We start from the raw sequence: 140903 nt of genomic DNA on the forward strand, positions 1-140903 counted from the left end.
GTGGTGCCAGAGTGGTTTAAACTAATCCTCTCCCCCGTCCCCCCAGATCTGGTACAATTTTTGTCACTGTTGCTATGACCCATAAGTACTTTTCATTTCAATATTTACAGATTGAAATTTCTGAGGAAGAAAGAGCCAAGGGCTTGAGAGAATGGAAGCAGGGAGCTCTTCCAGACCCCCAAGTAGGTTCCACTGTAGTCACTGATGCCTTGTCAGGTGGCAGGGTTCTTAGCTGACAGAGCTGCTCCATTTAGCACCATGGGACAAGCCCACTGACTCACAAACAAAAGCCGAAGCTGTCCTAGTGGTGATTTGGAAATAAAGATGCATCCCACATCTGTTCCTTCTGTTCTTCAGTGCTTTGTTCATTCCCTTCCAAGCAAAGACATTGATGCCGTGCTTGAGATCCCTGCTGAGATTCCTTTCAGCCCAGCCCCACTTTTTTTTCTGCCCAGGTTGATAACATTTGAAAACAAAACACAAAAAATTAATGAGACCAAGTAATTTACACAAAGTCATTCTAGGAGTTAGCTGAGATTACTATCCAAAACTGAGTCTGGTCCTTGCTGGTTCCATCTGTGTATATACTATGGTCCTTATAATATATATGATATATATGTATATATATGTGTATGTATACATGTATATATATGTATATGCATGTGTATATACATTATAACTTATAATAGATAAAAATAAAGCCAATGTTTTAATAAGTCTAATGAGCAATAAGAATTCCTGAAATTCTTCCGAAGCATCCAGTGTTCTATGGATTAATGAGATGACTCTGGGTAAGTGACTTGCTGCCAAGCCTGATGACCCAAGTTAATCCCTGGGATCAACTCCTGAAAGTTTTACTCTGACATCTACATGTGCACCATGACATGCATGTGCACACACATGCAAATAAATATAATAATATTAATAAAAAGAATCTTTTAGGGTTTCAGAAAACCTAATAAACTCCCACGCAGCAGAAGACTAAGCATGTCTTTGTTTCTTGAATTTTATTGAATCCTGGTTCTCTCATCTAATTATGATTTCTGATTGGCAGTTAAGTATATAGTTAAACAGAAAATTATTCCATAGATGTAGTTGAAGAATCTGTCAAAATTAGGGCTTGTAGAGCTGAGGAGATTCCTTGTGGGTAAGATGCTTTTTCTCAAGCATGAAGCCCTGAGTTCATATCCTTAGCACTCATGTAGTAGCCCTCTACGTGTGTGTGTGTGTGTGTGTGTGTGTGTGTGTGTGTGTGTGTGTGTCTAGGTGTAGAATGCTTAAGATCTATTTCAGGTAATACATTTTTATGAAGTATAGCTGCCATATTTTACATTAGATCTTTAGAACTAACAATCTATACTTGTAGGCTTCCATCAATATCTCTTTACTTCTCCCCATACAATTTCTAGTGTCTCAGAATAGATCTTATCTGACTTGAGAATGGGTGTGCTTTGCTAATGTTGCAGCATCTGTAAGAAATCATCTACCTTGTAAGGGTGTGTGAGGCAATATGAGACTACAATACTTGAAGCTTTTTCTCTCCTTACTTTATATAGCAGCTGCTTGGAAAGCCTGCACAGGAGTATAGATAGACCACAGGAGTGATGATGTGGTACCAATGAGGTATGTTCCAGAGCAATAAGAGATGGAGAATGCTCCCTTCTCCCATTTATATTGTGAATGAAGAGTTGCAAGCTGATAACCTGACTTCAAGCAAGAAACTTTGTAGCTGGTAAGTCTTGTTATTATTCTGTTGTGAAAAAATCTTTTCGTACACTGTGAAGATGTGCCTTTGCCAAGGCACTTTCTGATTGGCTTAATAAAGAGCTGAATGGCCAATAGCTACACAGGAGAGAGAGCAAGAGGAGAAGGAATCTAAGTACAGAGAGACATCAGTGAGACTCAGAGAAAGTCAGACATATGGTACAGAGGAAAGATAACTGAGCCACGTGGCAAAACGTAGATTAATAAAAGCAGGTTAATTAAGTTATAAGAGCTAGTTGGGAAAAAGCCTAAGTTAAAGGCCAAGTTTTGGTAATATTAAATATCTGTGTTGTTATTGGGGAGCTGGAGGTCTTACAAAGGAAAGTCTGACTACATTTGCGAAAGCTTGCTACATTATTCCATTGATATAACTTACCTTGGTGGAAGTTTTTGAAAAAAAAAATTAAAGAAACCTGTCACCAAGAGTTTTGAAAGGCTGATTTATTTATTTATTTTAAAAAGAAATTAATTTTATTTTATGTGCATTGGTGTGAAGGTGTCAGGTCATCTAGAACTGGAGTTACAGACGTGAGCTCCATGTGGATTCTGGGTCTGCTGTAAGAGCAGCTGGTGCTCTTAACCTGAAAGGCTGATTTATGAGAGAAATATTTAGCCCAGAGTACTGAGTCTCTTTTTTACCTCATCATGTCTATAAAGGGTTCCTCACATTCAACAGTTTTGACTGTGGGCTCAGAATCATGCCTGTGTTAAAAATATCCCACAGTTTAATGATAATAAAGTAGAAAGAAAAGCTTTATAGAGATATGTGCTATTTGTTACCAGAGCATGTGGGCATAGTTAGAACATTGGGGGATTTGAGAAGTTTTGAAGAAATTACATTTATTTATTTATTTTTTTGAGTGAGATATCTCTGTGTAGCCCTAGCTGTCCTGGAACTTATTATGTAAACCAGGTTGGTTTAGAACCCACAGATATCCAACTACCTTGATTTCCTGAGTGATGGGATTAAAGTTGTGTGCTCTCATTCCCAGTTTGGGGTAATTACATTAAAACTACTATTGGCCTGGAAAAGTGGTTCAGCAGTGAAGAGCACTTGTTGCTCTTGCAGAGAATCTGGGTTTGGTTTCCAGTACCCACATAGCAGCTCACAACAGTTTATAATTCCAGGACCTTGATACCGTCTTTTTACTTCTGTAGGTAGTAGACATGCACATGCAGGCAAAACACTTAAAATAAGTAGTCTAAAAAGGAATTTAAAATTTACTGCTTTTTTTCCCCTCAAAATAATCACTCCTTACCTCCATAAGTTAGTTTGGGTTTTACTAAAGCTTTGACCAAATGTTATGTTAGTGGCTAAAAAATAGCCATGTGGTGGCACATGCCTTTAATCCCAGGAGGCAGAGGCAGGTGGCTTTCTGAGATCAAAGCCAGCCTGGTCTACAGAGTGAGTTACAGGACAGCCAGGGCTATGCAGAAAAACCCTGTCTTGAAAACAAAAAAACTCAAGAAAGTCAAAGTGTATTTTAAGAACCAGAATGTGGACCCAGGTGTGGCAGGGTATATACCAGGCCACCAACCAGCTCCCAAATCATGACGTGGGGACTCATTATTAGTTCTGAATGCTCAGCTTAGCTTAGGCTCATTTCTGGCTGGCTCTTTTAATTTAAATTAACCTGTTTATCTACCTTTTTACCTTTCTTTCTGTATGCCTTACTTTCACTGCTTCTAGCGTCTGTCTGTGTGGCAGCTGCCTGGCTAGGCGGGGTGTCTCCTCTCTCTCTCCTTCATTCTCGACTCTCTTGTTTCTCTCATTCTAGTTGAGCCTAGATTTCTCCTATTTATTCTCTCTTCCCACCAGCTCTGCCTATCCCTAGCTATTGGCCACTCAGATGCCTTAGGCAGGCAAGGTGGAACAAATGCAACACATCTTTGCATAAATAAGCAAATGACAAACAAAGTGTACCTTTACACAGAGTAATATTCTGAAGCATAAACAAATGTAACACATCTTTGCCTAATTAAAGTAATATTCCACAATAGGAGTATGCCTTTGATTCTAGCACTTGAAAGGTGGAGACTGGGGGACTAGAAGTTGAAGGTCATTCATTCTCAGCTATACAGTGAGTTTAAGCCTAGCCTGAGCTACACGAGCCTGTGTGTGTGTGTGTGTGTGTGTGTATGTGTGTGTGGTACATGTACGCTACAGTGCTTATGAGGTTAGAGGACAACCTGAAAGAGTTTGTTGTTTCCTATGTGGGTTCCAGGGATGGAACTTAGGTTGTCAAGCTTGGTAGCAAGAACCCTTGCAAGCTGAGCCACATTACCTTATTTTCCAACAGTCTCTCTCACTGAACCTGGATCTTGCTGACATGGCAAGACCAGCTGGCTGGTGGGATCCAGGAATCTTGTCTCTAGTGCTAGGATCACAGGTGTATACAACCATGCCTGGATTTCTTTGTGGGTGTTAGTGAACTCAGATCCTTATGCTTGTGTGGAAAGACTTTACCAACTGCACACTATACCAGTGTACATCTAGACCCAGTCTTAAAAAACAAAAACAGCTGGTGTGATAGCATATGCCAGATGGGGAGTAGAGGCAGGCAGATCTCTGAGTTTGAAGCCACCCTGGTCTACAGAGGTAGCTTCAGGACAGCCAGGGCTACATAAGAGAAAATAATAATAAAAACAAAGCCAAAACTACAACACATTGAAATGTGTAATTTCTTAAGAAATGAACACAAACTGAATACAGCTGGAAACGTGTAGTCCCAGGTTTCTTGGAAGTGAGGAGGTTCACTTCAGTTCAAGAACTCAAGATAAACTTGGGTAACAAAAATCAAAGTGGTAAACACCTGTAATTGTGGTACTCAGGAAGCTGAGGTAGAAGAATTTTGACTTTGAGGATAGCCTGGGCCATGTATTGAGAAAATCTCAAAAACAAAAATGTTAATATTATATAAATTTAAGGAATATCAGTAGGTCTCCTTTGCGTGATAGACGTAGGAGACATCATGATATCAAACAGCTGGTTCAGTTGCCTTCTGGCTTTGTCATAATTGGAGAAAAAAGATAATTTGAAAAGACTCTAGTAAACTTGTGCGGAGATGAATCTCAAAAGGCAGTAAATATAGTCAAATATGCATTTGGCTATGGTAACATTTTTCTGGGGTGGGATTTGACATAAGCACTTTCTGTGTAGTCTTGGCTATCTTAAAACTTGCTTTATAGACTGACTGGCCTTGAATCCATAGAGATCTGCCTACCTCTGCCTCCTAAGTGCTAGGATTAAAGGCATGTACACTACTGCCCAGATACGTGCATGTACACACACACACACACACACACACACACACACACACACACAAACTTTTTAACTTTTTACTGAGTCTTTGTGGATTTTACAACATTCACCCGATCCCTCTCCTGTCCCCATCCCCTCGGAGCAAGGCCAGTTCTCCTGCTCTCAGGCTCTTGGGTCTGCCAGCCACATATTTTTAACTTAAAGTCTAAGTAGGTCTGGATTACTCAAGAAACTAGAAAAACAAAACTAAAACAAGAACAACAAAACAAAAACAAACCCCTAGTGTCATTATTTAAAAAGGTTCAGTAAATTCAATAAAGAGATACAGCTTTGCTGGATGGCTCAGAGATCTAGGATAGAACCAAAAATAATAGCAACAACAAAAGACTCCAAAACAAACAAACAACAAAAACTGATTCCTATCAAGATTCTGCTGTATTCATAGGTTGGTGTCTAGCCCAATCATCATAAGGCTTCCTCTGGCAGTTGATGAGAGCAGATGCAGAGACCCACACCCAAACATTATGTGGAACCCTGTGGAAGAGGGGGGAACTAACCCTAACCCTAACCCTGGGAGGATTGTAGGAGCTAGAGATGTTGAGGACACCAGAATACAACCCACAACACAATCAACTAAACAGGGCTCACAGGAGTCATGGAGACTGAAGCAGCAGTCATGAAGCCTGCATGGGTCTGTGCTAGGTCCTCTGCGTACATGTTATGGTTGTTTATCTTGGGGTTTTGTGCACTCCTAACAGTAGAAGGGCTGTCCTTGACTATTTTGCCTGCGTTGGGACTCTTTTCCTACTGATCCAACCTTGATGTAAGTATTTGTGCATTGTCTTATTGCAGCTTGTTATGCAGTGTTCTGTTAATATCGCTGGGAAGTCTGCTCTTTTCTGAAGGGAAATGGAGGAGCAGAGCATCTGGGAAGATGGGAGATGGAGAAGGGACTGGGAGGAGTGGAGGGAAGGAAGGCTATGGTGGGGATGTATCGTATGCGAGAATAAAAATATTTTTAAAAATACAGGTTTAAAGAAGTTGATGTCGACTTGCCCACCTGGATTACCTTGAGACCTTGTCTCAGTAGAAAATATCCAGCATTTGGGTATGTCTTACACATACAGTACCAGGCTGATTGTATGGGAAATACAAAGAAATACACAATTCTGACTTTTCTTGAGGTTGGTGGCTTGGTAGAAAGGAGAAGTTGTCTATATTTAACTGCCATGTTAGAAACCATTAAAGGAAACAGGAAAAGTTTTAGTGTGGCAAAAGAGTTGGACTTAAAGCCAGAACATGGCTTTTAATGGCTACAGGGTGAAGGATGACATTTAAAAATGAACAGAGTGAAAAGTAGGGTGTAATAAGATGGGAACAAATTGGGCTGACAGAATTGGGAAGGTAGATTTAGAGCTATGTTCCAAACTCAGCTTGTCATAAACTATATCCTTTAAAAACATGGAAGATTTGTTTAGCAGATTGAAGGAGGGTCACACAGTTAATGACAGTGAGGAAAAACTTGGGGAATGAATAGTTTAACAGTGGAATAGTTTCACAACCCACAGACTGATGGTAATTCCCCTTCTTTCTAACAATAGAAAAAGGCAAATGAGCTCGGTAGCCTTCAGGTGACTGACACATGATGATATGAAAACGAGGAGAAATAAGAAATCAAATCACGTAAGTTTGTCAAAGGAAAATATTCTTTATTTAAATAAAAACATGTTAAGATGACAGAGTTGTTACTTAAAAGTTGAGATTTTCCTAAGGTTTAAAAACATCTATTTGTTTGCTGGCACTTTATTTCACAATGTCTCCATCAGTTTTTCTGACCTGTAGGGAGAAAGAAAAAGATTGAAGTAGTATAATTTTCACAGCTTGAGGTGTGCGAGGAGTGTTGAAAAACAGCCTTCCACAGTCTTTTCTCCACCTGAAGCTCCTAGGACTTTCCCTTTATCCTATTGTGGGTTGAGGGGAACAGAATAACTCAGGACCAAGTGCATATGAGGCAGGAACACTATCCTCAGACAATATTTTAATAAATTTATTTTTGTGATGGGGGTCTTATTTTGTAGCTCTGGCTGGTCTGGAACTCATTATGTAGACAAGAGTAAACTTGAACTCAAGAGATTTGCCTGCCTCTGCCCTTTTCAGTTCAGGAATTAAAGGTGTGCACCACCATACCCAATAGCTTTAGGTTTTTGTTTTTGTTTTTCTTTTTTAGGAAAGGTTTGTCTAAAGAATCTCTGAAAGTTTAGACCACAATGTTAAAACTTTGATGTTAACCTGACAAAGGTTACTTTACCTCTTCCCCAGGACTTGTAGCTGTTAGGATGTTTTTCAGCCATAGTCTCTTTTAGGTCTCTTGAGTCACTAGAGGAGAAACCCATGAGAAGAAAGTTAACAGGAAAGCAGGAAAGGGAAATGAGCTGATATACCCAGTTCCAGGCAGCCAGAGTAACATTACTTAACATGGTCGATATTACTCAGTGTTACAGTAGGAATCGTTTTGATTTCTGTCTTTTGTTTCATATGGTTCCTTTATGCCTTCCCTTCTCATGTGGCAAGTGACTCCATCAATGTGCACTACAAGTTTGTTTGACTAGGGAATCCTGAGCTATTTGAATATTGATAGTCCCCTTAAGTCTGAGAAGGTGGCCATTTATTCTTTACAGAATTATGTTTGTATATACAAAGCCTTGACGAGATATTATCCCAAGGGAACTATTGAGAAGGAAAGTCCCCAGAGCCACACATATTTTATGTGTATATAATTGTGGTTGGTGTGTATGTGTGTGTTTGCCTATGTGTTAGAAGTCAGTGTTGGATGTTTCTTCAACTATTTTCCACCTTATTTTAAAAATAAAAATTTTATGGTATATGTATGTTTTGTCTGCATATATGTCTGTGTACTATATGTGTGCCTCCTGTCCATGGAAGCCAGAAGATGTTTGATTCCTGGAATTGGAGTTACAAATGGCTGTGATCTGTTGTAGATGCTGGGAATCAAACCTGGGTCCTCTAGAAGAGCATCAAGGACTCTTAACTGATGAGCCATAGTGTGTGTGTGTGTGTGTGTGTGTGTGTGTGTGTGTGTGTGTGTGTAGTCAAAGGACAATTTATGGGAGTGCTTCACCTACCATATGGGCCTTAGGGATTGAGTGCAGGCTGTCAGGCTTGGCAATAAGGACCTTTTACCCACTAGAACATCTCACTAGACTTCCACTTTATTTGCTATGAGATCTCCTACTGATCCTGGAGCTTACTGATTTGGTTAGACTACCTGGCCAGCAAGTTTCAGGGACCCTCCTGCCTGCTTCCTCAGTGCTCTGATTATAGGTACACACCACCATACCTGACTATTTTATGTTGACCTGGGATCTAAATTCGTCCTCATGTTTGTGCAGCAAGCATTTACTAACTGACCACAAATCTTTTAAGTTAGTGACTAAAGCTCAGGCACTTTGAGCCTATGGTCTACTGGCCATCTTCCCTTTGAATGTCCAACTTTAGGACTGGTAAGATGGCTGAATGGGCAAAAGCATATTTCAAGCCTTACAACCTGAGTTTAAAACTCAGAATCCATGGGATGGAGAAAACTGGTGACAACAGATTGTCCTCTGACCTGTCCACAAATATCCTGGCCATGCCAAACAAACAAACATTAAAAAAAGTCAAACCTCCTTTGGGGAGTGGATGGGGGCTTGGTGGGGACATGGAAGGATGGGAGGGAGAGGGAACTGGCATTGGTATGTAAGATAAAAATGTTTTTAATTTCAAATAAAAATTTATTTTAAGAAGAGAGTCAAACCTATTACCTTGAATGATGGTGATCACATACAGTTTATCTTACCTTTCACAAACCAGCATTTTTGGAGCAAAAGTCTCAAGAACAAATGAAGGAAAATGATGCGTATGATCTAGAAAGTAAAGAATGAAGGAGAAACACAAATTCTGAGTATTGTCAGAGTGTTGCTAGCAGAGGTTTTCTTAGCTCCCCTGTGTAGCTGTTACTGGGAAGGAGCTGCTCTGCCAGGACCATGTGTACATCCCCTTACATTTAGGTATGGTTATGTGACTGCTTTTACCAGAGGAATGTGTATGTAAGTGTCTTCTCAAACTTGATTATTAAAGGCACTTGTACCTTTTCCATTCTGTTGTGTCATCTTTAGAAGCTAAATGTGGAAGGTTGACAGCCACAAGATGATACAAGCTTGTATCCTCATGTTGCTATTAGCCACTAAATTTCTGACTTAGGGTTTTTATGACTGTGACAATGAACAAAAGCAGCTTGGGGAGGAAAGGGTTTAGTTCACTTACACTTCCAGGTACCAGTGAGGGTAGTCAGGATGGGATCCTGGAGACAGGAACTAAAGCAGAGGCCATGAAGGATTATCATTTACTGGCTTGCTCAGCCTGCTCTCCTGCTCTCTCCTGCTCTTTCTTTCCTTCCCATCCCCCCTTTGGAGACAGGGGATCTCTGTATGGCCCTGGCTGTCCTGAACCTCACTCTGTAGACAGACTGGCCTTGAACTCAGATCCATCTGCCTCTGCTTCCTGAGTTCCAGGATAACAGGTAAATCACAATGCCTGGTAAGATAAACTTTTCCTTTTTATGAGTGAATTTAGATAACTTTTTTTTTTTAAAGGAATAGTTTATTGAAAACTCTTGCTTAAGGAGCAATTGTTTGCACTGGAGGAGGGCAGAGGGGCTGAGTAGTAACAATACACTGTAGCACAAGGCTGTGGACTAGATGGAGGTGTAGGTGGGAATGCCTCCTTTTGGGGGTGTACTTGTTTGGCTAGGGCCAGTTTTCAGTTGTTTCCTAGCATGTGAATAAACACACTCTTCAACAGCCAGTGTATGATACCAGCACCTTAGTGTGAGCTGCTGTGTCTAAAATTTCCACTTGCAGTGTCTCTGCTATGCAAGTCAAAAGGCCATACAAAGTATGGCCACCTTGGCTGATGAAAGCTCAGCCCTGGTCAAAGGCTGTGGCCTTAGGATGCTGGCCCATAGCTCAGTGAGACCAGTCTTAAACTTAGTATTTCAATGTAGTAAAAGTTCCTTTTCTTTCCTTTCTTTCTTTTTCTTTCTTTCTTTCTTTCTTTTTTTTTTTTTTTTTTTTTTTTTTTTTTAGACAGGGTTTCTCTGTGTAGCTTTGTAGCCTGTCCAGGAACTGTCTGTACACCAGGTGGCCTCCACCTGCCTCTGCCTCCCAAGTTCTAGGATTAAAGGCATGCATCACCACTGCCTGGCTTGGGGAAGGATTTTTGTGAGGTAAGCATGAAGATTTATCATCCAGGGCTATTTACTGTCTGCTGGCTCTAAAGAGCACTTCTGTTCACAGATGTGTTCAATTCACCCTTACTCACCCACATTCCAGACATCAGGGTCAGTAGTCTGATTGCCAGCATTGGAGTTTTCATTTCCTTCAGAACTTGGTTGAGTAATCTTTAGAAGATTAAGTGGCTCTGGAAAAAAGTAGAAAAGGTGTTGAAGTAGAATTGACAATTAATTTTTTATTTGCTCTGTTTAGCTAAGGCGTCTAAGTAACTATAAGATATGGGGATGTAGGAAGCATTGAGTCTGGTATCACCTACCTGTTCTCAAGAGAAAAACTTACCATCATCAACTGCCGTTCTGTTGACACAGTTGGCCTCATGTTCCTTGAGCCTTTTGATTGGGACCACATGACAAGCATTATATTTGCAGTTAGCCATCTTTTTAGCTATCTTTGGATTTTTCTAGAAGGAAAAATTCTTGTTAGGTTGGCTATCTTCTATCCTCCACTCATTTCTGAAAATGCTGATGATATATTATCATCTCAACTTTATGACTAGTTTCTAGTTGTGAAGTAGAAGCAAAAAGCAAAACCAAAGAGCTATCTTTATATTCAGAAAATTTTTCTCTCTTTTGTAATTTACAGCTATTATTGGGGAAACTTACCTTTTTGCATGATGCCAGATGGTATTGTAACCTGCTGGCTGGTATCCTGTGGTTTGGATCATAAGGACAGAGTTCTATGGCTTCTAACTCCATTAGTCCTAAAAAGCAGGAATCATAGGTCGGAAAAGAAAAGATTACCGCTTAAGATCAGGTTGTCTTGACACATGCCTATTTTCTATTCTTAAAAGCAGTGTGGTATTGGGGCTTGAGAGATGGCTCAGCAGTTAAGACTGGTTTCTGCTCAGTCATGAAGCCTCCTGGAGTTCAGATCCCAGCACCCAAATTGGGTGGCTGACAAATGCTGGTAATACCCATTCCTAGGGATCCCACACCCTCTTATCTGGGGGATACCCATGAGAGCTTGTATACACCCCCCCCACACACACACCACTTAACACACCACTTACAAAGACATATTTGAGTAACAAAAGTAATAGTTTAGCTGGTTAGACCACAGGGAAAAGCCTCTGCTTCTTTGTTTTGGGAAGCCAAAATTTAACATTATACATACTCATAGGTTGCTTTAAATAGAGTTGTTTACTTCCCAAGTAGAATATTAAACAGGCAAGAATCCCTGGAAAAATTACAGACCTGAGTATGATGAAACTCAACATCTTGGGGAGCTAGTTCCTTTAAGTGTTCCTCACTCTCCCCTCCTTCCAACTTTTCTAAAACTGAGCTACTAATTGTCAGATAACCACCGAGAAAGGAATCAGAAGAACCACAATATAATGTCCGAGTTTAGGCCACTTACATTGACCTGAGAATGCTGGCCTGAAATCTCTAAACTTGTGGATATTAGCATATAAAGACTCCTAGAAATGATCTAAAAATAAGCCATCTCAAAGCTGCTACATTTTACTGCCAATAGGAGGCCCACTCTCCCCCATGGCTAGTTGTCTTCAGCTATCCAAGCAGACATTCATTTCAAGGACTTCCAAGTTTCCAGGCAACAGCTTTATCTGAGATTTCTGCAACACACTGATGATGCATACATAGTGTGGTGGTGGTAGTGTGTGTGTGACAGAAACGATCAAGGCAGAGTGGCGTAAGCAATCGGGATAGAAAAGTGCCTAGAATAGCTCATTTCTATTTGGTTTGCACCATGCCTAGAGCACAGACAAAGGGCATAGAGGTAGACTGTTTAAATGTCAGATTTTCCTGATGGCATTTTGGTGATTAAATTCAGGGATTTAGACTCAGGTAGTTTTTGGAAAACACAAGCCAGAGTGATTCTTTATACCTTCACTGGTTATTAATGATCATATTTGAGCTATGGATACTTAAAGTTAATTGATTTTTTGGGAAATTAAAGCTAGTAAAATCCATTATCATATATGATTATCTTTAGATTAAAGAAAGGTAATGGACCTTTAATCCCAGTACTCAGGAGTCAGAAACAAGCAGATCTCTGAGTTCAAGGCCAGCCTGGTCTACAGAGCTAGTTCCAGCACAGCCAAGGGTGTCTTGAGAAACAAAAAAAACAAAACAAAAAAAGGTTAAAAAAGAGAAAAAACAAAAAACCAAAAACAACATCCTGCTCCAAAAATGATAATGGAAAATGTGTTTTAATATCTATATGTAGTCTTGAGAAAACCTATTATTTCAGCCATTGGTTTTGGTCACACGGTAAGCCTGCTCTTTGGAGGATTCTCAGTGAAAACAGCTGATACCAGTTTGTTCATTAATCAAAACCTACAATTTCCATGGAGGGAGGCTATGACTATGATAGAGGCCATTTGATTTAGCATGTCAGACTCCTCAAAGCTACCTTCATTCTTAAACCTGGCATAAGGATGGTGAGACTTACCTTATTCTCCAAGCACAGTCCCTCAGTCCCAAGGGAAGTGTCAATGAAAGAAGTTTGAGAAGACAGAAAGCACAGCACCCTCCACTTAACAAAGGAAATCAGCTTGCTGTCCAAGCTCTCTGTTCTGTTCCTCGCCTCCCACCATAGGTTCTGTGTTTCTCAGACGTTTGATGTCATAGTGAAGCCTTAGAGAAGATTCTCAGTTTGGTTGCTTGTGGGAATCACCAGGAAGTTTTAAAGTGACAGATCTTTCAGGGCCATCCCAGAACTACTGGCTCAGAATCTTAAGAGTGGAAGCTGGCTGAGTGTGGCTTTAAGAGTCCCTCAGGGGATTCTGGTTGACAGTTACTAGGTTACCAGGCTACTGCCACCATTACATGTTCTGGGGTAATTAAATATTTTTCAGTTCACAGAAGAAACTGAAGTATATATAATCGTTTCCATTATTATTGCCCCAATAAGCTCCATCTTTCAACCTGCCCCTTTTCTTTACGGGGAGCCTAATATAGAATTCCACAGAAAGTGGAGATGGACAAGCTCAGTACACCTTCAAAAACCAAAATCTTAGCTCTTTTTTGGTAAATTTATCCAATATACTAGGCCCTGAGCTAAACATACACATTAACAAATCATTTATTCACTTCTTTAAGTTGTATAAGGGATTGCCATCATTTAATAGATTAAGAAAACCAACTGTAAAGATAGCCTACAGTTACAAGGCTTTCATGTCTCAGTAGCATTATTAATATTGCTTGACATAATAACTTGTAAGGTATCAGATATGTAGCAGCTAGGTTATCACTTTACTTATACGAATCAACTTAACAGCCCCATGAGATAAAAATTATCATAATCACATTTAAAAGGTACATAAACTGGATCAGCTGGAAAATGGAAGAGTAGGGCTAGAAAGTCAAGCTACCTGGGTCTAGAATCTGGGCTCTTACCACTAAGTCATAAGGCTCAGCTCACTGTGCTGAGCTACATTAATCAGAGTCTGCTTCTGAAGTGTGGGTTCTCCCTCATACCAGCTTCAATAGCCAGCCTCCAGCAATTTTTCACTGAATGTAGGAAGGGAAGATAACACAAAATGGGCATTTAAAGATAGAACCCAAGCTGGGCAGAATGGTACACACTTGTAATCCCAGCATTTAGGAGATAAAGGTGGGAAAATTAGGAGTTCAGGGTACCTATGGCTACATATTGAGTTTTAAGTCAGCAAGGATTCTATGAGACCTTATCTCAAAATCCAAATAAATGGTAAAACTAAATAAATGGAGGCAGAACCTGATTTGGATGTAAAGTACATGAGTGCAGACCCAGTGCTGTAGAAATTTAGGAAGGACTGGGCTTAGGACTGTTGAGCAAGACCCTGAAGCTTGAATAGGATTTGGCTCAGCAATAGGAAAAGCATATGTAAGCGAAGGCAGAAGCAAACACAGCACACTCCCAGTAGACAGAAACCACCGTTCCCATTTGATTGGGGAGTATATATTAGAGGTGGCAGAAAACAAGATTGGTTTGGCATAGAGAATCTTTAACTAATATTCTTTTTGGACAAGGACAGGAACATAAACGAGGAAGAGAAAGCAGAAAGATACTGACCCTGTGAAGGCTGAGGCCGGGCTGCTAAGCTGCCTCTGACTGCCTGTTATTTATCCTCCCCGGTCAAGGTAAAACCAATAGAACTTACAGACCTCTTCAGCAGAACCTGGGTTTCCTTGATAGCAGCAGCTGATTTAAATCTTTAAATCTTCAGGGCCCAAATCACATTCTTCTAGGCCATAGCATTTGAGGCTCCTATAAATAAAGACAGGGTCTCTTTTCTTAAAAATGCAAAGTATCTCTCAGAGATGCTTGAAATTCATACATTAAGCATTTGATTGTTTCTTCAAAACAAAACATTCTCTCAGAAGCTAGCATGCTAAATTCTTTAATAATAACATTGATCATCCCTGACTACTTCCTCTCACCCCCACCCAAGATTTTAGGCTCATACGAAAGCTCTTGGTTAAAAAAAAAAAAAAAAAAAAAAGGATTATTAAGCAAGCAGAGAAAAGGCTGTGTGTGGAAAGGAGGCAGGTGCACAGATAATCTCTGACATCGAAATTTCTGGGCATGTTTTACTCTCTGCCTCAAAAGAAACTTGAAGTAAGATGAAAGTTTGTTTAGGTAGAGGGCTTGGTTGGAACATAAGAATTATCTCAGTGCTAAGATTTATTCAAACATCTAAGATTCAAGGATCATTATTTTCTCTTGCTAATTAATCTGGCTTTTCACCATGGGGCTTATTTTTATCAATTTAGTCATAATTTAGTAAATTATTAGTGTTACGTCTTTTTTTTTTTTTTTTTTTTTTCTAAGACACGCTCTCTTGTTTGGAGGGCTCTAGCAGGTTTGGACATAGCAACATGGTGCTAGCAGGCCTTGCCCTTTCTTCTTCCCTCTTTGTAAACAATAGATTACATCCCTAAAGCTAGCCGCCAAGGTCTATTCCCTTATTTGAACACTTTTATTTTTGGGTTTTTTTTTTTTTTTTTTTTTTTTTTTTTGAGGCGGGGTTTCTCCGTGTATGCTGGCTGTCCTGGAACTCATTCTGTAGACCAGGCTGTCCTGGAACTCAGAAAGATCCACCTACCTCTGCTTCCCCAGTGCTGGGATTAAAAGCATATGCCATCACTGCCCAGTTTATTATAGGCACTTGATAATGGGGATATAAAAGGGAAAGTGTAGAGGTGTATGGGGCTGCTAGTAGATACTTGTTTTGTGTAAGCTTTGTCTGGGACACTTGGGTGGGGGGTAAGGCCAAAACGGTTGGTGCTGCTTTGTGAGGAGCCTTGAAAGCCTATTCCTTTCCTCAGCCTCCGCTCACTTCTTATCAAAGGGCTGTGCAACAAGAAAGAGGAAGTCTCTTCCGCTGAGGGTGCAAGAGGAAGAACAAGAGGCCTCTGAAGGCCTTTACGCCTGCTATCCCCCATGAACCAATTGCAGAGGCACCCGGAAGCCCGGTGCACCAACCAGGCTGGGTTCTTCTACATAGAGGGTGTTACCACCGGGCTGAGAATATTTGGGGCGACTGGGTCTTGCTATACGGATGATTCTCTCTCTCGGGGATCATCATGTCTTTGACCACTGCCTACCAGCATAAATTAGCGGAGAAGCTCACTATCCTCAATGACCGAGGCCAGGGGGTTCTCATCCGAATGTACAACATCAAGAGGGTAAGTATCGCATCAGGGCAGGAGCCTGGAGGCCTGCAGGCCCAATAGTCAAGCTTCCCTCTTTTTTTCTCCACTACTTAACTGGCTTTCTTCCACTTAGACCAAATAGATCCCTCCATTTGTGGAGATAGAGGGAGGCTCCTTTTTAAGGATTAATCTTTCTAGGCATGATTCTTGCCTATCTGGGAGCATCATGTTTCTCCAAGGACTGAGGGAATGGGGTGAGAATATTTGTGTTCTGAGTGATTTGGAGAAGGGTCTGGGATCTATTTGTTGCTAATTCCTCTACTTTTTGGGATTTCAAGTTGGGTTATTGTCAAAAGTATTTTTGTGGAATAATTTCCCGAAATGGAATTTATTTTCTTTCTTTCTTTCTTTCTTTCTTTCTTTCTTTCTTTCTTTCTTTCTTTCTTTTTTAAGGAGGTATCTTCTAAGGTCCTTCATGGCTGGCTGTACATGCTGTGTGTGTGTGTGTGTGCATGCTTAGGACAGAAACTATGATATTAAGAGGTGAACCAAGGGCTTGGAAAGCTGTAGGAAGTAGAGATAAAGGTAGGTAATTTTGTGACTCTCCTGGGAGAGAAAAGAAAGAACTTATGGGAAGGGACATTTGTGCACTTGTAGTAAAGCACCAGGAATATGGTTTCTGCGTCCTCATGCCATCTAGAAAAGCTTCTTGGGGTGAGTCCCTCACATACTGGACAGAACTGTGACACTGAACTTTATATAGACACTTTTCTTGACACTTCCGGCTTCCGTGGAGGGTGGGGAAGCAGCTTCCTCTCTCTGTTAGAGTCAAGCCTCTGTTAAGACAAGATGCCAGGTTGTTAGCTCTTAGGAGTGCTGGTTCATCGTCTGGAACTTGTTTCTCACATACTCTCATGCTTTTATAGTGAATCCCCAGATAGCCATTCCCGAGAGAGAGAGAGAGAGAGAGAGAGAGAGAGAGAGAGAGAGAGAGAGAGAGAGAGAGAGAGAGAGAGAGAGAGAGAGGGAGGGAGGGAGGGAGGGAGGGAGAGGGAGAGAGAGAATGAATGATTCTGGTAGAGGTGTGTATCTGAATAGAAATATAATATGGTGGTTTTATTTTTGTCTGTGCAGACCTGTTCAGATCCAAAATCTAAGCCACCCTTTTTACTGGAAAAGTCCATGGAATCAAGTCTCAAGTACATCAACAAGAAATTCCCCAACATAGATGTCCGGAATAGCACTGTGAGAACTTGGGCCGGTTTTCTCCTTTTCTGTGACTTTTTTTTTTTTTTTTTCCTGCATGACTCAGGTTCTCCACTTTTGGCTGCTTGTCTACAGGTGCAGCCATCTCTTAGTTTTCCTAGGCTCAGATACAGGGTTTCAGGTATTGGGGATTGTGAGTTCAGATGGGAGTTTCCCATGGTGAGCGGGGCACAGCCTTGTGAGCCAGATCCATGAAGACCCTGGAGTTTACAGAGACGCAGCTCCTTTAGCTTCAAGGGCACATGTTTTACTGTGGTTCTTGACATCCACATTGTGTTCTTTACTGCCACTGTGTCCAGTGGCATATCCTATCCTTCTCCCTGCCTTAGCCCCAGATTTCTCAAAATCTTTGCAAAGTATTTTTATACTCTGCCTCTTTTCCTATTGGTTTATATAGCAAACCTCTTCAGCTGAAAAGAAACTGGAAATCTCCTTTCAGGTAGCCTTCTGCTTGTAGTAAAAATTACATGTGGCCATCTAGTGAGACAGAGAATTTCTGTTTAGTGACTGGAGAATGCTGGCAAGTTTTGCCCTTTTAAGAAGGATTGGGTGATTAGCTGGAGAGGTGACTCCATGGTTAAGAATGTTTGAGCAGTGCTCCTAGTTTTTAGTTATTTGGACCAATTACTTTTTTATTTTACACGTCTTGTTTCATCTGTGTTTCTCTCAGCAACATTTAGGACCAGTACATCGTGAAAAAGCTGAGATAATTAGATTCCTCACCAACTACTACCAATCATTTGTGGATGTCATGGAATTCCGGGTGAGTCCTTTGTAGCCATTGTGGACATGGGCTTCAGAGGCTGAGCCTTCTTAGTAGGTGTTCATTGATGTTGCTTGACTCAAGTTCTTGAAAGAAAAGAGAAAGGTACTGATATGCAATGAAGTCTAAGTTGTATCATTAGTGAACTATATATGAAACACCATATTTGTACTTCAAGAGATACATAGGGCGGATATGGTTGGTGGCACACACCTCTAGTCCCAGTTCTAAGTCATCATCAGCTGCATATTGAGTTCTAGGCTAGCCTGGGTTACATGAAATTCTGTTTCAGAAACAACAAAACAAACTTATGTCAAATATAGTATTAATATATTTACACTGAATACTTAGAACATTATATATTATATATAAAAATTAAATATATTTGGTGATGGATTATGGCTGGCTTCAGTTTACTGAGCCAATATTCTTTTCTATTTATTTATGTGCTGTGAATATAAGGGTTCAGTTCTTTCAGATCTTAATTTTAATTCTTCTTTGAAACATCCATAAGTAGAACTATTGGATTATGGATAATTCATTTTTTAAAATTTAATTTTATTTATTGTCATCATGTGTGTGAATGTGAGTATGCATGTGGGTTAGAAAAAAACTTCAGGAGTTGGCTACCATATTGTTTTTTACCATTTTACCATTTTGTACCATTTAATTGCCTACCAACAGTTCACAAGGGATATATTTTATCAACATTCTGATATTCTGATCAACAATTTTTGTTTTCTGTTTTTTTGGATAGTGGGTATTAAACCTAAGATCTCACAATACTAGGCAAAGCTCTAACACTCAACTACACCCTTGTGTCATTGCAGTTGTAATTTGTCTTGCCAATTGGCAATGAAGCAGAGTCTTTTATTATATTTGTTTGTTTGTTTTTAAGCTTTTCAAGACAGGGTTTCTCTGTATAGCCCTGGCTGACCTGGAACTCACTCTGTAGACCAGACTGGCCTCAAACTCAGAGATCAGCCTGCTTCTGCCTCCCAAGTGCTGGGATTAAAGGTTTGTTCTACCACTGCCCAGATTCTTTTGTTGTTTTCATTGGATATTTGTATATCTTCTTTGGAGAAATATCCCCTTTAAATTCCTTGTACATTTTTGAATCAGTTTTGTTTAGTTTTTGTTGAGTGTTAGGAGATTTCTATATAGGCCACACCTTTTTTATATTAGTATTTCCCCCCATATTTTATTATAAACATAGTAAAACATTTCAAATGTTAATCTGGCCTGGTGATGTACACCTTTAATCCCAGCATTTGAAAGGCAGAGGCAGACAGATCTCTGAGTTTGAGACCAGCCTGGTCTACAGAGTAAGAACCTGTCTGATCTACTACCCCTGCCCTGTGAAAAGTAAATGTACTACTGGTTGCTCATCTCTAATCAGAAGATCTGAAATCTGGAATACTCTGACATCTGGAATTTCTTGAGCATTGACATGACCAGTTACTATGTGACCAGTTACTGTCAAAATACAAAACTACAAAAAATCCCATAAAGTTATCTTTAGGCTATTAGTTACTTTTTTGTTATATGATAAGACACCATGATCCAGGCAACATATAGAAGATACTGTTTTCAAGGGAGAATCCATAATAGCCAAGGAGGAAATGGCATCAGGAGGAAAGGACAGGAAGCTGAAGAGATCACATCTTCAATGATAATCTCATTCAAACCCATACAGGCCATGTACACGAGGGTTTTATCCTCAAGATATTTTTTTTTAACATATTAATCCCAGTTCCCTCTCCCTCCCTCCCTCCGCCCCTCCCTCTTTCCCTCTCTCTTACCCTCCCATGTCCCCCAACCACCCTCCCCTTCCCTCCCCCGCCTCCACATATAGGGTGATGCCTTCCAGGAGGGGTCATCTAAATCTGTCAAGTCATTTGGAGTAGGGATTAGGCCCTCCCTCCTGCCTCTAGGCTAAGGGAGTATCCCTCCATGGGGAATGTGCTCCCAAAGTCCTTTCCTGCACCAGGGATACATCCTGGTTCCACTGTCCGAGGTCCCTTAGACTGCCCAGGCCTTCTAACTGAGACCCATGTTCAGGGGGTCAGATCCCCAAGATATTCTATATATGCATGTAAACATCTCCAAATCTGAAATATACAAGATATGAGACACTTTTGGTCCTAGCATTTTGGATCAGGGATAATCACCTGTAGAATAAATGCTGCTTTTCTTCTGGTTCTCCTAATTGTTAATATTTTGCCATATTGCTTGTCACTCACTTTCTCCCAAAACCATTTAATTATTTGCAGACATCATGACATTTCCTTCCCAAAATATTTTAGCATACATCTGCTAAGGGCAGGAATATTTTCTTACATAATCCTATTACAATTATCCTGCTAAGGAAATATAATATTCCTTGATATTATTGGTTAATACAGAGCCTATATTTACACTCATTTTGTTATAATAATTCTTGCCTTTGTCTTTCATGACTTGACCTTTTGAAGAGTTCAGGAAAGTTGTTCAGAATGTCTTAGTTTGAATTTGTCTTGTTAAAAGCTTTCAGCAGTGGTAGCACATAAGTGATATTTTGTTTGACTTTCAAAGGATAATCATTTACTGCTTTTGGAAATTAAGGAAATATTAAAAATTATTTCATATAGCATTCTAAAATGCAAATTGATAATGCCTTTCAAAACTGAAAAAAATTAATGAAATAATTATACTTCTAGAACCTGTCTTAAAGAAACAAAAGTACAAAGACACACGTACAAGAATATACTGTTGTGTTTGTAATAGTGTCAATTTGATAATTGATAAAGCCAACAAAAATAAAAATTCAGTTAAAAGCTCAGGATATATAACTACAAACAAATATGCAGTTGTTAAAGATGATAATATATGTTTACATTACTTGGCATGTGAAACATTCCTTACATATTATTTAATGTTAAGAAAAATTCAATATAGTTTAAGATATAATTAGTTTCTAAAATGTATATTTACATAGATAAATATGTATATGAGCATTTTAAAAAACTGGGGTGGGGGGCTGGAGAGATGGCTCAGTGGTTAAGAGCACTGGCTGCTATTCCAGAGGATCCAGGTTCAATTCCCAGCACCTACATGGTAGCTCACAACTGTCTATAACTCCAGTTTCAAGGGATCCAACACCCTCATACAGACAAATCAATGTACATGAAATAAAAACAAATAAATCATTAGAAAAAACTGGGGTGGGGGCTGGAGAAATGGCTCAGTGGTTAAGAGCACTTGTTGTCCTTTCAGGGGACCTGGGTTTGGTTCTCAGCACCAGTAACTTCAGTTTCAGGGAATGCAATACCCTTTTCTGGCCTTCACAGACACCTATTCACATATGGTACACACAATACACTCAGGCACACACACATACACATAAAATAATTTTTTTAAATTGGGGGATGGGAGACTTAGTGAAGTACTTACCACACAAGTGTGAGGAGTTTAGGCCCCAGAACCCAGGTAAAACCTATATTATGTCTTTAATCCTGATGCTACTAAGGTGAGTCGGAGACAGAGACAGGATAATCCCATGGTAACCAGGTGTGGTAGTTTATGCCTTTAATCCCAGCACAAGCAGATCTTTGTAAATTCCAGACTAGTCTGAGCTTCACATTTGAGTTCCAGGCTAGTAGGGGATCATGTGGTGAGTCCCTGTCTCAAAAATAGCAGCAAAAGTAAAACAAGACCCCACAACAAATAAACAAACATACAAAAAACCAAGAGGTAATCCTAAACAGGGTGGATGTTGAGAACCAATAACAAAGTTATCTTCTGATCTCTACATTCCTACTCTAACACATGTATGTTAGTCCTCACACACAAGAACATGCATATGCATGTGAACACAGATTTAAAAACAAACAATTAATTGCTGGGCATGGTGTCTCATGCCTATAACCACAGCATTGGAGAGACAGAGATAAGAAGATCATTGTGTATTAGAGCCAGGGCTGCAGTCTCAAAAAATCTAAACCCAACAAAGACATTAAAATCCTAATTGCTTGATGGCAAATGTCTGTAATCTCAGCACTTGGTAGGCAGAGGCAACACAAGGAGTTTGAGGTCAGCCTGTGTTAAGCAACAATACCATCCTAATTAGAATTAAGCTTGTTTGCTGGGCGGTGCTGGCATATTCCTTGATCCCAGCAGAGGCAGGCAGATTTCTGTGAGTTCAAGGTCAACCTGGTTTACCGAGTGAGTTCCAGGACAGGCTCCAAAGCTACACAGAGAAACCCTATCTTGAAAAACAAAACAAAAGACCCCAAAATGAATAACAACAACAACAACAAAAAAGAATTAAGCTCGTCTATATTTTCTAATTTTTATATATTGAACAGGTGTTATTTTTCCTTCCTTCCTTCCTTCTTTCCTCCCTCTTTCCCTTTCTCTCTCTCTCTATTCCCTCCACCCCCAAACAAGGTTTCTCTGTATAGCTCTGGCTGTCCAGAAACTCTGTAAATCAGGATGGCCTGTCTCTGCCTCCTGAATACTGGAATTAAAACTGATGCTTGGTTACCCCCTGTCAATTCTTGTTGTTTTTGAGACGGTTTCTCTGTGTAGCTTTGTAGACCAGGTTGGCCTTGAACTCACAGAGATCCGCCTGCCTCTGCTTCCCAAGTGCTGGGATAAAAGGTGAGCACCACCTCTGCCAGGCTCCCTTGTCAATTCTTATCTTTCACTCCTGGTCTCAGGCAACTGTTAATCTGATCTCTAAAACGATGCTTTTTTTCTAAAGGTTCAGGTAAATGGAGTCTGATCAGCATGTATTCTTTTGTGTTTTGAGATTCATCTATATTGTTTCATGTGCCAAAGATTCAATACTTATTTTTGCTAAGAATTATTCCATTGTATGGCTACAAATGGTTAGTTTATTTACTGGTTGGTGAGTTGCTTCCAGATTGAACCAGTTTGTATAAATTGCTATTAAAAGTCAAATATAATATTTGTAGGAATGTGTTTATCATTTCACAAGGGTTGTTGAATCATATGGTAAAAATATATAATGTTTTTGAACTTTTTGAATTTTTAAAATAATTCATTTACATTATGCAAATGTCTGGGATATAGTTTGATTATTTGATATATTTATACAGTGTACTGTTGCTAAATTAGATTAGTTAGCATTCCTATTTTCTTAAACACTATCATTATCTTTGTATGGAAAACTGTCAAATTTCACTCTACTTGTTCTTCAGAAAAGAATATAAATTTTATTTTTTAACCAATGCCAACTTTTAGCTGGGTGAGGTAGTGCACACCTTTAATTCCAGCACTGGGGAGGCAGAGGCCACATCTCTGAGTTTGAGGTCAGCCGGTCTACAATGTGAGTTACAGGACAGCCAGTGCTACACAGTGAAATCTGTCAAAAACCAAACCAAAACAAAACAAAAAAACCAAACCAAAACAAAACTTGAAAGTTGTTTCATTTCCCATAGTGGGGAAATGGGGCCCAGGGAATCGTAAGGTAGACATTATGTTCATGAGCATCAGTGCCTGTGGCCAGTGGCACCACATGGGGGCTGGGGAGGGGGCCGCTGATGGCTTGTGAGGAGAACTGTCTTCCCTCTTTTGAATAATGCCCTTAAGGCAGCTCTCCAGGGCCCCAAGGGAAGTTGTTACTTCACTTTCTGTCTTGGTAACATACATCACCCTCATACTCATTTTCTTCTTCACTTCTACCCCCAGGATCATGTATACGAACTTCTCAACACCATCGATGCCTGCCAGTGTCATTTTGATATCGTAAGAGCCTTCCGTAATGTTTTTCTGTTGAAGATGAGAACTAAAGAAAAGGCCAAGTGTACACTGAGACAAGGGAGGGTGGGGCAGAATTGGAGGAATGACTGTCTATTTGTTCCTTCTTAGAACGACGGTTCTTTTTTAAAATTAAAATATGTATTTATTTATTGTGTGTATGTATGTGGGAGTGTGTGCGTTCATGTGCCATGGCACATGTGTGGAAGTCAGAGGACAACTTGTGGCAGTCAGTTCTCTCTTTCTACTATGTGGGTTTCAGGGGTCAGATTTAGGTAGTTAGGCTTGGCAACAAGTGGTTTTTACCTGAGTCATTTTGATGGCCCTAGGCACTGTAAATCTTTTTAAAAATGTGCTAAGGGTAATGCTTTTAAATAGTATGCAGATCATCAATGGAATTTAAACGACACTAATTTGTAAGGCAGTATTTTTATTTTGTTTCCTTTAATCCTCAGCAGTACCTTATTTCTTTGTTTCTTTGTATCCTTTTTGTTTATTTTTTTGTACTGGGCTTTGAAGCTGGAGCCCTGTGCATTCTAGGTAAGAGCTCTACTATGACTTAAATTCCTACTTCTTCCCCCACCCCTAGAGACAGAGGTCTGATTGCCTTTGCCTTCGGAGTGCTGGGATCAAAGGCTTATGTCATCACTGCTATTTTTAAAAACAACTTCTTCTCCTCCTCCTCTGTCTCCCTCTTCTCCTCCTCCTTCTTTCTCTATGGAACTCTGAATGTCCTGGAACTTGCTCTGTAGACCAGGTTGGCCTTGAACTCAGACCCACCTGTCTCTGCCTTCCAAGTGCTGGTTCTAAGGGTGTGTGTCACCATGCCCAGTTAAACTTTTTTCTTTTGTGAGAGTCTCACTACTTTGTTCAAGCTGGCCTTAAACTTACTTCATAGTCTGCGCTGGCCTTAAATTTGTAATTCTTCTGCCTCAGGCTCCTGAGCAGCTATGGTTATGGGCTAGTGCATGGCTCAGGTTCTCCAGCATCTTGAGCTCCTGACTTTTGTTTTGGTTTTCTACTACTAATAGACATTGAGTCTCTTTAGTAATGTAGGGAATGGTTGGAGAAGTAGGGGATGGTCCAGGTTAACCGGCCACACTGATCTTGCAATTCCTATGTATTTTCCTTGTAGAATCTCAACTTCGACTTCACTCGGAGCTACCTGGACTTAATTGTGACTTACACCTCAGTCATTTTACTCCTGTCACGGATTGAGGACCGCAGGATGCTCATTGGCATGTACAACTGTGCCCATGAGATGTTGCATGGGCACAGGTGAGTTAGGAGGAGACAAAGACACCCCTTTAATCCCAGTAGGGAGGTAGAGGCAGGAGAATCTCTGAGTTGGAAGCCAGCCTGGTCTACAGAATGAATTCCAGGATAGGCAGGGCTACACAGAGGGAGCCTGTCTCAAAAGACAAAGAGCCTGTCGTGCTGCAAGAATAGGTGGACACAAAGGAACTTGATATAATGATTTCCCATATAAAAACCTGTAATCCATGCTGTGTCCCAGGTAAAATAAGATACACATTCATATATAGATGACCACTGAATCTCTGCCAGTGGGTTATCCACTCTGTATTATCTCTCATCTATTTATAATCCTGGACTGGCTTCCACTTTGCTTTTCAGGTTATTATAAAAGGAAAAGACAATTCTTTTTAGTATTGGTGGTACTAATACCAGTAAGGTTAAGCCATTAAAGGTAAGTACTGTAAGATAATACATATTAAGGATAATTGGAAGACAAATAGAAATGGATGTTGGATTATCCAGAATTCTGTCCTCCATTTATTAATGCAATATAAGTATTTAAAGGGTGAAAAAAAATGAAGACCAGAAAGATGGGAGTGAGACATAGCACAGTGTCCTGTGTGTGATGTCCCTTTCCCCATGTCTGTCTTATCTAATGGATGAGCTTTGGGTGCTTATCTCCCCTTTGGGATTTTCAGAGATTTGGGTCCAGGCATATTTGATATAGACTAGCAAATGCAAAATTATACAGTAGCTGTTATGTATTCAGCCCTGTTTGCCTACAAGGGAGAAACTTTCATGGATTTGTCTAAAACCATGTGATCCTTCCTTCCTTTCTCTTTTTTCCTCCCTCCCTCCTTCCCTTTTCCCCTCCCTCCCTCCTTTTCTCCCTCATTTTCTCCTTCCCTCCCTCCCTCCTTCCCTCCCTCCTTCCCTCCCTTCTTTCTCTGGCTGTTATAGAACTTGCTCTGTAGATCAGGCTGGCCTCAAACTTACAGAGATCTGCCTGCCTATGCCTCCCTAGTGTTGGGATTAAAGCATGTGCCACCATTGGCCTGCCTGTGTGAGTATTTATAACCATAGCTTGGTATGCCTACAGTTGGACATCAGTATATGTAATTCACAGGTTAGGATATCTGTCTTTGGACAGGGCAGGGAATGCCAGCATCTGTACACATATGCATTATCCTCCACATGTATGTGGAAAGGCCCATAACTCCTCTCTCTTCTGCTTTCCTCCAGTGACCCCAGTTTTGCTCGCTTGGGCCAGATGGTATTAGAATATGACCATCCTTTGAAGAAGCTGACTGAAGAATTTGGACCTCACACAAAGGTGAGCTCCCTGAGAGAGAGGAGAGTCATCCCAGCAGAAGCATTCATCCCGTGTTTGATATTGAGGGTTTATTTTTTCCCTACAGGCCGTGAGTGGAGCCCTCCTCTCCCTGCACTTCCTCTTTGTTCGGAGGAACCAGGGTGCTGAGCAGTGGCGCAGTGCCCAGCTTCTGAGCCTCATCAGCAGCCCCCCAGCCATGATTAATCCGGCCAATTCAGACACAGTGAGTTCCCCTTTCCTTCTGTTCCTAGAGCTATTCTCTGCCAAGCCCTCTCTCTCGGTGTTTCTTTTGGAAACATCAGCCCCAGGGCTATTTTAGCCTTTTTCTAGGGCCTGCTTCTAGGTTGGTCTCTTAAGCTAAAAAGTCATGACTGATATTGCACTTCTGATTGAACCAGGTTTAGTGTGTGCCTGAATTAACAAATGGATGAGTTAGTGTGGTGGGGTGGCACATATACTTATGACCCTGGCTCCTGGGAGACTGAGGCAAGAGGACTGTTACATGTCCATAGCCAGCCCTGCTTAGATAGCAAGTACCCGGCTAGCCTAGGCTATAGTTAAGACTTTGATTGAAAACCCAAACAGAAAAGAAATGGAGTCATTAGGCATAAGATGGAATTTGCATTAGGAGTCAGTTGAGCAATAATGTTGTTATTCATCTATGATGGGCCTGATACCCTTCCCTCAAAGAATTTATAGTCCTGAAAGGAAGATATGCCATAGAAATGCAAGTGATGCAAATGCAAATGCATAGTGGTGTATCCTATAATCCTATAATCTCAGCCCTTGGCAGGGAGAAGTGGGAGGATTGCCACAAGTTTGAGGCCAGCCAGGACTTGTCTCAAAAGATCAAAAACAAAAAAGCATGTGGGGGTGAGGTGGGGTGTGTGACATAGATGATAGCTTTGCAGCTGTGAGGGCCAGAGTTCAGATTCGTAGCAACTGTGTAAAAGCTGGACAGTGTTTTGTATGTAATCTCAGCACTGGGGAGTGGAGATAGGCACACCTTTGGAGCTCTGGTCAGCTAAACCAGTCAGCCGTGAGCTCTATGTTCAACGAGAGACACTGTCTCAGAAATATAGAGAGTGATTGAGGAAGATGGGCGATGTCATGACTTTGCATAAACATGTACATGCACAAATTTACAGCTGAAGCTGAGGGGTCATGGAAAAATTCCAAATGAATGTTTACACTTCAAGTGCCATTCAGTGACACAATGGGGGAAGAGATTATGAGAAATTATGAGTTGAAGCTTTTTGAAAGTATCTCAGTATTGATGAGCTGTCATGCTAAACATTTTATTTGTTCTTCCTTCCAGCCCAACCTGGTTCTTTTGCTCAGCGATGTCCTTTGCCTCTCAGACCCTTTCCAGGGCCTCCTATCTTGATGGCAGTTTTCCTAGCTGTTGTTTCATCAAAGTGCCTTAATCCACTCTAGGAAAAGAAATGTTACTTTTGTTTGTTTTTGGCACTAGGGATTTCTCCCTGGGCCTTGTGCATGCTAGACATGAGTTCCCCTAGACTCCCTCCCCCCCCCCCCGCCCCCCCCCCAAACCGGGTTTCTCTGTAGCTTTGGAGACTGTTTCTGGAACTGGCTCTGTAGACCACACTGGCCTTGAACTCACAGAGATCCTCCTGCCTCTGCCTCCCAAGTGCTAGGATTAAAGGCATGAGCCACCACCACTCATCTCCCCCTAGACTTCTATTTTAAAAAAATTAAATTACATTTTTATTTATTTATTTTGTAACATGTGGGTGGAGCACAAGTTCAGAGGTCAGAGGACAACTTTTGGGGATCAGTTCTGTCTGCCCACCATGTGGGTTCTAGGCATGAAACTCAGGTTGTCAGCAGTCTCCTTTACCTATTGAGCCATCTTGCTGGTCTGTCCTAAACAGCCACTTGACCCTCTCTGCCTGTTTCTTGTAGATGGCCTGCGAGTATCTGTCTGTGGAAGTGATGGAGCGGTGGATCATAAGTAAGTTTCGGGAGCTGCAGTGAAGGACATGGCAGCACTCCCAGGGATGCCTCATCTAAAAGCCCTCCTCTGGTTCTTGTCCGCTTGCAGTTGGGTTTCTTCTTTGCCATGGGTGCCTCAACTCCAACAGCCAGTGCCAACAGCTGTGGAAGCTGTGTCTGCAGGGCTCCCTGTACATCACCCTCATCCGGGAGGATGTGCTGCAAGTGCATAAGGTCACAGAGGACCTCTTCAGCAGTTTGAAAGGGTGAGTGATTTTCAAGTCAGACTGACGTTTTGGGAGTTACAGCCTCATCAACATCCCTTTCCCCAAAGCATGAGTGGTCAGGAATAATTCTAACTTTGAAATATTTGCCCATCCCCTACTCTTTGTTGGTGCCTCACTGGATGTTAGGGATAAGATACTGTGAGGTCAGACTGCCTGGTTTGAATTCATGTTGAGCCACTTTCGAGCTGTGTGACCTTGGGTAGGTTACGTAATTTCTCCCCGCCATTGGTTCAGTTTCCTCATCTGTAAAATGTGACTACAGCAGCACTCAGGGAGATGAAGGCAGGAGGGACAAGAGTTTAAGGTCAGCCTTGGCTTGCTCCACAGTGATTTCCAGGCCAGTGGGGACTACACAAGTCTTTATCACAAAATCAAAACAAAATCAAGTAAGCAAAAACAAAACACCAAATCACAACAGAATGAAGTATCCATGAGCTCATAGTGTTCTGAAGAGTTCCCATATGCAAAGCACATGGAAAAAAGATCTGGCACATCATATTATGCACTTGATATTTTTCTAATGTATTAATGAGTTTGGCGGCACACACCAGTAACCCCAGCACTCAGCATCTGAAGCAGGAAGATCAACATGGGCTACACAGTGAGACCTTATTAAAATAAGAAGGAGCAGCTCCTGAGTTACTCAGAAAAGCTTATCTTTTTAAATGTGCTTCCCTAACACTGTTGGCTTCCTTACTCTTCCCCTCAGGTTTACTCTCACTCCTTTTTTGCCAGGAGGTTGCTTGTCTGCTGTGTTTCTGACTTCTGTTCTAACTCAAATGGCCTGGCTCTCTCTGTTCCCTTTAGCAATTTCCTTCCTTTAGCTGTTGAGATTACAGCTTGCCTGCCGTGTTCCCCCCTTCCGTTTTCTCTTAAACCTAATAAAATTGTCCTTGAGCTTAAAAAATAGAAGTTTACAGATTGTTGGAAAACAGGCAAACTTGTGATAGAGCATGGGGTTGTGGTGTGTAAACACAAAGTGTTGTGTAAACAGGAAGGACATCACGGGCATTTGCACTGACTTTGCAGGATCTAAAGAAAACAGACAAGTAGACATGAATTAAACAGTTGCAGCAAAGACACTCAGCTCCCCCTTCTTTCTCTCTCTCTCTCTCTTTCCCTGTCCCCCTCTCTCTCTTCTTGAAGACTGGGTTTCTCTGTGTAGTTCTGGAACTTCCTGTGTAGACCAGATTAGCCTCAAAGTCACAGAGATCTTCCTGCCTCCCGAATGCTGGCATTAAAAGTTGTTTGTCACCATACCTAGTTTGAAGTTCATAGTTTTGGAGACACCCCCCCCCCCCAAAAAAAAAAAAAAAAAAAAAAACCTAATGTGCTCAGAGGTTCAAGTTGCTCAGCTTGGGTTACAAAGGTGGTACTGTGAAAGTTGGGTTTGGAACAGTGAATTGGGATATCATAAGCTCTGCCTTAAGAGTTTGAATCTGTGCTCAAGAGGATATGGAGCCATTGAATGAATTCAAACGAGGCAGTTGAAAGGATCAGATTTGCATTTTAGAGAAGATTACTGCTCCAGGGGAAAAAGATTAGATGGGCAAAGCTAGAGGCAGGGATTAATTTAGTAAATTAGGAAGAATTGAGGATGTCAAGATCGCTGGAATGGGCATCTGGTATCCCTTAGGGTGGAGACGTGAGAGCTACGGTAAGTGTGGGGGAAAGACTGTGATTCAGTTTCTTATTTTTAGACTTTTAGTTTATTTTTATTTTATGTGTATTAATGTTTTGCTTGAATATGTGTCTGTGTACCATGTGTGCACAATGCCCTTGGAGGCCAGAAGAGAGTGTCAGCTCCTCTGGAACTTGAGTTGGTTGTGAGCTTCTATGTGGGGACTAGAACCCCCCAAAGTGCTCTTAACTGCTGAGTCATTGCTCCAGCCTCGTGGATTCAGTTTTGAACATACTGAGTTGGAAATGTCTGTAGGACATAAAAGTTATGTATGTCAGGCCTTTGCTATGTGATTCAGTAACTAGTCATGCTGTCTGGACCAGATGACAACTGGTGACGTGGTTATCACAGCCATGAGAATGAATAGCTGGAACTGTTCAAGAAGAGTGGGAACAAAACTTTTGAGTGCATTGATATTTAAGGGTCAAGCAGAAGCAGGAAAATCCACGATGGACATTGAGGACAAAAATCAGGTCTCTGGAAGAAAGCATGGCAAGAAGGAAGGATCCTTCATTATCTGCTAGATGATGTGAAGAGAGCAAATAACATGAGGGTTGGAAACATTTACTGGATTTGGCTACAGAGGTCATCTTTGTGTTCTGAGAATAACCTCAATTGAGTGGTGAGGTGGAAAGTTGGTTGTAGTAGGTTTAGGATTAAATGGGAGATAAGGAATTAACTCAGTGTCACTGTGAAGGGAGAATAGAATTATAAGAGGAGGAGAAAGGCATGGGATTCAGGGAAGGGTAAGATTAGCTACATTTATTTTTGGTGGCTAATACTGCACCTGCAAATGTGGAAAAAACAAAAACAAAACGAAGACTCCCAATATGGCTAGATGTGTGTGTGTCTGTGTGTGTTTGTATGTATGTGTGTGTGTGTTTGTGTGTTTGTGTGTGTACAGGAGTATGCATATATTTTCAACCTTATGTATGAAGTTTTAGAAAAGCATTGGCTCTGAATTCTACATTATATCTACAGATTTATTTAATTATTACTATATTTTAGCTATCTTTGAATATCAGTTTTTAGAGGCTTCTTTTCTTTTGTTGTTTGTTTGAGATAGGAATGACTTTGTAGTTCAGGCTAGCTTCAGACTTGTTCCAATTCTCCTGCCTCAGCCTCTGAATACTAAGATTCAGGCATAAGTCACAACACCTGGCGGAGACTTACTCTTTTCCACAGCTGAGGGGTTGGAAAGATGGCTCAGCAGTTAAGAGCACTGGCTGCTACTCTAGAGGACCTGGATTCAATTCCTGGCACTCATATGGTAGCTACAATTATCTGTATCCAGTTCCATGCTATCTGACATTTCTGGTCTCCTTGGGCACCATGCACACATGTGGTATACAGAAGTACATGCAAGCAAAACACACATACTCATAAAAAATGAATTAGCCAAGCAGTGGTGGTGCATGTCTTCAATTCCAGCACTTGGTAGACAGGAGCAGGTGGATCTCTGAGTTTGAGGCCAGCCTGGTCTATAGAACAAGTGCCAGGACAGTCTCCAAAGCTACACAGAGAAACCCTGTTTCGAAAAATAAAACAAAAGCAAAAAATTAAATTAAAAAATAGAACAAAATTTCATTATGTTTTTATAAGATTATTTACTCAGTCTCTCTCTGCTCTCCCTTCCCCCTCCCTACCCCCCCCCCCCAGCCCCAATTACTGCCTGGCCTGAAATTCCCTGTGTATACCAGGCTGTTCTTGAACTCACAAAGCTCTGCCTGCCTTTGACTCCTGAGTGCTGGGATTAAAGGTGTGTGCCTTATAGGGCTTGAATTTCCTATTGTGTGTATGTATGTATGTGTGTGTGCTCGAGCACGCATGCTCAGGGCTTGCACTGTGAGCTCAGAAGACAATTTTGTGGAGTCTGCTCTCTCCTTCCACTTTTACCTGTGTTCCAGGGATGGGTCAAAGGTCACCAAGCTTGAAGAGCAGGCTTGTGCAGTTCCCTAATTTCCTGTTGATGGACACTTGAACTACTTTTCACTTAAAAAGGTCATTTAAACAAATGCTTTTTGTTTGAATGTTTGTTTTTTGAGATGAGGTTTCTCTATGTATCTCAGATACCCTGGAACTCTCTGTGTAGATCAGGTTAGCCTCAAACACAGGAGTTTCCCTTCCTCTGCCTTGCAAGATAAACAGATGCTTTAGAGAATATCCATTGACATATTTTTGTCAATTGACATATTTGCTAAGTTCTCAGATAAACATATTTTAAGTTTTCTTTCCCTCCTCTACCTCCAAGCTAGGGATCAAACCCAGGGTTTTGCATGTGTTAGGTCAGCATTCTACTTCTGAGCTATATCCCAGCCTGTATTTTAATAATATCTTTTTATCAAATTATACCCCTCATTGTCCTTTTTTTACAATATATTAAGGGGTAGGTCTGTGGCTTAGAGGTAGAAGGCTTGCCTAGCATGTGCAAGATCCTGGAGTTTAATCCTCTGCATTGAAAACAAACAAACAAACAAACAAAAATACCACCCTCTAAACAAAACAAACACAGTAATGAGAATAGTATTCTCATTAGTAATATTAATAATATTTTTAAAAAAAAATAGCCAAAGGACTGCTGAGATGGCTCAGCAGGTGAAGGCACTTTTGTCAGCAAGCCTGGCAAAGTTCCAAGTTCCACCCTTGGAAACCACATGGTGCAGGGGAAAACCTTCTTCTAAATATTGTCCTCCGACCTCCACATGTGTGTCACGGTGTACATATACTTCAATTCCATAAATAGATATAGAGATAAGCTACTTTGAAAATTGCCAAGAGGAAAACAGAACACATTTCAAAGAAGAAAACAAAAGAACAAAGAAACACAGTAAAAAGAACTCATTTCCAAAGTCAAGAGAGAATGAGTCTTTGACAGAAGTCACAGAAAAAGAAATATATATTTGAAGTTTTCTAGTGAGATGGAAAGCTGTTTGGTTCCTATCACTAAGGACAGCAGCTTAATATATATTATTTATAATTAGGAAGTTCTATGATCTTTATGATAACTTAGATATAGATATATGTAATATACACATACATATGTATGTAAATGAGAGGACAGGAGGCTCAATCTGAATGTCCCTCAGTGAGAGGTGGGAATATGAAATAATTGTAGATTTTTTTGACTCTTAATCTTGTGTCTGTCTGCTGTACTGGATACAGGTTGAAATAATTATCTATTAGCAGTGCTGTAGAGTTGAATCCTGATTTAATTAAGATAGTTTTCAATTCCAAATGCCTTTAATTTCTATGCTAAGTTCAGTAAAGTAGAGGCTTGGAGAAGGGAAATGAGAGGATATAAAATTTTCCCATTGCTGTGATAGCAGCTGACAGAGGATGATCAGAGAGCAGAGGCCACTTAGTGTGGGATTCTGGGCACAGGTCTCTAATAGGAAAAAAATATGGTCAGATACTGCAGATGAACCACAGCAAAAAAAAAAAAAAAAGGTTATTTAATTTAGTGATTCAAAAGTTCACATTGACCTCAGAGGAATGGATTGCCCAGTGTTGAAGGCCTTGTGAGATGGGAAGGGTCAGTGAAGGGTGAAGTGGGAAAGGAGTGTGTCTTGGAGGAGCTGGTGGTGTGGGAGAATGGGTGAAGTCCAGGGTATCGGGGTCAGGCAAGGCTTTCCAGAAAAGAGAGGCTTTGAACTTGGCTTATTCTCCTCCAGCAACAGCCAACAGAGAGGGAGATAAAAAGTGACAGATAACTGGTGAGCTAAAGATCAAGACAAAGTGGGTGGGGATATAACCTGGGGTACTCAGGGGTGCGAGTTGGGTGGTGGTGACATTTTTACTTACAAACAGGGGTGGTATTTGTAACTCCCTTCCTCACCCCAATCAAATCTGGAAGAATGGCTGATGGACGGTATCCAGCAGTACAGTGTGAGCAAGGCAGAGCCCATCTGACCACTGCAAGTCATTTCCTTCCCACAGTGGTGTGCTATTTTCTTCCCTTTTCTGTTTTCCTTGTCTCTTCTTTCTTCCTCCTCTCCCCTTTCTTCTCATAACTCATATCTTTAATTTTTTCTCTTTTGAATAGATTCTCTGTATGTATTACTCCTGACTGGTCTTAAACTCATGAATTTCCTGCTCTGCCTCCTGAGTGCTGGGATGACAGGCGTGCATAATCACACCCTGGCTTGGTCCCTGTAGTAATTGTCTTTGCAGAATGAAGCCTAGATGAGGATGGACTCTAAGCTGAGAGTGTTGTTTGTATAGGGTGAGAAGAATGAGTGAAAATCCTGCTAGTTAACTAGTGGCATGACACCCTCTGTGCTTGATATGTCAATCTCCAGGTACAGTAAGCGAGTGGCAGACATCAAGGAGAGCAAGGAGCATGCCATTGCAAACAGGTAAAGTTGGGACATGTGCTCGGAGGGGCTGGGATAAGTGTTAGTATTCAGGCATCTGTACCGGCTGCCCTTAGGGTTCTGACGGGACATGACCCCAGCTGCAGCCACTAAGAACACCACCTGTGCAGTCAAGGGCTCTGCTCGCCTCTCATCTTCTTCCCCTCCTCCCCCTGCTTCCATGCCTGTCTTTCTCTCTCTTCTGCTGCTCCTGTTCCCAGAGGCCAATCTCCCCTCTCCCTTTCCCCCTTTTCCTATTAACTTTCCTCCAATAAAAAAACCCTCCACCCAAGAAGTTCCTGCAGTCCCACAGATGCTTGTATTTTCTCTAAGTTTGAGTTTAGCACTGAGCCTTCCTTCTTCCTGATACCCCTCCCCAACTGCAGCTCTCGTCTGCACTACTTCTGGGTAACTTCTAAGGGAGGGAAAAACGATATTCACTGCTTTCTTTCCTCAGTGGCCAGTTTCACTGTCAACGTCGGCAGTTCCTTCGGATAGCTGTGAAGGAGTTGGAGACTGTGTTCAATGATGAACCAGGCCTGCTGGGTCCTAAGGCAAGAGAGATGTTGGAGGAGGGATGGTGACCAATGACTATGTGGATGGTGACTTAGCATTCATGAGACACTGCTTTTCCAAGCCCCCCTCATGGTGTGTGTGTACGTACACGTGTGTGTACATGTGTACGTGCATGTTAGTACGCATGAGTGTGGAGGTTACAGGACAACCTCAGGTGCTGCTCTTGAGAAGCTGTCCACCTTGTTTTTTTTTGAGACAGTTGTTCACTGGCCCGAGGCTCATGCATTAGGCAAGGCTGACTAACCAGTGAGTTCAGGAATCTGGAAGTCTCCTGAGTGCATGCCACCATGCATGGCTTCTTTTTATATGGGGTCTGGGGACTGAACTCAGATCCTCAGGCTTTTATGACAAGCATTTTACCTATGGAACCATCTCTCCTGCCCTTTCTGCACCTCTTGTGATCAATTTGTATGTGTCTGTCTGTGCTGATTCCGTGACTCTCAAGGGTCCAGATGCTTCATGTCTTCCCTTGGTCCCAGCATAGAATGCCATCTAACAGCTATTTGTATCCTTGGCCTGTCCTCTATTTGAGTGTAAACTAATTGATGACAGAGCCTGCTTTCTGTTTTAAGTCACACATTAAATATTTTGTGGGGAAGAAGGAGTACTGACTGTGAGCCAGGGCCAACATATGTGTGTCTGATTCTGTGTCATATGATTCAGCTTTCTGTGTGCTTGCAGATTATTTCAGTGGTTTTCTAGGTGCTATTTTTTTTTTTTTTTTTTTGGCCTGTTCTGGGAATTGAACCCAGAGTCTTGTACCTGACAGTTAAGCACTCTTATCAACTAAGCTATAGCCCCACACTAAAATCCACTTTCTAAGTGGAGAATTCTAATAGGTTTTGTTTTCTCTTAGGTCCTTTTTGCTTTCATGGCCCTGTCTTTCATTCGTGATGAGGTCACTTGGCTGGTTCGACATGCAGAAAATGTCACTAAGACTAAGACACCTGAAGACTATGTTGACTCGTTAGTATTTGCTTAAGAACCTTGTCTTTAGACTGGGAGAAGGGGCAAGGGGACGTCAGATGGTCCAGAGCATCTCAATCCCTGCCTTGCATGGCTCTGTCTCCACTCATGGTTTTGTTGATGCCTGTCTCCGTCCTCATCCTCATCTTCACAGGAGTATTGCAGAGCTTCTCTTCCTGCTGGAGGAGATCAGGGCTCTGGTCCGGCGACACATCAAAGTGATTCAGCAGTACCATGTCCAGTACCTGGCCAGGTTTGATGTCCTTGTACTCAGCGACATCATTCAGGTGCGTCTCGCTGATGACACTTTAGAGATTCCTTCTGGAACCACTCTCGCTGAATGACTGCAGTTTGGGTGTCAAAAAGCTGATGTACACTAAAGATGAACAATCTCAGCAGATTTTTTTCCTAAGCAGGAGGAGAGAAAAATAAAGAGAATTGGAGGCTCTGGGTGTGTGTGTGTGTATGTGTGTGTGTGTGTGTGGGTGTGTGTGTGTGTGTGTGTGTGTGTGTGTGTGTGTGTGTGTGTGTGTGTGTGTGTGTTCCTGGGCAGTGCTGTCTGTTCCTTCTCTGCTGTGGGCGTCTGGCAGTTTCTTTACCTTCAGATACTGATTGAGCCTGTGGCTGCACTTCCCATCCTGTGGGACTTGTGAGCACTGACAGTACCTCCTACTCTTCTTTCAGAACCTGTCTGTGTGTCCAGAGGAGGAGTCCGTCATCATGTCCTCGTTTGTCAGCACCCTGTCCTCTCTGAGTCTCAAGCAAGGTAACTGGAAGGAGGTGAAGGTGAAGGGCACTTACGAGGGCTAATACGGTTGGTCTGTCAGCCAGAGCACTGGGTAAGAAAACTCTGAAGAGGCCTGCCGTTCTGTGCGGCCAGGTGCCAGGTGCTGTTTTATCATTTTCTCGTCCATTTGCTTCTGTTTTTATAGTTGATAATGAAGAGAAATTTGACTTCTCTGGGTTGAGGCTGGATTGGTTCCGCCTACAGGTAAGGCTCTTGTCCTGTAGTGGCCCTATTCTCAGGTTCCTCATCTTCTACAAGTCTATCCCCCATTTTTAATTTCTTAAACTCTGCTTCAGAGACTAACCCTTGAAAATTGCTGACTAGACAGGATGGAACACTCCCCCCCCCCCAGATCAGACTGCAGCCCCAAGGCGCAACTTCGTCCCATTTACCTTATTTTTCTTCCCAACTCCCATCACAGGCATATACCAGCGTGCTGAAGGCACCTTTGCACCTGCATGAGAACCCTGACCTAGCCAAGGTCATGAACCTCATCATCTTTCATTCCCAGATGCTGGACTCTGTAGAGAAAATGCTGGTGGAAACCTCTGACCTTTCTATTTTCTGGTGTGTCTTGGTTCTGATTTAATTATGAGTCCATTTGATCTCTCTGCTTTTTGTTTGCTTGTTTGTTTGTCTGAAACAGGGTTTCTCTGTGTAGCCTTGACTGTCCTGGAACTCACTCTGTAGACCAGCTGGCCTGGAACTCACTCTGTAGACCAGGCTGGCCTGGAACTCAGAGATCCACTTGCCTCTGCCTCTTAAATTTTGGGACTAAAGGTATGTACCCCATGTTCTCTTGTAATCTTTTTATGATTTTGTTTTGGTTGCTATTTTTGAATTTTATTGGGACATTATAATTTAAAGATTTATTTTATTTATGGGAATGAATGAATGTATGTCTGTCTCTGTGTATATGCCACTTGTGTGTGGGTATCCACAAAGGATGGAGGAAAGAGGTGGGTCCTCTGGAACTGGAGTTACAGGTGTGTGTGAGCCATCTGATATGAGTGCTAGGATCTGAACCTGGGTCCTCTGGAAGAGCAGTAAACTCTCTTAACCACCTAACCATCTCTCCAGTCATGACATTTAGATTTAAAAGACATGAAACCAGGTGTGGTGGCAGGTATCTATAATCTCTGTACTTGGAAGGTAGAGAAAGGAGGATCAGGAAGTCAAAGATCATCCTTGCCTACTTACTGAGGGAAAAGAATGGGCTACAAGGAAACTGTCCCCAGAAAGCAAACAAACAAACAGGATTACTTGGGCACCTCTAGGAGGTGGAGTGCTATGAATTTTAGGCAAGTCTAGGCTATCCAGTGAGCCCCAAAAGACCTTGTCTCAAAAACACAAAATAAAATAAAGGAAACATGAACGTTGTGGAAGTTTAGTTTTGGGAAAGTAAGAAATAGTTGAGAGGGCAGGGAAAAGGACTGTTGGACAATGAATACTTAATTGTCCTCAACAGATGCCACTTGACCATAATTAATTGACCACTGTGATGGGTAACTCTACATGACTGTCGTGTCTGCTTTCTGCAGATTATAGAAATGGAGAGCTATGACACACACATGCTATCACACACAAACATAGTACTTATGAAGGAAAGACAGTCTCATGCAATTAATTTAAGTAGGTTTTCTGAAACCCAAGTGTCATATTTTGAGGGGAATATAAATTGGGAACTTCAGAATTAAAGGAGATGGCCTGAACAGGCAATGCTTGCCAGGGAAAAACTGTGAATTTTGTTCAGGAAAGGGAAGGTTATGATTGTGCTGCCCTGGAAGCCCTTGTAAGCCCAGGAAAGGTTAAGATTCTTTGGTTACCTCCTACTTCTAGGATAGAAACTAGGAGTGAGTGCAAATAGAATGAAGAAAATTGTTGGAAGGGTCTGGTTCTAAGTGCTGGTGTTCAATCTTCTTTCTCTGCAGCTTTCATCTCCGTACCTTTGAGAAGATGTTTGCTATGACCCTGGAGGAACCTTCCATGCTTCGATACACCATTGCATTCCCCCTGATTTGTGCTCATTTTGTCCACTGCACTCATGAAATGTGCCCCGAGGAGGTGGATATCCTGTCTTTCAAGCTCTAATATCTCTCTAGTCATGTCTCTTCTTTCTTTCTCAGAACACAGTTCCAGGGCTTGGTTTTGATCCTAGGAAGGGAGTAGGCACGAGTATGTGGATGAGACCCCAAACGTCTCAGTTTGATATAGAATGTACCCTTTCTTTCTGGTCTTTTGATTCTTTTTCCCTTGGTAGAGGATGGCTCAGGCTAGGAGTGAGGACAGTGTGGGGAAAGGGAAGTAGCCTTCATGTGATTGTTTCTTCCCGGTCCTCTCCCACAGTACCCTCACCTGAAGAACCATGGTCTTCACCACTGCAACTCCTTCCTGGAAGAGCTGGCCAAGCAGACCAGCAACTGCGTGTTGGAGATCTGTGCTGAGCAGCGGAACCTGAGCGAGCAGGTGCCCCTCACCCTGCTTCAGTCTCCTTTCTCACCCTCAGTGCCCTTTCTTCCGGCTACCCTTGTTTCTCTCTCACAGGACACATTCTCTGTCTTGAGGAGGGGTAGGGCTTTTGTGAGCTTTGGTTTTTGGTAGGATTCCTCTTTCAGTATATTTACACCAGGCACTCTCTTGGGATTAGAATCACAATATACAACCTTCTGACATTGTGACTTGGGATAGCTATCTACAAAGTTCATGCTGGAGAACTCCACAAGTAAGTTACAAAATGGCAGATTTTATTTTATTTTAACCGACTGAATATGGATTTAAGGATAGGAAATGGCAATAACACATCCAAAAAGTCCCAATGTTTTAAGTAATTTTGTGATTTTGTGTTGTCCTTGATTGCACAGGACCTGTGGTGGTATCTTGGATATATGCTCAGTGGATAGAGGCACTTAAAAACACGCTTACTTGAAAATGTCACTCAAATTTGTGCTCTATTTGAAGAGTTTTGGGAGATGAACTTTGTTTTCTTTGTGTGGTGCATACATGCTGAAGACAATGGCCCCAGATCTCTATCTTGTCTAATTTTTCTGTTCATTAGCATCCCAGATTACAACTTTACTGAACATTTTTAAACATTCCATTACTGATCCCAGAGTTATGTTCTTTTCTTTTTTTTTTTTTTTTTTTTTTTTTTTCTCTTCCTTCCTTGACTGACTCATAACACCTGGTCATGATTAGATCAACCTAAATTTCAGAAGTTTGTTTTGCTCTTGTCACTGGATTCTTGAATTTCCCAGACTATCCACCCTTCCTGGGTCTGAGTCAGAATAGTTGCAACTTTGGTAGGAGAGGAAATAAGGTATGTGTGTCTGTGTATTTGTACATATACAGTATGTGTAAGTGTGTGAATACAGATAGAGAGTAACTGTACTACCCATCTTTTTCATTTTCTAATGTAACAAGTAAAGATAAAATTACTTTCTTCACAGAGGTATAATAAGGATTAAATGAAATAGAGCACACTAAATATTTGGTATATACAGCAGTCAATAAATGTTGGCGCTTGTATTAAGTAAAGCTTAATAAGCACTAACTTCTTAGGCTTCGGGTGTGAGTATCAAGAAGAAAGGTACCAGTTTAAGGGGAAGGGAAGTACAAATATATGTTGAAAGAATGTAAGTAATTGATGCACAGAAGATATGCAAATGAGGACACTTACAGCTTTATTCACCATTCACATGCATGGTAAACAGGCTTGCTCAGTGCTGTATCAGGAATGACTAAGTCTTGTGTGAATAATTGTTTGTTCACAGAACTGCTGTAAGTAAGCACATAAGTGTGCTTCAGAGTCAACATTTTGAGTAAATAATTATTGATGCCATTACTAATAGGGTTACATCTTTGGATATTGATTTATGAATCAACCGTAAATACTTTCATATTAGTGTATCTCTGTCCATCATGGTAGATTTTATTTTATTTTAACCGACTGAATATGGATTTAAGGATAGGAAGTGTGACTACAAACTAACAAAACTAATTTTCTTGTTTGGCTCTTATCTGTTCTAAAAGTAGTCCCAAAGTGATTCCCTGAGGCAACTTGAGTATCAAGTGATGGCTAGTATTTTCTGTAGTGCTACATGGAAAAGGGGAGAGACACAGGATTGATCTTTGAGCTAGCTAGCAAGGAATATATACATACACATATTTAAGAAAAAGAAGAAACAAGAAAAGAATTTTGTGCACAAGTGAACTTTGGAGGGCCATGGTAGTCTGAGCAACTATCTTCATGAGACGGAATATAAGGGATACAGCCTATGGGATGATGGTTTTATCTAGCAAAAAGTATTGTCTCCCCATGTTGAGACCCTACAAACAAGTTTAAGTGGAGCTCTCATCTCTGACTGTTTTTCCTTGGATTTGTCTGTTAGAAAAGGCCTCATTGTGGGTGGGGGGGGGCAGTGCTCTCATCCTGGAAAAACATTACCATTGTAGGACTTAGGCTGTACATGGGGGGTACTTGTGAACCCTGAAAGAGGTGAGCACATTCTCAAAAGGTCCCATTAGAGAAAGAGAAGCCGGGTGGCCATGACACTCGTCTCTCCTTCCACTGTGTCTGCTCCAAAGCTCCTCCCTAAGCACTGTGCCACCACCATCAGCAAGGCCAAGAACAAGAAGTCCATGAAGCAGAGGCAGGCTCCCAGGAAAGGAGAGCCTGAGAGGGACAAGCCTGGAGCAGAGAGTCACCGGAAGAACCGCAGCGTTGTCACTAAGTGAGGTCCTGGCTCCTGAGGGCCAAATGGGTGCTGCATTAAAGGAGGGAGAACAGGAAAGAGGGGAGGTGGTACGGGGGGAGAAGGTAGAGAGGGTGGTGGGGATTGACAGATACAGAAAAGCACCTATGTAAATTTTCTACTTGACTTTGAAGAGCATCATTGTGTGCTATTCTAGGCTGAGTGTCCCTTAAGAGCGGCAGGGGTCTGAGGAACATGGCCCCACATTTCCTTCCCAGATACCAACAGACAAGGCCAGACTCATAACCAAATTCCACTTTTCTTTTCAGCATGGACAAACTACATCTAAACTTGACCGAGTTGGCACTGGCAATGAATCATGTGTACAGTTTCTCTGTGTTTGAACACACCATCTTCCCATCTGAGTATCTCAGCAGCCACCTGGAGGCCAGGCTCAACAGGTAGCACTCTTCCTGGGTCACCTTTGTAGTCTTCTCAGTCTCCAGTGTGGCTCTGTTAGAACCATGCTGTGGGTCACGTCACAGGCTGGAGGCCGGTGCAGTCTGGCACAGGTTCCAAGCACCTCTGTGGAAAAAAACAAAACAACCCCCCCCCATAAATCTCACTTCCATAGGTCTGATGATCCACTCTCCTTGTTTGGTAGAGTGAGCACAGAGAGAGGCCAGCACTTGAGATAGAGGCAGGAATGGCAGAAATTTAAGGTCATTTTGGTTACCTAGAGAGTTCTAGGCCAGCCTGACTACATAAGCCCCTACTTCAAAAAAATGGGAGGAAGTGCAGAGCCTTTGCAGCCTACAGAGCTGTGCCTACATCCTGGCTGTTAGCTACAACAATAGAGCAGATTATCTAACTCATCTGAGTCAGTCTCCTTCCTATTAAGTCCAGGATAACGATATTTACCTTATAGATCACTGTGAATGGCCTGCAATTTTAGACAAGTACAGATTACTGTGACTGCAAAGTTCCTGCCATGTAATAAGCCTTCGTTAAATAAATTCCCTTCCTGTTCTTTGCCTTATTCCATAGTTCTCTGAGAAGGAAGGATACCACTTATATCATATGCACTGTATTGGCTAGGGGATGGACAGGAGTGATTATTCATTATCTTTTTGTGTTTTGTCTTGGAATATGAGTAATTAATGTAACAAGTATTTATTGAACACCTACTATGTGTCAGGACTGTTCTAGAGGCTGTTGATAAATTGGCATTCAGAACAGCCCTGCCCCATGACACTTACTTTGTAGTAGGCAAGACAGATGAACAGAATAAGAGAGTAGCATATATGGCAGGTTAATGATAAGTGTTAAACAGAAAGTTAAATCAGGGAGGGGAGATGTCATAGGAAGTGTGTGTGTGTGTGTATGTGTGTGAAGCTACTGCAGCTTTAGATAGTGTGTTCATGGTGTCCAGCACCTTGAGAAAATGACATTTCAGTGAACTAAAGGAACTATGAAGCCAGGTATGGTGTGTGACTGTCTGGGAAGAATTATTGTAGACAGAGGGACCATTATTACCAAAGCTGAGGTAGGGATATGTTGCTCTGTTCAAGGGACAGGGAGAGCAGGGTGGTGGCAGAGAGAGAATGTGCCTCTAGATATGCTGCCTTGGCAGGTCCTGGAGCACAGGTGTAAGATTTGTGTCCACAGTTCACGTGGCATTATTAGTGTGAATGGGAACAGAAGCAGAAAAACCAGTTACAAGCTGTGTTTTGACTGTAAGATGTGCAGATTTATTTTCCTATTAGCATTTTGCATAGGTGAAGTAAAATAGCTTGTTTTTGTTCTGTACATGCTAGCTCTAGAGGAGGAAGTGATTCAGTTGTATGTTCAATGTCAAGGAGATGACAGTGTGATAATTGCCCATGAACACCTTCGGCAGCCCCAGCGGTTTCCAGGCCCTGGAGCAGTAAGGGTGTGATCATCTAGTTTCCCAGAATCTCTGATTATTGCTACATGAGGTCATTATTCCAAAAGCCCATGGTTTTGTCTACAGGTTTTAACTTTTTTTTTTAACTTAAAGGAAATTTTATTTTTATTCTTTTTATGTGTATGGGTGTTTTGCTTGCATGTGTATCTGTGCACCACACACATGTTTGGATAACACTAGAGGATATTGAATTCTCTGAATCTAGAGTTACAGATGGTTGTGAGCTGCCCTGTGGGTGCTGGGAATAGAGCTCCAGTCCTCTGGAAGAGCAGCCAGTGCTTTTTATAGTTGAATGATCTCCCCACTCCACCCCCGTTTGGAGAAGAGCCTTCCTAAGTAGAATATATCTGAATCCCTCCTGCTTTAGCCTTCTGAGTGCTAGTATTACAAGTAGGTGCCACAACTGTCTAAACATTCTAATACTGATTAGGTTTGTCTGTTGTAATTTTAAAAAGCAGCTGAAAAGAGAAAGATGCCATACAACAGAGTTCAAGCAGAGGGGTTTATTATTAAGGGAAAAGGATCATTAAAAGGGGAAAGGGAAAGGGGATTGAGGAGACTGACCTCTGGGGACAGGAGCATTGCAGGAAAGAGGAAAGAGAGGAGACAGAGACAGACAGAGACAGAGACAGACAGAGACAGACAGAGACAGACAGAGACAGACAGAGACAGACAGAGACACAGACAGACACAGACACAGACAGACACAGAAGACAGAGACAGAAGACAGAGAGACAGATGACAGAGACAGAAGACAGAGAGACAGATGGCAGAGACAGACGACAGAGAGAAGGAGAGAAAGAAAGAGATAGAGGTGAGCAGGGTCCTTTTAAAAGGGATCTCTTAGGGGCAGCAGCTGAGGGCATATCTTGTCAGAACTCCAAAGGCAGGCCAGTAAAATGCCTAAATGCTAACATTGCCTCTCACCTGTCCCCTCTATGTACTTAAGTAGTACCCAGGGATCTAAAAAACTTCTCTTTAATTTGTGGGAACAGACCTTCCTGAACATCCTGCCATAAACATTTTGCCAGAATTCCAACCAACCAAAGAATTCCAAATATCGACAGTTTAGGAAGAATTTGAGGAACTTATTTATAGTAAGGTGCAAACGAGTGACATGCTGTGACTATGTTCTGTCCTGATTGTTTATCTTATTTTATGATGAAAAATTGTAAGTCAAAGGACTGGCTGCAGCATGAAATTTTAGTCCCTGGGGAAGGAACATGCTGTGTACTCATGGCTGTATGTGGCAGACATTTGTTCTGCCTTGTCTAGAGTGTACAGACTTCGGTACTTTATACAGTCTAGCATCCATGGCCACTGTCTTTCCAAGGATTTCTAAGCATGATTTCCATTATTGGTGGCATTTGGGACTAAGTTTTTCCTTAGAGTAGGATGGCATTTGTGAGCTCAGGTCTTTTAACAGCTGACCTAATTTCTCCAGAGGAAGAAATGGTTAGGAATCAAATGTCAATGGACCCAAGTCCAAACTCTGACACTTGCCAGCTGCATGATCCTCAGCAAGTGATTTGCTTACCCAGTTTTATTATCTACAAAATAGGGATAATAGTGCCTACCTTACTGGGTTGCGTTGGGTCTTGAATGAGATAATATGTGCAGCACTGGGACATACAAGGTTGTCTCTGTGTTTGTTAATATATTTATAATTATTAAGGCTTTTGTTACTTAGAGCCATCGTGACTTTGGCTGGCTATAATGCCACAACACAGGAGATCCTTAGGCCTTCTGAGCTGTTGGCAGGAGTCAAAGCATACATCAGTTTTATTCAGTCATTGGCACAGTTTTTGGGTGCAGATGCTTCCAGAGTCGTCCGCAATGCCCTCCTGCAGCAGACACAGCCATTGGACTCATGTGGCGAGCAGACTGTCACCACTCTCTACACAAACTGGTCAGTGTTCCTTCTTCTCATTGTCTGCTTCACAAAGTAGGCCCACAACAAAGCATTTTAACTTCCAGCAGCTCACTGAACCTGCAAAGGAGGTGTGTCTTTTTTTTTTTTTTTCCTGCTTGTGGATGACAGCAATAGCCATGGCAAACCTTCTGTTCTAGCCTTCACATCACTATCTATGCATCTACCCCGGGACTCTTAATGTCCTATCCTTAACTTTCTTTTCCTGGATTCTTGTTTCTGTTGAAAAGTATTCTACCATTTCTTTCTTACATTTTATTTTTCTTTTTGCTTTATTTAGCTTCTTCCTGTAAGAACCATGCTGTCTACCCATGTCTCTTGCAAACTTTCTCCTTATTTTCAACCAAAGCTGTGTCAAGTCCAGTAGATTGTTCTGGATAGGGGAAGGGGCCCTTTTCCCAATCCAGAAAAAGCACCATTTTCTTTGACATTAAGGAGTCAAAAGACAGATTTCTCCCTCCACAAGCCACTAGGTGGCGCTTTAAATCTACTATCAGTTTAGGGGGATACTGGGAAGGGTACTGCCTGGTTAAGTAGGTGAATTTTGCCAGCTAGGCTAGGATTTTGAGCATTTACAGTCTGTTGTCTCTCTCACAGAGACAGCTGCCTTTTAGTACCCACTGAATGCTGCTCCACTAAGTTATTTTTTAATGTAAATTTTCAGTTTTAAAAATTTGACAACTAATTGTAATTAACTGGGGGAGAAAAACAATTGGAAATCGAGTTTGGCTCACGGTGTTTAGCCCATGATACTGTAAAAATACAGAGTTAGAATGGTGTCAGGGTGAGTGCCGCAGCTGGTGGACCCTCTTCTTTGGACACTGTCAGAGGCAGCATCTCTGACTTGTCCAGAGGATAGGAAGAAGGTTGGGTGACAGGATGATGGGTGCTCCTGACAGCCAGAGGTTTGATTTGAGACTGGCTTCTGGGATCCTGGGTCCTTGGTTTAGCTTTTCACTGGAGATGATATGGCTTAAGTGTATTTCAGAGGAACCTAGTTCATCTTTTTAAGAATGCCAGTGTGAGCCTGTCTGTCTTATCTGACAGAGGGTAAGGGCGAGAGAGTGCAGCTGTTGGAAGAGAGCAGGGCTGAAGGCTGGGAGTGTATGGGGCTGCATTTACAGCATGGTGGGGTACTTGTGGGTTGGAGGCCAAATGGAATCACATTTCTTGCTTCTGATCCAACAGCTTTAGGGTGTTAAATAGATTGCTGTGTTGCCTTCTTTCTGTCTTTCTTCCCTATCCCAGCCCCTAGCAGACTTTCTTCCTGACTCTAGTGTGGTGGTAGCAGAAATGACTAGATGCTAACCTGAGCTTCCTTGGCCCCTCCCACTGCAGGTACCTAGAAAGCCTACTCAGACAGGCAAGCACCGGAGCCATCCTCCTCTCCCCAGCCATGCAGGCCTTCATCAGCCTTCCCCGGGATGGGGAGCAGAACTTCAGTGCGGAGGAGTTCTCGGACATCTCTGGTGAGCCCAGCACTCTGGTCTTGCCACAGAGCTCTTCAATATCTTGGCCTAAATCCTCCTGCTTTCCTAGAGGCCCATTCAGCACTCAGTGTTGCTGCTGGACTCTGCTCAACCTTAGGACCATAAAAAGAGATTCTAAAGCAAGGCCCAGGATTGAGAAGTGACTCGAGGGGATGAAGGTGAAGACACAAAAGGAGAGAGGTTTAGGAGCTAGGCAGGCACACTAGGCATCGAAGGGATCCAGTCTTCCAGGGTGGTACTTTTTTTTCCTGTTTCATACAGAATGCAGAAGCAACACACATGGGGACAGATTAAGTGGTGATCTGATGTCCTGTCATCTTCTTCCTTGGAGGTGATGTTCAGATCCTTGGCCAGTACTGATGAGATACTGGAAGACATTATCGTGGGGCAGAGTTTTAAGTGCTTACACATAGAATTCAGTTCACACACAGTCTGGAGGCAGCTCCTCTTGCTAACCCCATTTTTCAGATGAACACACTGAGGCACTGAGAGGTTAGAAGGTGCTAAGGTCACACATCCATAAATGGTGGGACTGGAATTCCAACTCAGTCAAACTCCAGAACAGTGTGGCACTGCTTTCTTGCTTCCCAGTGTACAGCAGTATTTTCATTAATTAATTAACCAATGAATCTATTTTTATTTATGTGTGTGTGTACGTGTGTATACATGTGTGTACAGGTAAGGAAGTTATAGTGAATTTAAAAATCACTGGACCCCTTTTGGTTTTTTGAGACAGGGTTTCTCTGTGTATCCCTGACTGTCCTAGAACTAGCTCAGTAGAGCAGGTTGTTCTCAAACCCATGGCAATCTTGCCTGCTTCTGCCTCCCAAGTGCTGGGATTAAAGGAGTATGCCACCACCACCTAGCACCATTCTCTTTTAAAAGAGGGCTTGCAGCCATATATTTCCTTCTTGGTATTACCAGCTTGGTATTCATGAAGGATCCTATTTCACCCCTCTTTCTCTCACTCCCATGTGAATGATGGATTGTGCATGAGACCTAAGTTAGGCAGAGGCGTTCCATGTCCCAGACTTCTTCATCTTCCACTTCCTTGGCCTCCCCAGAAAAGGAAGTGCACATTACATTTTCTAGCTCTTCCTCCTTATCATTCTCTGCATTCTGTCTGTAAACAGACCGTCATATTTTGTCCGCTGGAGGTTTTAGATGCCCCTTTCATCAGCTCTTCCCACAAGCTGTAGGCAGCCTGTAAAACCTGTGTTAGGTCTTGCTGACAACTGACGAGCAGCAGGAGGCAATGCACATTCACCCTTCTGCCACCCCCACCCCAATTTCTCTGGGTTGCCATGGTGATGGGGCAATGTTACTTCAAAAATAGATAGATAGGAAGAAAAGGATGCCACAGGGTTACTAACTGGTGATAGAGATGACTGGAGTGGGGGGGTTTTGCAGATCCATCCAGTCTACCAGCCTGCCGCCTCTTCATTAGTTCCAGAGAGGGCAGTTTTGACCCTCTTTCTCAGGCAACAGTGTTAGCATTCTAAGGTGGCTAGTTAATTATAAGATCTCTTTACATTTCTCAGCTTGGTCCTGTGGTTGTAAATTGGTGACTCTACAAATGTCTAGTATTTACTTTGGACAGGCATTGCATTAGCTTCAGTGACCAAGGCTGTTTGCTTCCTCTGTAGTTGATGATGGAGGTGGACGGCATCCTTCAAAGACTGTAGCCAGGAATCCCAGTTTCCATTCCTTCCTAAATTCTGATTAATGATGTTGAATTTGTCTTTCCTATGTTGCTCTCTAGTTACATCTGGTCTTTTGTGGTTTCCCCTGATGGAGTGGCCGGTAGCCAAAGATCACAGCCAGAGCCTTTTCCAACTGAGCTTGCCACTAGGATTTCCAACCTGGGATTCCCCCAGGCAAGTTTGATTTAACTCAGAAAGGGCAAAAACAGGCTGGGTGAGGAGTGATAAGGCCTTAGGGGTAAGACTAGATTTGGAAGAATAAAGAATTTAAAGTGAAAATACCTGAGACTCTGGGGAATGTGTGTTGATTATGAAAAAAGAAAAGTCAGCTCAAGGGGAAACTAGGCCAGTGAGATATTAAATACTGGAAGTTGACTGAGAAATGAGACCCCAGATGCAGGAACATTGTCTCTTCAGGAACAATGTAAGGGAAGAAGGGCTTTGCACTGGGTTTCAGGACCTGCCCCTGATGTGATTAAGTGACTTTGTCCAAGCACTGAGTCTCCTCGCCGGTAAAGCCCCACACCTCACAGGGCTTTTAATATACCCTTGCTTATCTGTATCTAGTTTCGTACAGTTCATTGTAGTTTTTTTTTTTTTAATGCTTATTTTAAGGAATTCATGATGTTAAGAGGAGCAAAGAGGCCCTGAGGGGCTTAGTGACTTCTTCGAGGTCTTGTAACTAACTTGTAACTTGTAACTAGCAAAACCCAGAAAAAAGGACTGGGGAGTGCAGATTTATATAAGAGGCAAACAGGGGCCTGGAAAGATAGCTCAGCAGTTGAGAGCACCAGCTGCTCTTCCAGAGGACTGGAGCTTGGGTTCCGATATCCATATGGCTGCTCATAAAAGTCTGTAATGATGGCTCTAAGGGATATGATGCCCTCTTCTGACTTTGGTGGGTATTGCATGTTCATGGGCACATACATTCAGGTACATACCCATACACATAAATTTTGTTTTTTTTTTTAAAATAAGTAAACTGCTATCGATACCAGTGGGGAGAGGGGAAATTGTCCCATGGGCATCCAGACCTTCCACCTGTGTGTAGGACTACAGACTTCTCCTTCTCCTTCTTTTTCTTCTTTTTGTTTCTCATCTGCCCACATTATTTCTTTCCTGCACAGAATTTATATATTCAAAGACTTGTGTTCCATTGGGAACTTTGAAACTCTATTCCAGAGATGCGAGCCTTGGCTGAAATTCTTGGTCCCTATGGCATGAAGTTCCTGAGTGAAAACCTAATGTGGCATGTGACCTCCCAGATTGTAGAGCTGAAGGTACTATGGTAAAAGGTGTTGCCCAGGGGTGGGAACTGGAAGATAGAGTATTGATCTCTCCTCTCCCTACTGTATGCCTCTGTTTTCTTCAACTGCAGAAGCTGGTGGTGGAAAACATGGATATACTGGTTCAGATCAGATCCAACTTCAGCAAGCCAGACTTGATGGCATCTCTGCTGCCCCAGCTGATGGGTGAGCACTTTCCTAAAGGAGTTATGAGGGATGCATTATGAATGACAGGGGCTTTGAGGAGCTGGGCCTGGAGAAAAAAATCACCACCATTCTTCCTATTCTCTTCTCCAACAACCTGCTTTCTCTTCAGGGGCTGAGAACGTGCTGAAACGAATGACCATCATTGGGGTGATTCTCAGTTTTAGGGCTATGGCCCAAGAGGGACTTCAGGAGGTGAGTGGGGAAGGCTGATGCAGAACTGTAAGCCTCTCTGTGGGTGGGGTTTGCATGAAACATAAGCATGGAGTGGGTTGCTGAGCTTGTGATCCTTCAGATTGACGAACTTAAGAGACCTCTAGGCCTAGGTAATGGGAGCTGGAAAGCTGGCTTCTTAAGTAAAGGCCCCTTCCTGTCCCTTTCTACCTGGTTTTGGATTCATTCATCTTCTCTTTCTTCAGGTTTTTTCTTCCCACTGCCCCTTTCTCATGGGCCCTATTGAGTGCCTGAAGGAGTTTGTCACCCCAGATACAGACATCAAGGTAGGGGTTCAGTTGGGTGACTTGCTGAAGTCAAAGGCTGTCTGCAGGATCTTGTGGGGAGCTAGGGCTCTGAAGAATTCTACAAGAACAAGAGTTGGGACTTGAAAGGGGAAACAGGTCAAGGCAGACCGTGGGAGAGGGAGAGGGCAGAGCTGGAGAGCCATATGGGATACAGAGGAAAGTGGGAACCCTGAGAGACTTGGGGAAACATTCCAGGGGCAGACAGGTGAGGTCAGGGGTAGCATCTGTAGGTTTTCACTTGAAATGAGCAATATGCAAATTCTATGTCAAACAGGTCCCCTCCTTAGGAGTACTTCTTATAAGATTTGTTCCTTCCTTTCCCACCCACCCTGTCTACCTTAGAGTTCCCCTACCGCAGCCTTGTATCCCTCTCAGTTCTTAAACGTTCTGTCCCCTATCATCTTTCTCAGGCACCCATGGGCATAGGAGAGGGAGAGTGGAGAAGAAGGAGAGAGAGTAGGAGAGAGAGGGAGGGAAAAGAGCTGCTGCAGGCAAATGGAGTTTAATTGTCCACTCCCTCCACCCTTGGAATTAGCTTGTCTTTTAAATCCTCTAGTACAAACAAATGTGTTATGCAGGAAATACAGCCAAAGCCTGGGGACAAGCTCCTCCTGGTACAAAGTGCAGGCTATTTCTCTTATGAGTGATTCCTTTAAAGGAATAAGGTCTGAGCAGGAAAAATTGAAGTAGGATGTTAAGAAGAACTTCCTTAGGAATCAAAATAGTTGTGAAGCTTCCTCCTTTTTATGCCTCAAATCACCTGGGGGCGAGGTGATGAGATGGCTGGCTGGGCTGGCCACCCCTTGTAGGTGCTTTTGATTTGATGCACAGCCTGGGTTTCTGGCAATTGCTGATGTGGAGGTTGAGTGCTCCATTCTCTCAGGAGCTTGTCTAGTTCACATCATCTGGACAGTTTGACCGGTAGGCTTAGTTTGCCTGGGAAAATAGGCAGATGGGTGGAGAAAGGGATGACCTGGAGGAAAGTCAAGGGAAAATGAGACCTGTCAACTGTCTCTCTCTTCCTTCAGTTCCACCGGTCATTTACTATGTCCTTGATCTGCTTGGCCTTTGTGGCCACAGGCAGGTGGTTCTAAGGGATTTAAATAAAGGGCTGAATAGAAGGTGGCTTTATTGGTGCTCTGTACAAGGTGTGTTGCTGTAACATTGTGGGGCCTTTGCAAAAAGATGTGCAAAAAACCCAAAACCCAAAAACCCAAACCAAAACAAACCTTCAGAAGAGGTTTGGATATGGAGTCAGGATTTGGGTTACATTCCAAGAACTTAGTTCTAAGTACAGCGAGGGATCCAGGTATCAATCAGTGAATCTTTAGAATGTTTTGTATCTGCTCAGCCTTATGCGAAACACTAGGAAGATGAAGAAAAATGCGAAGATCTGGTTACAGTAAAGGGAGAGGTGAGAGAGCATAATTCTGTTAGTCACTAGGTTGATGCTTTACCCACATGGTCTAATATAAGTAGCATTGTCCCATTTCTACAGGTGAGAATCCTGAGGCTCAAAGAGGTTAAGACCTTTGAGGCACAGTGACTAAGTGATGGTGGTAGGATTTGAGCTGGTGTCTGTGTACTTCCAAAATGCCTTCTCCCTTCACTATGACATAGTATTTTTAAAACTTAGAATCTGTTTTTGGAGAAGCCACATGTCTTGCTTACCCTCTGAAAAGTCAGTTAATACCAAGTGCTGTGTACAGTCAATGCTTGGTCAGTGCAACAAGAAGGCAAGGAGAATGGGTTTGGACCAAACCGGGGAGGCCTAGGAGACTTGAACTGAGCTTGAGGGGCTCACGTGACTCATGCACATGGAGAAAAGGAGTAAAAGAACTGACCGAAGCATGAAAGGAAGGAAGTGGCAACTGGGGACAAGAGAATACATTACCTAGCTGCATTAATTAAATGAAGCATTTGAGAAAATAATGTTTAATGCCAAGTAGTGTGTGTGTTTTCATGTGGGCTTGGGCTTTGTGCATGCGGGTGTATGTACATATGCTGTGGAAGCCAGGGATTGGCCAGAGGTCCTCAGTCTTTCTCCGTCTTACTTTCTGAAGCAGGGTCTTTGGTTGAACTGGGAGCTCGTTGATTTGGTTAGGCTGACTGGACAATGATCTCCAGGGTCTGCCTGTCTGTCTCTCTGCTCTAGACCCATAGCTAGGATTACAAATGTGCACCACCATGCCCAGGTTTTTCTTTTTTAATTTAAACTCAGGTCCCTATGCTTGTACAATAGGCATTTCATTGACAGCCATCTCCATAGCTTCATAAGCATTTTCCTCCATTGCAGACTATGGAAAACTATGGAAATACTATCTAGAAAAATTAATAGTGCACCATAAGTTAAAATGCCTGGCTGTTGAGAGCCTCTGTTAAGCACCTCTCCTGTACCAGAATCTCTCTCCAAGATGTTGTTTTGTTTTCTGTCAGGTCACTCTGAGTATCTTTGAGCTGGCATCTGCTGCAGGGGTGAGCTGTGACATTGACCCAGCCCTGGTAGCTGCCATTGCCAATCTGAAAGCTGGTAAGATGGAAGGATGGGCAAAGGAGGGCTTGTGTCCCACTTTTGGGGAGGGGGAATGTCAAAGTTAAAGAATTATTTATTTGGGGTGGTAAATTCAGAGGATATAAGCTGGGAGGCAAGGCAAAATGTAGCCCCTAACCTCCAGAAGATGCTCACAGAGGGGATTTAGGTTTTGCTGACCAAACAGAAAATAGTTCTGAGTGAGAATCTCTTGTTCAGCAAGTGCTTGGAGAACTTATGGTGTGGTTGGGGAAATAAGATTCACACAAACGAATCAAAGAGGGAACAACTCTAGATAGCAGATGGTTCCACACTAAGTTGTGTGGGATGGCATCCAAGTTCCCTACAGTAATGCTGTGCACCTTCCAGTCCTTCCTCAGGACCACTCTTAACGTGTTCCATTATAGGCTTCTCTGATTGGCCCATTTGTTGTTATACACACCTGGAAGAGAACTGACCCCAGGGATTGGTATTACGTTCTTTTACCAGATCCACGTAGGCTCTAGGACTTGGGCCTCCCTACAACTGGGTACTAGTGCTGTCTCCTTCAGTCATTTCTAACTTGCCTACAATACATGCTAAAGCATGTCAGAGATATTTTGTCATGTGACCACGATTCTGTGAAGTAGAACCCTTGCAGGAGATAATGCCAGTTTGTTGACCTTACTTTTTCCTCGTGTCCTTTTCTTTTCCCCAGATAACTCATCTCCTGAAGAAGAGTATAAGGTAGCATGCCTGCTCTTGATCTTTCTTGCGGTTTCCCTCCCACTCCTTGCCACTGACCCTTCTTCCTTCTACAGCATTGAGAAGGATGGTAAGTAAGATGTAGGTTTGAAGGACCAATGCTATTCAGGTCTCTACTAGGGAGGGAGGCAGAATAAAGATAAGTTCCTGGAACACACAGACTGATTTTTGAGGGGAGGGGTTGAGATAGGGTTTTTTCCTGTGTAGCCTTGGCTGTCCTGATACTCAATTTGTAGACCAGGCTGGCCTAGAACTCACAGAGATCCACCTGCCTCTGCCTCCTGACTGCTGGGATTAAAGCATTTGCCACCATGCCTGGCAACATGCAGACTTCTTTAAAGGTGTAAAGCAAGTGAGAATGATGTGTGCATAAAATTTTATCTCTGGGGGCTGGAGAAATGGCTCAGTGGTTAAGAGCAGAGGTTCCGAGTTCAATTCCCAGCAACTATATGGTGGTTCACAACCATCTGTAATGGGATCTGATCCCTCTTCTGGTGTTATGTATGAAGACAGGCCACTCATATACATAAAATACATAAATATTAAAAAAATAATAAAATAAAATCTGGAAAAAATGTATTCCCTTGGTGGGAGAGTAACATTTTAAGTCAAGAGGTTGTGGCACATAAATTTAATCCTAGCACTTGGGCCACAGAGGCAGATAGATGTAGCTCTGTGAGTTTGAAGCCAGCCTGGTCTACAGAGCTAGTTCCAGGACAGCTAGGACTGTTACATAGACAAACCCTGTCTTGAAAAGCCAAAAATCAAACCAAAACAAAAAACAAAAACTTTTATCCCAATAAAATACCATAGGAACATACTTCTTCTAGTCCTCAAATATCAAATAATTATTTTGGTGTCAGGTTGGTTCAGCCTGAAGAAAGAGGGAGACGAGGGGAAGAGGGAGGGAGAGGGGGAAGGAGGAGAGGGGGGGAAGGAAGGGGGATTTTCATTTAGGGCTAGCCTGGGTTGCTCACTTTGCTGTTCTCTTTATGTCCCCTCCCCCATTCTAAACTAGGCTACAACAACAACATCCACTGTTTGACCAAAGCCATCATACAGGTGTCTGCTGCCCTCTTCACTTTGTACAACAAGAACATTGAAACCCACCTCAAGGAGTTTCTGGTGGTGAGTATCTAGACCAGAAAGAGTGGAAGTGGTTTGACTTCAGCTCCTAGACAGTTGATACCAAAAGGTCTTTGGCATCTAGCCTCTCACATCATTCATGCAGGAAGAGTGGAGGCCACTCTGTGAAAGGCAGGAGCTTTTCTAACTTTCCCAACATCTGGGACTTCAGCTTTTGGCCAGACACTTGGGGATATCATTGGGCAATGAGAAAATCTGAGTTTTGGCATTGTGAAGTCCTGTGACCTCTGGACAGACAAGCTTTTGAGGTCTCAGTTTTCTCAGTTATAAACCAAAGATATTAAACTGATTTGTGATTCATCACATCTGTGCACATCAGAATATCCTGAGAATCTGATTAACTGAGACTCCTGATCTCTACCCCAGACCTTCTGAATTAGCATACAGGGTGAGGCCCAGCCTTGTGTTTCTAGTTTGGTCTCCAGGAGATCAGAGATACATTAAAGTCACAGTGATGCTGAGTTTCATGCTCTCTAAGGACCGTTCCTGCTCTGTACTGTCACTCACCAGTTTTCAAACTTGGATTTAAATCATGAAGCAGTAGTGTTCCCAAAAAGTAGGCTTGGTCTTAGGATCTTACTCTGAGAACCTTGGATTGGGTTTCTGTGGACTGGAGTTTATAACTGGGTAGTAGATTGTGTGTAGGTGAGGTCCATTTTGTTCAAAAATTTGTTGAAAATGTTTTTAGCCAAAGTTTGACTCCCTGTAAATACCACCATTGATCTTAGTTTTGCCTCTGGAAAAATGTAGAATGAATAATCTTCTTCCATAGTTAAAAGAGGCCTTAGAGTTTTCCACTCTATCCCTAAAGAGGATTCCTGTTCATACACTCTGACTCATGGTCAATTACCCTCACCCTGCCTGAGCATTCTCAGCAAAGGGAAACCTTCCTTTGTGTAGCATGGTCCTCAGTTAAGAATTAGGCCTCATTTTTCTCCTCCCAGAAGGAAACAGCAGGTCATGTTATTATTATTATTTTTAGGAATTATATCTTCATTCTGAGAAGTACACACCAGGGACAGTAGGCTGGATAGAGAGTCTCTGCTTAAGCTGGTATAACCAACTAGGCAGAATGGTCTCTAACCATCTTAAAAATAAAGAGGATTCCCATCAGATCTCTGAGAAAAGGGATCCCTAACTGTACTTCTTTATTCCCCTTTGCCCTGTTTGTTTGCAGTTCAGGTTACTTAGGCCTGGACTGTGACTTACACTTCTGCCTACCTCCTTGATCTGTTGGAGATCTGGCAGTGGAGATGACAACCCCTTCGGGGGGTGATGGGGGAGAGTACTAAGAGTACTGTGTTTGAGATCCATCCTGGCTTTGGGGTACAGAGTAGGCTGTAAACAGTCTGATGATGGAATTATCTAGAGGCTGCTAAGGAAAAGATTAATCACTAGCCTTTGTTCTAGGTTCTTCCCTGCCCCTTGTGCCCTCTTTCCTGGCATTTGATGAGTTCCTTCTGTCTGCATTGGCAGACTGAGCCATTGGGATTCATTTTAGTTTGCAGGCAGTGTGTGTCTCTGAAACCTTGGGACCTGACACTTTCCCACCAGGAGCCTTCAGGAACAGCCTAGCACTTCTTAAAGCTCCTCCTTGATCTTTTCATAAGTTCCTGTAGCCTGAGGCTGTCCTATTCTGACCTCCATAAAAATCTGTTTCTTTACAAATGCTTCCTCTCCAGGTGGCTTCTGTCAGCCTCTTGCAGCTGGGCCAGGAGACTGACAAGCTCAAAACCAGAAACCGAGAATCCATTTCTCTGCTCATGCGATTGGTATGTATCTTGTTTAAGTTGGTCTAGAAATGGAGAGGAAGGGCCAGCAGGAGACTCCTTTTTAGTGTCTTTGGGTCCCTGCCATGTCATCAACCAAAAACATTAACTAAGAATTTAAGTCCACCTGTATCCTCTGGATCTGTCCCTACATCTTAGTGAACATTCTAGACTTGTCTTGTGATCCTAGAGCAGAGCATTCAAGGACTTCTAGGCAGAATGGGACCTCTCTGGCCCCTGGCTCATAGGTCCCATGTCTTACAGAGCTATTCAGTATGCTTTTGGTTTTCTGTGACAACTTCCTGCAAGTGTCTTTCTTGATTGGACAGTACGAAGGGGACTTAAAGTGATTTGGTTATGGGGATCCCAGGAAGGAAGGAATTTTGCTTCTGAGGCAGGGAGCTTGCTAAGGCCTTGAATCAGGCAGTTCATGCTATCTCTTTCCCTGCTTCTCAAGCTGTGCACTTGCCTCTAATCTGGCAGGAGCTCTGACTCAGTTGACTTTTTAAAATGCTTCCCTTATGCCCTTGCTTCCCTCTCAGCATATTTACTCACTTTTCTCATCTGATAGTCTGATTCTCCAGGTCTGTGTAGAGGCTTCTTCCCCAACCCTCCTCTTACCACCTCTCACCTTGCGATTACCCTCCTCTGGCTTAGTAGGAGAGGATATATCCCAAATCACAGCATAAACTTAAGATATCTCTATGGTATTAGAGCTCTCCAGCCTATAGAACTCCTTCCCCAAGACCTGGGTGGACAGTGGATGTACCTCTGCTACCCAAGGATATATGGTTGCAGCTAAGATGTGCAGGTAGGGAAGTCTGTGGTTGGTGTGTGTGTGTGTGTGTGTGTGTGTGTGTGTGTGTGTGTGTGTTGTAGAACTCCTCAAACGAGCTGAGAAGGGGGACTGGACTAAAGCCCGAGTTTCTTCTTTATTTTATTAGGATACAGGACTCTGAGTCTAAGAATTAAAAAATATTTTTATATTTATTTGTGGGTATGTATAGACATGCCATGGTGCATATGTGGTCAGAGAACAACTTGCAGGAATTGGTTCTCTCCTTCTACTGTATGGGTCCTAGGGATCAAACTCAGGTCCTCAGGCTTGGCAGCAAGTGTCTTTACTAGCTGAGCTAGCTGTCTGACCCAAGTCTATGTATTCTTAGTTCAAGTCTAGACTTCAATGAAATTACAAAGTTTTCATGTGTCCCAGGCTGACCTCAAACTCCATATATAACCAAGGATGTCCTTGACTTTCTGGTTTACGGGTCTCTACCTCTGGAGTGCTGTTATTACAGGCATATGTCACCATACCCAGTTTATTTCTTAAATTTTTAGTTATGTGGTATGTGGGCTTAGAAATGTGGGGACCCACCCCCTCAGGTTCTCTTCTTTAAAGACTCAAGACCCTGAATTGTATCTATGCCTGTGTCTCCAGCCAGAAAAGGGCTACCCTTTATTATGATGGAGGAGAGAATGCATTTGAAGTGTGCACATGCATGTAGGGTGTGTGAGGGCTCCAGGGAGGAAGATGCAGATGAGGGCAGTGGGGGGGGGGAGATGCTAGAAATGCAATAGGCAAACACAGCATTTAGAGTTTCCTTCCTTCCTTCCCTCCTTCCTTCTTTTCCCTTCCCTTTCTCCTTCCCTTCTTCCCTCCCTCCCTCCCTTCCTTTCTTTCTGTCTCTCTCTTAATGCAAGCACAGTATTTGAAGTCTCCCACCCCACCCCCACTTTCTGATACAGAGTTTTATTGTATTACTTAATCGGACCTCCAAATCAAAATGCCCCTGCCTCAACTTCTGAGTGCCAGTATTGCAGATGTATACCTTCATGCCCAGCAACAGCATGAGTCTTTATTCCTAACAGTAGGTAATGATCCTCATGATGCTGTGGTTAGAATCAGGAGATATTTGAGGAAGTGCACTGTAGACATTAAGTGCTCAATAAATGGAGCTCCCTGAGCCTGTTGCTAATTTAGTTTCTGGATGACTTAAGCATGCCTCTGCTTCATCTGGGGGTGGGAGGTAACTGCTGTGAATTGCCTTTTAGCCTCACTTCCTCTCTTGTGATCCCCACCTCCATGCCTGCCCCAAAAGAGGGAGAGGTTCTTGCCCCTGCCCCCTACCTTCACCCCTCCCCCCCCAGGAAGAATACCAGGATCAGGCACATTTTGCTGAGGTGAAGATTGGAGGGACTCGCTGCTGCAAAGCAATTTAAATGCAAATGTTTCCATAGAGAAATTGGAGATGACTGGAGGGAAGGCACTGTGTTCTGAGTTAAAAGGTTATCTGTGTAATCCCACAATCTGGCCAGCCCTTCTCTCCCTGTGGTTTTCCTGTTCTCACTGTTCAGGCTGAGCACTGTCCACCCCAGAGTTGACAGCCTGTTCCCTGGGGGAAAGAGATGGTGCTCTCAGAATCAAGAATCAGTCACATTGGATCCTGGCCATTATTTGAGACTTGAATGATATTCAAGATGAATGGGCTGATCTGGGACTAGAACCCAAGTCTTTGAGCCTCCACTCTAGGGCTGTTTCCAGTGCTACAGACTACTGTTATTTTCCTGGCAGAGAATAGGAAGTCATGGGCCTGTGGCTCCTTCTTGAAGCTATCACCCATTTCTCTGCGTGTGCTCCCATCTGCTGGCCAAGGGTTAGAAATCTCACTAAGCAAAGAACTCTGTGTTACTCTTTTTTTTTTTTTTTTGTTTTGTTTTTGTTTTTGAGACAAGGTTTTGCTATGTATCCCTGGCTGTCCTGATACTCAGTGTGTGGCCCAGGCTGGCCTCAATGTCATGGTACTCCTGCCTCAGCCTTGAATGTTGGAATTGCAGGCATGAGTCACCACATCTGACTGGGGCTGTAGTTTTGACAGGAGATTTCCTTTCCTCCAGGCTTCATCTCTGCTCTTTTGAGGCCGTTGTGTATCTGTGTGCATATGTTTGAGAACAGAAAAATCTTACCAAAGTAAAGCTTGAAGGGACTTCAGAGAGTGATAGAAACATGTGAGGGCAGACAAGGCAGATTCTCTTTCCATAGCAGATCTGCAGAGCTGGAAATACCAAACACATTGGGAAAGGCCCACTGTGAGGCTTGCCAGAGGATACGGGAATCCTCTCTGGAGCATGCATTTAGTTAGACTCATGATTTCTTGAGTAGAGAAGATTCTAAGGAAATACACCCTGTTAGCTATCCAGATGGAAACCCAGCCCAACCCTGGATTGCATTACTGTTTGGGCATATGGCCTCTCTGCCCATTCTCACACCCTTACTTCTACCTTTCTTACTCTTATCTAGGCTTCCAGTCTATCTCCTGTTTAGCTATGGGAACTGCTGGGATTGCCACAGCATGAAAGCTTCTAATTGAACTAATTAATCATGCCTGGTCTTTTATGTAGCATTCTTACTGCTTCCCAGATGCTGTGCTGGGAGAGGGAGGCGCCTGAGGCCCACTATAAGAGGCCCTGTGTGGTTTTAGGACCCCCTTCCTTTGTCTTGGTCCCTGAGATAGTGAGCACTGCCATCCGTCTTTACTCATGCCTGTGCTGCTCACATGTGACTTAGTATCCAGACAGGAGACAGGGGGCCGTTTTGATTCTAGGAAAATGTTTTGTTTGTTTTTTCTTTTCCCTTGCCTTCTGTTTCTGTACCCTTCTCATTAGCCCTGATGTAGGGGATGGGCCATAGAAATGGGGCTCAGGACACATTGCCTTTGGGAGCCAAATCAAGGGAGGGGTACAGGGAAGAGTGACTCAGAAGAGTGACTTTGGAACTCTCCGAGCTCCAAAGGGCCTGGGGCCTGTACAAGGAAGACCTGTTACAGATGCTTTCTGGGAGTTCTCACCTCTTGGTTGTCTGTTTCAGGTGGTAGAGGAGTCACCCTTCTTGACGCTGGACATGTTGGAGTCCTGTTTCCCTTATGTCTTGCTACGCAATGCCTATCGGGAGGTTTCCCGGGCCTTCTACCTGAACCGTCTGCCAGCCAGTACCCACTGAAGGGCCCTTTGGCGGTGCCAAGTGCCACACCACAGTGAAAGCTGCAGCCATTTCTTCAAAAGGGGAGATGAGTGGGAGGGTTTCCAGGGAGAGACAGAGTCAGGCCCTATAGCTGATGACAGGGATATGGAGGAGTATCTAGGGCTGAGGCCATGGAGGACAGTTTATGGATAAAGGGGTATGAAACCACATGTATGAATTTTTAGCAATGAAAAAAGCCAGTGACCTATAACCATATTGTATGTCTTCTGGTGATTCCAGCTTGAGCTCTGACAGTCATGGGTCTCTCCGACCTTCATCACTATTCTAGGATAATGCTGGCGGGCAGAGATGATCAATCATTGTATTAAACTATAATGAGCTTATAATCCTCCCTCTGGAGCTGCTATTGTCTCCTGCACATTCATTAGGACGATTATCTCCTCTCTTCCTTTTCCAAATGTGTTCAGCAAATGTCCAGCCTGTTCCTACTGCCGCAGAGCAGCATAGGGACCACTTCTCCTCAAAGAGCTCTTCCTCCTCTTCTGCCTGACTGCCTTCCCCTTTGGGGCAGGAGAAAGTGCCCTCCAGAGGCCTCAGGGCCAGGTCACTCTCCTACCTACTGTCACCCCACCTGCTTTCCTCCATAACCCAGAACAGAGGTGGGCAATCCAGATCAACTCTAGGTTACCTGACAGCCAAGTGAACTGACTCCTCCTAGACCATTTGGGGATTCTCTACCTCTGAATGGGTGGGACTAACTTGACCATAAATCCCCTTGTCAGCCTGAGTACCGCTGTTGCTCCTGGCAGGGACTTCTCTTGTAGGTCTGAAATTTCACAGACCTCATTAGGTTGGAGGGCCCTGAGAGTGGGGAATCCTTGAGGAAGAACAAGCTGTTTCAACTTAGCCCTTTTCTGCACCAATTAGAATTTCAAGTGTCACAGAGCCTGCGGCATTTAAGATAGCACTTAACTAGGTTTAGTGACTCCATGGCAGAAAGCAGTAGCCTCATGCTTCCCTCACAGACTCATTGCCAGGGAGGGCTGGAGTAACAGATCTTATGTGTCACAGGTCCAGAATAGTTGGAATGGGAAAATATAATTAGCCATTTGATTAATCAGGGTCATGTCCATACTTCCACTATGAAAAGGAAACAATTGTTGTTGGCTTTCAGCAAAACCATCCGGCTTTCATTAAACCAATTTGATAGCTGTTTTGGGATTGTGTATGGATGTTTGCTTTTTATTTCTTCAGACCTAGGGTTAGCCAGTATTTCCTTCATTTGACACCCATAATCAACAAACATTTTTGTTAGTAGCAACTGTCGGCTCTTTGGGATAGATTCAACAGAGATGCTTGCTTCAGGCCTTAGCTAATGGTATTTTCATGTTATGAAAAAGACATTATGTGCAAAGGGGGGGTTCAGTGTCAAACCAGTTGACACTGCAAGAGCTGCTGATGAGGAAGAGAGAAGCTCAGGGTGAGCTGATCAATGACTCCTCCTATCTTTTCAGACAGGGTCTTGCTATATAATCCAGGCTAGCCTTGAATTCATGGTCCTCCTACATCAATCAGCCTCTTAAGTGCTGTGATTCTAGGCACACACCATTACACCCTGCTAACCCTAGACTCCTGTATCTCCACTTGGTTCTTCTGCTTGAGGGGTATACAGACCCTTCTTCATCCATCTGCATGCAGAAGACTCATTTACAAAGAACCTCCCAGAGGATAGCTATGGAGGTAGGCAATGAAGGCAGAGATAATGGTCCTGTTGTTAATTAAAAAAAATGGTGATACTTGATGTACATGTATTTGTAAGAAATAATGCAGAAAGGTGCCATCTATCCTCACACAATTTCGTTCAATGGTAGTACTTCACAGTCCTCTAGTTTATGGTCACAACCAGCATATGGGATATTAATATAATTCACCGAACTCCTTCAGGTGTTCCAGTTTTACCTGTACTGGTTCTTTCTGTATGCATATGCAGCCCTATCATGTGTAGGTTTGTATATCTGTGACGCAGTCAAGACACACAGTAGCTAACTCTACTACCACTCAGATTTTATAACTACCCCCACTCCCCTCTCATAACCCACCTACCCATCCACATTCCCACATCAACAGATTTGTTTTCCACTCCTAACATTTTGGAATTTGACATAATCTGTTTTCACAGATGTGTAATTATGTCCATCTATTTGTCTACCACCTATACTTTTTCAAATCTTCTATGATTTTGTAAGCAATTTTGTAAGGTAGCCAAGGAAGGCTTCCATATTACAGGTCAGGAAACACAATCAGCAACAATAAATGATTTAATGAATCAGGTCATATGTTGGACTGGAACTGGACCCAAACCTGATGCTTAGGGTTGGTCTTTCTGCCTGAAAGACTGCCTCTTTATAGAATCCAGAAAACTGGAAGGAGCAAAGAGTAGAGGTAAGAATGCAACTACCTTTATCTGCAGGAATAAAAGGTAAATGACCTGAAGTGAAGGGGTGCACAAAAAAACAGGACACACCAGCATTTCAGGTATTTGTTTCCTCGATGAGGAGGGTCTCTGACTTCTTAGAGCACAGGACACAATCAACTATGTACTGTTTTTGCTCTGAGACCCCTCAGTTTGTTTAACTTAGGCCCCAAAAGAACTGAGGAGTGACTATCAGGAAGGATGCTGACCCCAATTGCTCTGACTTGGCAGGGAGAGTCAGTTCTAGCCCCAGTATTTTCATTAGTGCAGTGTTTTCATTAAGTCTCCATTAGCTCCTTTGCAGGAGTGAGATGGAATTATTCCTCCCACCAGGTCTGGAGGGAGATACTTGCTGAGGTGCTATCTTTGGTGTGGGCAGCAGAGACACTGTCTCTTCTCCTACGGTTTGCTATCCAGGAGACAGGTAAAGAGGGCAGTCTCAAGGAGCAGTCTGAGGTCTGGCCAAGGAAAGTGAGGCTTCCCTCTGGCACTTTACAAGAAGGAAACAAATGTGGCTTGGACACCATATCCTGAAGCAAGGGTGGTCCCAGCTAAGGACCAACTTCAGTAGTCTCTTAAGACCCAGGTGCCTGGATCAGTTAATTCTTCCCTCACGAAGTTCGACTTTGAGAGGAGGCTGGCACATGGCTGAAATGTGCTCACGTTGTTGGGGGAAGAATGTTCTTCCAGCCTTCCTCCCCACACGGCCTCTTGCTTCTCCCAAGTGTCTGTCATCAAAGGAGGTGAAGATGAGTCCCCCCTCAGCCCCCACAGCTCAGAGAGTTGTCAGGTGTTCTCCCTCCCACCTGAACAGGAACGTGGAGCTGCAGGCCTGTTGCAGATTGGGGAACTCAGAAGTTAACTTGAGCTGAGTTTGCAGCATGGTAGAGCAGGCTTTTCTCTTGTCACTTTGGAAAGAGAGGATTGTGGGGCTGTCCCTTTAAATAGCATTCCTGTAGGAGGCAGATCACATCCATCCGTCACCTGCTGCCAAAGCATCACTTTTTAGTCTTTATCAAACTCTGAGCTTGTTGGAAAGGATTGTGGGGCAAAGTGTGTGAGGAGGCTGACTTTCCAAGGGGCTAGAGCAAGGCAGTTCTGCAGAAGCCAAATGGGAGGGCAGTAAGGCTGGGCAGAGAGATCTAGGGAAGGGAGGTGAGGTGCAAAAGACAGGGAGAACAGCTGTTTTTTGACTCTGTGAGTGGGGCAAGTATACCATACTATTCCTCTCTCTCTAGGACTTCATAAAGCTGAAGTGTGGTGAATGAGGATGAAGCTGAACACCAGAACTTGTTAGTAAAGAAGGTGAAAAAGCCCCAGAAGGTAGGGAGACTTGGTTCTGACATTGAGGCTAACTTCTGTGGGGCTATTATTTTTTCTGGGCATACTTTTCTTATTGAATGGAAAGGAAGGCACACAGATTCTACAAAAGATCTTTGTTTTAAAAGGGTCAGGAGTTGGGGGCTTAGGAGAGCTGGGCATGCCATGGTGTTGACAAGAAATGTTGAACATACTCTGAAGCCCTTCCTCCCCTTTTAACTCTTCTTGTTGAACTGCCTGTCTACACCTGGAAACTTCTTAGTTCTAAGGTAATTTTTGAGTTAGAGCTTTTTAACTCTAACCCTAATTCACAATTAATTCTTGTGTAGTTTCTGGCCAAACCCTTCTTTAGTTGATAAAGGAGACTGCTCACAAATTTTGTCAATCACATTGTGCAAGAGTGTTAGGGTCTCTTGGCTGTGACTGGTCCTCTGGAGAGGAGGGAACAGTAATGTATGTTGAAGATTGAGAGAGAGCAAGGTCCTGAGATTTGGTCACCTTTGGCTCTATTTCCAACTATGCTATAGTCTTCTGCCTTTGCACTTCCTGGTGGCTGTTTCACTGAGGCATCCCCTCTGCAGGAAGAAGGAAGGACCTGAGCTGGTAGTTCCTTCACAGTGGGAGCCTAGCCCTCCCCTTCTATTCCTTTCTCCTCCTTAACCTGGAAAAGGAGGAGCCTCCACTTAGCCATACATAGCTTAGAATGTATGTCTTCTCCGGGATCATCTCTCCTTCCAAACTCAAATTCACAATTCACATTCTGGAACCCTGGATTAGTAGCCTATTAGAAATTAACAAAAACAAAACACCCATTGTTGGCAATCAGTGAATCTATTTCTATTTGCTGATTGCATGGGAGTTTCTCCAGTAGGTGTTCCATCAGGGGAGAACAAAGGAACAGAACTGGTACTGGCAAGAGTCTGCGGTTGGATGAAGAGGTTTTGCCCTGCCACACGGTCTTGAGTTCAAACCCTATCCTCTTGTTTCACAAAATGTTTATTCAGCAGAGAGGCTGTTCTGCACTGGCCCTTAAATTAATTCCTCTGAAGGCAGAATAAAATGAAACGGGCTGGAACCGCTGCAAGCTGGGTGAGGCAAGCTATCAGGCCTGATTTCTTGGCGGTGTGCAGTTACCAGGTATTTAAAGAAGGCATGGGGGCTGCTTGCTCTGCAGAGCTTTAAACGAGGGAGAAATTTCTTCCAGGCAGGTGGCTGGAGGAACCATGGAGTGGGCGGCAGAGGCAGGCCAAGAAGACCCCGTTGTGGGAGCTGAGGCCAGCTGTGGGATGCCAGCCTCGCTCAGAGCCACCAGAACTTTTCCTTTCAAAGACAGGAACCTGGGCGTACATTGGCCTAGCTAGGTTCTGAGGCTTGTGGCTTTTCTCCACCCACGTCCGGGTGCCCCAGGGAGAGATAAGGACCTCGGGGAGGGGACGCAGCTATCCATGCTTGGAAGTGTGGGACCACATGTATGCCTCCATAGAAACTCCGAATACATCTGTGAGGAACCTCCACCATCCACACAAAGTCCTGCGGGCCGCTCGTGCACGCTGTCGACACGCACCCCCCCCCCGCCCGCCCCCTGCTCGGGGCACACGCAGCAGTCACTCGTGCCCGGCGCCCGTGCGCGCGCTCGCCCTTGGGCGCTCCTGTGTGCACCCCCGGCTCCCCTGCGCTCCTAAGCGAGGGGGAGGAGTGGCTGCGCCGAGCGCTAGACCGGCTGGCGGGCGGACCAAGGAACAGGGAGGGGAGCGGAGGGAGGGGGCCCTGGCCGGCTGAGGAGGAGGGAGGCGAAGAGGCGGCTGTGGCAGCGCGGCGGCGGCGGAGGTAGCGGCAGCGGCGGCGGCGGCGGTGGTGGTGGCGGCAGCAGCGCGGAGAGCTGGAAGACGGAGCACAGAGCTCGGCTGGGCAGCGCGAGGCGAGAGGAGCATCCGCAGGAACTGCAGCTCTGCCGGCTTGGGCCGAGCCCAGAGACACCGGCCTGGCTGGTCCACGCCAGCTGCAGGTGGGAAGGGTCTAGGATGAGGGGAGAGGGTCTGTCGGCAAGGGGCCAAAACTGAGCAGAGGGGCTGTCTCCTCCTTCTGTTCCCTAGACAGTGGCTAAGCATGGAGCTGTCCCCACGCAGTCCTCCAGAGATGCTGGAGTCGGATTGTCCATCACCCCTGGAGCTGAAGTCAGCCCCCAGTAAGAAGATGTGGATTAAGCTACGGTCTCTGTGAGTTTCTGGCAGGGGTATGTGGAGATGGGGGAGCCTGGACTGTGTGTGTGTGTGTGTGTGTGTGTGTGTGTGTGTGTGTGTGTGTGTTGTGGGGGGCAACCAACTGGAGCTGGGCAGGTAGATGGATTCTCTGGGGCACACATGTTGGCAGGTGAGAAGAAACATGGCCCTGACACCAATGTCCACACCACACGTGTGAGGCATCTACAGAGCAAGTCCATTGGTTAGAGCAGTTTAGGAGTTGCTAAGCTTGTGCTTGTTTGTGGCCCTTGGGGTGACAGGGTGACACGCAGCAGCTAGAAGAGGCAGCACACACAGTATATGTGGTGTGGTAGGGCTGCGGACAGGCAGCTTTTAGGAGGTGCCAGGCTGACTCACTCATACCCATGAGCAGATGTGCAGATGTGAGACACCTCACATGTATGTGCACTAGTGTCCATAGGCCAGAGGTGTGAAGAGTGCTTGCACACCGATGCAGGTCTAGTGCATGGAGATACTTGTGCCAACCTGTGGGTTCTATGCATCTTCTTTGGGATTCGTAGTTCTGCCTCCTGCATCCTACAGGGAGCAGGATAAGGGTGCCTTGTACTGGAGAGGATCATCTGTTTTGGGGGTCTGGAAACTGCATATCAATGATCCACCTGGAGTCTGGAGGAATGACTGGAACCCTCACCTGTGAGCTAGAGGGAGGGGGTGGTGGTGAAGACTGATTGGCAGGAACAGCATAATTGGCTTAATCAAAGCCCCTTTTTTTGTTTATATAGGCTCTCTCCAGGATCTCCAAGTACATGTAGGCATCATTTCTTATTGTGGGACCAGAGTACATGGCAAAGAATAAAAGAGGAGAGGAAGGGCTCAGGTGTTCCATGCACCATTCTGAGGGAGAAAAGGAAGTTTTCTTCCTGCTACCCAAAGCAGAGCAGGATTGGGTCAGAGACAAGCCATAGACTATGTTCACCTCGCGCAGGCAGGCAGGCAGGCACCATTGGATATTCTCTTCAGTCTGTTGATTCCTAATCAGAGACCAAGATAAGATGTACATCTCTGCAGCCCTAGGAAAGAGGTGATAGATCAGAAACAAAATGGTAACCATCCCTGAACCCCATTCTTCTCCAGGTCTCTTAGCAGCAAGCACTGAGCCTTCTCTTCCTAGGTTCTGATAAAGGGAGGGAATGGAGGTAGGAGGTGGACAGATGTCCATGTCTGGATTGTTCTTTAATTATTTCACCAATGGTGACGAGTTGACAGCTTGTATTGGTCGGGTGAGTCTGATTTTTGTGCTTGCTACTTACAGAGGCCTCAGGGGAGAATGAGGCACAGTGGGGCTACAAGGCTTGGAGTCCAAATGTGCCCCTTTACCCTCTTCCTCTGCTGCCTCTATGAAGCGCAGCCTTGGAATGAGCTCTAGGAAAAACTGGATTGAATAGATTTTTGGGGGGGAGTAGGATGGGGTGGGGTGGGTGGGTCTTGATGGATGGAAGATGATGTCCTGGTAACTAAGTTGAGGGGAGTGGCAGGTGAGGAAAGATGAGGCACCAGGGGCCACAGACACAGAATTCCAGTGTCTCAGGACAGCACTAGGCACTATTGGCTGATCAGACAGTCACTTGGCCCTTATTGCAGGTAGCAGGACCATGCAGTAGAATGGATTTCCCCTTTTTTGTCACCTTCCACACTTTTCTCGCCAGACAAAAGTCTTTCCTGAAAATGGATGGCCGCATCCCTCTTTAAAGTGAGAGAAGAGGACCCCAGAAGGTGGCACTGGACTCTGGAGAGAGAAAGCAGTAGAGGCCCACCTTACATGGTGGGCAAGGACCAGTGCCTCACTGATTAGATGACTTTGATCTCACTTCAGCCAGCTAGATGATTCATCCTCGGGAGTGGATTCTCAAGTCTTGTTTTCTCAAGCAGAGAAAGATTTAAAGGTAGATCCCAGGTCGATGGCTTTCTGGATTTGTCTTTGTTTGAATATTAAAGGGGCTTTGATAACCAGAAGAAGGAAAAAACAAAATAAGACAGGATTTCAGGCCCACCCCCGTCTTTCTAGGTAGGAGGAGTTTCCCAGCCTTCTAGTCATTGTTTATAAAGAACTGAGAAAGAAGGAATTCCCTGAAATGGAAACACAGTCCTCCCTCCTTCTCATGGGTGAGGGTAAAAGAGGTCATTTAGTCTGGAAACAGGGAGGTAGATATGACTGTCAAAGGATGGGGCACTAAATGGAAGTGAAGACAGCTGGGATTTCTACTTGTTTGTCTGTGTATCTGGTTTCCAAAACCAACAGTCCTACTCTCCCTCCACTTCTTACAGTTCTAATCTAGGGCATCCAGACTCTTAGGGTACTTTTGCCTGTGGATATGAAGTGTCCACTGATCTAATTGTGCAGTTTCTTATTGCAAAGAACATTCAAGAATCCCATTTCCCACACTAGTACTCTGTCAAGGGTCAGCTGAGACTTTAGGACTAGATGAATTGGGGAAATCTCCAATAGTGGATTTTACTTCTGGCTAGCAGGGAAACTTTCCTAACTCAGGAGATTCATAAATAAAGAGGCTGAGAAAGGCAGTCTGGAAATGAGGGGCTGGTCATGTTGATTTCAGCATCTCCAGCTGAAGATGAGCAATTTAACTTGGGTGTCTGCACTTATCTAAGACCAGAGGGCACTGGGGACTGTGGGGGACAGATATGAGATGTAGAAGGAATTCTCAGAGTCTTTTTTGAATCAACAAAAACCATAATGGGTTGGTTGCGTTGGCCCATTTATTTATTCATTCAAGAACAGTCTGGGTGCCTTGCTTGGGACAGGTAGCATTCGAGGTGTTGGAGATATATTACTGGATGAAGTGAGCATGCTTCCTGCACTTAAGGAGCTGTCCAGTGGTCTGAAGAGGCACACTTTTTTCTCATCTTGCTACACTTTTTATAGGAGGTAAAATTCTGTCACTCTGGGTTTTTGCCCAAGTCGTTCTTTTGGGGGGTATGCACACATGAAAACACAGATGTGAGTTCTGTCTCCCAGGGCAATACAAGCATCATTCTCATCTCTGCCCCAGTTTTTCTCAGGATTTTACATTTTAGAGATAGAAATTCCTCCTGTCTGAGGGGCAGTGAAGGCACAGTCTTCTTTTCCCGTCTCAACCCTGCTTCATTTTTGGGACCCCAGAGCTTCAAGGTCATTATAGCTGAGTCTAGAACAAGGACTTACTTGAGGTGATTTTTGCTTGTCTTTGTTTCATCAGAGTCTCGTGTGATACCTTGAATAACACAGGCTCTTAAGAAATACTATTGTAAGAGAATGGAGAAAGAAATTAATGAATCGTGTGTGTGAAGTCCTGGAATCCAGTTCTTTCTCTGACTCTGTGGTGTATGTGTACCTCCACATAGGAGGGAGGCGTGGGCAGGAAATGGAGGGGGGAGAAAGGGTGATGGTATGGTTGCTGTGTTTTGAGTTATGGAATCTCAGGATAGAGCCTGGAACTGAATGAGTTACATAGAAGATACAAAGGCTGTGTTTTGTGGGAACAAGAGACTGAAATTGTGAGTGCCAGATATGTATACCTGTAAATCTGGGTACAGGATAATGGATGCCAGAAGCAAAGCCCCATGATGGCATCTCTCTCTTTCTCTCTCTCTCTCTCTCTCCCCCTCTTTATGGTTATGAATGGCATGTTCGACAGTTAATATGCTGAGAAGGTATGCTCCTACCTTCTCAAGTGGTCCTAGGCATGAATGAGATAATGTACAAGTGTATGTGAATGGGCATGCTGATAATGGGATGTGATACATACATGGTCTTTTGTATGTGTTTGTGACACAATCACATATTTTGACAATCCTGGGGGAGATCCAGAGAGCAGCAGGAGGAAGCTGAGGGACTGAACCCAGAGTCTCATTGATTGATTCTGCTATTGATTATCATGTTGAATATGCTCCATCCAGCAATCTTGTATGGCTCTTACCAGTACTGGAAATCCTATGTTATTCCCCCATTCTGTGAGTTTAGCTGTGGAGCTGCTATGAAGATTGCAGGATAATCTGTGGCTCCTTCCACCTTGGAAGAACAGGAGTACCAGGCTCTCAGACCTCAGTGGAGGCTTGGAGGCTTTCCTTCCTTCCTTCCTTCCTTCCTTCCTTCCTTCCTTCCTTCCTTCCTTCCTTCCTTCCCCCCCCACCCCCCGCTGTCTGAAGCAGTCCTTTCTCTTTCGTATTTAGCTATGGCCCAGGGAATCTCCTTGGCTTTTATACTGCCTTTCCCATCATCTCTATGTCCAACACTGTTTGAATGAGGACTGAGTGGTATTTGGGATATAGAGGGAGGGGAATTCCTGCAGTAAGCTGAGGAGAGGTCCAGAGACAGGGCAACCCAAATTCAGATAAAAAAGAAAGAGCTTCCCACACATCTGGTCAGAACAGGTACTGGAGGAGTCAAGGAGGCTGCTGATGGCAGAGGAACAGAGCTGAGTGTGGGCTCAAATTCCCACTCTGCCATTCTTGTGCCATGTGGTCTTGAATTCATGTGGTTTCTCAGGGTCTCTGATCTCTGATAATGTCCATATGAAAATGGCTTTAAATGATAGAGTCTGGAGAGCTTTCAGTGTGGGGGAACTTGCTTTGTGGAGGAATGAATGGGGGACTAATGACTGGACGAGAGTGAAAGATGACAATTCAGGAGGCAGGAACATGAATATCAAGGAAACTGGAAGCCAATATTTGGGGTATGATTTAGACCAGTTTTGCTGGGGAGTGGTTGCATGGGAGGGGTGAGCACATGTGTTTGACCTCAGAGGCTGGCTGCGGAAGTGGGCTAACCTGTGAATGATGGGGGCTGCTGGGAAAGGAGAGCAGAAGTCTTCCTTACCTTGTCCCAGTGGCTGAAGTGGACAAAGATGGAACAATTGTAGTTCTGAGCAATGGTCAGTGTGAGAAGCAACCCCCCATCTCTGGTGGGGGTCTGTGTGTGTTGCATTTATTGTAAATACTTGGCCTGGGGCAGTATCATCAGGCAGATCATATTCCTCAGCTACCTCAGCCTGAGAAGGAGAGAGAGAACCTAGTGAGGGGATGCGTCTCAGTCCTGGGTCAGCTCTTCTTTTATTCCCAGTTATGGCTTAGGGGCCCTTTCCTTCCTGATTGTAATGGCCTCTCTCTCCTGACATGTCTCCCATCTCTACTTTAACTTTGTATTTTCTCTATTTCTTATTTAAAGTTCTCTGTAAGGCCTTTAGAACCCAGATACTATTGTGCTTGCCCAGAGCCCCAGAAGGCAGGTTGGGAAGACAACATGGCTCTACTTATGAAGTTTCACTTGCCATTTTGCCCAGAGGAAGGTAAAGGGTAATATGCCCGGAAGGTCAGGTGGGATTCAGTCACAGAAAAGCCTGGACTCTCTAGACCTTTCTTCTCTCATTCCCTCCCAGACTAGAATGGAGGAAAAGAAAACCTTGAAACCAGGTGCGATAGCTCATACCCATAATCTAAGCATTTGAGAGAGCTTAAGGCCAACTTGAGCTACATGAGACTCTGTTTCTAAAATCAAAAGTCCACCTAGTCAGCTAGCCATCACCAAACATTTACAAGAGGTCTTACCTGCCTTTGAGTCTGCAAAGACACAGAGGAGATCCCTAAGACCTCTGTTCTTCCCCTTCCTTCCCTTTGGTCCTTCCTACACCCTTTTCTCCTTCCTTCCTTTGCCCCCGTCTCTCTTGGGTTTCCTTTCCTAGACTCATTTTCCTCCTTTTCTGTGTCCCACTTGCCCTCTCTTTCTCTGTTGTCATCACTCATCTTCTCTTATCTTCAGCCTCCCATTCCTCCTCATTCCTGGCTGGGAGCCATCATCTAGGTGTTGCTGCAGTGGTGGTGGGGTAAGTTGGCCACAAGACACCCTTTGGGGCCTTTTTCAGAGTCCGGCCTCAACTCCTGCAGGACCTCTCTTTTGCTTGATCAGCGACCTCATCCTCTCAGCTCCTCCAGGGAAGAAGCCAAGTAATTGCCTTTGAATCTCAAGGGGCTGGTTTTCTCAGGCATGGAAGTTGAGTAGCTATTTTCCAACTCTCTTCAGGGCAGCTGCAGAGAAAGGCTTAAAAACGAGGGCAGCAGGTGGGGTGCAGGTGAGACACTGGGGAGGCTGGAAGTTGTTAGATACAGAGATTGTCCCCTAAGAGAGGGAAGACAGCTGGTCCAGGGGAGCTGGGAGGGAGTTCTGGGAGGGGCTGAGATGGGATGGACAGGGAAAGGGGTTCCAGTGCAGGGGTAAGGAGAAAAGTGTTTTCTAAGTATCCAATGCAGGGCTCTCTCTCTCTCTCTCATCCCTCCCCCAGCTCCTCTTCTGCCTGTAGTACTTATCCTTGGTTGGGAAGAAACATCAGGTTAGGATTCTGTTTCAGCATCTGGGACCTTAGCAATCCCCAGGGCAGGCTGTGATGGGGTTTGCCAGAGAGGAAGGCCAAGATGTATCCAGGGATGCCTGGGGATAGGGTTGAGAAAGGGGTCAGGAATATTTAAGGGTTGCTCTTGACTGATCTGGGCTCTCAGGTCAGTTGATTGTACAGCTGCAATGAGAAGTCAGGTTTGCAAATAATTACAGTGGCTGCAGTCAGCCATGAGGCTGTTGGCTGGTATTGGCATCGTTTAGTCTGGGAAAGGAGGGGGGCTTCTGGGTCAGGAGTCTAGGGAACCTTTGACTGACAGGATCTGGGGCCTCACAAGTTTCCCATTTCTTTCCACATCCTTAGCTTCCTGCTTCCTTGTTTATCAGTCATCCAATATCCGACATCTTCTCCCTAGTACTGTCCTTTATGTCCACCTTGTTTGGAAACTCCCTTCAGCCTGGAATGAGTGAGCACACTTGCCAAATTTCATAGCCCGGAGCATCTCTGTACCAAGCCAGAGCTTTAGGAATTCCAACCTGGAAGATGCATAACACATCTCATTTGCTTGCCTTTGAAATGTCAACAAAGTTGGCTGTTGTTTTGATTGATACAGAGTGGACTGAGGGTAGATATGCAGGAGAACTTCCTGGAAAATTCATAGAGGTTAGAAAGTGACCTTTATCTGGAAAAAAAAAAAAAAAAAAAAAAAAAAAAAAAAAAAAAGGAAGCTACCCTCCTCCTTTAAGACCTGATGAATGCCGATTTGGGGGGAAGCAGTTAAGCTAATCAGAAAGGAAGAATTTTAGAACCTGGGAATCAAGGCCCAGATACTCTGCTTCCCTAGTGCCTGCAATGCCAGGCCCTGAATACAAGAGCTACACAGGGCTACAGAGGAAGCAACTGATGTCCAGAGCTAGTTGGGAAGATGGTGTCAGTACTGGGGCCAGACTGTGATCCTGTTGACCCAGCCTTATGCTGCCCCACACACCTACAGTCATCTCTTGCCAAGCTGACAGCTCTTACCCATCTTAGACTGCTTTAAGCATCTAGTCAGTCCCCTAGAAGCAGGGCATCTGCTGGGTTGTGGTCTAATGGACTAGTGGGGTAGTTAATAAGCAGAACTCCACAGTGCAGGGAGAGGAATCAATGGACAAACTGAGGGGGAGAAGCATTCTTTTGGATGGGGTCCCAGCACCTCCTCTCCTGTTTGCCTTCACCTTAAGTTATTGCCCACCTATCCCAACTATCCCCTTTCTGAAGGGCTGAAATCTGAGGGATAAGGAGAGGTGACACATTTGTGCACTGTATTGGGCTGGACACTGAGACACCTGATCTAAAGCTTAAGTTGCTTAAATTGTATTTTTCAATGGCACAGTCTGAGCTGTGCTGTGTTGTGCTGTTGGTGGGCACACCTGTAAGAAATGGCTTCTAGTTAAGAGACTGGGGAGCTGCTTTTGTACACAGGCAGGGTAGAAACAGACTCCTCCCGCGGCTCAGTGTTTGTTCTGGCCATCTTCTGGAGCACCTCCCAGATTTCTTTCTTTCCCTCTTTGCCTTCTCTGACCTTTTACACTTCTATTTCATTTCCTTTTGCTCTTTTGGGATTCTGTCTACCTCTCTAACAACACCACCCGTGAGGATGCAAAAGTGCTGACAGTACCTCTTCCCCTTCCCCAAACCCCTTCTCTGCCCAGTGCCTAGACATCTCCCATGGCTGCCATGGCTACTATGTTAACCTGAGTTCTGTCATCTTCTAGAATGGCACCCCAGTTATGCCACTTGGGGGGCTATTTTTATCTCTGGAGCCACCCCCGCCACTCTATCCAGCCAGCTGCCAGAACTAGGGCTGCTCAGATAGCGATGGAAACCAGGGAGTGAGGGGAGTGAAAGGCAAAGTTCTGGCTGCTCTTGGGCTCTGCAGCTCCATGCTCTGCACGGTCCCTGCCTCTGTTTTTGCTGCCTTTCAGATCCTGTGGATGACAGAGGAGAGAGAAGCCCTAGACATGTGGAGAGAAAAGAGCTTTTCCACACATAGCTTACATTCCATTTGAAGACTGCATGAGAAAATTGAGTCCGGGGTACTAGTGGGCATCTGGGACTTTGTTTATGGAATCCTCTTAATGAATATTTGCAAAACTAACTAAAGGATTGGGCCAAAGCAATAATTTCCCGTGTGGATGTGCCACTGTATAGTTCCCAAAGTGCTCTGAGAACTATCTCATGAGGTCCTCACGAGACTTCTGGGAAGTATGTGCTATTTACCAGATTAAACGTGGCAACTAGAACTCAGAGAATTGCCCGTGGTCCTACACAGTAAGAAGACTGAGGGAAATTCTCCTGATGTGTACTCCTGTCATTTTAAAATGAGACTTAGCTGATTCCCCACCCCACCCCCCAACAGTTTCTGAGATTTAGGGCCCTTGAGGTCAGTTAGATAATCTCTCCCCCAGCACTACCCATGTTCCCACTCTCATTTTATCTGACCAGACCCAACACCTGTCCCCTATGCCAATGATTAGTTCTTGGTACAAGGTGAGAAATTTGGGTGTGGGTAGGACAGGGAGGCCCTGTGCTTGGGCTTTTCCTGCCTCTAAATTTAAGGGTTAGTGAAAGTAGAAATGGTCAATGCAAGAGGAGGGGAAGGGACCTTAAAGGAGGGGAGGGGAAGGGAGAGCCCTGGAATAATGTGACGTGAAAGCAAATTGGGGGATGATTTGGAGGGAGAGGAACCAGCAAGACAGGACCAGGAGGTATGGGGATGGCAGTGGAGGGGAGGGGTGAACAAGAACTAAGCATAAAGCCAGGTGTGGAGGTGAATACCTGTAATCCCAGCACTTGGAAGGAAAAGGAAGGTGGGTCTTTGTGAGTTCAAGGCCAGCTTGGCCTGTATAGTGAGTTCCAGGGCTATGGAGAGGGACCTTGTCTTGAACAAACACAAACAAAACAACAATAAAGTCTCAAAAAGAACTCAAATTGCAACAAAAACAACTACAACAGCAAAAAACCCAAACAAAGCTTAGTGATGCCTAAATGTGGAAAAGCCATAATGAAACCTATGGTTCCTTATGTTAACATAATACCATAAAGTAACATACTTTATTAACTTTATTAACACATGTCAGTAAAAGTAAATGAAGACATTTAAGAGCCGAAGAGAAATTTGATACTGGGCTCATGAATATATGAATCCCACTTTCCAGGAAAGATGGTTGCCCCTAAATCTCTCTTCACTAGGATCTGTTTATAATCACAGGCTGGAATTGATTACACAGCATATGCTATGGGATGAGCAGTCATTTGTGCAGCCACCTTTGGTGCTGTTGGCCAGGAGAGTAGGATGACAAGGTGTCTTCTCCAGTTTAAATTAATGTTTACCTCTCAGTGGGAGAGTTGAGATTAGCAGAGCAGGGCACACAGGAAGGAGAGCTAGCACTATTTGGAGGATGCTGCTGTTTGGGGCTGAGTGCAGCTGGCTGTCAACCCCCCCACCGCCCCCCCCCACCCCGGTCCTATCACCCATCCTTCGGAGTCAGTATGAGCAAAACAAGGCTTGGTCTGAGACCCTGATGCTGGGTCTAGTCCATTTTGAAAGCGCTAAGCAGCTGGTGGCCATCGTAGGGCAGGTGAAGGCAAAGGGGCACATGGAGTGGTCTCCTGACTCACAGCAACCCCTTCTTGGCCACCAGTCCTCTAGAGAGCAACCCGTGGGTTTGTATCCTTTACCACTCGTCTGCAGTCGAAGCCCACTTCTATTTGTCCCAGAGCTCAGAGCCGCTGAGAAACAGCAGGTCCCTAAACTTCGTTTGTTTATACTCCTTTAAGGCTTTGGCACTGTGCCGGTATTTTCATTTCTCGGCTTCTGAGCGGTAAGGAAGGAGGAAAAAGACTTCCCGTCATAAAACCAAAGCTCTCAGATTGTTTCTTTTCTTTTCCCTTTCTTCAGCCGTACTCATTCCTGCGAGCCCCTTCCCCCCAGTTCACCCCTAATGCACGACCCTAGATTTGAGGATACTTTTGGCTTCACCACTCCCACTTCCTCCTTAGCCCCGCCTTAGCCCCAGTAGACCAATCGTGGCCCCAATGCACTTGTATTGGTGATGTCATCTTGTAGCCAATCGGGAAGCCGCTGGGGCTGTGTACGCAGTCCACTTGGGCTGCAGAGGCCAGGCTTTTTCCTGGAGGGTGCAGTGACAGAGATGGAAGAGGGGTCTTGATTCTTAAGCTCTTCTGAGAGCCTTATTTTGCTCCTCCTGACCTCTGTCATCACTCCACTTCTGAGCTGTGTTGACCAACTCACTCTGGTTAATTCATGGTTTCCCCCAATCTCTGTATGCAAAATGAGAAAATCAGGGCTAGGAGTAATTTGGCTAGCTTAATTTTATTTTTTTGTTTGTTTGTTTTTTGTTTTTAGAGGGGTGTGGTGGTGGTGGTGTCTACCCATTACCCTACAGTCTCTTTGAACAAGTTCCCCAGACTTTTCATTCACTGTGGAGTCGAGTGTGCTTCTCTACCTGTGAGCCTTCTCTGGCTTCTAGCTTCTGCAAGCCCCTTCTCTGGGGAGTTCATCTTCCTGCCTTGTGGATTCTCTCAGGTGGGCCAAGGCTCCTGGGAGAATGATCCTAGGAGGAGCCCGGATTTGCATGAGCTGGGTCTACTTAGCCCCTCTGGGCTCTGGCTGGGCCTCTACCATAGACTTCTCTGTGACAGATTCAGGATGGTTCTGTCCCTGCCTCCGGACACTGCCTGCTAATCCCCATTTCCCAAAGAGGAGCCCCACCTCCTCAGAGCAAGGGGCTGGCCTGTGCTATTTCTGGCCTTTCTGGGACTCTCTGACAGCAGATTCTTGTTTTCAGTCTGATTCAGATGTGAAAGTTTTCCCGCGGCCTCTTACCCAGTTCCTGTGGGTTAGGCCTCTGCCTCATCACCTCTCTAGCCAGGCCCTTCGAGTTTCCTGTCCAAAAAGTGTTCTCTGGTCAGTTGCTCAGTTCTGCTGGGACCTGGAAGAGGAAGTTAAGGGGTTCAAGAGGGAGTTGTTCCCCAGTAGGGGCCCTTGGGCCCTGGGGTCAGATTTTTGATACTTTGAAGTAGAAAACTTGCTTTCCATGGCAAACCCTGTTCCTGTCCAGAGGAGTCATCTCCATGGGCCCATCCTCAGGTAAGTGCCCGGGGAGGGGAGGGGAGGGGAGGAAAGAGGAGGCCGGAGGAGAGTGGAGTGGGAAACAGGAGATGGGGGAGCAGGTAGAGAAAGAAGAGAGGCCAGGAGGAGGGGGGCAGGAGGAGAGGGAGCAGGGGAGGGGGCAGGAGGAGGGGGGTCAAGAGGAAGAGAGGGGGCAGGAGGAGGGGGGTTGCTTGTGAATTTTCCTATTTCTATTTTTCTTTGCTGTTTATCACTTCTGCTTAACTATGACAGATATCTTCACAGGTTTTCTTCTCTCTCTGTCTCCTTCCTGATCCCTGGTACCTTTAAGACCTTACATGCCTGCATCCCCCCACAGTCCCCATTTCTCCCAGACTGGCCCTGAGCTCGTGGCATTCTTCCTGCTTCTGCTTCCCAAGTGCTGAGATTACAGATGTGAGCTACCACACCAGCAACCCCCCCAGTGCTGGAGGGCACACTGGTCTTTGTACATGTTGGGCAAGAGCATCTGCTTGAGCCCTTTCTGTATCTTCTCTCAGCTCCTCGGTTGAAACAATCTTTTTCTAAGCCCCCTACCTACAAAGGGTTTTGTGGCAGTATTGGTACAGGAAGTGGTGACAGGCAACTTTGGAAACCCTTAGAAGGCCAGCCACATTGTGATCCATAGAAACGGGCTGGGGTCTTCCCTGTGTTAGGGTTATTGTTTTCAGAATCTTCTGTCATCCAGCTAGAGCCAGGAGAGGTGGGGTCTGCCAAGGGATAGGAAAGTGAAGGAGGAGATATGATGGTGGCTTGGGTATGGCTGGGGTGGAAGGAATTCTGAGAAACTTGTTTTCTTAGAGGCTTGTCTTGTTCTCCAGGGAAGGGATTTGCGTGGGCCAGATGCTCTGAGGTCTGAAACAGGACTTTCTGGAGCCAGTGAGGCATAGGTGTCTTCGATCTCAAGAACTTTAAGATAGAAGAGGCCTTGCTGTGCTGCCGTGTGTGTGTGTGTGTGTGTGTGTGTGTGTGTGTGTGTGTGTGTGTGTGTGTGCGCGCGTGCCTGTGTGTGTGGTGCAGTTCAGCACCTGGATCTTCTCAGCTGCCTGAGTCCAGCTCTTCTTGGATTCCTTGTTTGTCAAACTACCTCTTTAATCTTTCCTCTCCTCATCCCTGCCTCTTTCTGGTGCCTGGATTATGTTTCCTTCAGACTTCTACAGAAGCTCTATGTGTTTTCCTGGTGAGATCTAGCAGCCAGAGGAGGTGGAACTTACATGGTTCAAAGTCAGCCTTTCAGAAGTCTGTCTGGGAAGTGTCATTTTGTAAACTCTGGCAGGCGACCTTCCATCCGATTAGTCTTACCACACCTCTAGTTGATGAAGTTTTTCTTCTTTTCTCTCGAGACAGAGTTTTTCCTGCATAGCTCTGGCTGTTCTGGAACTTGCTGTGTACACCAGGCTGGTCACAAACTCAGCTTCATCTGCCTCTGCCTCTCAAGTGCTGGGATTAAAGGCGTGCCCACCACCACCCAGCTTAGTTGATGAACTGAGTATGGAGACTAAGGTAAACCAGGCACTATTTGTGCCACACTGATAGGTACAGACAATAGAACACTTAAAGTGGAACTGGCTGAGGCTCTAGTGCAATGCCCTGTGACAAGCTAATTACACTTGTGCTATCCTAATGCCATTAAAGTGGAGGGATATAGGTAGGTAGGTCCTCTTTAGTGTGAATTGTGGGCTTTGCCAACCTGAGAACGACAAGTCCTTTGACCTTGGCCAAAAGGCACTTCCTTCTTCCCTAAAATGCTTGTGAGAATCAAATGAGGTTTTAAGTTGTATAGGAGAGACACTATCACTAGCATTTTCTGTCAGCTCCCTCACCTAAACTGTATTTCTTCTCCTATAGGCTGAGACTGAACAGGCAGGTGCCTGCTGGGTTTGATGAAGGACTGTTGTTGGGGCAGGGTGGGAGCCAATGATGCTGGCAATTCGTTCCTATTCAGGTTGTATTTTTGGGGTCCCCTTGCCAAGCCTGTTGTGCATTTTATTTCCTTTAGTTCTCTTAATATTGTGAGACAGCTTTACCACTTTTCAGTGGAAGAAATTGAGGCTCTAGAGTAAAAAGTTGAGTGTTTAAGAGTCACTTAGGGTATTCATTAAAAACCCACCTTTCTGAGCCAGGGAAATGACTCAGGCAGTACAGAGTTTTGGAGCAAGTCTGATGACCTGAGTTCAATCCTCAGAACTCATGTGACAGTCAAAGGAGAAAATGGACTACACAAAGTTGTCCTCTAACCTGTATACATGTGCCATGGCACACCTGCAACCACACATACACATACACACAAACACACACACACACACACACACACACACACACAGAGTAATACATTTTAAAAATGCATGCTTTCTTCTGGTTCTACAGATGTGCAGTGAATTTTGGAGGGTGATGCTGGTATCTGCTGTCTCCAGACTGCTTTTATTTATTTGTTTTGGAGGGGGTAGTGTTTCTCTGTGTAGCCCTGGCTGTCCTAGAACTCATTCTGTAGATCAGGCAGGCTTGACTGGAACTCAGTGATCCACCAGTCTGCCTCCCAAGTGCTGGGATTAAAGGCAAATGCTACCACTGCCTGGCTTAGGCTGTTTTTTAAAAAAATATTTTTATGTGTATGTGTATTTATTTTTGTTCATGGCATGTGATTACCACATGTGTGTGGGTGCTTGAGAAGGCCAGCAGAAGGTGTTGAATCCCTAGAGCTGGAGGAGCAGGGGTGCTAGGAACTGAACTCAGGTCCCCTGGAAGAATAGTAAGCATTCAACCACTAAGCCATCTCCCCAATTCCTCCAAGCTACATTTTATTTTTTATTTTATCTCTAGGTCACATTTTAATAGTACTGATTAAGAATTAGGGGCTGGAAAGCTGGCTCAGTGAATAAGAGCACTTGTTGCTCTTGGAAAGGACTCTAGTTTGATTCCTAGCATCCACATGGAGGCCTCCCATCTTCTCGGGGTATTAGAAATGCATGTAGTAAACAGATGCATGCAGGTAAAACACACACACACACACACACACACACACACACACACACACACACACACTCACACTCTAGTGACTTGCCAAGGGTGCATTGTAGGAAGTGAGATTTGAACTTGGGATTTAGCCTCAGTGTAGTAAACCATCCCAAGGAGTTGGGTTTGTGTATTGGAAATATGGTTTGCAATCCTTTCCCTGTCTGCATTGTTAGCAGTTATGCAAATAAATGCAAATAATAAGTCGTGGGTGTGGTTGTTCACTTGGGAAGAAAATACTTTCCTCTGAGTTGGTTGGGAAAGACAGTGATGGATATTGATTGTTGGGGACACTGTTTTTGGTTAAAAGGGGGGTGAGTAAAGTAGCACATTAGGCTAAGGGTGGGCATATGAGGAGAGGTGGACCACAGGCAGTAGGAGAGGCCTTTCTGGTGTGTGTGTGTGTGTGTGTGTGTGTGTGTGTGTGTGTACCTATTCCAAAGCCCTCCCACCCCCCTCTGCCATTGCAGGAACTAAGTACAGAAGAAAGCCCTATTTGGGTCAAAAGGCAGAGCAGAGTACACATTTTTTACTCTGTGATATCCTGGCAGATCCTGGCTGGTGGCTTTTTTTTCTTATTCAGCTGGGAAAGCCTTCCAAGATGTCTAGTCCCTTTCTGTTCATCTTCCCTTGTGAAGCAGAGTGGGCTGAGCTTTCTTAAGCCCACCCTCCTTGTCTGACAACTGACTGTTGCCACATGGAACCAATGGGGCTACTCAGGAGGCACAGGCTCCTCCTTCTAGTTCCCCACCCCAGCCTGGCCCCTTTCCCTTCTGCCCCATTTACTCTCAGACATGTAGGCCAGCACTGCTGGGCTCTGAGGTGAGAACTGCCCAGTGATCCTTGCCGGTGCTAGCTATTTTCAGCACTCCTATTCCAAAGTTGCTGAGACCCCAGGATTCGAGAGCCCATTCTGTTCAGGAATGCCATTGTTTCCCCTCCCCCGGTATCCCTGGGAATTGATGCTAATTTCAGCCTCTGCTCCCTGACTCATTCTTTTCTCCTCCGTGACTCACAGGGTGACCTTGGGTTTCTGAAGCCCCTCTCAGTGGGAAATTGTCCTAGCTACATACAATCTCACTCCACCCGGACAGGAGAGCCTGTGTATGGGCGGGGTGGGGGTGGGGTGGTGTTGGGAGGGTGGTGAGTTGCTTTCTTCAAAATCACTGTCTAGAGCCAGAGTTTCAGTTGAAACAATGAGCTCCTCTTGCCAGACTTCCAAGAAACATCTCAGTTAATCAGTAACCCACTCAGAATCCAAAGCTGCAAAGTACGAAGGGACTGTCCCCTTGGGGGGAGAAATCAGGTGAGTGAGAGCCAGGGTAAAACTTCAGCTGGGCCAGAAACAGGACATGAGCACAGTGACTCAGTCAGAGGTTGTCTGTGGCATGAGCCTGGGCAGCCAGGGGTTAACTTGCTTTGTCCTGGTTGATGGATTCTGGAATCATAATCCATTAGCTCTGCCTGCGTGGAGTGAGGCCAGGCGAAAACATTCGAATTGGTCTTTGTTCTGTGCCTTTGCTGTCCTTGCCAGGGTCGAGGGGCTGTGGATGGGCTCCTCCTCCCTATCTTGACCAAGACAATGAAGGGTTCCTGGGGATTGTTCTGATTGGTGTCGACTCCAGAGCCCTCTCTCCTGGGGAAATATTGAAACTGTGAAACAAATCATCTTCAGAAACATCACTCCTTGGGCTGCTACCTACCTTAGGCTAAAACTGTGGGGGTAGACAAACTTACTACCAGCAGAAGCCATAGCCTAGCATGAAAAACACTAATTGCTGTTATCATTAGTGTCAGAATTATTAACAACTCAGAAGACTGAAGGTGTTTCTGCAGAGTAGCCCCTGTTGGGGAACCCCCTGACTGGGTGCAGTGTCTAAACAGGACATCTGTACTCTACCCTGCAGGCTGCGCTACATGGTGAAGCAGTTGGAGAACGGGGAGGTTAACATCGAGGAGCTGAAGAAAAACTTGGAATACACAGCTTCCCTGCTGGAGGCTGTCTACATCGATGAGACACGGTGAGAGAGACCTGCAGACAGAGAAGGAAGATGTCAGATAGGCAGAGCTCCAGAGAGAGAGGAGTGCAGAGCTGGAGAGAGGCCTGTGTGACCAGGACAGACAAAGAGAGGGTGGGGCTGTGTGATGCGGGAGATAGGGACAGAGTGCCAGGAGAGGGCTGGGGTAGAGTCCAGTGGAGATAGGGACGGACAGACTGCCAGGAGAGGGCTGGGGTAGAGTCCAGTGGAGATAGGGACGGACAGACTGCCAGGAGAGGGCTGGGGTAGAGTCCAGTGGTGGAGTGCTTGCCTCACATTCCTGGCACTTTGGCCTGATCCCCAGTACTGGAAAAGACAAAAGGAAAAACAGTGATAGCTTCAGGGATGCCAGGGACCCTAGAGACCATCTGTCTAGTTCTAACCTATATGGACTACATCTCTAGACCTGTGTTGGCCTGGAGGGATGAATCTGATTCCATTTGGCTACTGAGTACTTGTAGTGTGTAAAGATGAGTTGAAATGTGTCTGTAAATTATATCCTGGCTCTTACAGATGGAACCCCCACCCCAAATATGTCATTCTCATAATATTTTGAGGAATTAGCATAAATAAAATTTATCATTAAACATGCCAATTTTTTTTTGTTTGTTGTTTGCTTTTTTGAGACAGGGTTTCTCTGTATTGTTTTGGAGCCTGTACTGGAACTAGCTCTGTAGATTAGGCTGGCCTCAAACTCTCAGAGATCTGCCTGCCTCTGCCTTCCAAGTGCTGGGATTAAAGGCATGTGCCACCCATGCCCGGCTCAAACATGCCAAATTTTAAAATATTCTTTTTCTTTAACTTTTGAAAAATATTTATATTAATTTTACTTGTATGTTCCTGTGTATATATATGTATGTATACTACATGCATGCATGAGCCAACATGGAGGCCACAGAGGGTGTGGGATCTTCTGGAATTAGAGTCAAGAGTTTCAACTGCCTGATGTGGGTTCTGGGAATTGAACTCTGGTCCTCTGCAAGAATAGCAAATGTTCTCAACCACTGAGCCATCTCTCAAGCCCCTTACCAGTTTTTTTCTTACCATTTTAATGTAGCTACTAGAATAGTTAAAATTTCTTTTTTTGTTTTTGTTTTTGTTTTTGTTTGTTTGTTTGAGACAAGGTCTCATATAACCCAGGTTGGCCTTGAACTCTGGTTCTCTGGCTTCTTCTAACACACCAGGAAAACATCACATTTCATATGTGAACCTTGCAGTTCATTTCTGATGAATTGGGCTGCCCTGTAGCATCCCTGAAAGGTAATGTTTCATTGTCTGCTAAATCATGTTCATAGCGACCTCACTACCTCACACGGTGAGCTTTTTCACTACTGGAGATGTTCTGCAGGAAGATAGACATAAAGAGTGAGGTAAAAGAAAGGAAAGGTGAGGGTTGAGGGGGTTGGGAGTCGATAAGTGGGTATGGCTGGGTCCAGGGTCTCTAGGTATGGAGGCACCTGCTTTCTTTCCCCTGTGACTTCCCTCCTGGTCCCCAGGCAAATTCTGGATACTGAGGATGAGCTTCGGGAGCTTAGGTCAGATGCTGTGCCTTCAGAAGTGAGGGACTGGCTGGCCTCCACCTTCACCCAGCAGACCCGAGCCAAAGGTCGAAGGGCAGAAGAGAAGCCCAAGTTCCGAAGCATTGTGCATGCTGTGCAGGCGGGGATCTTCGTGGAGCGGTGAGGCTTGCCCACACTCAGCCACCCCTGCCTCTTGTGCTTTCTTTTCCAGCTAGCCTGATCTTTTATGACCACACCTGCCCTCAGACCTATCTCCACAGTACCCGCTGGCTAAGTCTCTACTCCCCAGACTGTATACTTGATTTCTCTATGTTCTTTCTTAGGATGTTCCGGAGAACGTATACTGCCGTGGGCCCCACATATTCTACTGCAGTCCACAACTGTCTCAAGGTGACCCCTGGGTTTTTGGGAAAGACGAGAAGGTTGGGGGTTGAAATAGCCTTTGGGACTTCCAGATTTTGTTTGTGGTGTGATTTTTACTCCCTTTTAACTTCTACTTCCATGTTCTTCTGAACAATTTTTGTCCACCCAAAGACAAGTTCTAGTCTCCTGTCTCTCTGGTACTGAAAGGCACCTGGGGGTAAAAGAAACCCATTTAACCACCTTTGCTTTTTTGCTTCGTTGGGAAGTATGTCTAGAAGTCCAACTGATCTTGCCAGGGCAGGGGAACTCTGGAGGGGAGCTTTCCTGCCTAGTCTGCTGTTTCTCCACAGAACCTGGACCTCTGGTGCTTTGATGTCTTTTCCTTGAACCGGGCAGCAGATGATCACGCTCTGAGGACCATTGTTTTTGAGTTGCTGACTCGGCATAGCCTCATCAGCCGCTTCAAGGTTGGGCAGCACCCCCCCCCCTCCCACCTCTAGGCTGTATGACTCCATAGCTCCCTCATCCTGTCCCAGGGTCAGGGATGACACCTCTGCTCTCCCCATTCTTGCCTCTCCTTAAATTGTTGTAACCCAGCCTCTCCCTTTACTCACTGCTTCCTGAGATTCCAGGCCTGCAAGCATTTAGCTTGGAACACTGCTCATGCCCTTTTTCTCCTCAGCCTGTCCCCTCTGGGCTGGCCGCCATCTGCCTCCCTTTCTGCTCCTGTCTATGGACTCTGGAGGTCTAGAGCCCAGTGCTGGCCTCCTTTGGGATTAGAATCTCTCCATTTGTCCCCTGGGGGAGGGGATGGGCCAATGTGCAAACTTGACTATTCTGTCTCCAGCTCTGGTCTGTGCTGAGATTTTCTGGAGAGGACTAGCTCTGGGCAGAGTTGGGAAGGGCTTTATGGCAGAGGAAGACAGTTTGGATAGAAGGCTGCTCTAGCTCCGTCATCTGGAGAGAACAGTGCTGGAAAGGAACTGGGTCAGGAAAATCCACTTCAGAACCACCTCTGGAAGAGGACTGTGGCATGACGGGTTAACAAGTGGCTCTGGGGCATTAGGGGAACACCTGGGGTGGCAAATAAAGAAGGTGAGGTAGCTGGCTTTGAAGGGCTTGGGCTGAATAGGAAGTAGTTGTGGTAACCCCCTTGTGGCCTTGTCTTACTTCACTGGGATACTGTCCATGTAGCCTCTCCCTGACCCTTGACTCTTCCTCTTCTGACACCCCTTAAGGACTATCATGGCAGTCCTGAATGAACTCCTGAACTTTCCTTGCCCCCTCCAGGCCCTGCTCCTTAGGGTCCCTTTCTTCAGATGTATTTAAGATACCAGCTTCTCCCACAGGCCCTCCCTATGTGGATGGATGAGGGTTAGGGGCCCCAAAAGCAGCTGCACCAGGTTGGTTTTAGCTAGCCTGCTTGACTGCTTCACCACAGCTAAAGAAAGGGATATCCACTGGATCTTGGTCAGGGTTCCTTCCCAAGCTCCCTGGACTCTTCCCTCCCTGGTCCCTCCTTTCTCTTCCCTTCCCTCTAGGGACGCCATGGCAACGCAAAAGCAAGGGCAGTTGCCATGGAAACAGTCCTTTAAAATTCCCTGAATTTGGGGCACAGCCCTCCAGGGGTAGGGGTGGGGGATGCCAGGGTCTGACAAGTGGCATGTCTTCTGTGTCCATTGTCACTCTGAAGCTCATCTGCAGAAGCCTCCCCAAGTCCTGAGCCTTGGTGAAGATAGTAGCCTTGGCTTCTAGGAGAGTTGAGCCTCTGAAAGGAGGCAAAGATACCCCAAAGGCATCTATAGTCAGGGACAGAATTGAGAGTGGCTCTCTCCATAAAATAGAGCCCTGGCTCATGGGTGTGTGCACACGTGTGTAAATATTGTGGGCTCGGTTGGCTTCTCATTGGCATGTGTGGGGTGGAGGTGGTCAAGGATGGCTTCTCAGAGGAACAGGCACTCCACATCTGCTGCAAGGGTGGGCGCCTGCCCTAAAGCTAGTCTTACTCTTCCTTTGCTTCTGAGCCCTCTCTATGGCACAGGATTTGGGGGTGGTACAGGTGGTTGGAAGGCAGGAGGGAGGCTTTCTTTCCTTTTCTTAGAAATCTCCAGGGAAATAATAATAATTATAGATACTCTTCAGAGAGTACTTACTAAATGCCTTGTACTTTCCTCATTAAATCCCAGGTAGGTGGTATTATCTTGCTTTTGCAATTAGGAAGGCACAGGGAGGCATGCGGATTACCCAAGGTCACTCAGGCTACAGGTCCTAGAGCCTGAATATGAGCCCTGTGCTCTTCTGATCAGAGCCTGTGCCAGTTCTCTGGGCCACACCTAATTCTTTTTGGGGAGGGTAGGTGGGTGAAGCAGGGTTGAGAAGATCTCCTTGTGTAGCTCGCCCTGTCCTGGAGCTTGCAAACCTTTTTGTCTTAGCCAAGCCTGGGATTACAGGTGAGCATCATTACACTTGACTACCTTGTAAAGAATACTGGGATTGCCCATCTCATCACTCCTATAGACCCATGATATCTCTATTCTCCCTGCTTCTGCAGATTCCCACTGTGTTTCTGATGAGTTTTCTGGAGGCCCTGGAGACAGGTTATGGGAAATATAAGAACCCTTACCACAACCAGATCCATGCAGCTGATGTGACCCAGACAGTCCATTGCTTTCTGCTCCGCACAGGCATGGTGGTAGGTGCCTGGTCATGATCCTGCTGTACAGAGCTTGTGGATCCAGAACTAGGAACCCTTGGCTGCTCTCTCGGTGCCCTTTTTCTGCATTCTATTTCCTCAGTGTCCCAACACCTTAAGAGTTAAACTGCATTAACTTTGTCCAGAGAATTCCCAGGTGTACTGACACTTCTTGGACACTGTTGGGGATATGGTGGGGGTATAGTGGACATATGACTGGTGGGAAAGTCTCTGGCCATTCTGGGAGCTGAAACACAATGCTAGCTGTGATGATGGATGGAGTGCCGTAGCTATGAGGAAGGTGTCTTGGCAGTGACTGGCAGAGGGCTAGCCCAAGTTCATCCTCTTTCTCTTCCCCAGCACTGCCTGTCAGAGATTGAGGTTTTGGCCATCATCTTTGCTGCAGCCATCCATGACTATGAGCACACAGGCACAACCAACAGCTTCCACATCCAGACCAAGTAAGCAATGGGGCATGGTGGGGGCAGGAGGGGCCAAGGTTGTCAGCAGAGCCCTTTATAGGGGGCTAGGTATGACATACAGCTTCACAGGTCAGAATGTGCCATCCTGTACAACGATCGCTCAGTGCTGGAGAATCACCACATCAGCTCTGTTTTTCGGATGATGCAGGACGATGAGATGAACATTTTTATCAATCTCACCAAGGATGAGTTTGTGTGAGCAGAGGCCAGCACGTGGCATCCCTGAAACCCTTATCCCAGCCTTCTTTTCCCCATGTCCTTTAGTCTTGCTCAGTGCTGAGAGGACTGGTCTCTTCTCTGTCCACTTAGAGAACTTCGGGCCTTGGTGATTGAGATGGTGTTGGCCACAGACATGTCCTGCCATTTCCAGCAAGTGAAGTCTATGAAGACAGCCCTGCAGCAGCTGGAAAGGTAGCATATGGAGGGGTGTAGGTGGAGCCAGGCCAGAGGGAGGACCTTGTGAATCAGGGTGTACACTGGACAGTTGGTGTGCTAGGTTCTTGATTTAGAGACTCCTGGCTCCAGGCACTTATCTGAGTGTACATGGGTGTGTGTGATGTTCGTGAACATGGCCTTGGATTTGTCTAACAGCTGTGATGGAGGGCATTTGCTAGGAGCCTGTTGGTTTTTTTTTTTTTTTTTGGTAGCTGCAGGACAGGATAACTTTGGAATGTTGGGAAATATATTCAATCTTTCAGACACTTCTTATCTGAAATGGTAACAGTGAAGTGCTGCCCTTCACACTAACTCCTGTCTTAAAAGGTTACTGGGAAGTGTGTGAGGTTAAAAGAGAACAAAAATGGAGACAGAACAAATGTTATAATTCTATCTATTGCTGTTTAGAGGAGGCTGGGAATGTGTAAGTGTGGGTAAGAGAATGGACTCAGTGCCTGGGAGGTGTGTGTGGTGTCTAAATGGGGGTTGTGGGGTCACCATGGGACATTGTTGGGGGATTAGTGACAAGGACCATGGTGATTGCCATTGTAAATAATGTCATTGGGTGTATATTATGTGTCAGACACCTTGAAATACTTGTTATAGATCATGTAATTCTCAGATAACTCAGTACGGGGTAGGACTGTTATTTTCACTTTTGGCTTGAAGAAAATGAATTATGGATGCTATCAGTAACTTGCTTAGTGTCTCACAATAGTGGGTGGTAGATACAAGGGGGAGTCAAATTCATGCCCTTAATTCTAAGGGCTTGGGTTCTCAGCTACGGATCTGTGCACCTGCGTCTATACATACTGATGAGTTTGCAGGTGTGTAGACTGGTTAGAGTTATGTGAAAGAATGTTTGTGTGACTGGAAGCTGAGGAAAGGGCAAGGTCTCCTTTTCCTAGAAGATCAGTTTCCCTTTCTTTAACACCTGCCCTAACTAGGATTGACAAGTCCAAGGCCCTATCTCTTCTGCTTCATGCTGCTGACATTAGCCATCCAACCAAGCAGTGGTCAGTTCACAGCCGCTGGACCAAGGCCCTGATGGAAGAGTTCTTCCGCCAGGTAACCCTGTCAATGGAGCCATCCTACCCTCTGGTCCATAAGCTTCCCCCACCTACTCCACAGCTCCTGAACGGATATCAAGCCTGTGGGGTCAAGACTCTACCCACAGAACCCGATACTGGTTCTGTCTACTCACCCCTCATTGCCAGGTCAAAGGGCTAGCATTCTCTTCTCCCATCACAGCCACTTATCTCCCCAGCCCCACCCCCAACCCTGAGGCATCCTCTCTTCCCAGGGTGACAAGGAAGCAGAGCTGGGGCTGCCCTTCTCTCCACTCTGTGACCGCACCTCCACATTGGTGGCCCAGTCCCAGATAGGTGAGTTTGAGGGGGAAGAGGAAAGGCGCTGTCTGGGCCCAGCCAGGCTTGTTCCAAGCCTCCAAGTCCCCAAACTGTTTTTGTTGTTGAGGCAAAGATGCTGGGCTGGGTGTGGTATTCTGTGACAGATGCCTGGAACTGCATTAGAAGGGTCTCTCTGGGCTCATAAAGATATTGTCTTCAAGTTGTCCCTAGTGGCTAAATTCTAGCTCTAGGTCGCCCTAGGCTTTGTTACTTGCTGCCAGAGCTCACAACTGTGCTTCCTCTTGCCTCTGCCTTGTCCTTCAAGTGAGACATTTTTGCTGCTTGCCCCCTTCCTGCAGGTTTCATTGACTTCATTGTGGAGCCCACCTTCTCTGTGCTGACTGATGTGGCAGAGAAGAGTGTCCAGCCCTCGGCAGATGATGATTCCAAGTCTAAAAGTCAGCCTAGGTGACTGTGGCTGGGGTAACCATACATCCTGGTTCATTAGCTGCACACAAAGGATTCTTTCAGGAGAAAAGACACAGCCTAAATGGGAGGGGGTAGGAAGGATGTGGGATGCCTCAGGTTTGAGAGACCCTCTCAAGCTTGTCTCAGAAGTGTGAGACTAGAAGGGTGTGGCTCACACCTCGGCTCCCATATATTATTTTTCTCATTAAGGGTCTAAGCTGTCTTTCAGATACTCTTGTTTGTTTTCCTTCTACCAGGAGACTAAGTATGGAGAGGGAGGGGTGCAATTATGGGAAGACAAGGATTTGGGGGTCTCTAGAAGAGGGAAAAGATGACTCCGGTCTCAACCTTTTCTTGAGCTTCCATCTCCTCCGTGTTGAGGGTCAAGATTGGATTCTGAAGAGGGCTGGGTCTCACATCTGGCATTGGGTGTTTGTATGGGTGTTTGTTTCTAGCTTCCAGTGGCGCCAGCCTTCTTTAGATGTAGACGTAGGAGACCCCAACCCTGATGTGATCAGTTTCCGCTCCACCTGGACCAAGTACATTCAGGAGAACAAACAGAAGTGGAAGGAACGGGCAGCAAGTGGTGGGTGTTATGTATTCGTGTGTGTGTGTGTGTGTGTGTGTGTGTGTGTGTGTGTGTGTGTGTGTGTACATTCTAGGGCTATCTGGTGGAACAATAGCGGTCCCCTTTTTGTTAAGCCTCAGGCAACTTTTTGACTCCTAGAATTGGGAATGGAGCCAGTCAGACTAAAATAGGAGGCCACAGGAAAGGCTGACTGGTTGAATGGCTTGGGCTGTTCTAGAATGAAAGCTAAAGAGATGATAGGGACAGCCACAGTATTCTAAGCCCTGGGACCCTGTGCACATGACAGGTGGACTCCTTGCACACTGTGGCTATCTCCAAATGGTAGCCCTGGAGATCTGGGTTACTTGACTGTTCTGGCTGCACTGGGGACAGGGACTGAGTTTTTTTATGTTAGATGGGTGGAGATATCTCAGCTTGCAGGCAGGTGATAGATGAGAGTCAGTCCTCTTATTTTCTTCACGTACACCTTGGTTCTGAAGAATCTACTTCTTGGCCTGACATTGGCTTCCTTGGAACCTTCTGCAGGCATCACCAACCAGATGTCCATTGATGAGCTGTCCCCCTGTGAGGAAGAGGCCCCACCCTCCCCTGCAGAAGACGAGCACAACCAGAATGGCAATCTGGATTAGAAAACTGGGTGCTTGCCAGGTGAGCTAGGAGGCAGGAGGTTAGCCAAGCCAGCCTGGCCTCAGGCAGCTCATCTCCGGGCTATGCTTAACAGGATGTTCTTCTCTTTCCAGGCAGACAGCAGAGAATTTGAGGCAGAAGAATGAGCCAGGGCATGGGTGGGAAGCAAGGGACTTCTGTAACCTTCTTTGGTCCCACAGTTCTTCCTTGAAGGAAGAAAGCACAGAACATTGCAGACAGGGTGACACATGAACCAGGATTTGTAAGATTAGGGAAAAGGCACCAGACTAGGCACAAGGCTCAGTGAGGGCAAGTGAATGTGACTTTTATTTCAGCCCAGCTCATACTATTGGCTGCCATGCATCTGAAGGGCATTAACATACAGCTATTCTGGGGACCAAGGGAGGTGTGGGTGGGATTTGGAGAAGGAAGATCAGGATCAAGAACGTAACACTGAAGTGTTTCCTTCTTTCCACAGGTCCTCACTGAGTCCAAAGTCTTTGATGTCATTAGCACTATCCATCAGGACTGGTTCCCCCATCTGCTCCAAGGGAGTGTGTTGGTTGTGGGAGAGATAGCCTGCACACCTGAAAGCCAAATGCTGGAGCTGGTGGGGTGGGGGAAGGTCCCTCCCCACCCAATACCCACTGGGACATAAGCTTGGGGAATCACAGATCCCCAATGGTCACTGTGCCCACCCCTTGCCTCTGGACTCCCTTCCTGGCCAAGTGACTATTTGGGTGGGATGAGCTTCCTATGGCCTGGAGGGGAGGGTCAGAGATGCCAGCCCCCTTGGCCCTCCCCATCCTTCTTGCCTCCAAGTTTCTAAGCAATACATTTTGGGGGTTCCCTCAGCCCCCACCCCAGATCTTAGCTGGCAGGTCTGGGTTTCCCTTATTGTTTCCCAAGGAAGGGCCAGAACAGGATAGGAAACTGGCAGTTTTCAAAGCCCTGCATGGGAAGGGCAGGTGTCCCTTCAGGTACCTTCCTAGGATGAGGTGGGGGACATCCTCTTGGCCCCAGACTTGCACTGCTTTAGCCCCACACTCCCTTGCTAACTCCCTCTCTCCTAAGCCCAGACAGTGGCTGAGAGAGGAGAGGAGCCATTGGGATTATGTCTGCAGGAAGACTTTCCTAGGGTCCTCAAGAACTTGGGGCTGGTTTGGGCTTGAGAAGCTTGTCACCTGCTCTACCTGGGTCTCTGGCCCTTTGCCTCCTTTCTGTCCCTGGGGACTAGGAGGCTCTCATCCGACCAATGTCTGTAAATGCTTTGAGGTCTTCCTTCAGGATGTATCTTATGAGAAAAGGAAGGAGAGTACAGCTGGCCCTGGTGCAAGTGGGGTGAGGTATTACCCAGGAATCCATGTTGTCACAGAGTGGGTTCTTCCTGCCTCCCTTCTCCCAGAATTGGCCCACCAAGAGATTTCCCTCCCTGGGCCCCTGGTGGATGGAAGGCAGATGGAGAGGGGCTCAGGGCTGTTTTGTCCTGGGGCACGCAGAGCAAGTGCAGCCAGGCAGAGCCTCTTCCTGTGCTCAGGCTCCTTGCCCCACCTCACCCAAGAAAAGGCCGAGTCCAGGTGACTGCCTCCTCCTTTCTTGTAAATACCAGCCATGCATTTGTACAGTGGGCCCTGCTCTTGTGAAGTCCATCTTCATGGTCGTCAGACCTATCACTCTGAACCGCATGTGACTCCCCCATGCTTTTGGTCTCCCAGGCCCCTGATATAGCCAGAGATCAATAAAGAAGGGAGACTGGCTGGGTGTGTGTGGTGTTCACCAGGTAAAAGTTCTCTCACGTTTCTTTAGTTGTTGTCTTCTGAGCCAGACACGTGCTAGCATGGTATTCTCCGAGTGTCGGAGGGAGACCCAGGTGAAGCCTATCTGGGGCACACAGACCTTCACTACCCAGAGTATGCTCCTTTTGACTGTGTGGCACAGCTACAGCAGAGGGTGTGTGTGTGAAAGAATCTTTCCTTCTTTCTTTAACTCTTTTGGAAAATCAGCATCAGCATCATGAGAAGCCTGGCTGGGATTGGAGGCCATTTCTGCATCTGTGCATGGTGTTAGTCTTACCCTGACCTCAGTATGGAGGACAAGAGGAGAGGTAGCCCTTTGGACTTCTAGCCACTGGGTTCTCAGACATCTTTCTTATCAGGTTGAAATAAGGAACAGAGGCCACGGAATTGGAGGCCAGGCAATTCCAAATACTTCTTTCTCAAGGGGCTAGAGACAAGGTGAACTTCCCACTTATGTCCAGCAGATGGTGCCATAGCACAGTCCTAGCTTGTCAGGGCATCTGTTTAAGTGCCCCAGGCTCCCAAAGTACAGGTCTGCTATGTGGGCAGAGCTTTCCTCAGTAAGAAAGGAACGCCTTGATTGAGGTGACCTCCGACTTCCAGACTCCCATTTCTTTTTATGAAAGTAAAGGCTAGGCTTCTGTCAGTTTCCCTATTTCCTTCCCTAGTTGGTCCTGAGAGTTGGGTCTGTGGAGTGCAGACAAGAGCTGAGGGATGAAGGAATCCCAGGCTAGAAAGAAGGAGAGCACCAAGGACCTAACACCAAATTTATCACTTTTAAAAACAAGAGATTAAGAAACATCCAGTGTTCATGAGTTTCCACACTGCAGTGGCGATCCCAGGATGCCAACTCCTTTCAGACCTGTTGCGGGGAGGAAAGGGAAGGTGACTGAAGGGCTGGAGGCTTATCCTTCCCTCTGACTCAGCCCAAGTGTCCACCTTCTGCAGCAGCTCCTGCTGTGCATTTCAGCCTGAATCCTCTCTCTTCTAGGCAGGGGTTGGGAAGTATCTCTGTTCTCAGCCCATAATACTTTGGTTCCAACTGCCCTTTATTAAAAAATAAAATCAAATCCATGGCCTACTTCCATCATCTGTTCCAGAAGGCATACACAACAAACTCTGGATTTGATCTTTCCTGCAGCCACTTAATCCCCTCTTTGTCAGAGGAGATATGTGGCCTCTTACCACAAAGGCTAACTTTTCAGTGGCTAAATAAAGCTGCTCCTTTGTCTACACCTCTAGTTCTAAATACTAGCTCCTACCACCTGCTCTCCAGCAGGCCCTAAGCCCAGCCCATGGGGCTTACCAAGCTTGCTCACTGGGAATCCACTGGTGGCGGGTGAGCCGAGGGGTCCTCTGTGCTGGGCTGCACACCACGCTGCTCCTGAATCTCGGGGGTGGATTCTGCAGGCTCTAGGGAAGGAATGTGGGTGGTGGAGGAAGAATCAGCCCTTAGGAAGGGGCCCCAAGACCTACTGGGAACAGATTTACCCTGCCATCCAGGGTTTCTCTGATCACAGCTACTATGATAGCTTCACAATCCGCCCCCCCCCAACAGATTTAAAAGTAAAAACAAAACCCCAAACCCTCTAAAAAGTTGAAAAAAATTAGAGTGTAAACTCAAGTGAGGCTAAGCCTGACATGAACTGCTTTGAGGCTATATTGTCACTTATCCCACCCAGTGTGACTGCTCACTGGACTGCAGAAAAAACCATGTGTTTGATTACAGGACGCTCTCCTGGGTGTGTTAGGTAACATACAGTGTGTGCACCGTGTCACTTCCACATAATTGGAAATGGAATTCATTTGGGACTGTGGCTGTGGATTAACACCACAGGCACTACATTCCCTGTATTGCAGGGTTTGTGTGTGTCAGGTTTTGAGCCAGACTCATTGGAAGACTCCAAGGCAAGCCCAATGAAATAGACACCAGCTCTGCTGGTAAACTGGCCTGTGGTGGAGTCAGAACTGTAGTACTGTCTCTGTTGCAGGGCCAAATACTGTTTCCCCATTTCCCAGCCACATCAAGATTTCTGAGGTTCAAGGTGGCAGCTTACATGTGGTATGTGGAATACATCCATGTCCTTGACCAGGTTTTAGGTTACTATTCCATCTCTCCCAGGCTATGAATCCTCTCCCCCCCCTCCGGCCCCCAGTAGATAAAGCTGTCTTCTTGCAAGGCTGGGGAATTGCATTCTGGGGCCCTCTCAGCTTGTACATACTTTGCGCTATCCCAGGGGTAGCTGGCCTTGACGCTGAGCTTGTGTCTGGGATCCCAGATGGGCAGGACTCCTGGTTCCCTGTGCCCTCAGTGGCTCCCTCAGGTTCCTCTCCTTGCTTCTGTTGCCCTAGGTGATGCTCAACCATTGTCTGGAGCTCTGGGGGCAGAGAGAACGGAGGAACCATTGGATATGACTGCCTAAAATTTCCTTTGGGGGGTGGTCTCCCAAACTCAATAGCCCCACTAATAGGTCTGTGCATGTGGCTGGGTGCTTGAATTTCCAATGCACTGAGATCTAAACAGGGAAGAACACTGGCTGGGCAATAAGGAGAGAGATGAAAGCAGGAGGGTAAATGTCCTCCTAAAGACAAGTAGGAGAGGGAAAGAGCCTTCATGTACACAAAACACTCCTAATGTACTAGGATCTATGACCTCCCTAGGGGCAGTAGAGAAGCCTCAATGTGGAATCAAGGAATATAGTACCTTCATCTGCTGTGCTGATGAGACCACATGTGCTATTTATCTGCCACAGTGAGGAGGTGGTATTCAAGCTTGGGCTATGAATCGGTTTCATCAAGGCCACCAGAGACTCCTTCACATAGCAACAACTCCACTCAAATAAAGGCAGACCCAGTGACCTCCCAAGGATTCCCTGCAAAGGGTTACTAGGCCTACTTCCCAGTTTCAGGCAGAAGAGAAGTTAGGATGCCAAACCTTTCATGGTGGGTGTGGTCCTTGTCATCTTCTTCCGTTGCCGTGGAGACATTGACAAAGTGGACTGTGAAGGACACAGAGCCTATATGGGTGCTGGCCCTTCCCACCCTCCTTCTCTGTCTTGGTCTACTTTTGGATTAGAGATCAGGGCAGGTGAGTTCCAGGAGAAAGAAGATGCCTGTTTCTTAGCTGTTTCCACTAGGCTGGGCATGGAGTCTGTACGAGGGAGGTGGGGCATGTGTAGAGGTACATGGGAGAGGGCATCAAAGGCCTTATGGGTGGGGAACAAGGTTTTTGTTTTGGGTTCTGGGGAGCTTACTCAGGGCCTGTATAAAAGCTAAGTGGTGCTCTGCTCTCTCTCACTGAGGCACACCTTAGATCTGGAGGGCCAGGGTTTGGCTTTTGAGGGCTAGGCTGAGTGGGAAGGGCCAGCTCACCTTGAGAAGTGGGTTGGGGATCCGGTCTTCATCTATCTCTGGGGGAAATAGAAACAACAACAGCAACAAACGACAACAACAACAACAACAACAACAAAAACAGTGATAAGAGCAGGAAACCCGGGAATCCCCAAAGACCCATGTTCTTAAGGATAAGGGACTCTGCAGTCACCTCTGTCCTGAGCTGTCCCAGGAGCCTGCTCTTGGATCCCCCTGCACTGCTGCTTGGCTTTGTCAAGACTTAGGCCCTGTGGCCAGCCCAAGTCTGCATCCTGGCCTCAGGCCTTGAGGTCTGTGAAGGCAGATTTGGGGTCCTTCTGCCTTCTTCCCTCCTCTCCAGCATCCAGGTCTCTCTCCTCCCAGTCATTCTTTCATCCCCAAAGCCAGAGCTCAGGGCAGGGCTCCCTGAGAGAGAACAGCAAACTTCTTCTGATCAGGCCCACAGATGTGCACCTGGAGACTTGGGCATCCCAGATTTCAGACTAGCCTTGTCACTTCTTTTCCACACTTAGCAAGCTCCTCATTCTGTCTCCAGACCTAGCTGGGGACTCTGGCAACCAGAATCCTATCTGCTCCCTGAGCTGTTTCTAACCTTACCCCCTGGGGACCTAATGCTAGATGATGGAGGCAGTCTCTCCTCCTCACAGCTGTCACTGCATTTTGGGAGTGGGGACAGTGACATCTCAGTTGCTGGTTGTCACAGCAACCTGCACTCAGTTGACATCTCAGTTCCTGGGGGCTTAGAAACCAGGTGGTCCCTTCCCCTCCTAGCACAGTTCCTTCTTCCTAAAAGCAAAAGAAATCTTGCTGAGCCAGCATGGGGCGAATGTCTGCTACTCAGGTCTGCCATTCCTTTTTAGCATCCATCCCCTCTTACAGGGACCCCCTTCTTCCAGGCACTTGTCCTTTGGGTTACCTGGGGATGACTGGTCACTGGTCAGCACAAGTGTGGCAGGGGTAGGGCGGCGCCTCCGAATCTGGGTTAGGGGATGAGGAAGAGGGGGTCAGATTAATCAAGAACACTACTCAGGCCAACTCTGTACATCTCTCAGAAACAGTCGGGTTATTTTGGATACTTGCCCATTCCCTGGTTCAGGGTGAGCTGTTCTTAGGAACTCAAGGGACCATCTGGGCAATCTACATGTTCCTTTCCCTGCATTGCCTCCCTACCCAACTCTAGTCCTACTCAGCTTTCCTTTCAGAAGCTCTGTTCACTCTGTGCATCGATTTCTGTTGTCCTTTGGTCCACCCTGGATCAATGGTCAGTAATAACAGGAGAGGTCAGAGGACTTTCCCTCAGCCTCCAGTCCACCCCCTAAGCAGACACTATAACCTTTTGTGGGTTCATACCTGTCTGCAAAAGGCCTCCCTCAGGCTCACGCATCATGAAGGAGGAAGGGCTTGAGTACACCTCTCCCCTGGCCACCAGGGCTCCTCAATACTCTAAGGTTTCATTAGCCATGGACACACTGGCTTTTTGATTGGACAGGGAACAGGGGAAGTGGTCTCAATGGTGAACAGGACATGAGGTGGGGTCCTGGGTAGAACCTTGGCCAGCTCCAGGGGAAATTAGCATACAAAGCTGATCTGTGGCTAGGGTTCCAATCAAACTCTAGCCACCCTCCTGCTATTGGTTTTTCTTCTTGTTCTGTAGTCTATTAAGTTGGTTGTTGCCGAATACCACAGACTCTTGGGATGTGTAGTTTTTCCCTTTCTGGGGAAGGCACCACAGGGGTAGAGCTCCTGCAGCTCTCTCAGGGAAGCTGTGGGTAGGTAAAGCTAACAGCTGTGGGGGAAGCAGGCAGGAGTCCAGTGAAGACCCAAATGATCAGGCTTAGATCTGTTGTTCATATCTATCACTTGGTATCATCACCACTGACAGTGGTAGCAGGAGGTGACAAGATACCTAGAAAGTGGGTATAGTAGGAGGGACTATGTGAGCCAGAGAGAGGATTCTTCCTAAAGGAAAACAAAACAAAACAAGAAACAAAAAACAAAACAGCTTGTATGGAACAGAGCTATAAGTGACTTCCTGCTTCAGGAGAAATCAGTGGCATCTGTTTTAAGTGTTATTTCAAGGTCCCAGTAGAACCAGATGTGTGTGTGTGTGTGTGTGTGTGTGTGTGTGTGTGTGTGTGTTTAAATATTAAATATGCATTATCTCTGACTGTTCCTGGTAGAGATGCTTCATGTATGTGGGAATGGGACTACCCCTTTGCGAGGATCTGACTCTTTACTTGCCTTCTGACTGAGTAGGGGTGGGGTGGGATGGTAGTGGGGGTTGGGGTGGTTACAGGAGAGGAATTGAAGTGACCAGTGCTGGGTGAATGGGGACTAGTGGCTTGACATAGCACCCATATTGGGAGCCCAAGGGGCTCAAGAGCAAAAGGTCAGCAGGGCTCTCAGAGGTTGGGCAGGTCCCTTAACAGACTTTATAGCTCTACACAGGGACTTTGAGAATTGTGATTTTGTCAGAAGAGAGGAAAGACAGACTCCCTGAGTTCTAGGTACCCAACAAGAAGGTCTCAGCTGGGCGGTGGTGGTACACACTTTTAATCCCAGTACTGGAGAGGCAGAAGCAGGTGAGTTTGAAGCTAGCCTGGTCCACAAGCGAGTTCCAGGACAGTCAGGGCTACATAGAGAAACACTCTCCAAAAACCAAAACAAAACAGAAAGGTCTCTTTTCTGTTTCTGCCCCTTCCTCTCCTAGCTCTTAAGGGCATATGAAGGTTGTGGTGGAGGTTAGCAGCCTGCCCCCAACTCTGCTGTACTTGCCCACTCTTTCTCCATCCCTACCCCATGGAGGCTGGGATAGGAGCTCCTGCTATGCTTGGAGCTTTTGCCTATACACTTGGCAGCACAGCAGGAAGGACTGGGGGCAAGCTTTCAGGCCCAGGAGACAGATTTCTGGAGACTAGAAAAGAGTGGGCAGAGCCCCTGCTCCTTGCCCACTTTGGCTCCCTGGCACTGCCATGTGTCCCCAAATGCTCCTTTGCTCCCAGCTCCCTGAATCAGCTAGCCTGCCCCTCCCTCCCACCTCAACACCAAACAGAAGCAGGTGTCAGGTCCCGGCTGCCTGCCAGGGGGAGGCAGCTCTTAGACCCTCTGGCTCCCACAGTTCCCATTCCTGGGCCTCCTTTCCTGGGTCAGAAGTCATCTTAGCCAATCTCCTGCCTCAGCACTCAGGCTTATTCCTTGAGTCCACAGAAACACCCCTCATTCTCCTCTCAGGTGTATGAGGTCTCAATATACCCTCTCCAGCCACACCTTACAGCTCTAGAGATGCTGGAAGCCAGGATACCTGGCTCTCCCTTGCCCTGAGAAGCAGAAGTTTCAAAGAACACCTGATTCTATCAATCAGGCTGAGCAACGGGGAATCTCTCTCTCTCTCTCTCTCTCTCTCTCTCTCTCTCTCTCTCTCTCTCTCTCTCTCTCTCTCTGTCTCTCCCTCTCTTTCTCTCTCTCGGCAGTCCCCAGAGGTCTCAGAGTCTCTCAAGTGCGGAGCTTGGCAGTGAGTGGCTAGACTCAGGAACCCTGGCCTGGAGAGAGCTGGATGCTCTTGTGGACCAGTTGGTCTCCACATGGCCAGGAATGGGAAGAGACAGGCTGCAGGTAGTAGCCCTTTCCATACCTCACTGTCGCTGAGACACACTGCTCACTCACACACTGCCGCCTCTGCCAGGCTGCTCAGAGCTAAAAATAGGCCAGGCCAGGAGGCTGGGCCAGGGCCCTGCACTCCCACCCGGTGAGCCAAGCTCTCTTGGTGGCTTGCTCGTGGCTAAGCGCTCTAGGGCTGAGCCCCGCATCCCACCCCCACACCCTACTCCAAAGGGCAGGAGTTAAACCAAGGACCCACGTGCTCCGACTTGCAGAAGGGAACAAACATCAGCTTGCAGACCCCCGCCCTCGCGCCAAAGCTCCTCCATCGCTGTCCTCATCCCTCTTGGAAGCCACACTCAGAGCCCAGGTGCAGATGAGTCGGAGGGGCGGAGCTGTCTCTTCCCACTTGCCACCCCCCCCCCCACGCCCTGTGCTCCTTCCCTGCGATACCCCTTAGGTCAGTGTTAACACCCAGCCGGGAAACTCCGGGGGTTGACTGAGAGTGAGGGGACGCAAGGTCGCCAGCGGGGGAGGGGTCGTGTCCCCAAGGCAGGGAAGGAGTGAACGACGCTCTCGCTCTCGTAGATACCCCACACGGGGACCTGCACTGATGGGGAGACGTGGCTTTGCCGTTGGGGGGAGGGGATGGAGACCCCCATAAACTGGGCGAGTACGTCCTCGAAGGGGTGCGGTGCCGGGTTGGGGGGGTGCGAGGCAAGGATTCAGGTCCCACGGCTTAGTCCCTAGTCCTTCGCCGAGTCCCGCTGCCCCGCCCTGCCCATACCTGCTCGGCCGCCTCGGGGTCCAGGTGCGGCTCCAGCAGTGGGACCGTGAACTGGATCTTCCGTGGGCTGTTGTCCTGCTCCATGGCGCGGGGCCCGGCGGCGGCGGGACTCGGGCTGGGGCGGGCGCGCTCCCTCTCCGCTGCGCTCCGGCCCCGTCCCCAGCCCGGCTTTCGGCTGGCAGCTCCCGGCTCGGCGCGCCCCACTCGGTCCGGGGACTGTGCTGCTGCGGATTGGCTCCGCACCGCCCCTCCCGGCCCCCTCCTCCCCCAGTCCTGAGCCTTAACCCCGTCGTGCCTGCGCTGGCGGCGGCGCGGGTCGCCGCCCCTCAGGCTGGAGAGCCATGCCGGGGCGGGTCGCTGAACTAGTCCACCCGCAGGCGGGCATCCAGGTATCCTGGAATGAGCAGGGGTGGGGTGGGGTGTGTGGATGTCAGAGGGGGCTACCAAGAACTTCTTCAAGCTGGGGTAGGTTTCAGGGTCTGGGAAAGTAGAAGGGCACAGCCTGAAAGGAAGATTGTATTTATGATATAAAGGAGATTTCACAAAGAGAAAAGAGGGAAAGGGAATTTAGATATGCCAGAGAGATGGTTAGACTAAGAGAGGACTTTCCCTTGAGGAAAATACTAGAGTGGAAGTGAAAACTTGGAGGACATCCAGGGGAACAGTCGGACTGGGAGAGGAGGGGAAGGCCTAGGAGAGCATGATTGAAATGAGGGTGGACCAAGTGCTTGGGGAGAAGGGTCCATTTGGTAAAGAAGGAGCCATGGGGTGAAAGCCAATCCTGCTTGTGAAATAGATTTCACTTTCTGCTTGCTACATTGTGAGAATGCAAAGTAGGTGAAAAGCCCACCAGGGGAGCACGAGGGTTGGGGGGGGAAGGGGGGGTGCCCCTTTGGCGGGGAGGTCTGTTTACAGATGACTGGTGTCACTGGTGGCAGAAAAGTGAAAAGGCTTTGCTGTGACTGGAGGCATGGAGTTAGACCACAAGAAGAACTTCCTGGGTTGGTATGAGACAGCATGCCGCTCAGTACTAACCAGTGATTCATAGGAGCTGGAGTGCCCTGTACTAGGGCGGGGGTCACTGGACAGGAAGGGGTGGGTGCTGGACACTGGGAAGGGGCCCTTGATGGATTTAGGAGGAACAGGGGGACTGAGCCAGAGAAGGAGAAAGCCTGAAGTGCTGGAGGAGGTGCATGGCAGGGCCAGGAAATCAGTTTCTTTCTAATCTTAAACTGAACAGAGGGCAGGGTCCATGCAGGTTTAGGCCTGGCTCCAGGAGAATGGGGCCTTCATCACCCCCCGACTCCAGGGGGCAACTTTAACCCTCCTCTGGTAGGTTTTCCATGGCCCCTTCCCCTCTTTCCTCCAAAAATAGCAGCCCTCACCGCCCCCCCCCCCCCAGGGATCTCTTTACACAGCAGGCAGGATCAGCTTTCTCTAGGGCAAGGCCAGGTTGCAGCACTCAGCAGCCCTGAAGGCTCTAGCCAGTGGGCCCTGCATTGCTGTTCCTTGTGGCACTGAGACTCAGGGAAGGCTTTCACTTGCCCTGCCCCCTCTTACAGCACCACCCCCCCACCAGCCCCGTTTGGGTATGGGCAGGTGTTCAGCTGCCTGGGCTTCTCAGTGTCCCTGGGTCCCAATGTCTGTGCACCCACATCCCAGGGCCAGGGTGCAAAAAGAGGTGGTGAAGCCACCTAACGTGGGAGACAGGGATGGGGTTCCTTAGGGCCTAGTCACTGTTTTCTGCTTTCCCCTCGCTTCTCTCTCTCACACATACACTTAGGGGCACTGTGTCCTCTAAAGTGAGCCATTCTCTGTCCTGGACTGCAGGACCTGAAGACACTGTCTCCACCCCTGACAGGAACTCATCCCCCATCTCTTTTGCAGTGTCAGAGACTCCACGCACTATAGCTGAGGACCCGTGGGGTAAGGGACCTGACACAGAGGCAGGCTACATCTAATGTAGTGCTGGGGGACTCCCGACTTGTTTCCATGCAGAACCTCAGGGAGGGTTCCTCTGTCTGGGCTCTTATGAGATTCTGCTTTCATAGGGATGGGTCAGTGTGCTTAGATTTCTCCCACATTCCTTTCTTTTAGCCCTAGAATTCCTCAGGTGCCTTGTCCGTCCTCTGCATTTCCATCTCAACCTCCAGATTCGGACTTCCTTGATCTGAAAGCTCTAAGTTAGGTGGGGCCCAAGAGAAGCTTAGTGGGAATGAGAAAAGGGGCCCCGAGAGCAGCTGTGTAGCAGTTGGTGACAGGGTGTAGAGGTGTAGGGGGAGGTGGTAGTCAGAGAAAGCCACCACAAGGATGAAGGCTGGCTGGCAGGAGGCAGGTGGAGTGAGTCCCAGCATAGTTTCTGCAGGCCAAGTGGAGTGGTGACAGGGAAGGTGTCTGCATGTTGCTTTGACCTTTATCTGTGCCCTGAGCTGAGTAACTAACTGTCTGTCTCTTTCTCTGCTCACATGTGTCTATGTGAAGGGTGCCCAAGAGGCCCCCTACACCCACTACATCCCAGGTTGCAGAGTCACAGCTACTCCAGGGCACGCTTCTGGCTCATGAATATTTAAGGTTACAGGGATGCCACATGGTGATGCCATCCCCTAATGGCCCACTCTCCCTGCTGCCTCTTCCACCTTCCAGGTTAATGGGCTACACCTTGTTTTTGCCTCATTGGTGTAGATGCATGGTCTCTTCAATGAGCTGGAAGAGAGAGCTTCAAAAGGCCCATTTGCCTGTGAAAAAGCCTGTCAATGCAATTGTGCCAGGCCCTGGTGGCAGCCTTGCAGCTGGTACTCTTGGGAACGGGGCTGGCACTTACTCTCATTCAGCTCACTCTCTTCCAAAGTGCTTTATTGTTCTATAAACCACAGCTACCAGTAGTTGAGGTGGAAGAGACTTAGGAGCAGCTATCCAAGCCTTTGGGCTAAAGACCAGACACACTTGACCTAGGGGCTGGCATCATTCCAGCCCTTGCTGCAGCAAGCTAGAAGAGGGGCCATTGGCAGGGCTTGACCCAGATGACCTCTTGAAATACATGGGCACCCAGATGGTCTTCAGTAGAAGATCAACATAGATAGCTATTAACCCCAACCTTCTTACAGGTTGAACTGATTCTTTCAACAAATGTTTACACATGCCAGGCACTGTGCTAAGTGCTGCAGATACAGCAGAACTCAAAACACATCCAGTGTCTCTTTCTGGACCTCATTTAGTCTAGTGCCAGCTGGTGACAGGTGACCAATACTACCAGTCTGGAGTGTCATAAAAGTAGAAGAACAAGATGCTGGTAACTTTCAGGAAACACACACACACACACACACACACACACACACACACACACACGCACGCACGCACGCACGCACGCACGCACACACGCACACACGTGCATGCATGCCCATATACACACAGATAGGGAGAGAGAAGGGTGGGGGGGGATCAGCATGACCTTGGGCTTCTCAAAGCCACCTAAGCTCAAATCCTAGTTCCATCACTTAGTGTTTGTGACCTTAAACAAGTTGTTTAGCTTCTCAAACTCTCAATTTACTTTGCCTTAAAACTGGCTTAACAAGAGGCAATCCTGTTATATAGAGAGAGGATTGGGCTTATGTTGTCCCAAAATGGGTTACATCCATTACATGGCTGCAAATGTTTTCTCCTTTGGTGCTTGTCAAAGCAGGACAGAGGAAAGGACTATTGATGCCTTCACAACTCAGGGTGTGTGTGTGTGGGGGGGGTTTGTGTATGGCAGGAGTACATTTCAGCCCCTTTTCAGGCAGGTCCTGCTTTTCCCCATGTTTGTCCGATCAGCTGTTCTTAATGTCCAGCTGTGTCCTCATCAGCATGGGTGATCATCCTACCTTACTAATTACCCCTCTCCCCCCCCCCCCAGTTAATGATTAAATCTAATGACTTTGACTTGGAGGTGGGTCGATGGAAAATTTCCTAGCCACAGGACAGGATGAGGGTAGGTTACCAGGGGCAGGGAGGCCAAGCCCCCCTGGGTTCTGGTGTGTTGTTGTAGGTGGCTGGGGGAGCAGATGCCAGCTTTCCTACTGGGGTTCTCAGCAGGGGAGGGTGGCTGCAGGAGGGGTCATTTGAAAGTTATAGCTTGGCAGAGAGCTCCCAGGCCTAGCCCTGCTCTGCATTCCTTTTTCCAATCTACCACTGCTATGGCTGGAGGGACCCGGTTCCACGGTTTCCTAGGGCATGTGTGACATGTGTGAAACTAGCAGAGGGGCTCACAATGGTGGGAAGTCATCATTTCCGGAGTCTAGAGGTTCTAGGTCAAGGCCTCAGAAGGACCTGGCACCAGGGAAAAGTGCCTCCTACCTTTTCTGGCTACTTCCAGATGATTTTTTGGCTTGTGACAAGACAGTTTCAGTTTTTGCATCTGTCTTCATGTGGCCTGCTTCCCTCCTGTGTGTCTCTCTATATCCTTTCCCACACCAAATCCAAGGCCAATTCATCGGGACACTCCAATGACGGCATCAGCAATCCAGTTCCCGTCTGAGGTTCTAGGTGGACATGCATTTTTAGCCTGTGGCAGCTGGTAAGAAGGTCTGACAGGACACAGGCTGGCCAGAATCTGGATGCTCTGGATGGCCCAGGAGACTAGTGACACTGGGTCTCTCTCTCCAGCCCCTAGAAGTGCTCAGGACTTGTGTGGCTAGGCTAGGTCTACAGGTTGTGAAGAGGATGCTTCCAGGGGTAAAGAGTAGAAGGACAGAAGCAGGGAGTTCCTCAGCAACCAGCATCCCTTCGCCCCTCGAGGCAGCCCTACTGCAGAGAGCCTGAGATAGACAAATGAGGAGCTCTGCTTCCAGGGTCTCTACTCATTCTCACCTTGCCAGACAAACTTAGAGAGCCAAGGTATCTCACAGCTCTTCCTTCACGCTGCAGTTCCTCAATTCCTTCTCTCCTTCTAAGCTTCTGGTAGTGCTCAGACCCCAGAACACACCTTTCCCAGGAGCCACATGTTCTGCTCTGGGGAAAATGGGTACTAGTGTCCCATGAGGTCTAGGGTAAGTGTCGAGGAAAAGAATGGGGCAGGGAATGCTGTTCTTTCTTCCTCACAAATGCCCCTCTTCTCTTACAGAGATGACCCAGGCACCCAGAATTAGTTCTTGAAATTCCCTTTTACACTCTGTGATTATTTGCTCCTTTCTTTGACATCTTACCTTCAGTATTTTGTTGCCTGTGATGACTGATTCTTGAAATTCCCTTTTACACTCTGTGATTATTTGCTCCTTTCTTTGACATCTTACCTTCAGTATTTTGTTGCCTGTGATGACTGATTTTGATTGTCACCTTGGCTGGATTGTGAACATCTCAAGGTATGTGTGTGAGGGGTCTCTGAACTAATCAATGGCTTAATCCATCAGTGAATTCAAAATGTGAATAGAGGGCCTGGAGAGATGGCTCAGGGGTTAAAAGCACCTGTTGCTCTTCCAGAGGACCTGGGTTTGATTCCTAGCACCGGCATAGCAGCTCACTACCATTTGTAACTCAAGTTCCAAGGGATATGATGCCCTTCCTGGCCTCTGTGGGTATTAGGCATGCATGTGGTGCACAGACACACATGTAGGCAAATACCCATACACATAAAATAAAAATAAACAAGCCTAAAATATACGAATAGACTATTGGAAAGTGATGAAGCTTGGACGGTGGGTCCTGGTCAGGGTAGGTCCCTGTGGCATACCCTGGGGACTACATCTTTCTCTGGACCCTTCTGTTACAGTTTCCCTGTTTCCTGTCCATATATATGCTCCTGCTGATAGGCTATTTTGCCTCACCTCAGGTCCACAGTCAATGAAGACTGAAAAATTCCTTAAATAATTCCTAAAAGACATTTTGTTACATTATATAAAGTCTGCCTAATCCAGTGATGGGTTGAAATTTTAATTCTCTTTTACAAAAGCACCTGAGGTTGTTCCTATTATGTCTGGGGAGAGGGTTGTCAGGTTCTAAGTCCAGCACCTCTCAGACAAGGAGTAAAGAAAAACAGCCCAGAGATGGAGTGGCCAGCAGAGGGCAGCAGATCTTGTTTCATATTCAGTTTCCTCCCTAGGAGTCATTGGAAATATACATACATATAAATTATTTTTTTTCCCCCAGAGACAGGGCTTCACTGTGTTGTGTAGCCCTGGCTGTCTTGAATCTCACTCTGTAGACTAGGCCAGCCTTGAACTCACAGAGATCTGCCTGCCTCTGTGTCCCGAGTGCTGGGATTAAAGGCATGTACTGCCACTGTCTGACTTGGAATTATATTTTTTAAAACTATTTTTAAATTTTTTTGTGATTATAATTACATAATTTCCCCTTACATTTTCTTCCTTCAGTGTCTTCCATGTCTCTTCTTGCTGTCATTTAAATTCATTGTTGTTACATATATACATACACATACATATATATTACGTAGTACATATGTAATGCATAAATACAATCTTCTCAGTCTGTATAATGTTATGTACTGGCTGATTTTTCTGTGTCAACTTGACACAACTTAGAGAAATGCCACCTTAAGATTTTCTCATTTAGTGATCAATGGGGGAGGGCTCAGACAATGGTGGGGGGTGTTATCCCTGGACTTCTGGTCCTGGGTTCTGTATGAAGGTGGGTTGAGCAAGCCAGGGGCAGCAAGTGAGTAAACAGCTATCCTTCATGGCCTCTGCATCAGCTCCTGCCTCTCGGAGCCTGCCTGTTTGAGCTCCTGTCCTGACTTCCTTCAGTGATGAACAGCAATACTGAAGTGTAAGCCAAATAAACCCTTTCTTCTCCAACTTGCCTTTTGGTCATGGTATTTCATTGAAGCAATAGAAACCCTAAGACATGTTACCTATATGTATATGTTTTAAGAGTAGATCATTGGTCTTAGATAACCAATTGGGGTACTCTTATCTGGGGAAGACTCTTTCTTCTACCCAACATTCCTTAGTGCCTTGTAATTCTTTGTCTAGGGTTGAGGCCATGGGGGTTTTCTCCCTTCCATGTTAGCTAGCATGTCTATTGATGTCATCCTTGTGCAGGTCATGTTTAGGCAGCCATGTTGATGATACTTCAAGAGTGTAGCTTCCCTGACATTTCTAGGAGACACAATCTCACAGCAGACTTCTGTTCCTCAGGCTCTTACAATCTTTCTGTTCCCACTCCTTTCTAAGATGTTCCCTTATATGTAGATGTGTTGTAGATGTATCAATCAGGGCTGGGTTTCACAACTCTGCATTTTCTTCAATGGTCTCTGTCTGTTGCAGAGAGATGTTTCATTGTTGAGTGGTGAGAGATTCACTTATCCAATGGTATAAAGATGTATGGAATGTAGTTATGGACTTTGTTGGTTTAGTAAATGATGGTTATAAGTTCTCCTCTAAGGTCCGTGACTTCCCTATCCCTGAATAGTTGGTTAGATTTTCAGTGCCAGACATGAGTTCCTTCCTGTTGAGTGGGGGAATTGTATTGTTTTATCCAGTCTCAGGATGCCAGGTGCCCTCAAGTGTAAGGGCTTAACTTTTTTAAAACCTCAGCAGGTTCCCTGATGTAGCTTCCCGGATTTCTTATCTAAAGGGAATCAGTCCACATCAGACACTGACAGCTACTTACTAAGCACCCACATTGTGAAGGTGCAGAGGTGGAACCACCCCCACAGCTAGCCTGGAGAGGGAGCCCTGAGAATAGACAATGACAAGTGCTGCAGTGACTTCTGTGTCAGGGTCAGAAGGAAATATGAGGTCCGAGAGCACAACAGAGGAAGGAGCAGCTGGAGAAACTATAGGTTTGCAAAGGAGGTCCAACTGGAGTTTTCCTTCCTCCTTTCCTTCCTCCCTCCCTCCCTTCCTTCCTCCCTCCTCCCTCCCTTCCTTTCCTTTCTTTTTCTTTTTAGAATGAGTAGTGTTTTGGGGAAGAAGAATGTGGGAATAAGAGGGGTGCTATGGTGGTTTGAAAGAAAATGGCTCCCAAAGGGGAATGGCACTATTAGGAGGTGTGGCCTCATTGGAGTAGGTGTGGTCTTGTTGGAGGAAGTGTGACACTGTGGAGACAGGCTTTGAGGTCTCTTTTCTCAAGCTTCAGTTGGTCTTCCTGCTGCCTTCTGATCAAGATGTAGGCAGTACCATGTCTACCTGCATGCTGCCATGCTCCCCATCATGATGATAAAGGACTGAACCTCTGAAACTGTGAGCTACCTCAAGTAAATGTTTTCTTTGTAAGAGTTGCCATGGTCATGGTGTCTCTTCACAGCAAAAACAAAACAAAAACAAAAACAAAATAAAAAACTTCCCAGGGTGGATTGAGAAAGTCCTGGGAGATGAGGAGAATGAGTGTAGCAAGGGACTTGGAAGGAGGAAGACAGAAGCCACGGGGTTGCTGGAGCTGGGTTGAGGGCTGAGAGGGGACTGAGGTGCAGTGGGGAAGCTATTGGGAGCTGTCATTTTCCAGTGCCAGGGAAGAGGGTGTGAGGCTCTGTGGCTGCGAGGGTTTTAATGAATTTTGATGTTACTGTGGAGGATTGGAACTTAATTCCAGTGGAAAAAACCCTGAGATTTGATGTTAGTGGGCAGAGAAGGAGACTCAGCTTCAGGGCCCAGTTTAGATCTCCTATGGAGTCTGAGTGGCTCTGGGACAATCCTGATTCTTCTAGTGACCCAGTGACCTTGGGCTGGTAATTTGCTTTTCTGAGCTGCCTCTTTATCTGTTGAATGGGGATAATAGTTCCTACATCCTAGGGTTGTTGCAGGTATTGAGTGAGATAAGGCTCACAAAATTCTCAACACTGTTCCTATTAAGAGTTTGACAAATGGAGCACTTATTATTCCAATGATAATTTTAACTATTTCAAGGATTGTCACATATAAACCAGAAGGAAATCTTCTGTGCTTTCTACCAGACTGCATCAGTGATGCAAGTTAGGAGGAGAGAAGTTCTGCGTGGCTGAGAGGAAGACTTGCTCATTGGAGGATCTTGCCTGTGCTAAAGAGATCTTTATCTGGAAGTGCCAAGCAGAAGCTGGGTTGTGGGGGATGGGGGTTAGCCCCTTTTAACTTAGTGCTTTGGGAGCCTGGTTGGTTCTGAAACTATGATGGATGGTCCTGGGAATCCACTGAAGGAAAAGGGCCAGTAATGGGCAGAATCAGTGCTTTGCTGTCCTGCCCCTCCAGGTCAGGGGAGGGTCCTGCTGTAGTGCAGGGCTATGGGGCCATTCTGTCCTTCCTTCCTGCCCACATGCTGGAAGTCCAAATCCTGCAACAAAAGTTTGGGAGTGGGAAAAGGACTATATGCTTTTATAAAACCCCGAATCCAACCTGTAAACAAACACACACTGGAAAGCAACTTCAGCCTGGAAAAGCCTGGCTGAAATGTAACTTCAGGCTTCCTCACTGGCTGGACTTCAGATTCTACAGTAGATTTTCTGGGCAGGTGGCTTTCTTTTTTTTGTCATCTTCCCTCCAACCCTTCAGAGGCCAGGAGTGGAGAACAGGGGCCTTCCCAGTCCTTCCCAGTGTCCTTTCACTCTGAGTGGCCCTTAACTGCCATCTTTTATTTTAATTAACTATTTTCATCTATTTTACATACTGGCCAGTTTCTGCTCCCTCCTCTCGTTACCTCCCTTGCCTCCCATCTATCCCCCTCCCCATCCATTCCTCCACTTGTTGTCTCTATTCAGAAAGGGGCAGGCCTCCCACTGGTGTGAACAAAGCATGGCACATCAAGTTCATCTGCTATCCTTCTTTATACCCACTTTCACTAATGGAGAGCATCTTGTCCCCTTCTCAACAGGGATCTTGTGGACATTCAAAGTCTCTTTCTGTTCCTTGCTTGCTGGCAAAGGAGCAGTCAATTCATCATCCATTCACTTACTCATTTCACTCATTAATTCAATTCAAATTAATCCATTGAACTCCAGCTGTGCCGAATAATCACTATTCTGGGTGCAGGAGTGAAATAGTGAGTAGGAGCAATCAATTAGTTTCCAGGTTCCCTGGACACTGAGATGGATGAGATATTTCCATGTGGAAAAAATTGTATGCAAAGTAGTAAACAAATATACAAATGAGATGATTTCAACGCATAGTAAGTTCAGTGGTGGCAGGTAGGCATGTGATGACCAAAGCATCTGATGAGTTGATGAAGAATAACATGGTCAGGGAGGCTCTCTCCAAAAGCTTAGCATTTGAGCTGAGGCCCGAAGGATGGGAGGGTGGCAGCTATGCAAACAGCAGTACGATGTTACATAAGGCAGCCATGCTCACCATCATACCTTCAACACTGCTTATGGGGCTGGAGAGAAGGCTTAGTGATTAAGAACACTGACTGATCTTCCAGAGGATCTAGGTTCAACTCCCAGCTCCGGCCTGATAGTTCACAACCATCTGTAACTTCAGTCTCAGGTATACAATGCCTTCTCTGACCTCCAAGAGCACTGCATACACATGGTGCATAGGCATAAATGCAGGGAACCCCCATACACATAAAATAAAAATTAAAAAAAGAATGATATGGATCAGAGACTTGAGCTGAAAAGATGCTGATGTGTTCAGGGACCACAAAGGATGCTGGCTGGGTACAGTATATTTCTGATGAGAGTGAAAAAAGAGGAGTCTGGGAGCCAGACCAGCCTGGTAAAGAGCTTCCATTTTATCTGAACTGCATCACTAAGGATTTTAATCAGCAAGCTGTCTGATATGATCTTACATGTACTTCGAAAATGTTGCTTGTTAAACACTGAACAGAGGATGGATTAGAAGAGGAAAAGTGGAAGTAGAGGCTTAGGTTAGATGAGGAAAACATGTATGGAACTGAAGGAAAGGCAGAAATCATGATTGATTCCTCAGTATGTAGCTTGGGGATGGAGTGGTGGTGTTTAGGAAGGTGAGGTGCACAAGGATATTAAGTTCAGATCTAGTAATGAGGTCATGATACCATGGGATAAGAAGACTAGAAGTTAAATGGGTAAGACAGCAGCTCCATAAAGCTCAGAACTTTCAATCTTAGGAGCCTTTTAAACTATTTTTAATTCATCAAAAATTTCACACTATGCATTTTGATTATTCACCCCACTCTCTCCCCTTAACTTCTTTCAGATCCACCTGCCTCCCTAAGCTACTTTGTGTTCTCATTAAAACATGTAACAACCCATCAACTGCAATTTTTCCCCATCAGCTCAATTTATGCTATCCATACACTTATGAATTTTTTCCAATATATGTCCCAAGATGGCTGCTCAACTTTTTCTCAACTCAGGTGGGTGGAGGGTTTAGAAAGGACAAGAAGACAGATTGCTTTTCTGTCAAGGAAACAAATTATAATCTGCGTGTATCAAGTTACTTTTCTTAATGCTGTGACCAAAGAGGAACAACCTAAGGGGACCTGTTCAGTCAGTAGTAAAGTGCTTGTTGAGCAAACATGAGGACCCGAATTTGATCCCCAGCACTCATGTAAAAAGCCAGGTGTGGTGGTGTACACTTGTAATTTCAGTGTTGGGGAGGATAAAAAAAGATGATCCCCATGCTCCCTGGCCAGCCAGCCTAGCAAAGTATGTAAGCCCCAGGTTTCAATGAGACATCCTTTCTCAACAAAACAAAAATGGTGGATGGATATCTCCCAAAGAATCACACCTGAGGTTGCTTTCTGGCTTCCACCCACATGCACACATACATGCATGCATGTTCCCAATGCATCCACACACACAAAAATATGCATGCATGCCTTCCACTTTCCACACAAAGGAAGCAACTTAAGGGAAAAAGGACTTACTTTGGCTTGTAGTGTAAGAGCATACAGTCCATCATGGAGGGGAAAGTGTGGGACAGCTGACTAAATGGAGGGAGGGGCTTGCAGTAGGACTCTGCTTCCTCACATCTTAGTGGAACAAGAAGCAGAAAGAAGACAGGAAGTGGGACCAGGCTATAAAACCATAAGGCCCTTTTCCAGTCCTTCTTCCTAAAGGCTCCACAAATCTTTAAAAACAGTATTACCAGCTGGGGACCAACTATTCAAACACACAAACTGATGGGGAATAGTTCACATTTATTACATTGTCGTAATATGTGCTCATCTCCTATGGGCTAACACCTAGCTTCAAGGAAGCTGGGAAAATAGTCATCAGCTGTATGGGAAAAATGGCAGGGTCAGGATCAAGTCAGACTCACTGTGGCTGGACTCTTAGAGCAACGGTGATGCAAAGACAAGGAGGCTGTGGACAGAGCACAAGATCCTTGAATTTAAAGTTCTGAAGGTTATTGCAACAGTACAGGCTGAGGTTGAGCAGCCTGGGCACTGGAGAAGTCATCTGCACAAATGATGAAGGCTGTCAAGAATGACAAGGATGAAGGGGAGAAGACCAGCCTCTGAGATCACCAGCAGTTGGGGGAGAAGCTGTGGCCCAGGCTTCAGATAAGAGAGAATTTGAAGGAGGAAGATGTGGTTTAAAGCAGCAATAAGAGAATAGAGAACATCCCTTCCCAACCCCAGGCTCTGAGCTATTCAGTGGTTAAGGGAGGAGGCAGTTTCTACTTGAGTAGTCTGCAGGGACTGTAGAATTCTCAGAAAAATCTTCAATTTTTATATAAGATGATATGATAAGACATTCAAACAAGACATTGGGAATTTAAAGGCATTTGCCCAGAAGTCTTAGAGGACACATGATGAAAAGGTTTCAGTGGAAGAGACAGAGAAGAGGACTGTGTAGGACCAGGGACTAGAAGAGGTAGTTGGAATGGGGGGTCTAGAGGGTAGATTTTTCTTGAGGCTTTGCATCGGTTCTGGTGATGATTTGGGGTCAACATGAGAGGTGTGGTGTAGTGTACCTTACTCTAAGAGTCATCAGGATGCTGTGTAACATTTAGCATCTTAGGCAGCTAATTCCCAAAGGAACAGAATATATGTTGGAGCAGAACAATCAGTGGTCCCCAGTGTGATGTCCCCATCACAGATTCTGTTAGATGTGACTGTTAGGATCCACAGGCAATGCGGGATTGAGGTTGCAGATGGAACTAGGTTGCCAATCAGCTGGCCTTAAAAATAAATAGGGAGAGTGTCCTCCATCATCCAGATGGACCTGCAATTATCCCAAGGGTCCTTCAATGTAGATGAAGGAGTCAGGGGAGACAGCTGGATTGATGGCAGGGTGAGAAGGCCTTGGATCACATTGCTGGCTTTGAAAATGGAAGCCATGTGGGTGGCCACTCAAAGCTGGAAAGTGGCAGGAAGCAGATGGTCCTTGAGAAAGGGATATAGTCCTGCCTGAGCTCCCTGACTTCAGCCTGGTGAGACCCACCAGGGACTTAGGAACTGCAGAGCTGCGAGATAATAAATCTGTGTTGTTTTAAGCCAAGGAGTCTGTGGTAATTAGAAACTAATATGAGATGAAAGGCTTTTCTCTCTGATGACTGCTCCCTCCTGCAGGCTGCAGTGCTGTGACAGCTGGAAAGAGGAATGGTTGTTAGTTTTATGAGGCCTCATTTCATGAGGGGTGGAGTTGGTGCATTAACAGCTGTGCCCCTCAATAGCTTCTTTGCATCACTCCCTTCTGCCCTCTGTGAAGAGGGTGCAGGCTTGGATGGATCTTCCCTCCCCTGCCCTATTCTTACTGTTGTTTGCTTTTTTGACTTGTGGCTTATGCAGAAAGAGAACAAGGAAGTCCCTTCAGATCTCAGGGGCATTGGCCAGTTTCACATGACCAGAGAGTTTGGGGTGCTATGGCTTGTTGGCATTGGTCTGGTCTTTAAGAAAATGAAGGCTCTGTCTCCTTTCTGCCATTGTTCTTTGGTGTTTCTCCATTGGCTGGGCTCAAATGTGGAGCATGATGTGCTGTGGGTCTCCTGGTAGCCTCAATGGTGAAAGACATGCTTTGGGACCTGATACAAAGGTTTCTACAATGCAGCTGAGGCCAAAATAAAACTGTTCCAACTCCATGTGGAGACCCCAGTGTCAGGGTGTGGCTTCAGTGCATTATTTTTTTTTTAGCCACTGGTTGTCTGCTTGGCTTTGAATTGAGTTTAGGACCTTATAATGAACTGTAGAGGATGCTACTTTTGGCCTGATCACAGGCTCCTGGAATTATTTACTATCAGAGAGTCTTCTGTTGGCTTGGGTTTGTAGATTTCTTAAGCTGTGTTTGGGACTGTAAATTTCAGAGGCCCCTGTGGGACAAACCACAGGGAGGTGTGTGACTTCACATAAGGAGGAAGAGAAACCTTTTAGGGAGGAAATGTCATTGTGGGTAAAGTGGAGAAAAACTCAGTGGGATTATTACAAGCCCAAAGGATTTGAAGAAAAGGACACCCTGTTCTTGGGCCATTACTTAGGAAACTAAGGGACATAAGATCTGTGTAAGATACAAGTGCTGCTCCAACAGAGAGAAAAGTTGGACAGGGAGGGCGGAGACAAGACAGTTCTGTTGACTGAAAGTGTGTATGGGGGATGGAGATAAAATTTCCGTTCCTCCTTTCTCTTTGATTCTTCTCTTTCCTTTCTTGCCCTTCCCTTATCCTCCTTTCCCCTCCACTCCTTTCTCTTTTTCTTCTCCCCTCTTTTCTTTTTCTCCCCTTTCCTTCTCTTTGTGCTAAGGTGCTGGTTCAAGGCCTTGTCAGGTAGATAGATGATCTACCACTGAGCTACACCCCCAGGCCAAAGACAATATTTTCTTGAGAGAGAAGTTGACTTCTTAGATACCTGTGACCATGACTGAAATAATAATGGAAGAAGAAGTATGCCCGTGCCTACTTTTAAGGATGGAACTGGAAGCCATTAGAATGTTCCTTACTAAGTCAATGAATTCATCACAGATTTAACAATTGTGTAGAATAGAAGGAGGTCACTAGAGGGAACACTGACTTAGAAAACTAGTAATCCCTAGCACTGAGGAAATGGAGAGGGTTAGTTACCAAACTTCATTATTGCCAAGGGACACAGTTAAATTTTATAGGGGATATTGCCCTTGCACTAAGAAAACATGTCACATAGTTACTAAGAAGGCAAAGCTCTTTCTAAAGAGAATTCAACACCAAATAAACAGATTAAGGGCCTGGAGAGATGGGTCAGTGGTTAAGAACACTAGCTGGTCTTCCAGAGGTTTTGAGTTCAACTCCCAGCAACCGCGTGATGGCTCACAACCATCTTTAATGAGATCTGGTTCCCTCTTCTGGCCTTCAGGAATTCCTGCAGACAGAACACTATGCATAGTAAGTAAATCTTCCATGGAAAGAAACATTCAATCTGTAGATACCACAAGGTCATAGACTAGTCAACGTGCATGCTTCCCAAGCCCAGTGTAAACTCATACCCAAATCAGCCCTTCTACGGAAGACTTTTGGCCCTGGAGTTTAGTTCATATGCCAAAAAAATGCTAGAAAGGTGATAAGGCTGAGAGAGAGACCCTCCTGAGGAAGCCAAGGCTCTCCCTCTTCATATTTCCTCATTTCTGCCTCAAGACTTCTGGCACAAGCAAGATGATTCTTGCTGAGCCCAGGGTTTCTCTGTGTATCCCTGGCTGTCCTGGAACTCACAGAGATCTCCTCCCTTACAAGTGATCTTGCCCTCATTTTGATTATTTTCTGCTCCTACTCCTCCTGAGTTTGTTTCTCTCTTTTTGCTTTAGAGCTTTTAGGTGTGCTGTTAGGTCACTCGTGTGAGAGCTCTCTAGTTTTGGAAGGCACTTGGTGCTATGAACTTTCCTCTTGGCACCACTTTCATTGCATCCTATAAGTTTGGGTGTGCTATGTATTCGTTTTCATTGACTTCTAGAAAGTCTTTAATATCCTTATTTTTGTCTTGACCCACTTTTTATTCAGTAGAGAGTTGTTCAGTATTCATGAGTTTGTAAACTTTTGTTGAAATCCAGTTTTAATTGTGGTGGTCTGAAAGAATTCAGGAGGTTATTTCAAATTTCCCGTGTCTGTTGGGACTTACTTTATGTTGGAGTATGTGATCAGGTTTGGAGAAAGTTACATGAAGTGCTGAGAAGAATGTATATTCCTTTGTGTTTGGGTGAAATGTTCTGAAAATATCTGTTAGGTCCATTTTGGTTTACAACACCTGTTAGATACAACATTTCTCTGTTTATTTTTGTCTGGATAACCTGTCTGTTGGTGAGAGTAGGGTATTGAAGTCTCCCACTAACAATATGTGAGGATTAATGTGTGATTAATCACTTTAAACTTTAGTAGTGTTTCTTTTACAAATCTGGGTGCCCTTGTGTTTGGGGCATAGATGTTAAGAATTGAAACATCATATTGGTGAATTTTTCCTTTGGTGAATATGAAATGTCCTTCCTCATCTTTTTTGATTGGTTTTGTTTTTAGTCTATTTTGTTAGATATTAGAATAGCTGCACCAGCTTGCTTCTTAGGTTCAAATCTAACCCTTTACTCTGAGGTAATGTATCACTGATCTTGAGATGTGTTTCTTGTATGCAGCAGATCCTGTTTTTGCGTCCATTCTGTTTGTGTCTTTTTATTGGGGGAATTGAGTCCAGTGATATTGAGATATATCAATGACCAATCATTGTTAATTCCTGTTATTTTGTTGGTGTTGTGTTATGTGCTTTCCCTCTTTTGGGAAATTATTTGTGAAATTATTTATTTATTTCCTGTGTTTTCATGGGTGTAGTTAGCCTCGAGTTGCAGTTTTCCTTCTAGTCCTTACTATAGAGCCAGCTTTGTGGATAGATATTGTTTAACTTTGACTTTGTCATAGAATATCTTGTATTCTGCATCTATGGTGATTGATAGTTTTGCTAGGTATAGTAGTCTGAGCTGGCATCTGTGGCCCCTTAGAGTCCACAGCACATATGTCCAGACCCATCTAACATTTAGTCTTCATTGAGAACTCAGGCATAATTCTAGTAGGTCTGCTTTATATATTACTTGCTCTTTTTCTCTTGCAGCTTTCCATATTATTTCTTTGTTCTATTTGTTTAGTGTTTTGATTATTATGTGGTGAGGGGACTTTCTTTTCTGGTTCAATCTACTGGTGTTCTGTATGCTTCCTATACTTGAAGGCATCTCCTTTAGGTTAGGAAAATTTCCTTCTGTGATGTTGTTGAAAATATTTTTTGGCCTTTAATCTTGTATTGTCTCTTTCCTCTATTCCTATTATTCCAAGATTTGATCTTTTCATAGTGTCCCAGATTTCCTGGATGTTTTGTATTAGGAATTTTTATATTTAACATTTTCTTTGACCAATATTTGTATTTCTTGTATGGTATCTTTAATGCCTGAGATTTTCTCTTTCACCTCTTGTATTCTTTTGGTGAAGTTTGTAGCTTCTGTTCACTTACCTAGATTTTTCATTTCCAGAATGCCACTAGTTTGCATTTTCTTTATTGTTTCCATTTTCAAGTCTTGAACAGTTTTGTTTCCTTCTACTATTTGTTTGTTTTTTCTTGGATATGTTTTTTAAAAATTATTTTTGAGACAGAGTTTCTTTGTGTAGCTTTGGAGCCTTTCCTGGTACTTGCTCTGTAGGCCAGGCTGGCCTTGAACTAACAGAGATCTGTCTGACTCTGTCTCCCAAAGGCATGCAACACTACCTCTCAGCTTTCTTTAAAGTATTTATTCATTTCCTCCAATTTTTTGTTTGTATTTTCCTTGATTTCTTTAAGGATTTTTATTAATTTCCTCTTTAAGGCCTCAATCATTTTATATAGTTAGTTTTTTTAAATTAAATTAAATCTTTTTATTTTACATATTGATCCCAGTTCCCTCTCCCTTCCTCCCAACCTCCATCCCTCCCTCCCTCCCTTCACTCCTCCCTCCCTCCCTCTTTCTCTCCCCCTTCACATGCACCCGACCACCCCTCCCCACACCTCCACATGTAGGGTGATGCCATCCAGGAGGGGTCATCTAAATTTGTGAAGTCATTTGAAGTAGGGACTAGGACTTCTCTCCTGTCTCTAGGTTAAGAGAGTATCCCTCCATGGGGGATGTGCCTGAAAGGTCCATTTGTGCACCAGGAATACATCCTGGTTCCACTGTCTGAGGTCCCTTAGACTGCTCAGGCCTTCTAGCTGAGACCCACGTTCAGGGTGTCAGAGTTAGTCTCATGCTGGATTCCCAGCTATCAGTCGGGGGCGGTTAGCTCCTTCTTGTTCAGGTCTGCTGTCTCTATGTGTTTCTGCAGCATAGTCTTGTCCTTCCTCTCTGCATCTGGATTCTAGTTCGGCTCAGTGTTTAGTTGTGGGTGTTTGCTTCTGTTTCCAACAGGTACTAGATGAGGGCTCCGTGATGGTGGATAAGTTAGTTGTTGATCTCATTATCAGGGAAGGACATTTATGGTAGCCTTTCCACTGTTGCTCAAATTGTTAGTTGGAGTCAGTCTTGTATGTCTCTGGACATTTCTTTATCTTCAGTTTTCTCTTCAATCCTATAATGGCTTCCTCTTTTATGTTCTTATTCTCCCTCTCTCTCTTTTCTATCTTCTATTCCTTCCCTGACTCAATCTTCCTAGTCCCACGTGCTTTCCTCTCCTCCCCTTCTTTTTCTCCTAGTTCCCTCTCCACTCACTGGCCCTCACTCCTCATGTGCTCTGGAGAACTTGTCCCTTCCACCTTCTGTGAGGGACCTTATATGAATCTCTTAGAATCCACCTTGTATCCTAGTTCCTCTGGCGGTGTGAATTATAGGCTGTGATCCTTTGCTTTAGGTCTAAAATCCATATGTGAGCTAGAACATACCATGTTCCTCTTTTTGTGACTGGGTTACCTCATTCAGGATGGTTTCTTCAAGTTCCATCCACTTGCCTGCGAATTTCAACATTCCATTGTTTTTTTCCCACAGAGTAGTATTCCATTGTGTAAATGTGCCACATCTTCTTTATCCATTCTTCAGTTGAGGGGCATCTAGGTTGCTTCCACATTCTTGCTATTACAAATAATGCTACTACGAACATAGTTGAGCAGATGTCTTTTTTGAATGGATATGGATCATTTGGGTATATGCCTAAGAGGGGGATTGCCGGCTCCTGTGGTAGACTGATTCCCATTTTCCTTAGGAACCACCATACTGCTCTCCAAAATGGCTGTACAAGTTTGCACTCCCACCAGCAGTGGAGGAGTATTCCTCTTTCTCCACATCCTCTCCAGCGTAAGTTGTTATTGGTGGTTTTAATTTTAGCCACTCTGGTATCTCAGAGTTGTTTTGATTTGTATTTCCCTGATAGCTAGGGATTTTGAGCACTTTCTTAAGTGTCTTTCAGCCTTTTTGATTTCCTCTATTGAGAATTCTCACTTTAGTTCTGTACCCCATTTTTAAATAGGGTTATTTGGTGTTTTGTTGACTAGTTCCTTGAGTTCTTTGTATATTTTGGAGATCAGCCCTTTGTCAGATGTAGGATTGGTGAAAATCTTTTCCCAGTCTGTGGGTTGCCGTTTGGTCTTATCCACTGTGTCCTTTGCCTTACAGAAGCTTCTAAGTTTGAGGAGGTCCCATTTATTAGTTGTCGATCTCAGTGTTTGTGCTGGAGTTATGTTCAGGAAGTGGTCTCCTATACCAATTTGTTCAAGGGTACCTCCTACTTTCTCTTCTAAGAGGTTCAATGTGGCTGAATTTATGTCGAGGTCTTTGATCCATTTGGACTTGAGTTTTGTGCATGGCAATAGACATGGTTCTATCTGCAGTCTTCTACACACCATCATTCAATTGTGCCAGTACCATTTGTTGAAGACGCTTTCCTCCTCTCCCCCATTGTATACTTTTAGTTGTTTTGTCAAAAATCAGGTGTCCATAGTTGTGTGGGTTAATATCAGGATTTTCCACTCGATTCCATTGGTCTACTTGCCTATTTTTGTGCCAATATCAGACTGTTTTCAGAACTATAGCTCTGTAGTAGAGCTTAAAGTCAGGGATTGTAATGCCTCCTGAAGTTCTTTTATTTTACAGGGTTGTTTTGGCTATCCTGGGTCTTTTGTTTTTCCATATAAAGTTGATTATTAAGGTTAGTGAAGAATTGTGTTGGGATTTGAATGGGGATTGCATTGCATCTGTAGATTGCATTTGGCAAGATTGCCATTTTTACTATGTTTATCCTACCTATCCAAGAGCATGGGAGATCTTTCCATTTTCTGGTATCTTCTTTAATTTCTTTCTTTAAAGACACAAAGTTCTTATTATATAGGTCTTTCACTTGTTTGGTAAGTGTTACCCCAAGATACTTTATGTTGCTTGTGGCTATTGTAATAGGTGATGTTTCTGATTTCTTTCTCTGTCTCTTTGTCGTCTGAAAAAAGTAGGGCTACTGATTTTTTGAATTTATCTTGTATCCTGCTAGTTTGCTGAATGTGTTTATGAGTTGTAGGAGTTCCCTGGTAGAGTTTACTGGGTCGCTTATGTAAACTATCATATCATCTGCAAATAGAGACAGTTTGACTTCTTCCTTTCCAATTTGGATCCCCTTGATCTCCTTTTGTTGTCTTATTCCTTTAGCTAGAACTTCTAGTGCGATATTGAAGAGATATGGAGAGAGAGGACAGCCTTGTCTTGTTCCTGATTTTAGAGGATTCACCTTAAGGTTCTCTCCATTCAGCTTGATGTTGGCAGTTGGTTTGCTGTATATTGCTCTTATTATGTTTAGGTATGTTCCTGTTATCCCTGACCTCTCCAAGACTTTTATCATGTAAGGGTGTTGAATTTTGTCAAGGCTTTTTCCACATCTAGGGAGATAATCATGTGGTTTTTCTTTTTCTGTTTGTTTATATGGTGGATCACGTTGATAGATTTTCGTATGTTAAACCATCCCTGCATTCCAGGGATAAAGCCTACTTGGTCATGGTGGATGATTTCTCTGATGTGCTGCTGGATTTAATTTGCCTGTATTTTATTGAGTATTTTTGCATCAGTTTTCATGAGGGATATTGGTCTGTAGTTTTCTTTCTTAGTTGTGTCTTTGTGTGGCTTGGGTACCAAGGTGATTGTGGACTTGTAGAAAGAGTTTGATAATGAACCTTCTGCTTCTATAGTGTGGAACAATTTGAGGAGTATTGGTATTAGCTCTTCCTTGAATTTCTGGTAGAATTCTGCACTGAAGCCATCTGGCCCTGGGCTTTTTTGGTTGGAAGGCTTTCGATGACTGCTTCTATTTAGTTAGGGGTTATAGGTCTATTTAAGTTGTTTGTCTGTTCTTGATTTAATTTTGGTAAGTGATGGTTATCTAGTAATTTGTCCATTTCCTTAGAATTTTCAAATTTTGTGGAGTACAGGTTTGCAATGTATGACCTGAAAAATGTCTGGATTTCCTCAGTGTCTGTTGTTATGTCCCCCTTTTCATTTTTGATTTTATTGATTTGCATGTTCTCTCTCTGCTTTATGGTTAGTTTGGATAAAGGTTTGTCTATCTTGTTGATTTTCTTGAAAAACTGACTCTTTGTTACATTGATTCTTTGTATCGTTTTCCTAGTTTCTACTTTATTGATTTCAGCCCTCAAATTGATTATTTCCTGGTGTCTACTCCTCTGGTGTAAGTTTGCTTCTTTTTGTTCTGTGGCTTTCAGTTGTGCTATTAATTCTCTAATGTGACTATCCTCTGTTTTCTTCATATGGGCACTTAGTGCAATGAACTTTCCTTGGAGCACTGCTTTCAAAGTGTCCCATAGCTTGGGTATGTTGTGTCTTCATTGTCGTTGAATTCTAGGAAATCTTTACTTTCTTTATTTCTTCTTTGACCCAGGAATGGTGCAATTGTGCATTGTTAAGTTTCCACTAGTTTGTAGGGTTTCTGCAATTTGTGTTGTTGTTGAATTCCAATTTTAAAGCATGGTGGTCTGATAAGATACAGGAGACTATTCCAATTGTTTTTGTATTTGTTGAGGTTTGTTATGTTGCCTAGTATGTGGCTGATTTTAGAGAATGTTCCATGTGGAGCTGAGACGAAGGTATATTCTTTTGTGTTTGGATGGAATAATCCATAGATGTCTGTTAAATCCAATTTGTACATAAGTTCTGTTAGTTCTTTTGCTTCTTTGTTAAGTTTCTGTTTGGTGGTCCTGTCTAGAGGTGAGAGTGGGGTGTTGAAGTCTCCCATTATAAGTGTGTGAGGTTTTATGTGAGGTTTGAGTTTTAGTAGTGTTTCTTTTACGAATGTGGGTGCCTTTGTAGTTGGGACATAGAGGTTCAGAATTGAGACTTTGTGTTGATGGATTTCTCCTGCGATGAATATGAAATGACTGTTTTCATGTCTTTTGATTAATTTTGGTTCGAAGTTGTTAGATATTAGGAGGCCACACCTGCTTGCTTCTTGGGTCCATTTGATTAGAAGATCTTTTCCCAGCCCTTTACCCTGAGGTAATGTTTATCTTTGAAGCTTAGATGCGTTTCTTGTGTGCGGCAGAAGGATGGATTCTGTCTTCATATCCATTCTATTAGTCCGTGTCTTTTTATAGGCTAGTTAAAACCATTAATGTTGAGGGAGAGTATGGACCATTGATTGTTAATGCTTGTTTGTTTTAGATTTGTTGTTGGCAGTGGTATTGTGAATATATTTGTTCTGCTTTACCCTTGGTTTCTGGTGAAGTGGGATTATCTATTGCCTATGAGTGTAGTTAACTTCCTTGGGTTGGAGTTTTCCTTCCAGAACTTTCTGTAGGGCTGGATTTGTAGATATGTATTGTGAAAATCTGGCTTTGTTAGTCAATATCTTGTTTTCTCCATCTATAGTGATTGAGAGTTTTTCTGGGTATAGTAGCCTGGGCTAGTATCTGTGGACTGACTCTTAGTACTTGTAGAACATCTATCCAGGACCTTCTGGCTTTGAGAGTTTCCATGGAGAAGTCAGGTGTAATTTTGATAGGTCTGCCTTTATATGTTACCTGTCCTTTTTCCTTTGCTGCTCTTAATATTCTTTCTTTATCCTGTATGTTAGGTGTTTTGATTATTATGTGTCAAGGGGTCTTTTTTTCTTTGGCCCAGTCTATTTGGTGTTCAGTATGCTTCTTGTACTTTCATGGACATGTCCTTCTTCAGATTGGGAAAGTTTTCTTCAATGATTTTGTTGAATATGTTTTCTGTACCTTGGAGCTGGGTTTCTTTGCCTTCTTCTATGCCTATTATTTTTAGGTTTGGTCTTTTCACAGTGTTCCCAAATTTCCTGGATGTTTTGTGTTAAGGATTTATTAGATTCAAGATTTTCTTTGGTCAATGAATCTATTTCCTCTAGTTTATTTTCAGGGTCTGAGATTCTCTCTTCCATGTCTTGTATTCTGTTGGTTATGCTTGTGTCTGTAGTTCCCGATCATTTGCCCGGTTTTTCTATTTCCAGCATTCTTTCAGTTTGTGTTTTATTTGTTTTCTCTCAGGTTTCAAGTCTTGAACTGTTGCCTTCACCTGTTGTTTTTTCTTGGCTTTCTGTACTTTCTGTACTTTCTGTACTTTCCTTAAGAAATATGTTCATTTCTTCCAATTTTTTGTTTGTTCTTTCTTCCATTTCTTTAAGGGATTTTCTCACATCGTATTTGAGGGCCTCTATCATTTTTGTGATGGTATTTTTTTTTTAAGTCATTCTGTTCTGCTTCATCTGCTTTGGTGTGTTCAGGTCTAGTTGGTGTAGAGTCCCTAGATTTGGTGGTGTCGTGCTTGTCTTTCTATTGTTAGATGTTTTCTTGTATTGCTGTCTTCCCATCACTTCTTCCAGTAGGTGTAGGTGAGATCTCTCTCCCTCTGTGGTACTCCCCAGGTGGGCTTAGGTGGGTCAGAAGTTCGATGTCTGTAGCTCTGCATGGTCCAAGCTCTCTAGGAGATCTCTCCTCAGGCAGGGTCTGGTGATGTGGGTCAAAGATCAGGCTGCAGCAGAAGACAGGTGTTGTGGGTCAAAGATCATGAAGGCTGTGACTCAGGATGTTCTGAGCCAAATAGGTGGATCTAGTCTGTGCCTGGCACTCTCCAGTTGAGGTCTCTTTAGCAGAGACCTGGCAATGGGGGTCAAGGATCTAGCCGGTAGGAACTGAGAGTGGCCCCTTGGGGATAGGCGGATCTCTGGGAGGGGCCTGAAACTCCTGTAGAGGAGCAGCAGTGGGGATCAGAGACTAGGCAGGTGGGGATTCCAGGTGGTCCCGCATGGATAGGCAGGTCTAGTGTGCTCATAACCTCATATAGTTAGTTTTAAGGTCATTTTCTTGTGGTTCTGCTGTGTTTAGTGGCTGGGCTCTGGCCTTCGCTTTTGCTGATTGTGTTCCTATGCTCGTGGCCCTATATCTCACTTTGGGATGATTATAGGTCTAGGTGCTGATTTCTGAGTTTGTCTTTGTTGAACGGGTGTTTTGTTCCTTTTTTTTTTTCGTTTCCTCTTTGGTCTTCTGGCTGGTGTAGCCTATGGTTAAACAGAAGTTCTCATTCAGAGTTGGGGGCTGGACTTCTGGTGGTTGGAGTGGCCTCTGGTTGAACAGCTGTATTTTAATTTAATAGAAGGTATATTTCAATGCTGCTCTTTGTTTCTTTTGAAATTAGGAGGGGACTTACACTAAATTTTCAGCTATTTTCGGGTTATTGGTGTTGAGTTGTTTTCTGTATTGCTGCTATGTGTTTTGTAACCTTCAAGTGAGCTGTGTTGAGCAGAGCAACTGAGCTGATAAGGTAAAGGGAGTAGAGTCTAAGGCACTGTACATTTCTGGAGTTAATTCTTGTCCTATTTGGATCTACCTCAGAGGTCTTGGGGGGCCAATAGTCACATGCCTCCCTGACTGGTTCCAGGAGTGTGCAAAACATGGGGTGAGAGGCTGTATCACTTTGTTCAAGTGAAAATGGGGATAACAGCATTTAAAACTGTTTTTTTTCAAAGCAGGATTTCAAGAGCAAATCATGTAACTCTTTCAGAAATAGGGCCCACCACACAGTGGCAGCTATATAGACCAACAGGTCATTTGATTACATATTTGGTCACAAATGGCCAAACATTAAAAGTAAGAGATGGTTCTAGTGCTGGTCTTTCCATCCACCCTGTAGGCTTACTTGTGACGGGAAAAGAGGAGGTTACTCAATGATGGGACCTTTCCCTCCTATGTGTCCTTTCCCCACAGGAGTAGCAGAGTGGAAGGAGGTAGTCCAGGGCATCTTTCCAGATGAATTTTTAGGTACCTGCCAGCTAGTACTTTGTCAGCTCTGTTTCTTTGATTCAGGGAGTCAGCAGGGATGTATCAAGGGACTGCAGAGACTGGGAAGCCTCTCATCCTGAAGTCTCTTATCCAGGAAGCACCACATTTTGGGTTTATTGGCACAGTTGCTCAGCAACTGGTCAGGGACTTGCTTTGGTCCTCCCTGGGAATGAACTTCTACAGTGGTCTGAACTGAAGGGTCAGGGGATGAGTTAGTGATGCCTTAATCTCCCAATATTTCCATTTTTTCTAATCTAACTTCTTAGGAAATATCTCCTACAATTTCTTCCTGAAAATTTTTTTCCTACATTATTTCCCCTGTTATTTTGGTGAGAATTGTTGCCATATTACAGCCTTTGGCATCAGGAAGACTGTGTTGATCTTCCTATCTTCTTTGGAAGATAGTTACAGTTGGGTAATACTGGAGAGCACCAGGAACCTAGAATAAAGAACTTTTTATCCTGGAGGAAAGGAAGAAGGTAAGGAAGTGCTTCTTTCATATTTTTCTCAGCCAGAAGAGTGCTAACCCTGCATTGTAGCAGACTAGTTGCTGCATTGGTTTTCTGAACTTCCTTTCATGTGTCCTGGGCATAGGGTGCTGGAGGCAGAGATGCTTCACCTTCCTGCCATCCTATCTATTCTTGAATAGGCAATCTCCTCCTCCCATGTTTTGAAGACAGAATGAGACTTTCTCTTTCACATTGAAAACTGCGTAGGGTTGCAGGGAAATCAGAGCAAATGAGATAGGCAGGCCTGGCAGGCACTTGGTAGATGTTAGCTAAGTGGGTTAATTAGAGGGATCCACCCTGAGAAGTCCTGGCAAATGAGGCTATGGGAATTCTGAAGTGGTGAAGGCAAGAGAGTCCAGGATGGGACCTTGGATCAGATACCGAACAGTCCATAAAAGGAACAGGGAAATATCCAAAGGTGGTAGTGTCCAAGGAAATTAGGGAGGATAAGATTCTAGAGAAGATAGTTGTGTCCAGTACTACAGGGACAGAGTAGAAAATTCAGAACTGAGAAACAGCCGTGGGGCCTGTTGTTGAGTATGGCCATTGGGTAATGGACTGGTGGGTGGGAGCAGGCAGACTGCAGCAGGTGAGTAGGCATGGAGGTAGTCCATGCTGAATGTGCAGAAAGGTGACAAGGATCAAGTGTTTGTGGGGGTTGTTTTGGATGGAAGATTAGACCAGGTCTGTAAGCGGAGGAGGATGAGAAATTTGAACCTAAAGGGATAGGATAACTAAAGGCTACAGAAACCCACAGAGACAGCTGACCTGAACAAGGGGGAGCTCATGGACCCCCAGACTGATTGCTGGGAAACCAGGATTGAACCGACTCAGACCCCTGAACATGGGTCTCAATTAGAAGGCCTGGGCAGTCCAAGGGACCTCTGACAGTGGAACCAGGATGTATACCTGGTGCACAAAAGGACTTTGGGAGCACATTTCCCATGGAGGGATACTCCCTTAACCTAGAGGCAGGAGGGAGGACCTAGGCCCTACTCCAAATAACTTGACAGATTTTGTTGACCCCTCCTGGCAGGCATCACCCTCCCTGTGGAGTGTGTGTGTGTGTGTGTGTGTGTGTGTGTGTGTGTGTGATATAGGAGGGATGTTGGAGGGCATGGGAGGGAGGGAGAGGGAACTGGGATCAATATATAGAAGAAGAAGAAGGAAGAAGAAGAAGGAAGAAGAAGAAGAAGAAGAAGAAGAAGAAGAAGAAGAAGAAGAAGAAGAAGAAGAAGAAGGAGAAGAAGAAGAAAAGGAATCCTGGTAGAGTGAAGGTGTTCGACCTCCCTTCCTGGGCCTGACAAAATCACCAGAGAGCTGGATTCAAGTTGAGATACTTTAATGTAAGACATTGAAGGGCACACTGAGAGGTGGTGGTTGGGATGGGCAGTGTGCCGGTGATGAAGGCACCTCCCGTGGCCTAGCATGGGAAATGGTTAGGCATTCTTGTCTTCATGGCTTCTTGACACCACTGGCACCAGAGATTATGTCTTCCACAGAACTTGTGGATTCTCTACTTGTTTTGCTCAGCTTTTCCCCCATTGCCTGGTTTAACTTTGCCAGTCTTCCCTCTGCGCTGGTTTCTGTAATTTGAAGATAGAAATGTCCAGTCAGGGTAGGTTCCCTGTTCACACCTCCATGACCCACCAGGAAAAGCTTCCCACAGTGCTGGCAATTAGTGGATCATTTGATCTCACACTTAAATTTTACGTTTCTTGGACTTTCCCACCCTTTCCAGAGACTCCTTATTTCTACACAAGTCACTGCCTGTCCTGCCTTTCCCTGCTCACCACCTCCCGGATGTTTCCCTTCTCCTCTAGCTCATACCAGCTGAGGTGGTGGATCCTGTGGACTCTTCCAGCTGAGATATCCCACTCCTGGTCCCGGCCTGGGCCTTTTGACTCTGTGATTTGGCACAGTCTATCACTGCATCATCTTCAGAAACCAGCTCTTCTCTGGAGATGGCAGTCTCCTTGGAAGAGTCCTTACCGGAAGTGCTCTCCTTGCTGGTGTGGCTGATGGGAGTGTCCTGGGAAGCTGGAACTAAGGACATGCAGGGAATTAGGGGCAGAGAAAGCTTCCAGGAGAAACAGTGTCCCTTCACATGAGCAGGGCATTAGTGTTGAGTCATCACCTAGCTGACCTATGGGAATATTGAGATCCTACGTTAATATCCATATCCCTGGGCTCCTCAAAGGCATGGGCTGGATTTCTAGCAACATGTGTAGGAATCCCACTCCTGCCATCCCATCCCCCAGCAAATGTACCTTCCAAATAACCCCCACCCTCTTTGCTTGGCTTTTAGGTGGAGTTTATTAACCTTGGTTCTTCCCTCTGAATTACAAGAGTTTTTCTCTTTAGCTTCTCATACTTCTTCCAGGTTAATCTGGGAAGTTAGCTCAAGATTAAACCATGTTTACGGCTAATCTACAAAACTGAATCCTGGGATTTTTAAGGTTTTTGAAGTGCTGTTCCCATTGCAAATTTCTGATGATTACATAGCAGGAGTACTACTGTTCTAAAGGTTCCTGGCCCCCAGATCTATGGCCGATTAGTGCAGCAGGAAGGGTTAATGCCAAAAGCAGGAGGGACTGCGTACTCACTTCTTCCTAGCATCATTTACTTTCTAGTCTTTCATCACTAACAACAGAGGGATGTTCTCATGATACTTACTGGCCGCTGTGTGCTGAGTCTTCATGGGGAGTTCATCTTCAGACCCTGAGGACAGAAGAGGATAAAGTCTCCAGAGATCTCTAGACATGTGAGCTGGTAGCTACCCCACTGCAGCTTCCTCAACCTCTCTCACTCTTTTTTAGTTAGTTTGCTTTAGATAGGGTTTTTTTCTCGATAGCTCTGGTTGGCCTGGAACTTGCATGACTCTCCTGCTTCTGCTTCCTCAGCATTTGAAACCCAGGTGTGCACCACCACAACCAGCTAGTCCCTTACTCAGCTTCATTTAGCATTTCTAAAATACTATGTAATCCATCCAGTATGTGTATTTTTTTCTTCCTCCTTGAATAAAATTTCAATGATGGCAAAGGTCTTTATGTAAGTTGTTAGTGTACCCTAAGTCCCTGGAACTACATATAGTTCAGCATAAGTGCTACAAGTAGCAATGGATATTGGGTGTGCAGCTTTACCTCATTGTACCAGAAAGATGAGGAGGTCTAAAGCAGTGATTTTGTTGGGTTGTACTGAAGCAGCCTCTGGTGTTAGGATTAAACATAATTTCTGGTGACCCACAGTCTGCCCTGTTATGGGTCCAGTCTGACCTCTGAACTCAGTCTTGGCTTTCTGGGTTGCTGGATTCAGGGGTATATGTCTTCATGCTCGCTTCCAGAGGTGGCTTTTTTTTTTTTTTTTTATTCTACATCTTATCACCTTTCCATAAGGGTGGTGATATTGCTCATCTGACAGCCCAATGGCCTCTACAGGACGAAGGGTAGTGGGAAGGAAGACATACTCACCAGGCAGGACAGCAAGAGAGGATGAGGCAAGGCTGGCCAACAGCAGGACAGTGAAGAATTTCATGGTGGCACTGGAGTAAGGTCAGCTTTCCCTAGGAAGCGGTGTAGAGTGCTGGAGTAGCAGCCTGACTGGGGCTTTATTTATTTTGGGGCGAGGATGAGCTGTGGAACAACAGGTTGGGGATTGAACCAGGAAGCAGGCTAGGCTTCCCATTTTGAATACATTGGGTTTTGGGAATTGGTATTTCTGGGAAATGAATTAACAGGAAAGTAAGGCCCCCAGCCTTCCCTTTGGCCTAGCCACTACCAGGGTGTGCCAGCCCCAGGAGCCATCCCTCTGTACCTTTGGGGGGAACTTACTGAGTGGGCTCCATTCCTTAATATTACTCTTTACTGGGGTTATTTTATATTCCCACATCTGATTATTTAATTGTTATCTGTCTCCTTCAGAAGAGTGATGCTTGTTTTTCTTGCCATGGTTTCTTCAGCACCTCTGTAGCAGCTGGGTCACAGTTTGGGTTCAGAAAGTAAGGCTTATGTGATTGAATCTAGAAAAGACCACATGGTCCTCCAGGGTGCAGACAAATCTCCCCATCAGTTCAGGAATAGAGGAGTGAGGCAGGTACAGGGATTTCACCTGCTACATTATATTCTGGGTTTGCTCACATAGGATGTCTCATTTGATTAATAAAATTGGGAGGTTATTTATTAATCAAGGAACTCATATTTCAGCAGTGAGGTGGCTTCTATCAAGCACATTTCTGGATGCATGTTTTCCTTCATTAGTGTATAGTCATTGCAAAATAAAGGGCATCATTGTGTGTGCAGCTTGATCTCATTGTACCAGAGAGATGAGGAGGTCTCTTTGGGCCTTTTTCTTCCTGAAGGTTCCCTTTCTCTTCTTTCTCTTTCCAAATAGTTCCCCTTCTACTATCCATCGGTCTGTTTACCTATCTACACACCTATCATCTATTTATATATCTATATCTATATCTATATCTATATCTATATCTATATCTATATCTATATCTATCTATCTATCTATCTATCTATCTATCATCTATCTATCTATCTATCTATCTATCTATCTATCTATCTATCATCTGTCTGTATTTCTCTTTTTTTGAGACAGGATTAATCTACATAGACTTGGCTGTCCCGAAACTCACTATGTAGATCAGACTGGCTTCTAACTCAGAAAGATCTGCCTGCTTCCCAAGTGCAGGGAATAAAGGTAGACACCACCTAGTCTCTCTGAGTCTGTGGATTGTACCTTTACTTTACAGCTAATATCCATTATGAGTGAGTACATGCCATGTTTGTCTTTCTTGGTTTGGGATATCTCACTTTGGATGATTTTTCCTAGTTCTATTCATTTGCCTTCAAATTTCCTGTTATACTTCCTTGTGTAAATGTACCACATTTTCTTTATCTATTCCTGTATTGAGGGACATCTAGGCTGTTTTCAGGTTCTGGGTATTATGAATAAAGCTTCTATGAACATAGTTGAGCATGTGTCCTTGTGACATGATATCCTTTGGGTATATGCATAAGAGTGGTATAGCTGGGTCTTGTGGAAGATTGATTCCTAGTTTTCTGAGAAACCACCACACTGACTTCCAAAGTGGCTGTACAAGTTTGCACTCCCACCAGCAATGGAGGAGCGTTCTGCTTGCACCACATCCTCTCCGACATAAGTTGCCATTTGTGTTTTTGATCTTAGCTATTCTGACAGTAGTAAGATTCTCAGGGTCATTTTGACTTGCATTTCCTCGATGGCTAAGGATGTTGAACATCTTCTTAAGTGTTTCTTAACCATTTGAGAGTCTTCTGTTGAGAATTATCTGTTTAGACCTGTACCCAATTTTTAAATTGGATTATTTGGTTTGTTGATATCTAGTTTCTTGAGTTCTTTATTATATTTTAGAAATCAGCCTTCTGTGGAACAAGGCATGTTCACGGGGGTGGTGGTGGCGGTGAAGGGGAAATAGAAGAGATTTTTGTGAGTGCACTGAGGGTGGGTGGAGATGGGAACATGAACAATCAGGTGCGGAGAGGGAGATTACTGGGGGACTACTGGAAAGGGCAGGGGGAGGGGGAGAGATTTTGGGATCAGGTAAAAACCCAGCAAAGGAAATATCCCAGAATCTACAAGGATGACCCCAGCTAAGACTCCTGGCAATAGTGGATATGGAGCCTGAACTGGCCATCCCCTATGACCAGATTGATGCCCAATTGTCATCAGAGAGGTTTCATCCAGCAATTGATGGAAACAGATGCAGACCTACAGCCAAACATTAACATTATGCAGAGTTTGGGGAATCCTGAAGAAGAGGTGGAGAAAGGATTGTAGGAGTCAGAGGGGTCAAGGACACATCAAGAAAACTCACAGAATCAACTAACCTGGGCTCACAGGGATTCACAGAGACTGAAACAACAACCAGGCAGCCTGCATGGGACTGACCTAGGCACTCTGTATATATGTTACAGTTACATAGTTTGGTCCTCTTGTGGGATAGATAACAGTGGGAACGGGGGCTGTTTCTGACTCTTCTGCTGACTTTCGGGATTCTACTACTCATACTGGGTCACCTTGCCTAGACTTAACACATGTGGAGATGCTTAATCTTACTGCAACTTGATATACCATGTTTTGTTGATACTAATGGGAGACCTTCCCTTTCCTAAGTAGAAATGGAAGAGTGGTTTGGGGTTCTGGCAACAGAAGGGGTGTGGGGTTGCTGAGAGGAGGGGAGGGAGGGGAAACTGTGGCCAGGATGTAAAACAAACAAACAAGCAAACAAATTTATTGAGCCAGTTCCTTTCTTCATTTTGATGATGTCTGTGAAAACTACTTCTGGACTAGCTCCAGAGAAGAAAGAGTTGATGCATCAAAAACATCTTCCAGGTATGTGCTTGCTGGGCACAGGATAAACCCAGCCTGCAGAGAGAGCAAGAAAAGCCTGGGCTGTGCCAACCAGTGTGAGTCCATCCCCTCTGGAGAGGAGGCCCTAGGGCCTGCATGTTGTTCTCCACTTGCCACATCTGGGATCTCCTGAGGCAAATTGAGGAAGTAAAGGAAGTTTGTTTTGGGCTGGCTCCCACCTCCCTTTCCTGCCTGATTTCCTCTTCTCACCAGCATTGAACCTTCCATGGGCCATGGCAGTTAGGGCAGGAGGGGACAGATGAAGGCAAACAGGTAGTCCAGGAGGGACCAGCAATGCAGACATATCCCCTAATACACTTAAAAATCCATTGTATCTAGGCTAGGTATGTTGTTAGTTTTTTCTCTCCTGTCCTGCATCAAAGTCTACCTTCCACACTAATGCCAGAGATCTGGAGGCCACACCACTTCTCTGTATGAAACTCTCTAGTGACAATCACCATGAGATAAAGTTCAGACTTCTTGGTCCTCTACCTTTTCTACTTTATACCTGCTTTCTGCCGTATGTTCCCTCCTCACTGAAGTGCTAGGTTCATGCTATTTTTCTGTCAAGAAGGCTCTCCTGTCCATCTGCCTGGGGTATTTCTACATCATGCTCTCAACTAGACTTTTCTGCTAGAATGAACCAACCTCCTCACTATCTTGTCTCCTTTGGTGAGTCATCTGCCTCTGTGACCCCACAGTGCCTTGTTGGTGTTAACATGCCTCCCACGTTCTCTATCATGGCCCACTACTATTTACCAAGTGCTATCCATCTGGAAGCTTTGGGACCCTAGCATTTGGACCCTAGCATTATAGCTTTCATTGTCTAGCACTTATCCAATTTTATTGTGATTATATGATTTGAAACCTACTGGTCTTGATGGTCAGTTCCTATTTTCAGGACAGGAATCAGTATTAGTTTATCTCTGAATTTCAATGTATTTAGCACAGATATTAATACTTGTGAGATGTTCCAGTTTGCATTTGTTGAATGAGTCTGTTTGCTTACTCAAAGATGTCCCTTGGGAAATATTTATTCAAGGAAGAATCTCCTTAGTGTGTGGGTATGCTTGGTTCAGGACTTCTGAGTGACCTTCAGCAAATAAATTATTTCAACAAGAACATATTGGATGCAGTTGCTGCTTGTTCCAACTCAGACACAACAGAACCATTCTCTGTTGTGTTACAGAGGATGCCAGTTAGATGTGAATTTATTATCAGCAATGATTTTTTTTAGTGTAAATATGTCTCAATATTGCACAACACATAAGTGTGTCTCAGCTGTGTCTGAGATGACATTTAACTGGGGTTTTGTATTTATTTGCTAAATTTTGCTCTCAAGACTCTGAGTGAGTCCTTCTGTGTTTACATTCCTGCTTTGTCCCTCCAAGATCCCAGAATCAGCATATGTGGTTGGTTGAATCAGATACAGGAAAAATCAATTGGCTACCCCTGTAACTTCTGAGAAAAAAGAGGTCACAGAAGTTCCTTATGTACTATATATCTGACTTTGGCTAGATGACCCTGTTACCCTCACCATTTTTGTCTTGTAAGAAGTATGAGATTTTTATAAAAGTGACCATCCATGGGCTGGATAGGAGGAAGACTAGTGGCTTCTGTGGAGGCCACATGGCAGAGATGCCTATTTATGCATATTAGACAGTCCCTAACCAAGTCAGTGAGGCCCCTCTGAGACTGAGAGACAAAGAACTCCAGAGACATGAAAGCTAAGTAATAGGATGAAAGCAGGAAGCAGAGAGCTAGGCAAACAAGGTGTGCCTACACTGCACTGTGTGCCCCTGGCCCACTATGTCCTGCCTTTGAGCCTTGGTCTCCTTCTCAAAGAGGAAAAAAATCTAAATGGCTCCCAAGTTGCTGTAGGATGCTCATATTAAGACCCAACAGCTCCTGGGCCAGGAGTAAAACACTTCCCATTCAACAATAACTATTCTCACACTTCAGTGAGAATCACTGTGCTGTGCTTTTGAACTCCTCTTCACTAAGTAGGCCTGAGATGTAGCTCAGGAATTAAAAACCCAGCATCTAGGGTAAGCGCTTAGCATTCCTGGTTTCTCCAGTGCTTCTCTGTGAGTGTGAGGACCTTTGTGTTCCCAATAAGCCAGTGCTGCCATCAGGCAGACTAGATAGCAGAATGCCAGGGGGTCCATGAGTCTGGAAGGGCTATAGCTGCTGTCTAAGGGGGTCTACATTTTATTTTATATTATTTCTGCCTGTACTGGAGGTTGTACTTAGGCTTCAAGCATCTCAGAGATGCACTGTACAGCTCAGGTACCCTTGGGCTCTGTTTTTGAGACAGCAACTTACTGAGATCTGAGGCTCACCAGCTAAGCTACACTGGCTAACTAATAAGCCCCAGGGACCACCAGCCTCTGTATGACTTTTTAGAGAAATGATAATAATAATAATAATAATAATAATAATAATAAAATAATAAACATTCTCAGAAGTTTTATGTCTCATTAGCTAGAATCACCTCACATTTCTTTGACTGACATATCACCCAGTCGTTGTCACAGGGAATGGATTATTCTGACTGGCTTTCACTGATTGTGATTCATCTCTTGCTACTTTGGCTTCCCTGAAAGAGTCACAAGGAGGCGTGCCATGGATTGAGCAAGGGTAGAGGGAGTTATGTCTGGTGAGTGGTCAGTCAACAGTCAGCAGTATGTTGTAGCTGTATCTAAGTTTGAACTCAATGGGTTCATATATGAACTGGTTTTATATTACTCAAATCATGGCTTTAAAATTGCTCCTTAGGGCCTCCATTTCTGTTTTCTCAGTAATATTGTAGGAATATACTATAGTTAGGTTTTGTTTAAACCTAAATCTCATACCCAATTCAGCACTCTTTCGCCACTTCCTACCTCTTCCTCTGGTCCTCTGCTTCTCCTGGTGTGTTTAGGTCAGGAGGAGGGACTAGATAAACAGAAAGAAATAAACATCCTTTACCCGATTATCCCTGTAATCTTCTCTGGTCAAGACTCAATGACCTTATTCTCTATGTGGGAAGAGCACAGATGACTGACTGTAGGGGTGGTGGTGGTTCATTTGGATTGAGTTCCTGGAGGATCCTGGACTGTCAGATGCACATTTCTTCCTTCCTTCCCTCCTTCCTTCCTTCCTTTCCTCCTTCCTTCCTTCCTTCCTTCTCTTCTTTAATAATTTATTTATTCTTTAAAATTTCATTTTACATTCCAACCACAGTTCTCCTTCCCACCCTCCTTTCACCTCCCTCTTATCTCCCCACCCCCAGCCCACCCCCAGTCCACTTCACCCCTCCTCAGGGGTAAGAGCTCCCATGAGGAGTCAACAAAGTCTGACACAATAGGTTGGGGGCAGGGTCAAGCCCCTCTCCCATGCAATAAGGCCGAGCATGGCATCCCACTATAGGGAATGGCTCGAACAAGCTAGCTCATGTACTAGGTTTGTATCATGGTTCTACTGCCAGGGCCCCCTCAGCTAGTCCAAGCTTTATAACTCTCTCCAACACATGGAGGGCCTAGTTTGGTCCCTTGGAGTATTCACAGCTGTCAGTCTAGAGTTCATGAGTTACCACATGCTTGGTTCAGCTGTCTCTGTGGATTTCTCCATCACGATCTTGACCTCTCTTGCTCATATATTGTCTCCTCCCTCTCTTCCACTGGATTCCTGGAGCTCTGCCTGGTTCTTGGTTGTGGATCCCCAGATGTAGTTTTCTTATCCACCTTCATCAACCACCATTCTGGGCAGTCAGTTTCTTTTTACATGTGGGGTTCTTTTGCTAAGAATGGTGGGATCTGACAAGATGGCTGAAGCTGCAGGACGCCTGGCTCACTGGAAACCGTCACCTCTTTCCACTCTGATTGGGACAGACGGCTACTCTCATCACATTCTGCACTCACTCTGTCCTGCTGTGTATCTTTCCAGTTACGGTTCTACTTCCGTTAAGTCAGCACAGGGGACAGATTAGCAAGTCTGCTGCTGTGGAAGCAGGTGCTGAACTTGAAATGACACTTTAGTTCTCTCCCTGTCAGGCATCAAGCCCTGCTGCATGGCTGCAGGGGAAAGAGAAGACATGACAACCCACAATGCTGACAAACCATTCTACTTCTCTGTGTTTAACTCAAGCTGAGGAGCAGGATGATAGCGGCAGGCCCAATTCCAGCACCTGAGAATCACTCCTCAGGAATTCTTCAAGTGATCCCTTGCTAGCTGTCTTTACATGATAGACGGCACATCTAACTTTTTTTTTTTTAGCACACAATTATAGTCTTTGCAATCAGACAATAGGTATTTTAATTCAGCATCTTATTTCAGGTGTCTGCTGTGGTAGATCTTTGCCCCTCCATCATTTAGGAACTTTTTTTTTTTTTTATATACATATGCACTTGAGAATTTTTTTGCATAGTTTCCTTTTTAAAGAAAGAAGATGCTTCTAAGTTCCTCACTCATTTGTTGTACATAATTATGCATCCAGATTGCATGTCTAAATGTAAATTCTTTATGCTCTATGGCTCATGTTTCAAAGATACTAAGGAGCTAGGAGATGGCTCAGCAAGTAAAAGTGATTGCTGTGCAAGCCTGATGACCTAAATCAATTCTTGAAACTCATGTAGAAACAAAATGTGGGAGGCTTACAGGCCAATTAACCCAGAGCATGCTGCTCAGGGGTGGAAACGAGAGGCCCTGGCTCAGTAAGGGGGCAGGAGAGAAACGAGTACCGAAAATCTTGTCCTTTGACTTCCATATGAGTGCTCTCTGTCTTCCTTCTTTTCCTCCTTCTTTTTCTTATGCATTTACACACCAAATAAATAAATAAAAAGATATCATCCATAGTAAAGACATTCTAATATATGTTAGCGGAGAAAGGAGAGTGTAACTATAGTGACAAGTCCCATGTAAAACGGAGTTACAGAGCCAATGAAAGAGCACAAGGAACGACCCATCGGTTGGCTAGTTGTGTGGTTCTTATTTTCTCTTACCCCTTTGTTCTTGCATTTCACATGGTAAAGTAGTTTCTGGTCTTCCAGCTGCAAGAGCTGCAGTCTCCTTACACTAGTACTCTTTTCTAATTCCCTTTCAGAGCTTTCGCACAGTCTCATAATCCCCAGCATCTGTTCTTCACTTGGTAACCATATATAAATATATATTTGAACCTTAGTCTTGCAGCAAAATGGATTCAGCAGCCACAACAAATCCTCTCGCCTCCTGATATTGAGAGATATCAATGACCAATGATTTTTCTTTGTTGTTGTTGTGTTTGTGTGTATATGTTTGTATGTTTCCCTTCTTTTGGTTTTGCTGATGTGAGAGTTTATGCACACACACATAATATTTAACGTTGACTTTTTCATGGAATATGTTATTTTTTTGGTTTTATTATAGGATATCTTATTTTCTCCAACTATGATGAATGAAAGTTTTGCTGGGTATAGTAGTCTGGGCTGGCATCTGTGGTCTCTCAGAATCAGTAGCACATCTGTTCAGGTCCTTCTGGCTTTTAGAGCCTCCATTGAGAAGTCAGCTGTAATTATAATAGGTCTGCCTTTATATATTACTTGCTTTTTTCCCCCTTGCAGCTTTTAATATTTTTTCTTTGTATATTTGTTTCTGTACATTTTGTGTTTAGATTATTATGTGGCAAGGGACTTTTTGCTTTTTGTACTTTTAAAGACATCTCTTTAGGTTAGGTAAATTTTCTTCTGTGATTTTATTGAAAATATTTTCTGGGCCTTTGAGCTGGGATTTTCCCCTTCTATCCATATTATTTTTATGTTTGGTCTTTTCACAGTGTGGATGTTTTATGACAGGTATTTTTTTAGTTTTAATATTTTCTTTGACTGATGTATCCATTACTTCTATTGTATCTTGTGTGCCCAGGATTCTATTTTTTTTCTTTTTCTTTTTTTATTATTTTATTTTATTTTATATAACAAAGTCCAATTAAATGAAAACAAACATTTATACACAATATTTGGGAATTTGGGCATCGTTCTTTCCAAACTACTTCCTGCTGGTAAGGGGCGCTGTCTTGGGGGATTCGAAGAAGATTCAGAAATCCTGGCTGTAGTCTGTAAGGCTGCTTTGTCCAGCTGTTTTGAATTTAGGACCAGGATTCTATTTTCAATGTCTTGTATTCTTTTGGTGAAGCTTGCCTCTGTAGTTCCTACTTAAATTCTTATTTTTTTCCCCTTCCAGAATTCCCTCAGTTTGGTTTTCCCCTTCTCTTTCTATTTTCAGGTCTTGAACAGTTTTATTTGTTTCCTTCCCCTGTTTGTCTTTCTTGGATTTCTTCAGGGAATTTATTCATTCCCCCCCCCCCCCCAATTCTTTGTACTTTCCTAGATTTCTTTAAGTGATTTATTCATTTCATCCAGTTATTTGTGTTTTCCCAGACTTCTTTAAGGGATTTTTAAATTTCTTCTTTAAGGACCTCTAGCATCTTTAGATTGTTGGTTTTAAGGTCTTTTTTCTTGTGTTTAGCTATGTTAATTATTTGGGGCCTGCTGAGGTAGGACAGCTAGGCTCTAGTGGAGACAGACATACTGTCCTAGCTGTTTATGTGTTTTTACAGTGGTGTCTTTGCATCTGGGTTTGGGATGTTGACTTCTGGGTTTGTCTTTGTTGGGTGGGTGTTTTGTTTCATAATTTCTGAGTCCTTTCTGGGTTTTTGGAGAAAACTCAGATGGCTGTGTATTGTGTGCTTTACTAGCTGGCTCAGCTGGTATGTTCACAGGTAATGTCTGCTGGTGTTAGAGGCTGGGATACAGTGATGAGTGGGGGAGGTGTGCAATTTAAGAGGGGATGGTCTGTGCAATGGGCAGGGGAGTGGTGGAAAGGGAGATTGCTGCAGCTGGTGTTTTGTTGCAGTACAATGGGTGAGACTGAGGGATCTGGGAGAACAGAGAGAAGGAGGAGGTATCACCAAGCAGAGGGTGCCTGCTGGATTTGGGGACTGGGATGTATCGATTAGTAGGGGGAGAGATGTTAGGAGGGGATGGTCTGTGGGGTCCACAGGAGATGTGGGCAGTGGAGAAAGGAGATTGCAGCAGGTGTTTGGTTGCAGTGCAAGGGATGAGAGCAAGGGATGAGACTAAGGGATTGAGTCTGGGAGGAGGGAGAGAGAGAGAGAGGGAGAGAGAGAGAGAGAGAGAGAGAGAGAGAGAGAGAGAGAGAGAGAGAGGAGAAGGCCGGTGGGTGCCTACCTAGAAGTTTTCTCTTTTGAAGGGAGTGGCTGTGGAGCATGTAGATGACTGTAGAGACATTACAGGAGTGTAGGTTGGAGAAGTGCAGGCGATGCTCCAGTAGTCGTGTCTACATGAGTCTCTTTCAAAACAGACA

At 44.9% G+C, this 140903-nt stretch overlaps 5 protein-coding genes across 7 annotated transcripts; 2 read left to right on the forward strand and 3 right to left on the reverse strand.

Annotated features, from left to right (window-relative positions):
- Nucleotides 1-1608: 1608 nt before the first annotated feature.
- On the forward strand, nucleotides 1609-62120 carry Nckap1l (NCK associated protein 1 like). 2 transcript variants are annotated; one of them, XM_051190096.1, is made up of 31 exons: nucleotides 1609-1732; nucleotides 17112-17222; nucleotides 17914-18006; nucleotides 23701-23757; nucleotides 24905-25047; nucleotides 26269-26359; nucleotides 26445-26582; nucleotides 28286-28334; nucleotides 28425-28581; nucleotides 34582-34638; nucleotides 35093-35189; nucleotides 36068-36177; nucleotides 36332-36464; nucleotides 36862-36943; nucleotides 37110-37168; nucleotides 37386-37531; nucleotides 38896-39028; nucleotides 39311-39430; nucleotides 41549-41694; nucleotides 41985-42116; nucleotides 45294-45512; nucleotides 46872-47002; nucleotides 49909-50006; nucleotides 50105-50198; nucleotides 50329-50411; nucleotides 50636-50716; nucleotides 53174-53267; nucleotides 53965-54081; nucleotides 55030-55139; nucleotides 56840-56929; nucleotides 60792-62120. In XM_051190096.1, exons 2-31 carry the CDS (start codon nucleotides 17160-17162, stop codon nucleotides 60921-60923), a joined length of 3255 nt encoding a protein of 1084 aa, XP_051046053.1. In that variant the 5' UTR covers nucleotides 1609-1732; nucleotides 17112-17159; the 3' UTR covers nucleotides 60924-62120. The 2 variants fall into 2 exon arrangements, with proteins under 2 accessions (XP_051046053.1, XP_051046052.1); XM_051190095.1 differs by lacking the exon at nucleotides 1609-1732 and adding an exon at nucleotides 15828-16010.
- LOC127226176 (gametocyte-specific factor 1-like) lies at nucleotides 6715-12942 on the reverse strand. The gene is made up of 7 exons (XM_051190097.1): nucleotides 12790-12942; nucleotides 10980-11077; nucleotides 10657-10777; nucleotides 10406-10504; nucleotides 8883-8949; nucleotides 7335-7402; nucleotides 6715-6862 (listed from the first exon to the last, which is right to left on the reverse strand). Exons 2-7 carry the CDS (start codon nucleotides 11070-11072, stop codon nucleotides 6849-6851), a joined length of 462 nt encoding a protein of 153 aa, XP_051046054.1. The 5' UTR covers nucleotides 11073-11077; nucleotides 12790-12942; the 3' UTR covers nucleotides 6715-6848.
- A 4463-nt stretch (nucleotides 62121-66583) lies between the features above and the next one.
- Pde1b (phosphodiesterase 1B) lies at nucleotides 66584-93791 on the forward strand. 2 transcript variants are annotated; one of them, XM_051190098.1, is made up of 16 exons: nucleotides 66584-66703; nucleotides 66792-66914; nucleotides 83378-83491; nucleotides 85006-85188; nucleotides 85353-85419; nucleotides 85743-85859; nucleotides 87944-88084; nucleotides 88445-88545; nucleotides 88636-88761; nucleotides 88876-88977; nucleotides 89949-90069; nucleotides 90305-90386; nucleotides 90710-90818; nucleotides 91274-91404; nucleotides 91933-92055; nucleotides 92513-93791. In XM_051190098.1, the coding sequence occupies exons 2-15, from the start codon at nucleotides 66805-66807 to the stop codon at nucleotides 92034-92036; spliced, it is 1608 nt and encodes a 535-aa protein (XP_051046055.1). In that variant the 5' UTR covers nucleotides 66584-66703; nucleotides 66792-66804; the 3' UTR covers nucleotides 92037-92055; nucleotides 92513-93791. The 2 variants fall into 2 exon arrangements, with proteins under 2 accessions (XP_051046055.1, XP_051046056.1); XM_051190099.1 differs by lacking the exons at nucleotides 66584-66703; nucleotides 66792-66914 and adding an exon at nucleotides 78222-78437.
- A 1354-nt stretch (nucleotides 93792-95145) lies between these two features.
- Nucleotides 95146-101806, reverse strand: Ppp1r1a (protein phosphatase 1 regulatory inhibitor subunit 1A). Its single transcript, XM_051190100.1, has 6 exons — nucleotides 101587-101806; nucleotides 98119-98179; nucleotides 97203-97240; nucleotides 96766-96829; nucleotides 96053-96208; nucleotides 95146-95243 (listed from the first exon to the last, which is right to left on the reverse strand). The coding sequence occupies exons 1-6, from the start codon at nucleotides 101668-101670 to the stop codon at nucleotides 95146-95148; spliced, it is 501 nt and encodes a 166-aa protein (XP_051046057.1). The 5' UTR covers nucleotides 101671-101806.
- Nucleotides 101807-128621: 26815 nt separating this feature from the next.
- On the reverse strand, nucleotides 128622-130700 carry LOC127225596 (glycosylation-dependent cell adhesion molecule 1). The gene is made up of 4 exons (XM_051189090.1): nucleotides 130637-130700; nucleotides 129843-129887; nucleotides 128997-129212; nucleotides 128622-128752 (listed from the first exon to the last, which is right to left on the reverse strand). The coding sequence occupies exons 1-4, from the start codon at nucleotides 130698-130700 to the stop codon at nucleotides 128622-128624; spliced, it is 456 nt and encodes a 151-aa protein (XP_051045047.1).
- Nucleotides 130701-140903: the final 10203 nt, after the last annotated feature.

This window comes from Phodopus roborovskii, unplaced genomic scaffold (assembly GCF_943737965.1).
Source record: "Phodopus roborovskii unplaced genomic scaffold, PHOROB, whole genome shotgun sequence".
Taxonomy (NCBI): Eukaryota; Metazoa; Chordata; class Mammalia; order Rodentia; family Cricetidae; genus Phodopus; species Phodopus roborovskii.

Excerpts from the sequence above, each read along its gene's own strand:
- LOC127226176 (XM_051190097.1), bottom strand. The coding sequence starts at position 11,072 with ATGGAGTTAGAAGCCATAGAACTCTGTCCTTATGATCCAAACCACAGG. Across the intron at positions 10,778-10,979 it reads ATCTGGCATCATGCAAAAAG|AAAAATCCAAAGATAGCTAA; the intron begins GTAAGTTTCCCC and ends TTTTCCTTCTAG. Across the intron at positions 7,403-8,882 it reads AAAATGCTGGTTTGTGAAAG|TGACTCAAGAGACCTAAAAG; the intron begins GTAAGATAAACT and ends TTTCTCCTCTAG.
- Nckap1l (XM_051190095.1), top strand. The coding sequence starts at position 15,909 with ATGTCTTTGACCACTGCCTACCAGCATAAATTAGCGGAGAAGCTCACT. Across the intron at positions 36,178-36,331 it reads CCTGAAGACTATGTTGACTC|GAGTATTGCAGAGCTTCTCT; the intron begins GTTAGTATTTGC and ends TCATCTTCACAG. Across the intron at positions 37,532-38,895 it reads TCTGACCTTTCTATTTTCTG|CTTTCATCTCCGTACCTTTG; the intron begins GTGTGTCTTGGT and ends CTTTCTCTGCAG.
- Pde1b (XM_051190098.1), top strand. The coding sequence starts at position 66,805 with ATGGAGCTGTCCCCACGCAGTCCTCCAGAGATGCTGGAGTCGGATTGT. Across the intron at positions 85,860-87,943 it reads GCCTCATCAGCCGCTTCAAG|ATTCCCACTGTGTTTCTGAT; the intron begins GTTGGGCAGCAC and ends CTGCTTCTGCAG. Across the intron at positions 90,387-90,709 it reads GGTGGCCCAGTCCCAGATAG|GTTTCATTGACTTCATTGTG; the intron begins GTGAGTTTGAGG and ends CCCTTCCTGCAG.
- Ppp1r1a (XM_051190100.1), bottom strand. The coding sequence starts at position 101,670 with ATGGAGCAGGACAACAGCCCACGGAAGATCCAGTTCACGGTCCCACTG. Across the intron at positions 98,180-101,586 it reads ACCCCGAGGCGGCCGAGCAG|ATTCGGAGGCGCCGCCCTAC; the intron begins GTATGGGCAGGG and ends CCCCTAACCCAG. Across the intron at positions 97,241-98,118 it reads CAGTGACCAGTCATCCCCAG|AGATAGATGAAGACCGGATC; the intron begins GTAACCCAAAGG and ends TATTTCCCCCAG.
- LOC127225596 (XM_051189090.1), bottom strand. The coding sequence starts at position 130,700 with ATGAAATTCTTCACTGTCCTGCTGTTGGCCAGCCTTGCCTCATCCTCT. Across the intron at positions 129,213-129,842 it reads GACTCAGCACACAGCGGCCA|TTCCAGCTTCCCAGGACACT; the intron begins GTAAGTATCATG and ends GCATGTCCTTAG. Across the intron at positions 128,753-128,996 it reads AGGATCCACCACCTCAGCTG|AAACCAGCGCAGAGGGAAGA; the intron begins GTATGAGCTAGA and ends TTCAAATTACAG.